Source organism: Solea solea, chromosome 8 (assembly GCF_958295425.1).
Source record: "Solea solea chromosome 8, fSolSol10.1, whole genome shotgun sequence".
NCBI classification, from domain to species: Eukaryota; Metazoa; Chordata; class Actinopteri; order Pleuronectiformes; family Soleidae; genus Solea; species Solea solea.
Genome location: NC_081141.1, coordinates 25,231,156 through 25,375,334, shown reverse-complemented (window position 1 = coordinate 25,375,334; position 144,179 = coordinate 25,231,156). Strand labels below are relative to the sequence as shown.

The 144,179-nt window shown below is 42.1% G+C and overlaps 4 protein-coding genes and 1 long non-coding RNA gene across 6 annotated transcripts; 3 read left to right on the top strand and 2 right to left on the bottom strand.

The window, feature by feature from the left end:
• The first annotated feature begins 15,039 nt into the window (after positions 1–15,039).
• LOC131463514 (cytochrome c oxidase subunit 7C, mitochondrial) lies at positions 15,040–17,408 on the top strand. Its single transcript, XM_058635267.1, has 3 exons — positions 15,040–15,204; positions 16,757–16,904; positions 17,312–17,408. The coding sequence occupies exons 1-2, from the start codon at positions 15,130–15,132 to the stop codon at positions 16,871–16,873; spliced, it is 192 nt and encodes a 63-aa protein (XP_058491250.1). The 5' UTR covers positions 15,040–15,129; the 3' UTR covers positions 16,874–16,904; positions 17,312–17,408.
• Positions 17,409–46,964: 29,556 nt separating this feature from the next.
• Positions 46,965–71,291, top strand: LOC131463758 (ras GTPase-activating protein 1-like). Of its 2 annotated transcripts, XM_058635769.1 has the most exons (26): positions 46,965–48,247; positions 59,398–59,550; positions 61,488–61,623; positions 62,131–62,201; positions 62,689–62,806; positions 62,951–62,982; positions 63,380–63,432; positions 63,574–63,724; positions 63,837–63,915; positions 64,121–64,244; positions 64,349–64,505; positions 65,299–65,386; positions 65,494–65,574; positions 66,244–66,401; positions 66,487–66,563; positions 67,128–67,300; positions 67,397–67,556; positions 67,654–67,796; positions 67,911–68,026; positions 68,122–68,208; positions 68,294–68,361; positions 68,441–68,529; positions 68,607–68,684; positions 68,880–69,014; positions 69,499–69,578; positions 71,174–71,291. In XM_058635769.1, the coding sequence occupies exons 1-26, from the start codon at positions 47,703–47,705 to the stop codon at positions 71,220–71,222; spliced, it is 3,201 nt and encodes a 1,066-aa protein (XP_058491752.1). In that variant the 5' UTR covers positions 46,965–47,702; the 3' UTR covers positions 71,223–71,291. The 2 variants fall into 2 exon arrangements, with proteins under 2 accessions (XP_058491752.1, XP_058491753.1); XM_058635770.1 differs by lacking the exon at positions 71,174–71,291 and having other exon boundaries at positions 46,966–48,247; positions 69,499–70,610.
• Positions 70,669–74,315, bottom strand: ccnh (cyclin H). Its single transcript, XM_058635771.1, has 8 exons — positions 74,053–74,315; positions 73,838–73,960; positions 73,631–73,704; positions 73,101–73,478; positions 72,845–72,906; positions 72,658–72,763; positions 70,879–70,942; positions 70,669–70,808 (listed from the first exon to the last, which is right to left on the bottom strand). The coding sequence occupies exons 1-8, from the start codon at positions 74,167–74,169 to the stop codon at positions 70,782–70,784; spliced, it is 951 nt and encodes a 316-aa protein (XP_058491754.1). The 5' UTR covers positions 74,170–74,315; the 3' UTR covers positions 70,669–70,781.
• Positions 74,230–116,324, top strand: LOC131463761 (uncharacterized). The gene is made up of 3 exons (XR_009241117.1): positions 74,230–74,372; positions 75,749–75,815; positions 114,856–116,324. It is a non-coding gene; the product is annotated as an uncharacterized LOC131463761 (long non-coding RNA).
• Positions 116,325–117,368: 1,044 nt separating this feature from the next.
• On the bottom strand, positions 117,369–131,856 carry tmem161b (transmembrane protein 161B). Its single transcript, XM_058636790.1, has 12 exons — positions 131,638–131,856; positions 128,105–128,208; positions 127,079–127,159; positions 125,574–125,671; positions 125,291–125,447; positions 123,832–123,983; positions 123,662–123,722; positions 123,401–123,541; positions 122,327–122,440; positions 121,133–121,307; positions 120,289–120,385; positions 117,369–120,178 (listed from the first exon to the last, which is right to left on the bottom strand). Exons 1-12 carry the CDS (start codon positions 131,638–131,640, stop codon positions 119,883–119,885), a joined length of 1,479 nt encoding a protein of 492 aa, XP_058492773.1. The 5' UTR covers positions 131,641–131,856; the 3' UTR covers positions 117,369–119,882.
• Positions 131,857–144,179: the final 12,323 nt, after the last annotated feature.

Sequence of the window (144,179 nt, the reverse complement as noted above, 5' to 3'; positions counted from 1 at the left end):
TCACTAATCAACCTTTACTGTACGTTTACCAGGCTAAGTTAGGGTCAGGGGTGTGGGGGATTTACATTTCATGGTACAGGAGAGTCAAACATCGCCTGTGGGGCCCTGTTGTTTCATGATCCAATTTGTCATTCCGCAGCATTTTATGGTCTGGTGTATCTATATGCTGTATATGTGGGTTCAATGGGCAGGGCAGGGCATGAGAGAATCATACGGCGCATGATTGAATGCAACTTAATATACTGTACAAGACGAGTCATCATAAATCTTCGCTCACCTGCTCCTGAACACATCCAAAACTAAAAAGGAGCTAATATGTGGATTTCATGAAAAACAAAACACAAGACATTCAGCCTATTTTCATCAGTGGGACCTGCGTGGAAAGGGTCACATGACTCCGGTTTCCTGGGAGTCCACATTGAGGAGACCCTGACCTGGCACAGGAACACCACACAGTTGATGAGAAGAGCAGAACAAAGACTCCACTTCCTGAGAATCCTCAGAAGGAATAACATCATCCGGAGACTGCTTGTGTCCTTCAACCACTCCACCATGGAGGGCATCCTTACTTACTGCCTCTGTGCGTGGTTTTCCAGCTGCACGGTGGCGGGTAACAGGAAGTTAGCCACCCCAGAGGGTCACCAGAAGGTCATCGGATGCCCCCCTACCCACACTGGAGGATCTCCACGGTCTCGCTGCCACTTGCCGTTACTGTAAATAAGGACCCTGTAAATAAGGGTCCAGTGCAATATCACCAGATAAACCAGATTCTAAAATCCCTCTTTTATATTTTATTTATTATTGTATTGTATGACTTCCTCCATATTACTTCAGTCCCAGTTGACTGATGAAAATAAATGACAGGGCACCGTCCCATTTTTATTAATTTTTTTAAAGTAAGGCTTGTAATGGCTGTGCCGATTAAATCCATGAAATAAATGTACATCAAAGCATTGCATGATTGAAGTACATGAAGAAGATCAGTGTTTCTCAATCCTTCACTGCCCTGCATGTTTTTAGATGTTTCCGCGCTCCAACACACCTGATTCTGAACGGTCCGCTCGTCACCGAGCTCTGCAGAAAGCCTGATAATGAGCCACTTATTTGAATCAGGTGTGTTGGAGCGCGGAAACGTCTAATATAGGGCTGAGGGAAAAAAGCTTTTTTCCACATGGGTTTTTCATGCTCCCACTGATGCCGATCAGGGCTGAAGCCGATAAAAAAGGGTCATAGGGAACATTTCAAGCAACATATAGGGGATTACGATGTTGATTTTGATGTCATTGGGACTTTAACCCTTAGAACACAGAGCATTTTGGCTGCTATTTTCCATTACGATGTTTAAACGTACAGTATATACAGAGGGTGTAAGAATGTGCAATACAGAGTGTCTTATATTCCTTTTATTTTTAGCATAACCTAGCCAGTCTGATGAAAAAACAACAACTATATAAACACACTTGAGCAAAAAGTACTCAAAATGTTAGAAATCAGATTGAATTTGTGAAATTTGGAAACACGTCATAGTTCGAAGTTCACTTGGCTCGTTTTTATGAGCAAAAAGAAAAGAAAAACGATCTGTTTTGTGACTTGTGCACATAAGAAGACGAAATAAACACATTTTTCAAAGCCTGAATAATCTATAAAGCCACACCCCCAGGATGTCCATATAAGGAGTTGTGTATCATTCCCATGGGCACTAAGAGTTTTTGAGTAGTACTCAATGAGAGCACACTTCTCCAGGCATTGCGTTGTGTATGAATTGTGAACTGTGATCGCTGATCGCAGCCAAGTCCTTAAGCTGCTGCACAGTTTGTGTCGGACACAGCGCTGCATCTTTAATGCACTGCGAGATGCAGCGACTCATCAAATATTTGTGTCTTTCCCAGTCAAGCAGCACACAGTGCTTACACTGGCTGAATGACACTGAGCCCTCGTATCCCCCCACCACACACACACACACACACACACACACTCTCTCAGAAAAAAAAAGCAGTTCTGCTCTGAATGGATGCTGTGGACTTCTGCGGTGACAGAACGTCACTGATGAAGGTCAACAATCCATCAGGACAAGGGGACGGAGAAAAGCGCGGGGGCCACAGAATGAACATTTCAAATGATGAATAGTAGGCAGCAGATGAACATAAATCCCCAAATAAATGCTGACAAAATGTTTTCTTTGTAACATCAATACTGTCACTGAAGACAGATGGAAGGATAATAGGACGGAATGAAGCTTGCACTACTCCAGCGTACCTGGATTCAACTTAAAATAAGGGTGCTGCAAGGTATGGGGGTCCTCTCACTCAAAACAATAACAAAAGACGCAAGTTTGATGAGGTCAGGAAACAGCGTGGGATCATGGGTATTGTTCCCCTACCTTCAATAGAAATAAACCGTTCATTTTTATTATTATTATTACATAAAAGATCTTTAACCAGCTTAATTAGGCAGCAGATATCTATAGCCGAGCATAAATCTCCAAAAGTGCTTCATAGCTTTTACTCTTGAACAGGATTTTCCAAAGCATATTTGTCAAGGATGATTCATGTGTTACAAGAAGCTGAAACTCAACCGGTGGTGTGAATATCTATACTATACTGTTCTATCATTACATCGTTACAATTACAGATGAGCAATTGCTCCGTGGTTCGATGTCTCGCTGCGAGCCAACAGTGCCTTTCCTCCGAGGGAGCGGAGCAACAACTGTGCTGGTTTATGTTGAGCAAAGGGGGAAATCAAGGCGAGATTTATGGGCATAATAATGAATCCGACGCCTGCTTTAATTACAACAATCCTGGACGCTTTGAAGTATCGTGTTGCAGCTGGAAATCGTTTGCCTGGTTGTCTTTAGTCCTTTACTCTGAACACATAAACACGGATCAAGTGCTAAATTTGCATGTTGGTGAGCGTCTTCCCTCCCCCCCCCCTTATTCATATTTGTCAGGATTGCTGCAAACAAACTGCAGCAAAACGAGCTTAATTGCCGGTTCGAGTTACACGTGTAACAGAGCGAGAGAGAAAGAAAAAATAACATTACTTACATTTAGGGGTTTGTGAGGAAACATTACGGCCCGTGAGTCTTAATGCCAGCACAAGAATGAATTTGGAATGTCAACCGAGCATCATTAACGGGGGCAAGGAGGAGCCCCTCACAGATGCTTTTCAGCGACGCCGTCCCTGAGGCACCTGTCCCCGCCGTATGTCAAGTGCTCCCGACACTCCAAAACTGAGCCAAACAAGGGGCGAACGGATCAAAATCACAGGGTGCCAAAGCAGGTGTGTGACAGCTCCACCTGTGTTTCACCTGGCACTGTCTCCTCTTTCTCGTGCCCAGATAAAGAGTCTGATATTTGGCAAAAAAAAGAGGATCCGTCAGTTCTTGGCAGGCTGGGATTTACCCACCTGTTTTCCCCAGGTGATGGGGATGCATGGGGCTTTGATTTACACATTTCCCCTCCCAGATTTCTTAGTAAACTTACAGGAGGAAACATTATTGTTTTGTAAAATACTTCTGTTTCAATCCTTTTTCTGTTGTTGTACACGTCGATGTCAGTCCTCGGAGCGTTTACTCATTAGCATTCCAATATCATGCAGGTTTTTGCACTCGTGTCTTACCTTTGCATTGAGTAACATGATCTCTTAGGAAACTCATCCCACCTGGGATGTTTAAATGTGCACTACAAAGTTATTAATTCAAGAAATGGAACTGTAATATGTATGAAAGACTTATTTTGCTTTTACCAGGCTACAAATATCCAAACTGAAGCAAAAGCAGTATAACCTCACATGACCTCAGCAACTTTTGAATAAGGCCTGGGCGCACCGTTCCCTTTAATTCATCACATCAAACAGTTAAATTCATATTATGAACGTGGAAAAATACACTCCACACACTGCAAGTCTCAGAACCACTGCAGGACATACTTGCAATGTTTAATTCATGAGTCTGAGATACATGCAGGTACATGCAATGTAGTTACAGTACAGCTGCATAAACGTGATACTTTAACAGAGATTCGCTGCAGCAGTTCAACACAGGAGGGAAGAGTTCAATGCTGTGTTCACACCGGACGTGATGGGAAGTTTATATATGAAGTCAACGCACAGATGTGGTTTTCGTGTTGGCCAGACCGAGCGAAAAAATGATGTTACATACTAACCAGAGGCAAGACTCAGCTTTTAAGACAAAAACAGCACTCAAAACAGTTCAGAATTCAAAAAAACAAAATGACTTTACCTTTTCTCAAAAGGCAGGTTCAGTACGAACAAATCCAGGCAAACAAATCCACAGAGGTACAAAGACAAACTGGCACAGAGCGGAAACGGGAACACAGCTTATATACACGTGAGGTGGAGGGAGGCAACGAGACACAGGTGAATCTAATGAGGGCGGGGCAAACAATCAAGACTGGAGGGAAAACACACAGGGGCAGGAGAGGAAGTCACCTGAAATGAGAGGAGGGGTATGTTTTCAAAATAAAACAGGAAACATGAAAGAAAGAAAAAAAAAAAAAAAACACGATCTTAAGGGGAATGCCGAGATGTATCATCAGCTCATAATGGAGTGGGAAACATCATTTTTGTGTGTGGACACTCGGAACTCATATAATATTATTTTATTATATATGTATATATATGATATAATATTATATAAATATATATGTATATATATATATATATATATATATATATATATATAGTATACGTATTTTAAACAGAAGTAACAGGCATTTATTTTTCACCATAAACCAAAAGTATATTCACGATCCAACTAAAATTCATTTAAAAAAAGTCATTTAAATCACTATTTTCAGACGCAGTGATATAAATCTTCAGAATAATAAACTATATAGTATAACATGTTCAGCACTAGATAAATGTAATCTATGCACATACATTATACTGTATACATCATTTCTTATCACTGCCTGACATATGAGAACGTTTATGATGACAAACACGTGACTCGGCACGCGCAGTGACATCGTCGTGGCATCATGTGACTGAGAACTCCACACTGTTGCACTCTGGGTCAGCAGAATGCAGGCACACGCCACAATAATCCCTGACCTTTAGCGCTATAAGCCTGACGCGTTGCTATAAATGTCTATATGTACCCTGAGTCATCATAAATATTAGAAAATTAAAATGCACTGAGGGTCAGGGTTGTTAAATTTTCCCCTTACGTAAGCATCTTTTGGACAAACATCAAAGTTTTTATACTACACTATGGCCGTATTTTAGTCACTACATCATGCACACATTAACTCTTGTCACAGTATAAAGCTTTGTGGTAAATGGCTCTCCAAACTGTAGGTGTTACAACAATTAGTAGTAGTGCAGCACATTTGCATTCATGTGCCATTGCCTCTGTGTACACAGATAGTGCAGAGAGTATTATTGAAGACTGCAGTCCAGAGTGGACTTCTGTTTTCCATTTTCCCTACAGTGTGTGTGTGTGCGTTGTATTAAATTATTTCTATTTTTATGAGAAAGACTTTGTTGTTGTGGAACAAGGTCAGTGCCCACGATGCTGCAGTGGAAACATGTTAAAGGAGCTCGGAGGAGGCTGACTGTGTTTGATGAATGTTTGACAGTTTTAGAGTGAGGCATTTTAACCCCCCCCCCCCCCCCCCCCCCCCACACACACACACACACACACATGCTGTCTCCCACTGACAGCGTGGTGGTGTACGCTGCTCTTTTCACAAGTAGGTGAAGGGTCACACAGTCTGATGCATGGTATTGATCAAGAAGGCTCACGTGTAATGAGTGCAACAGCAGGTGATGGCTAATGCATTGTTATGGTTTCTGAAGGAGGCCACATGTAAAATAAGTACAACTGCATCCTTTAAGCATGTCAGTTGGGTTCTGCAGTCCAAATTTCAGTTCACCTGTGGGAGGCGCACACCTGCTCCATATCTAATCATCAAGCACCTCTACGCCAGATTGTTACAGACCTCTGTGTGGTTAACGTCATGGCTTTCTCTCTCGCTCGCTTGAAGATCTCTAGTGTTTAATTATATACTTGTACGCCGCTCGTGTTAACGCCGTGTGCTCAGAACTTCCTCCCGCGTGCGAGCGTGCGTGCAGCCACTGACGCTTACCTTACCTTCTTCGTCGTCCGGATCTGATCGCTGCCTTCATCCCCTCCGGTTCCTGCTTTGCTCGCCTCATCTGTTAAACCATTCTTTGAGAAAAGAGAAGGGATTAGAGGCATTTTTGAGAGGGACTTAGCAGCCTTTTAGATTCTCTAATATTAGGCATTCCTGACCCACAGCTGCAGTGCTGGCATAAGAGGTCAAAACAAACACTAACTAGAGCAAGAAGGTGCTGGGTTCTGGGTTCTATTTCTAGTCTGGACAGTCCATCAGTCCATCACAGGGCCACATAGAGACAAACAACCATTCACTCTCACACAATTTAGAGTGTCCAGTTTTCCTAATCCCCACATCTGCATGGTTTTGGACTGTGGGAGGAAACCGGAGAACCCAAAGAAAACCCCCACACACGGGTTAGCAGTCGGAGGGACATTTTTTTTAGCATAAGAAAAAAATAAGAAATAAAAAAATAATAACTTGACTCCATTATTAAAGATGACAAATCTTTCTGTCCCTCTCATTTTCACCCTCTGCGTGTGTGTGGTTAGAATTGTGTGTGTGTGTGTGTGTGTTCTTTTTACACGCTCTCGCGAACACGGTGTCGCTGGCACACGACTGCTCTCTTCGTGGCGGTGTTTGTTAATGTCACTCAAGACAGCCAAATTGAAGGTGCTATTGTTCATGCCAGAGGGCAGCGGGAGTAAATGCGACAGCTTGACAGCTCTCATTAGCGTATTAGACACAAACAGTGGCACAGATGCTCCCGGTCAGTCCTTGGTCAGCCCGGAGCTTCTCTTAACGGCCCGCTGACAGGTGGCTTTGTGGAACTCTGTCTCGTGGTTGACAGGGTGGCAAAGCGGGAGCTCATCTTCAATAGACTGCTGGGATTACCAAGGACACCAGATATTATTTCACAGACATGAATACGGTTGTGTATAACCGGTGAACGGTGGAGATACGGATAAAACGCGGATGATTTATGACTGTTTGCATGCTGTGTCAGGCATAATACTTTATTAATATTTATTACTAATCAAATATGTTATAAATATCTTTGATAAATAACATAATTATAAATACTATTACTATGTATTTATTCCTGATCTATATTGTTCCTTGTGGCTTGTGTTTAGAGAGGTTTTTATTATGAATTAGTGCCAATAGGTGATGTCACAAGGGCCACACGGTTAATGCAGTGGTTAGCAGTCTTGCCTTTGCAGCAGGTTCGAGCTTGTATTTAGAGGTTCGAGCCCTGATTGGAACAAGGGCCTTTGTGCATGGAGTTTGCATGTTCTCCCCGCGTGTGCATGGGTTTCCCCGGGTTCTACCGCTTCCTGCCACAGTCTACAAACATGCAATATGGGGATTAGGTGAATTGGTTTGTCTCTATTAGCGTGTTTCCACCACCTCACCTCGCATCGGCCAGGTACTTTGTTTAGTAACCAGAGTAGGTACTCTGCGTGACGTTGCTAGACTCCTGGCCACTGATTGGTCAGAGTGCCGTCACAGGAAGAGACGTCCGACACAAGAACGTCAAACAACAAACTGTAGATCAGTTACAAACGACTTAACAATCCTAAAAACGCGGGTTCATCTCCAACAATTACCAGAGAAATGTCTACAATCTTAATATTTAACAGAGGAGTCTGGTGTATTTAGCGACAGCACTGCTGATCGTGAGCGGCCTCACAAACCCTGCCGCTGTATTTAAGTCCAGTGACTGTGTCAGAAGGAGTCTGTGCTGAACAAATAGCTTTAATTCACTGATTCGAGTGATTCAGTTACACTGAAAACAACTGCTTTACAAGTCACTAGTCACTCGTTTGTGTGTGAGCCCTGCAGCCCTGTTTGTGTGTGAGCCCCCCCCCCCCCCCCCGCGACCCTCATGTGGAGGATAAAGCGGTAGAAGAAGGATGGATTTAGTAATGTCACAGATTCAGGTGAAGAAGAAGGAAGGAGAGAGGCAGAGGAATGAGAAGGCAGTGCCAGTTTCATTCACACACGTCTTTCACACATAATCAAAGAAAGTTTATTTTGCTTTGAACTGTCGCTGTTGTCATTTGTTGTGGCACAAAGCTCAGGTTCAGCGCTCACTTTCACAAAAAAAAAATAATACCAATGCCAGAGGCTGGAAGTTCTGTTGCAACTGAATGAAAGTTAAAAAAAAATTCCCCCCAACAAACCTTCTGAAGTTCTCTCAATGGCTCGAGGGACTTACAAGTAATACAGTCAATGACAATCCTGTGCAGGCAAAAAGTGGAAGTGGACCAAAATGAAAAGAAGACTGAATACATTCAAGCTTGACCTTGTAAAGGAACTTTCAAAAAAAAGAAAATTGAACTGGTGAAGTTTCTATGTAGCAGAATCATGCTGTGTGATTTATTCCAAAGGACAGAAAATGGTGTAAAAGAAACCTGTGGGTTTGTAATGTATGTAGTTTGCTATGTTCCTTAACATAAGGGGATATAATAGCAAATAAGAGCACCCTCTTTTTGTAAAAATGTAAGAAGAAATATCATTTTAAGACGCCATATGATGGAGAAATTTGAAAACACGTTTTCATGAAAGTCCACTGATGCAAGAAAAAGGTAAACGTAAAGACAGACAGGTGTTACACACCTCACATAATCCTGAGTAATGGACCTCGTAAAAATCTCGCTCGCACCAGACTGATGCATTTTGAGCGCAGCGGAGCGATGACTCAAATTTGTCATGTTTACCTCCGCGCTCCAGAATGATTCTCTGTTTAATTCTCTTTCCGGGCCAGCTGGTTTAATACAGGAATCCAATCAGCACCCATTTTTATTTCAGAGCATCGGTGACGGCGAAGAGCGTGAGGGAAGCGGAGTGGAGTGAATAGATTGTGCATGAAGACAAATCTCAGAAAGGATGCTTGTGATTTAAGAGGCCCCAACCTTTAATCCACTTTAAAGATTAATATCAAATCATGCAGCTGTGTGCATAACATGAACTCCCATAGGGACTAGAGAAAGGCAGGTGTGCTTTAGAGCCTTTAAATGGATGTTTGCATGTGTGTGTGGGGGGGTGGGGGGGGGGGGTGGATTGAAGCGCTGTCTTAAAATCCAAAAATGACTCTCGCTCACATTTCCCAGAAAACCCGTCGTTGTGGAAATCGGCTCTCGCCGGCGGCGACGACGCAAGATGCCTTTAAACAGGAGAGCGCTGTTGCCAAAGTGAACTGTCCTCATTGATTAACATTATCCATTTACCTCGTCACTCCTCTGTAGAACATTACTGCCGACTGGGGCAGAGAGAGAGAGAGAGACGGATGCTGTTTACCACGGCAGTCAAACCTGTTATTCATCAGCGGAACGTTTGATAACGGCAAATTGCATTTTAATTCTAAAATTAAAAAGGGAAAACGACTCGGATACTTATTACATATGGCTCCATGTCGATCGCGCCACCACTGCAGTTGTGCACGTGTATTATGAACGCGGCTGATTAAACGTTTGTTTACAGACATGACCGAGTCTGGGTTTCACCAAATTCTAATTGGCCCGACTTAAATTAGAACGTGGGTTATTATTTTCGAGATGGCAGTTTTGTGTGTTTGTGCTCCTTGTTTTTTTCTTATGTGAAGGATGTCACGTGGTTATTTACAGAGCAATCAGAAACAGTCTGACTCACTTGGCAGGGGAATGTAAATAGCAGATAAAATATTTGCTGCAGGGCCCGGAGGAATGAGAACGTGGATTTAGGATTGCACCATACTGAAAGTATAACATGAATACTTACAGTTGGGTCTCGACTGCCCCACTTTTATTCATTTTTAACAGATTGTGAGGTAATGAGAGCATGTGGCAGCAGACCAGGTGATGACCTGTCGCTGATGGATGTGGCAGCCGTGACATGGGCTAAAGAGATTGCCACGAGTGTCCACCATCATAGCAGACAATGTCAAACCCCCCCGCCCTTTTCCCCCATTCCCCTTCCTGCCTCGCCATCGGCATCACTTTTACAAGCTTTTAAAACACTCTGTTAGCAATGAGTGTGTAATCAGAACGTACAAATTCACTTTATTTGGTGCACATGGCACCTCATTAAATGGCAGGAGTGGCAGCAGGTGTGGTTTGCCGCAGCTGTAGCCCATTTGCTGAAAGGTTAGATGTGTCGTTTGTTCATAGACGGTCCTACCTCGGTCGTAATGAGTGGTTATTTTTATGTGAGTCACTGTTGCTCTATATGTGTCTGTGTGTGTCTGTGTCATCAGGAGCCAGGGATTGAACCCCTAACCTTTGCTGATCACTGACCCAAAACCACGGCATCCCATCTAACAGTATGTATAAAAGGCGAATAACCTTTTATTCAACCCCCCCCCCCCCAGAGATTGTAGCATGCGTCAAAGACCTACTTCAGTCTCTACCCAGAAAATGCTCAAAATAACCAATTTAAAAAGAAATCCCAAGGTGAACTTCAACAATAGGAAGAGACTCAGTGGATTTAGTCCAAAAAAAAAAAAGACTCTAAGCTTTAATGACTTGTTCATTTTTCAGCTTGTTCATGACAGACAGCTTTGAACTTCTTGCAACTGAATCCTGCACTGCATTGACTGAGGGGAATAAAAATGGTCATACATTAAAACTAATATTAGTCTGTGACTCATTAGAGGAAAAGAGGAAACCTTTTTCACTACATCTCTGTTAGCTATATCAGAAGTTTATTCTTTGTAAATTACTTTTTTCTTTAAGGGCGCGTACAAATGATACCAAATGGCCTATTTTTGGACATTTTCAAACAAAGACTCAACCAAAATCTAGTGTTTGTGTCCAATCACAGTGTTTTTTTTCCATTTCAAATTGTTACTACACTATTTTAACAAGCAGCAAATTGTAAATAACTGTCAGATACTGGAAGTTATTCTGGAAAAATGGGCAAAACTTTTCTGGCCCTTTTTATGGTTAAAATAAGCAAAATAGTCCAGATGAACATTTTGAGGCTTAGGTGTTAAAGGGTTAATAATGTGTGTGCTGTGTCTTCTTCTTCTTCTGTTGTTGGTGTATTTCTGTGGCAGCATTACAGCGCCACACACAGGCCTGGCATTTATACTACAGCGTTTAGTCATTTTTGAAGGGATTTGAAGACATTCCGTGAAACAATGGAAACATTTTTTTAAATGCTGTATAGGGAAAGTTCTGTTTCTGTGTGGATAAGGCCCAAATCTCTTAATATTCAGGTTAATATGAAACTATACTACGTTAAGTCAACCACCGGGTCAGCAATTTGGAGTAGGATAAACACTGTTTAGTACACTTAAGGAATTTGGTTTATCTCTGATTAGTGTGTAAAGAAATTTAGTGATTCCATATTGACTGATTTTATATTTGGGGATACATTGAACAAAAACTAACCTATGTTATTGTTTTTTGCACTAAGTGTTAAACTTGATTTGTGATTTTCTAAATTACTATGCAATACAGAACATATCAGATGCTGATTTGTATAATAATCATGTATAATTTACCTGCCATACGACATAAAATCAACACACGTTTACTTAACTTAAACTAACCTCTGTCTCTTGAGCTGTATACTGTATGACTAACAGTATTATACAGATAGCAGCAGAGTGTATCACACTACTGTAGCCACACACACACACACACACACGCTCGGGAAGAACTGTGAAAATGTAAATGTCTGCAAGCGATTTCTGTCAGCCCCCCCCCCCCCCCCCCCCCACACACACACACACACTCACAACCTCATGCAAATTTCCGGGGGGGGGGGGGGGGGGGATGTGTCAGACTGAGCCCTGACGAATTCACAGAGGGAGTATCCTGCCTCCTGCCTCCTCACCCCAGTGTTCCAGACACAGACGTTCTCTGGCTGCAGTCTTCATATGCGAAAGGCAAAACTGACGAGCTGTTTTCACAGATGCACTCTGGGTAATGTTTTGGACCCAGTTTTTCAAGAGTTTGTGTGTGAAAACAGCTCAAATAACCACCAAAAAAACAAAAAAACAACAACATCTGTGAATGTTAGAGCAAATCTGAAGTTAAGTGTGAGATGAACATTCAAAACCAATCAGATCTCCCTTCAAGTCACTGCAGAGAACAAGGTGTCACAGTAAATATCCTTGTCTGAATCATAACATGAACAAATCTATTCCACCTGTGAAATCCATCTTGCAGGATCCACACGGCTCTTGTGTGGCGTTCTGTCGACGCTCCAAATATGTGTCACATACGTCAAGTGACATCTGCGCATTTGTGCGTTTGAAAAACACACACAAATGTCAAACTGATGTTCATGCTCGTGATTTGATTATAAGCAACGGGCACTTTATAAAACTCTTCTCTGTCCCAGAGGAACACAAGACACATGTACTTCCCTCCTACCTGCACGTTCCTGTGGCATGAATCATCGTGAATGCACACAGACATGGAGAGGACATCTTTTACAAACTATGTGGACGTGAATACATGAAAATAAGACGTGCCGGTTTCTTTGGGGGATATATGAGGAACAAGTCAAGCAGCAGAAGTGGCATGTCACATAAATCAGTGCACACACGCATACACACCGACATCACCTGATGAGGATGAGGCAACAGTTCGAGCCATAACTTGGGACTCATTTAGTAAACTTTTTAAATGACACTGGAACCTGGAACCTGGTCTAAAAGGTAAAGGCCTCGTTCAGACTTAGCACATGGGGAGGTGGATGTTAATGCTAAGTATGACTGTTCACAGCCGGCATTTAAATGCATCCTGGGTGTGCAGATTTTAATTAATTAATTAATTTTCTTGAAGATTTCTCACTTTTAATCTCATAAATATGCAAATGTTTTCTCAAAATATTACCCCCCTCCCCCAGGTCTGTAATTTGATTTATTTTTTTCATACTTGGCCCTAATACGCTGTCGTACCTGTGCCAAAATATGATCAGATTAGGTGTCTCTGCTTGTGTGTAGGTGCAATTTACAAGCTACTTTAACATAAAATAGGTTTAAGAAATAGAAAAAAAAAAGAGCTAGAGCAAGACAGAATACCTGCGTGTGAAGGGCAGTAAGACAAGTGGTGGTTTAAATACCTGAGGTCAAACGTCAAAAGCAGTGGACAGTGCACAAGGTGAAGACGAGAGTGCAGGCGGGGTGGAGTGGGTTGAGACGAGTGTCGGGGATGATGTATGACAGAAGGATGGCAGCAAAAGTGAAAGGGAAGGTCAGCGAGACGGTCGTGAGACGTGCTGTGATGTATGGCTTGTGGAGACAGTGGCACTGTCTCAGAGACAGGAGGTGGCAGAGCTGAAGATGCTTAGAATTTCACTGGGAGTGGCATAGAGGATAGACAGGATTAGAAAGGAGCATATTCAGGGGGCAGTGTATAGGTTAAATGGTTCGGAAATAAAGTAAGAGAGTCAGGGTTGACATGGCTTGGTCACGTGCAGAAGAGGACTGGAGATGATACTGGACAAAGGATGTGAAAGATGGAGGAGAAGAGGAAGACCACAGAGAAGGTTCATGGATGTTGTGAAGGGGGGACATGGGGACAGTTGGGAGGACACAAGGGAGAGGACAAGACGGAAGCAGATGCTGTGACGACCCCTAAAGGGAGAAGCTTAAAGAATTAGAAAAAAAAAGAATTCATCTACATGTGACTGGGAGGACACGTTAATATCAGGTCTGAATGGGGTCACAGATGTTTGTTTACATGTGAAATAAGTCATGAAAAATAAACAAGATATGAAGTTATTATGTGTTCTTCAGTTCAGTACCTGATATGAAGTGATCACCACACAAGTAGAATCCGTTGCCTGCAGGCTCCCATCACTCAGTATTCTGTGTTCTTTCGCGCTCACCTTGAGCACATTTCATGGCAGTTATCCAACTCTGTCGTCTCTTGGGATGCTTGTCAGTCGCTGTTTTGGTATCCCGGGGCACAACAGCTCTCCACTATCTTCACCTTTTATGGATACAGCAGGTGAAGAGACGAGTTGCCAGACATATTGCCCGGTTGCCTGGTATATATATGTATATACGTGCCACCTATGAATAAAGTTGTAAAGTTGTTTAAAAAAATAAACATACAACCCCTTCCTGTCTGCTTTCTCCTTTAAGCATGACCCCCAAATCATGAAAACAGCAAGATGAGGAGAAAGAGCTGCATGTACAGCATCAGTAATACTGACTACATCATGTCTAAATCAGCTCTAAGAATTAAAACCAAACATCATCATAATAATCCACGCTGGTGAAAAGGTCTGTGAGTGACAGGTATGATGATAGCGAGGCAATCTGTTCAGTCTAAATTAAATAATTGGTCATTCTTACAGTATTGCGACGGCTAGAGACACAATAATTTATTTCTTGACTTTTTAAATTGATGGCTATTAAGACATGAAGAGGATTTTAAAAAAGTGCTTTAGAAACCAATTAGGCCTGACAAAGAAATACAGCTTTAGCTGGCATGGATTTTGAATAAACACATCTCTGCATCAAAATTATCTTTGGTAACAGGCAAAGAAGCCCATTTAGCACGTTATTATTTATCAGTTAAATGTCAGGCAAGTTACCATGAGGGGGCATATGAGGCTTTAGCCCACTTGATTCTATGTTCTGCACTGTCTGTTTAAGCTTTATAGAAAGCTAATAATAGCAACGAAATTGCTGAAATTAATTACTTGTGACTATAGACACTGAAACAAAGCGGACGCCATGTTCAAAGTCACTTAAATTACCTTTCTTCCCTTTCTAATGCTTTGTTTGAACAGAAAACTACACCCACCAGTTTTCTAAATCCAGAAGATGTGTATTTAGTAAGTTAGTCACTCCAAAGCGCTGAAATTATTCTCATTTACTTACTTCAAAGGATAAAATAATGATAATCGATCCAAATGTTCGGTCTGCAGCCGCCTGAGCCGTTTGAACTACAATCCCCACAAACTGTAGTCTCATTTCCGTTCCCCACAATCCTTTGCGCCATCCATCCGTTACAGGAACGAGATAAGGTCGCACGGAACACAATTTAGCCGAGTCTGAGGAGAAAGCAGCCTTTTAACCATGCTGGGACAAGCCGTGAGACGATTCGCGACATCCGCTGTCCGTTCTTCACACTATGCAGAAGGACCAGGGAATGTGAGTTGACGCACTTAAAACGGAATGACTATTTAAAGTGTTGTATTTTCCGAAGCGGCCTTGTCTGTTTCCAGAAGCTAACGTTAGCTAGCGCTGGTTTGGAGGTCATGTTCCGTCATTTACCTTGAACGTTCTCATAATACTCGCACAATTCAACTTCACATTCAACATAACCTAGTCTTCTATGTTCATATATATTTATTATATACACGTAATCAAAATGTCTACGTTAAGGACAGACCGAGGACTGCACCACAGTGTTGATTGAAAACAAGGCAGTTAGCATTAGCATTGTGTCATCGAAGGAAGTGATCCCTTCTTAGTAAATTCAAAAGTAAGCAATTCCACTTTAATTTATCTGATATTTAGGTTAGATTTCTAAGAGACACGCCGCTAGACGCATTTATCAACCTGTAAATAAATGTTACGTTTTTGGTTTCCAGTGCTAACTGCAGGTCACAGTGAACTGCTGTGGACGTTTCAGAGTTATTGGCTGTGACCTCTTCTAGTTTTAAATAATTTTTAAAGTTTATGAGTACAGTTTGACTTAAACGGGATATGTTTTAATGATTTACATTTATTTATTTATTTGAATTAGGACAATTCATATTCATCAACATGTCAGCATAGAGCAACAACGTAAATATGCCGGAGTTAGCACAATTGCTCATTTTCATCCGTTGTCCTAAGGCAGGTTAGTACAGTAGACATTCAACAGGACATGAGACAAAAGAATACATAAATCACAAGACATTACACATAACAAGTAAACCATAGACACAGACCATAGACAAGTTACATGTAGGTTAAGATTAAAACTTTGGGGCCCAAGAGAAAAAAAGAGGAAAAAAAGAAAAAATCATCATCCGAGGGCAGATGTTACTTAGTTTGGAGTTGAGATTCTCTGCTACCGTTTAATGCCGAATGGAACTTTTGTGCACAATTTAAAGCTGCATCTGCACTTTTATATTTCATACGACAACTTTTTATGAATTCAATAAACCCCATCTATGTTTGCAGGTGAAAACACAACTTCAGAAGTTACAGTAGCCCTTAACAGAATTAAATCAAAAAGTAAGACTATAATAATGTCTTCGAGCGAAAATGTAATCTCAGATTTTAGAAACGGATGACCGATTTCTCTGTATTAATTTACTAAATTAGCAGTTCCACCTCATTGTTAGTCCGGGAAATGGGAAACCCAGTTTAGTGCTGCACCTAATGATGATTTTCCCAATCAATTAGTCTGTCGATTATTCAACAGTTCTTTAAATGTATTGGTGTTGATGTAGACTTGGAACTGAATGATTGAAATGTAAAAAAAAAAAAAATCTCTCAGTTTTTTCATTTTTTATTCAGCTGTCATTTCTACCCTGGACTCATCAAATAGTTTTTGTCTGCTTTGTGTTATCTTTATGTGCTACGCAGTCCCCTGTTTTTAATGTGAGAATCAGGTGTTTTCTAGTATGCCGGTTCAGTAAACAAAAGTTGCTTTCTGGTGATTTGAGTTCAAAATGCATTCATTGTCATCACTACCATTGTCTTTTGACAGAACTTGCCCTTCTCTGTGGAGAATAAGTGGCGCTTGCTGGGCATGATGGTCCTGTTCTTTGGCAGTGGCTTCGCAGCTCCCTTCCTTGTTGTCAGACATCAGATCCTAAAGAAGTAGAATGGCCCAGCCCCGTTCTGCTGCTTCCACGGTAATTATGAGTGCTATGTTTATCTAGCGGTATCTGCTTTCATTAATGTGTCAGAATGATTTGGCATTTACTTCAGCCTTGATTTTAAAAGCCCCAGACACCGACAGTCCTTCATTTAGTCTCTTTAGCTTTTCGCACAGTGGCATACCTTAAACAAATTACTTAAATGTCACCGAGTGATGGTAACAAACGTCACATGGGGTTCACAATGCTGCTGTGGTGGTTAGATAAGCGTGGGCGCGAGCAAGTCAGCACAGACACTGATATGTAGCAGGAGGGAGCAGGTCATTGTTGGATTTTGACACATTTATCTTTCCTGGTGTTAACTCAGAAATTGCTTCACTGTCATCAGATATGTGTGAGGTATGTAATCACCTTTTTGCTCTGTTTTCTTGCTCTCTCCATAGGTCATCAGGTGGAGCATTTATCCATCCCAGTTCTGTCTCTGCAGGCGAATGGAAATCTCTTATTTGTCTTTGTAAATAAAGTTTACCCAAATATAAACACATCTGTTCTCATTCCTTGTACACAATGCAGAAATTAAAGCTGAAAAGCAATTTATTTTCTGGACCCAGTCATTCAATATTGATAAATGTACTGGTCTCTTTATTAGGTACAGAGCAGAGGACCAGTGAGTAATTATTGAATTAGTGAATATGTGGGGCACAATAAATTATCAAAATTGCCCCAATTTCAGTTTCTGACCAACAAATGTGTTCACATCTTCAAGAGTTGCATAAAGATGAAAAAAAAAAACTACCTGCTGCTGTTTTTAAAAGGGGGTTTTAGTCAAATTAACTAAATACAACTATAATTTAAACCGTTTCTTGTGTGGAACCAAGTGAAAATTAAAAGTAGCAGTGAGGTGACGAGTATGAAAAGAAGCCAGTCCTCTTCCTCTTTCATCTCTTCTGTTGGGCATTGTTCACCCACTCACGCTCCACTCTTCAGCTCAACTCTCCCAAATAACCTTTTTCAGTTCAATTAACCCTCTGCTTCTGGGTATAATTATCCAAGGACAGAGTATTAAAAAGGGGGGGGGGGGGGCGGCTGCACATTTGTCAAAGCAGGGTAATGTTAAAAAGTTAAGCGCTATTCAGGTCTACCTTATGCCTGAGGTCATTTTTACAAGTCAGATAAGGTTGGTTTTCCGTTTTCCCCGTCCTGTACACCACAGAGGGGTGCTTGGGTAAGAATAGAAGACATCAACATACAGCAGATCAAAGAGGTATTTGAAACGACCTTGTGTAAATCCTTTTCTAACCCCTTGCTCTTATTTCTTATACACACAACTTTTTAAAGATGTCGGGTGCCTTTGTGTTCTCTTCCATTTGTAGAGGTGTTACACTGCATATGTGTTGGGCTTCCCGGATGCAGGAGTATTCAGTTTGTCCAGCTCTGCGCACGGTGGTGATAAACTTATGAGATATTTAATGAGGTCAACAAGCAGGAGCTGATAAATTACGGCCGTGTTGGGTATCGGCTCTTGGAAGGAATTGACCTTTGTTAGTAGCTGAAGGGGAAAGCAACAGAGGAGAGAGAGAGAGAGAGAGAGAGAGAGAGGCTTTTGTGAATAAAATTACAAAGGCAAGAGTATGCTGCATGGCAGCTGCCATCTATCGCCTCTGTGTTTCTTCAGTAACCCTAATGGATAGTCTGTGGGAAAATGACCCGACATCCCACTTGATTTATATTCTTCTACTTATCTTTAATGCTCTCAATCAATAGTTTTAGCTATTTTTCAATAGAATACTATATGTCCATCCTTCTTCTACCACTTTATCCTCAACATGAGGGTCACGGGTGCCAATCCCAGCTGACACAGGGTGACAATTTTGTAAATTATGTTCCCATTCGGGGGGAAATGGATGAGAAAGTAAGGCACATAGGACACCAGTGTGTTTGACGCATGTTAGACTCACTTCTTGAGGCTTCAAAAGGGGTGTTTCGGGCAGATTCTCGTGGGTGACATCACAACTGGCTACCACTTGAGCTTACGATGCAAACACAATGGCATGTGAAGGCCACCGAAGTTCCATACGAGTGAGCTTCCACTTTGAAATGCACACAGCACGCTCTGGCCGCTATTCATAGGCTACAAAAGCAAAACCATTTGCTATTCTACACTTGTATATGTGTTTCTGTCAACAAGCCCTCATAAATGTTATAATTTGCCATTTTTTCTCAGTTTTTGATGATTAACATAATAATAATTATTGTTCAATTAGCACATAGTAACTTATTTGTGTAAGTTATTTATGTAAATGTGCATATTTTAATTCTCTGAAACAATAAATACTGTTTTCCTGTATTTCATATGTAATCTACACTTTATTTTTAAGTAAATGAGTGCACTCCAGTGGAGACACAAAATGCAGATTAGAGTCTCTGACTATTTGTTTGCCAGAAAAATAACAGATTATAACCCATTTCATTCAACCTCTACACACACACACACACACACAGACTAATATAGATGCTCCTCAGCACCTATAGATCAATGTTAACATGCACCGTGAGGTGAAAAAAGCAGCAGGAGACACAATTTCAAGTGCATCATTTCCATACGTTTCTTGTCAAGTGAGTGAGTCTGGGAAATTGTTTCAACACTGCATAACACAGTCGTTGTCATTGTCTTTTTGCTTGTTTGTTTACCAAGACGAATGCTCAGCTCTCACTATTTCAAACACAACATCTCTCCTCTCAGAAGAAGTCATAAAACCATCACGGTGAAAGGATGCCAGGCGGCCCCCGCGTGAGCCGATGCCCTCCAGACTCCGGACACGAGCCGTACTTCATCATGGCTTCTAGAGAAAGGAGATCTAGAGGTCTAGAGGTCATTTAGGAAGCGCTCCTAAAAAGCACTTGGACTCTTATAGGCGAAAAGGCCCCATTTTCCCCATGAAAGCACAGATTCACACGGACACCGGCACTTCTAAGAGGACTGTCACACCGTTCTTCTTTTTAACTATAAATATCAGCTCTATTCTTTGCTATTATGCGCTCTAACTGGAGCTTTTAAGAATCCAAATCTGCTCTTGACAAGTGAGGACCAATTAGACACAATGGTATTTTCCGGTCAAGGACTGCGCTGCGGTGCATTACTTATGAAAAGTGCATGTCACAGGGAAAGGTGTTATCAGTACACTCGCATATTTTTAGACCGCCTTTGCTTGTACGGTGTCTCCACTGCAGGAACGAAGCAGCAGAGGAGAAAGAGAGTGAATATATTACAGGCGGATTATGCCCAAGTCCATGGTCTTGGAGGGGGGGGGGGGGGTTCCCCACAGTTTATGCCTTAATTACAGCCAATATCTGGGCAAGTTCATTATTTGTGATCGTCTCCCCGCATGCTTTACGTTCCCCCGGGTGCACGGACGCTAATTAAAACAAAGTGCAAGTCATTAAAGATCACTTCCGTACCGGCCTTATCACCACGCGGTGATTGTTTAACTGCACGCGGACGCAAAAAAACGAGAAGCTTCCCTGCAAAGTCTTCCACTCTAATAACATCACACCATTTCATGTAAATCACCACATTTGCCATATTCAATAATAATAGACTTTTCTTCTGCACCTCTCACGTGTGGAATCTAATTATAGACTCATTTGCACTTCAGAGGAGGAAGAGGGTGGAGCTGAGCGTGGTGTAACGCATCCACAGCTATCTAATAAAGAATACTATTTGATTTAATGCTTTGCATACGCAGCCAGCCAACATGTGGCGTTTGTAACTGTTGGTTTGGGATGAGTGGACTTATTACGACTGTGACCGATGGTTATATAATCATCTGTGGTCGCTCAGACTAAATGACCTGTCTGGGTGAGTTGGAGGAACTCTAATAAGCAGCTCTGTTATGAGCGGCTCACAAAGCCGCCCAGTCAATGTGATGCATTCAGTGTCGTAAACGAACAAAGTACAAGTACTTCATTACCGTACTTGATTGCGACATTCACGTGTGCTTTTTACTCATCTACACATCCTCTAACTATGTTTTGTTACTTGTACTACTAAATAAAATCAGAAGAAGAAGAAGAGTGACAGGAAATGACACTTATTAGGACTTTTATTTTCTTTGAAGAAAGTGACTTTGACTCGACTTCCTCAGAGCGACACGTTTATCTCTGAGAATGAATAAAAAACTGTATATCTTATTACTATTTTTTATAATGTCCCATATAAGTAAAAATACTTTAGTATGTGACACTATTGAAGTATCAAAAGTAGTAATTTTCTGATATAAAATGTACTTTAGTTTTAGAAGTAAACGTATTTTTAAAAAAAAGTGAAAACTATGGCTCAGTGGTAGGGCGAGTTGTCTTTCACCTGGAAGGTTGTGGATTCAATTCCTGGCTCTGCTATAATATGTGTCCTTGAGCAAGGACACTTAACCCCAAGTGTGTGAATGGGTGAAAACTGTAGTGTGAAGTAGCTCATCAAGACTAGAAAAGCTAGACCATAATACCAACTCTTCTGATTTAATTTGGAGTTGCTATAAGTATAAGTGACAAAGTAAAGTACAGATATATGTATTTTGTGTTTGCCAGAAAATTGAACCCACAACCTTTGTAATACTTTTACTTCTAAAAAGTTCAGTAAATGTCATATACTTTTATCCCTTTCAGGCCCTTCATACAAGACTGGATTGCATTGAATAACAGTGTGGCCACCAATCACAGCAGCATGACGACAGGAAGAGGTGAAAGCGGCGTCGGCTTCCAGCTGCTGAACAGCAGCACAAAAAGAAAAATACCCCGTACACTGCACACTGTCAGTCGATGAAGTTTCAAGGACACGCTGAACTCCCCAAGTTTCCCCCCGCTCGGTGCTTATCCTCTTTTCCCCAACACCTTCTCTGCACACTCACGCCTCAAAGATGCTGACTTGTGGAGAAGTGGGGGAACTGTCAATGTGGGAAGATGAAGTGTAAGCGCACCTCCCACTTCGTCAGAGTACATATATACAGTATGTGGCTCTGCGCTGCGCCTCAGCCCCGGGAACTCCACACAATTAGTCGAGGAGAACCTCCAGGGATTGGCTGATACAGTGGGAGATGAATGCTCACAGGATACAAAGTCGACCTGTGGGTTTGTACCGTGTGAGTGCTTTGCTGTATCTTTTTTTTTGGGGTGTGGGGGGGGGGGGGGGGGGGGGAGACAAGTGCCCCAGACATGGCATAGGAAGGAAGGAAGGAAGGAAGGAAGGAAGTGTGGCAGTGAAATATTAATTAGTGGCAATGTGTGGTCACAAAGTAGGTTTGGGAATGTGGGAACCAATGGTGTCCAGTATAGAGGAAGCAGACACCTTTATTCTCTATACGTCAGGGGAGTCAAATGTACGGCCCGCAGGCCAGAATTGGTCCTCCAGAGGGTCAACTCCAGCCCGCAGGATGAATTTGTACAATGTTTTTTTCAGTTCAAAAAACTTAATATTTAGTTATTTTGCTTCCTTTTTTGGCCTTTATTTCTCCTCATGAGACTTCAGATTGTTCATAATATGTTTGGTAAAAGAAAAAAGACACTTCCTTAAATGTAAAACTAAGGGGAAACTAAGGGGAGCTTGACACGTCCACCTGCAACATGATTGTAGTTTCTTTCTTCACATGGAAACAGAACTTTCAAAGTCTTTGTTACTCGAAGTCCCCCCATAACGACTGTAACTGCTGTAGTACATATTCCAGGCCTGTGTGTGGTGCTGTACTGCTGCCACAGAAAGTGTAATGTATGATTTATGTTTATATAGCGTCTAATATTAGAGGGGTTCAGGCTTGTTTTGTTAAATGTTGTTGGTAAATGTGTGTTTTTGTCGCGTAATTAGAATTGTAAGTTACTGTTGTGTTGCTGCACGTTGCATATATTGTACATATCATAAAAACCTGAGCCTTTTTTCCACTTGGCCATATTTTAATCTTCAAGATTCACACTTTATTATTAACGTTGAAATGCTTTGCTTTAGAGAACACTACATGACCATGTACGTGCTCTCAGCCGCTTTTCAAAGCCCTTCCCCCCCCCCCCCCCCCCCCCCGCTGCCCAGTTGTTAGAACACAAAGAGGTTGTGAAGCCAAAGTAGTGGAAAAACAGTGGTGTGTCACTCCAGGGCTTTTTGCACATTGACTTTGATATAAAAAGAACAGGTGCACAGAACTGGCAGGGACCCGAGCTGCAGTCTGTGTCGTCTCAGCCCGCCGCAGACCCCAGAACAGTCCTCAGTTCAATAATGGAACAGTAGCTACTCACTAACGGAGCGTTAATGGTGGCAAGTTTCAGGCTGAAAAACTTTTTTTCATTTTAAATAATCATGCATTCTTCACTCTACACCTTCCCCACTTTAAGGCACACAGTATGTTAATGTGGCGCTCTCTCTCTCTCTCTCTAAAACGTCATACAATATACATTGCATTTTGAATTCGCTCCATTTCTTCTCAATTAAACGCACACAGTGCTTTTCTTCAGTGTTTTTCTCCTCCTTTCCAGGTCCTTGTGACGACAGCCTCATTATGTTATTTTCCAATTCAGGTCATAACAGTGCACTATTATTTAGATAACAGGAGGCAGAAGGGGCTAATATATGGTTAAGCGAGCTGTTTAGTATTCCAAAAAAAAATGACATCGTTTCTGCCTCTGATTCATCAGAACGAAGCGTCACTTTGACAAGAACGAGTCACCTTGACAGAGACGCTACAAAAGAGAATGTCAGCGGGGCTTTTTTTTCACTCTAATAAACCTCTCAGTTTCTGCAGTGTGATCTGCATCCAGATAGAAAATGAACAGGGAAAGATTTTTTTGTTTTTTTTCCCCCCAGTAATGAAGCATCTCTACAGATGCTTTTATCCGAGGCGGTGCAGCACAGATGGAGTGTGAGTGTAAAGTCAGACAATGTGAGAAGATGAGAGATGGAGGGAGAGGAGAGGAGAGGAGAGGAGAGGGAGATGCAGCTGATCATTTGTTGTTGTTTTCTCTGCCTTGAGTTTGTTTTTTTCTCCTCTTCCACGGACACAGAGGAAATATTTGAACCTCTTCTTTTGCCAAGAAACTGTCTGTTTCTCTCTCTCTCTCTCTCTCTCTCCCTCCCCCTCCCTAGTTGCTCTCACTGTAGAGATTCAACTCATGACATAACACACACTCACACATAAAAGAGCTGCCCAAATATGATTCAAGTACTTCTGCAGGTACACTAAAATATGTACACACAAACTACAACTTGTGTTATATTTAAAGGCTTCATTTCACCGGGAATAATAGTAATTGAGATTAAAAAGACAAGCTTACAACTTTTCAAACATCCAGCATACAATATAAACGTCATCAAATAGGTTTAAAATATACAGAATACAATGAAAAAACAGACTTAAAATGTTCTTAAATGAGCGAAAAAGTGTTGGTACTGAAGTCAGGAGAAAGGGGGAATTTAAAAAATGCTTATTTTCATGCATTTGTCGTCAGCTGTAAACTGAGAATGACTGTATCTGTCATGAGGGAATGGGCTGTCAAGCAATACTATCAGACCTGACTGTAGAGTGTATATAGGGAACGTGGATGAATTCTTCCAGTTGCGAAACAAACTCTCGTGTTGTGAAGCCTAAAGGAATAAGATGAAGATAAAAGACAGAGAATGTGAAATCCCATCAGGCAAATTGTGATTTCTCTGTGTGCAAATACAAATCCTGATTGATTGATCTCATGTGAAGTTGCACACCATACGACAACAATCAGCTTTGTCTGCAGACTCCTCTCTCACACCCAAACCCCGCGACAGAGTGCGAGCACAATCTCACATTCACTGCAGACAGCCGAAGACAAACAGCGGCGAGATATCAATGTGTGTGTACAATACAGAGGAGGAACCTTATCGCTGCAATTGCTCTCCATTGGGAACAAACTGTCCTCGACTCTGAGAGAGTCAGCACTTTTCACTAGTTCTCGCAGGCTCTGTTTACCATAAGTTCTGATGTAGATCTGCAGCGCTCTCTCCCAGGACTGAGATTCAGAGAGGTGGAGAAGCTGTGCAGTGGTGCACTCCTGCTGCTGCTCGGTGGCCTTATAGCTCCCCCATCTGGACATCATCCAATCATCCAACTGTAACACGTAATGAACTGGAGCAGACTTGAAATACTGATCAGGTCCAAAGGCTGCAGCAGCATCAGCAGCTGCTGCATGATGACACATTTTCTGTTATTCTGAAGCCACTTTCGGTTGTGTTTTTTTTTAATTGCCATATATATTCATAACAGTAGTCGCTTAGTAACCCAGGGAAGGTCAAACTTTGACAAAGCCAGAGCGGCACAGTAAGAATCCATGCATAAAAACACTTTGATCTCAATTAGGGTTTTTTGTCAGCGTTGTCAGGATGCAGCGGCGGCTGAACGCGGGAGCCGAGCTCCAACAGAGACAATGAAAGTCCCAAAGGCACAGCTGACTGACTGTGTGTGGAATGAAAGGCTGGTGTCTCACAGAGACACAGAGGCAGGACTGGGACAGAGGGAAGCACGGAGGGCTCTAAACGCTTTTTGTTTTTTGTTTTTTTTCTCTCTCCCGTCCTCTCTGTGGACCGAGCCCTTCCATGGATGTTCTTTGGGTATCACAGATGTTTGGATGAAAGGAACAGGCCCAGTTCAGGTTGGCCTGACTTCAGTTGAACGGCGCCTCTCAAAGCCCTTGGCGAAAAGCACACGATGGCCGTGAACCCACAGCGGCAACAAAAGCTCCTCGAGCTGGACGAACTCAATATTTCAAACCTGGAAAAAGGATCACATGCTTTTTGTTTAGCCAGTTATTTGTTGTACAAATGAGGTCTTTTTCATACGACACTGACGACAGACGAGTATCTCTCATCAGACATTTAAAGGTTCAATTAAAACATCATTTGATTAGGAATGAAAAGTCTGTCTCAAACACAACCTCTTTAAAAAAAAATAAAAAATACACTTCATATGAACCCAAAAGGATTGTGTAAGACGAAAACTAAGCACATTTTCACTCCAATGTTAGTTTAAACTAGTTTTTTGTTAGTTTTATCAACATTAACGCACAGTTCAGTTTCAGTTAGTTATGTTTTGTTTTTTTAAACTCTAGTTTTTGCTTTTATTTCAGTTAACGTAAATGTTTTTAATAACCTTGCCCACAACCAGGTGAATAGAACCAAACTTCAGCACCGTGGCACAAAAAGAACTTTAAGAAAATACTACTTTACGGCATATATTATGTCATAGTTCGCCGTTATCGCTGGCTTAGCAATAAAGCGCTCTCTCTCTCTCTCTCTCCTCTCCTCTGCTAAATAGACACTGCCAAAATGCAGCATCCCTGTATACAAACACACACCAATGGGGATTGAAAACCAGGCTCAACCCTGACAAAGAAAAAAAACGCAGAGGAAGACGCTCCTGCACAGTTACCATTCCAAAATTCATACACAGGCACTGACAGCAGTTTTGCCTCAGCTGCCTGCTTTCTTTCTTTCTTTCTTTCCTTTTTTCTCCCCCTCCCTCCCTCCCTCACTCACTCAGCCCCAGATCCCTCCATCTCCATCACATCTTTCAAAGTTGGGTTTATGAATGGGAATTGATGGCAGGCAGGCAGGCAGGCAGGCACTCTGAATAGAACATGTAGCCCTTCGGCTCCTGGGGGGTTCAAAATTGAAGCAAAACAACGAAGGTGGAAAGGTAAAAAAAATTAGAAAACTACAGCTGGTAAAGGGGTTTGTGAAAGGTAACAAAAAAGTCAGTTTTTTAATCATTTCTGTGAAGAAGCGACATATTTATCAAATCTGACAAAGGCTGTTCTCAGCACGCATCCTATCATATTCTCACACTGACTAAATGTTTTCATCTATATCCTTGAAAAGCTCCCCCTGTGGCTATATCATAATATTTCATTACACACCTCGGTGTCATTTTCACCAGAATAAACGGAACAAAGTATCTCGGCTTTAATTCGATGCAGCTATGGTTCTTTTAGAGTTTGAAATTGAATTTCGCTTTCCTTCAAACGTCTGCTGATGTAATTAAGCCCAGTTTTTAAGTGTCTTTGTTCTGAATGTCTATTGGAAGTTAATTGCATTTTCCGCTGGTGTTGTTCAATAATGGTGTAATGGTGTCGATTTTTTTTCTTACTCTTTGTTCTGTGATGTTTTATTGGCCTCTGGTCAGGGTGTAGCCTGCCTTTCACCCCCCTCAGTGTCCGCTGGAATTCGCACCTGAAAATGGGCGTAAGGTTAATGCAAATTCATTGTGGTAATGAGTCTTTGCCCAAATATTTATGGCCCTAACTGCATGTGTTTGTGTATGAACACGGGGTACAAGTGTGACATCTTAAGTTTACCAGTGTTGTGACATTTGGGGGAGCTATTTTCTGTTGCCACGGCTACTGGAAGTGTTTGACAGCGTGGTCATTTGCTGTAATTTCTCTGCTCTCTTACAAGAGGGAATGTAGGTGACAGCGGGGACAGCGGTCGGTTTCGAAAAAATGTTCAGGAGTTGGCATGTAATGAGGGAGTATTGTACATACTGATATATTTTACTATTATTGGGGATTTCAGGCTCCCCCGTTATTTAAACCATGACTTTTTAGAGGTTGTTCAAGCAGGTTACATTTTGAATCCAAAGGTCCAAGCCCCTTTCTTTGACAAAGTGACGACGAATACTCTTAGATCTTAGATCGCTCTGCATCTGCCTTTTTCTCGGCAGTAGCTTTCCCTAAAAAAACGTCTTTCGTTTGCGCCTGTTGTTGGCACCTTTTCTGCCATAACAGTGCTGCAATTGTCTCGTTGGATATATTGAGCCAGCGCGAGCTAGCGTGAGCCAGCACGAGCCAGAGTGAGCTAGTGCGAGCCAGAGTGAGCTAGCGTGAGCTAGCGTGAGCTAGCGTGAGCTAGCGTGAGCCGGAGTGAGCCAGAGTAAGCTAGCGTGAGCCAGAGTGAGCTAGCGTGAGCCAGAGTGAGCTAGTGTGAGCCAGTGCGAGCCAGCGCAAGCTAGCGTGAACCAGAGTGAGCTAGTGTGAGCCAGCGTGAGCTAGTGTGAGCCAGCGCGAGCCAGCCCAAGCTAGCGTGAGCCAGAGTGAGCTAGCGTGAGCCAGAGTGAGCTAGCGTGAGTCAGAGTGAGCTAGTGTGAGCCAGTGCGAGCCAGCGCAAGCTAGCGTGAACCAGAGTGAGCTAGTGTGAGCCAGAGTGAGCTAGTGTGAGCCAGCGTGAGCTAGTGTGAGCCAGCGTGAGCTAGTGTGAGCCAGCGTGAGCTAGTGTGAGCCAGAGTGAGCTAGTGTGAGCCAGCGTGAGCTAGTGTGAGCCAGCGTGAGCTAGTGTGAGCCAGAGTGAGCTTTGACTTTCTCTTCTAAGCATGTGCGATTAGTGCGCGAAGAGTATGATTGGATGTTGTTTTTAAAGGCCTGTCCATTCCACAGGTGTTCATTTTTGTGACAGTGCATTCATTAATTGGTCACAATCGGGTTGTGAAGAGGATATTAAACAATACAGTAAAAAAAAATGCTCCAGAAAATAATCTCCCACCCTACCTTTAACTTCAGCCCCACGGCCCTGCAATGTATTCATATTCACTGGGGATTGCAGTAACTGTTTTAAATGCTTTGTTTACATATATTGCCTTTAATAGTGAATGGTTAAAGTGTCCTCCCCCAACCACCCACCCACCACTTTTATCAACCTCTCACATGGAGCAGATTTCATTTACATTCATTTAACTGTAACACATAGATGTGGCAGATGAAACCACAAGTACCTCAGTCTTGACCCCGGGGTTATCACATTATGGTAATTGCAGTCTGCAAAAGTGACAGTTTAAATATGTCTTACACACCATAATTAGAAGGACTTGCAACAGAACACTCTGTCCTCTAAAGATCATAAAAGCGCAATCATAAAACCTATATGGATAAAAAAGCTGCCGCACATCCAAGATGAACACCGGAGGTTGAACAACTCTCAAGTTCAGGGAAAGGGTAAATGCAGTGTAGCTATATAGCTCCTCCTCCTCCTCCTCCTCCTCCTCCTCAGTAGTCGTCCTGTGGGTGAAGCAAAGAGAATAAGCAACGCCGCGTTTGAGAAAAATCCTGAAACAAAATCTGCATTATCAGCTGCCAGAGCAAGAAAAGTAAGATGCGGCAGCCTGGGAGCAAAATAGATGAAAGAGCAAGAAGAAGAAGAAGAAGAAGAAGAAGAAGAAGTAGAAGAACCTGCTTTTGATAACGTGAGAAAATAATGAATAAATGTTGGTTTCTCTGTGGATTTACCTTAGGATTCAACTCTATGATCTAAATATTATGAGTAACAACTTGTTCCTCTTCTAAACATGACGACCAGGTGACTGCTCGAGTGAGGGGATGACCACTTGAGGCAGAAATGGAGGGAGTAAGGGAGGAGGAGGAAGAGAAACAGGGAGGGTCATAGAGTCAGGGAGGGGAGGGAGCAGACTGCTCTGTCATCTCCATCCAGACACCATAGGGATTCAGAGTGAGAGACAGTACAGAGAGAGCCGGAGAGACAGATGGCTTTTCTTGACCTTTTGAGTGAACAGCTATATACAGGAACAATCCACTGGGAGCGGTGGCCGTAATATTGTTGGTTTCACTTTTGCTGCAGAGAAGTGCTCTGCCAATAACATGCCGTTTGGAAGATAAGAGAGAAAGGGAGAGAGAGAGAGAGAGGTCGGAGGCCTGGAGTTCAGTATATACATATATATATATATATATATATATATATATATATATATATATATATATATACGTGCTTTGTCGTTGTTATGCAGCTCTGACGATCGTGCGAGAATTCAAAGTTTCAAAGAAACGCTCAGATGTGTTTAGAGTTGTTCCAGCTGGATCAAAACCTTGCTTCCACTGCTTTGGGGGTGAATTTTTTCCCTCCCAGCCAGTCAGTTTCCTGGCTTTTTTCCCTCCCAGAAGTCTCCCACACCGAGATCTTTTTCCACTTTATGGGCCTTCATTAAATTCTAACTAGTGCCGTAACTCTCCTCCTTTGATTCAGACGCTCTGCTCTCTGCACCCTGTGCCACACAGTGCACGTGGGATATACAGGGATATACAGTAGGCCTACAGTGGCATTATGGACCCTTGACTTTTTCACCTGCTCCACAGTAATGCATGATGGACTAGTAACACACTGCAACTCTGATCTACATCGTTCTGGACCTTAAAGTACCACTCCATGCCCTGAACAATTACAGTCGGCTTGACTGTAGTCTGCAGGAGAGAAATCTGGAGATGTATTGGCGTGAGCAGCAGCAGCGGCAGCAGCAGCAGCAGCAGCAGCAGCAGCCTCCCATTTCTGCTGGTGAATTATTCATCTCCAACATTACCGCGAGAATGATTTAGATCCTTATCCGCACGGCTTAATTCACTTTCACCTGTAATTCCTAACAGTCAACTCAGTCGCCGGTGCTTTCAGCAGTGAGCCTGCATACAAGCACGGTGTTAAAGAGAATGTGGCAAGAATGGGGCGACAGTAGCTCGGGGGTAGAGCGAGAGTCGTCTTTCAACTCAAAGGTTGTGGGTTTCATTCCCGGCTCCCTGGGCAAGACACTTGACCCCGCGTTGCTCCTGACAGCAGTGTGCGAACAGTATGAAAGATGGGTGATAGAAAATGAGTGTAAATGGGTGAAAAGGTGTCGTGAAATGAACAAAAATGAGTGATAGAAAATGTTTAAAATGCACATGGTTGCGCTGTATGAACGTGTGAGTGAGTAAAAGCAGCTTTGAGCGGTCGTGAAAACTAGAAAAGTGCGATATAAATACAGACTGTTTAGCATTTATTATACAAGCAGATGTCTGTACTCTTATTTAAGACACTTGTCCTTTGTCTCAGTGATTTTTGTCTTTGTCACAAACACAAAGACACATATACAAGCTGTTAAAAAAAATGCACTCCAAAAAGAGTAATCCTGTGCTTGTATGTTAAAACACAACACTGTGGTTTCTTAAAAATGAATAATAGTGGATAATTAAACATCTGCCGATATAAACAGAACACATACACAGGTAATAATGTGACAAATGAAGATGAGATGAATTAAACAAAACCAGGCAGAGCGTGAGGAAGAAGAAGAACAAACAAAACTACTCAAATTACAATTTTGCTCCGTTTGGGTGCATTTCAGTTATTTAATGTGAGTATCTCGGCTGCTATATTATAACGTACAGTATATACAGAGGCTATGAGAATGTGCAATACAGAGTGTCTTGTATCCTTTTTTTTCAGCTCAACCTAAGCAAAAAAGGCATTTTTTTACCAACTGCATACACACACCTGAGCAAAAAGTACTCAAAATGTTTCAAATCGGATTGAATTTGTGAAATTTGGAAAGAAAAAAGAGAAGAAAAAAAGTCTATGTTTGTGACTTCTGCAAAATGATTGCTACTTTATATTACTTTTAAATAAGCGATACGAAATTAATCATAACTTTGACTCAACAGCACATCAGAAGATGAAAAAAAAAACAATATGCGACCTATAAACACCCCCCGACCCCCCCCCCCCCCCCCCAGGAAGTCCATATCAGGAGTTGTGTTATATTCCCGCGGCAATTCAACATGGGTGCACCTGCGGCTGTGTGAGCACTAAAGGGTTAATATTGAGTTCTATAAAATGTATTACATTTAAATCCATCTGCATTCTTTTTCCCAAGGTTTTTTCTATCCTCAGCGTTGCCAACTTGTTTCCCCATTTCATCTTCATTCCCTTTTTGTCCCACTTTCACTCGGAGATGCACGATGAATGGATGCGGTCTGCTTTAAAGAGTTCATCCACTTCTACCAGAGGCCTCGGCACCTCACCTGCTTGCTCCTAATGCATCATCTCTAATCGTCAGCCCTGCCATGCACATCCTTTTTCGGTACGTGGGGGACTCCAGAATCACTCCTATATCAGCCGTGTACTGAGTGGGGAGCTAATGGGCAACAGCTGAGTGGGCAGAAGGCGGCCTGCTATTAAGGCAGCCAGAGTGGGATCATGTCTTACTGCATGTTCCACTGAATCCAACAGGAGCAGCCCTGAGTTGATTCAGTGGCACCTCATCACACATATACACATTAATAACTGCCACAAATGACTCAAATGACTTATGAGGTTGTGGAAAAAAAGCGCTATCCTCCACGCTGTACAACGCAATCAATATCAGGACAGTGCAAATACATGCCACTTTGTTATTACAAATAATAAATGAACATTGGGGCAACTGGTAATGCAACCGATCTGTCTTCCTGAGGATCGCTAATGGCGCCAAACACTCTGCGTGAACTCACCAGAAGGAGCGTTGGAATCTTTCTGGTCCTCGCCATTAAAATTGAAGTGCAATCAGCGCCGTGATCATCCGCTGCAACTCTCGCAGGCGTCCGTGGAGCGGAACAGCAGTCAGGGCCGGTGCAGACCAAGACGTAAACACTATAAATTCTGCATTGTGACAAATGTGAACTGAGTGAGTCCCCCCTTAGTATGCCTTTAGATTGTTGTGGTGGTTTTTAAACTCATGAACTATTTTTAACCTCTCATAACAGAGAACATAGTTGGGTGGTTACGTACCCATCTTGAGAAATTCAGAATGATCCGTCATCAACTGTAGATAGGAAGCTGCTAACACAGGTGTCCAGGATTAGGGTTAGGATTATGAAGATGGAAGGATGAAACTTGGTCTGTTGGTACAGAGTCTGATACTATATATCCACACCAATTTTCATTCAAATCCGATCAGTTTTGACTACGATACGATTTTTTACAATTTTGCCAATTATAAGAGATGGGGATATCTTGAAAACTGGAAGATGCTAACAATGGGGAAAACGTACAGGATTAGGGTTAGGATTTTGGAGATGGTAGAGGATGGAAAGATGAAACTTGGTCTGTTGGTACGGAGTCTGATACTATATATCCACACCAATTTTCGTTCAAATCCGATGAGTTTTGACTACTATACGATTTTTTACAATTTTGCCAATTATAAGAGATAAGGATATCTTAAAAACTGGAAGGTGCTAACAATGGGGAAAACGTACAGGATTAGGGTTAGGATTATGGAGATGGTAGAGGATGGAAGGATGAAACTTGGTCTGTTGGTACGGAATCTGATACTATATATCCACACCAATTTTCGTTCAAATTCGATGAGTTTTGACTACTATACGATTTTTTTATAATTGTGCCAATTATAAGAGATAAGGATATCTTGAAAACTGGAAGATGCTAACAATGGGGAAAACATACAGGATTAGGGTTAGGATTATGGAGATGGTAGAGGTCTGTTGGTACGGAGTCTGATACTATATATCCACACCAACTTTCGTTTAAATCCGATGAGTTTTGACATAGATATGATTATTTTTAGAGTTTGGCCATTATAATAGATACGGATTTCTTGAAAACTGTAGACAGGAGGCTGCTAACAGTGGGTCAAATGTACAGGATTGTAGGGTTATGGAGATGATATACGGGCAGGGTGAAACTCTGTTGGTAGAGTGTCTGATACGATATACAGTCACCAAATTTCGTTCAAATCTGTTTCCTTGTTCATGAAAGTCCACGTCTGTGCTCCATTCCCTGCCTGCACTCATTAAATATCCTCCCATCAGGACACGGGTATAGTCATGGACACTGGGTTGAGCTGTCTGTGGTGTGGAATACCTGAGACACACACACACTTACTCATCCCTAATGAAACACATGAGTTATGGCTGTAACTGACCAGCGTTTCACATAAGGTGACATTAGCAAGAGCCACAATAAAGCTGTACCTCAAATCCACAGAGACAAGGGAAGGCACTGTGCGTGTGTTTGTGTACTTGTGTGTGTGTGTGTGTGTGTATAGACCTCTAAAGTGGGCTTCCTTCCTCCCACGATTCAGTGGCTCGGTAAAGCCCAGACGCTGTAAACAGGATTTATGTCATTTAATTACGCTTTTGTACAATTACCTTTATTTACAGCTGCGTGAAGCAGGCAGTGGGGGGAACTGGTGCCAAACACAGAGGCCGTAATTTCTGTCCTTCTCATTGTTCCCGTGATATGAGAACAATGCTCTTGAGTGTGTCGGCCACATGTTTCTGTTTGGTTGGAGGAGCCGGGCATCAATTCTTTTTTTTACAGCAAATCAATTTGTCGTGCGTAGGAAGGTTAATTATTGTCAGATTGTAACACAGACTCAGATTATGTAATCGCCTTAGCGTTGGGATATATATAAATATCCACGTGTAACAACATCCATATGTTCCATTTGCACCGCTCTGTTCCCTCACTTGTGAACAAAAATATAAGTCTGTCATGATTATGGACTGGATTTTGTGTTTTCCTGAGTATTTTTTTTTTAACTTCAGCTTTGAGGTTACAGTGTCACCTAGTGGCCAGTCTATTTTACATCACATTTTTACAGTACACACAGTGACCAGCGCACAAAATAAGAGGTTTAAGATGTCATCATAGCCATGAAATATGAATCTAAAATAAGAAAGAAAAACACAAAAATATGCAATAAGATGAAATATCTACAGCCCAAGGTCATTCATCATCATTCAGTGCAGACCTTCAAGGTCTGTAAATAGTACAAAATAAATCCTCAAAGCCATCATTTCCACCACTTTTTTAAGACTAGAGTAAAATGAATAAATTTGACAAATGTTACAGGTGTGACTAATCTCGTTAACGAGCTCATGTGAGTCTCATTAGACGAGCATGCCTCGTTTGTTTGATTACTTACACCTGTGATTGTCCTCGTTGGTGACCTTTCTGTGCAAGGGAACATTAGGTTTCGTATATTTATCTCTAGTTTTCCACATTTTCTTGTTTTTTTTTTGTTTTCTTCCTCAGTCTCATTCAGATGAAACACCTCTTGTTTTGTAGTTGCAGTATCTGACCAGGAGAGGGAGCTTTACCCACACTTTTCCTCATGGCACCATCCACTCTCTCACACTGTCAGAGTCCCTGAACTCAAGCATGAAATCATTTATGATACAATGAAATCAGTCAGTAATTTAAAGTTGTATATGCCTCCCAAAAAAAGTTTCTTTTTATTCTTTTTTACAAATGCCTTGACATAATGACTAACTAAGGCTTGCTTTTATTTGTTTGTGCATAATGGCCTTTTTTCATCAACAGGCCATGAACTGAAAATTATGCTCAGAAACACAACACAGGGCCCCCGAGGCACCGGGGGGGCCTGAATGCAGTGCCTGGTCCTCATGAAGAGGCCTGGAGACGTTCCTGCAGGAAGGAAGGAAGAAAAGAAAGAAAGGCAAAAAGATAGACAAATTATGTAGTCAAGCAAATTAGTAATAAATACAATTACACTAAAGTTATACACTTAATCACTTAAAACACAAAACCTCATTCACACACCACACACACTTCTGTATCTCTGACTGTCTGCACATCATTCATTGCTCTGTAGAATTTCAAATCAAATGTTTAGCCTTGTCTTAACCATTCTCTGCAATACAATCTGAAGCTGCTGCGATCTTATTTTTTCTGCTGATGCACACAGCCATCTTTTACCCGACCCAGAAAGGAAGTTAAAAATATGCCACTTGTTCTTTTTAGACCTTTCCTGCATTTAAAACTAGTGATATAAACATGTTTTGATTAAAAATGGATACAAAACTGTACATTTCCACAGCGATTTTTTATAAAGAAAGAAATAATCTGTTTCCTTCCGTCACAGATGAACATCTCTATCATTCAGACCTATTTAATCTGAAACACTGGTTTAAAAGTTCTTTAATCTTCAAACAATGCCATCACTTTAATGTTAGACTTTTGTTTGTTTTGTTTGTTTCCACACCTGCTGGATGAATAATAACGTAGAATTGAACTGAAACTGAGAAAAAGAGTGCGTAATATTCAAAGTCGACTTGTCTCCTGGATTATGAATTCATAAACAGCCATTGTTGTGTAAAGTGTGAGGGAATGAACGGTAAAAACCCACCTTGTGTCATGACGTGACGCGCTCGCCTTTACAGTTTGTTTTTAAAAGACATAAAAATAGTTCCTGTCTGGCCAGTAATGATAAAACCATACCTGCTCATGTGGAAGCTTTAACTTTCATCTCGTCGCACGACACAGAGCCAAGAGCAACATCGAGAACGTGTGACCCGTTCAATAATGCACAAACCACACCAGCAGACTACAGGAAGCAGACGTTTGCCTTGTCGTTGACCTCCTTTTTTATATCTGAACTCAATCAGACAAACAGAAGTCGCAAGATGTCAAGACTTAAATGGAGAGAACGCAGAGACTCGATGTCCTTTTATTTCTGAGACACAGCAGCGCCACAGCTGGAGGACAGAGGCTCTCGTGAATGTGTTTATATGCGTGTCTCTGTGTAAAAAGGAGGAGATAATAATGCTCTTTAGAGCGAGTTTCACCCTCTGGCTCGAAAAGCACGCTTCTGTCTTTAAGAGAAAATTGCCACTGGTTAAAAACAATAAAAAAAACAGGCTCCTTCCTGCAGGGCCTTTTCCAGTCCAAGTGAAACTTGTCTAAACAGCAGCATCAGGTTCATTAGTGAGTGCCAGTGCTTTGGGAATTGGGAATACATAGAGAACAGCAGTGGAAGCTGCTGCTGCTGCTGCTTCAAATTTCAAAGTGGTGGAAAAGGAAGATTCACCAAAACTCAACTTGACGACACACAAGTTGTGATAATGTGCTGTTTAAACTTCCATTATCTCATTTACGTCAACTTCCAGATTTGCTTTGTGGTGCAATTTCAAGTCAAGTCATTTTAAATCAAGTTGACTATTGTTCTTAAACACATTCTACGAGATGAGATGTATTTCATAAATGCACATTTAATTGAATTAACCCCTCAGTATCAAGACTGTTGACTACAGTAAGATAAGATAAGATAAGATAAGATGGTCATTTTTGCAGTATTACAGCAGCAAAGACATTCAAAAACAAATAACAGAGGTGGAAGGAGTACGGAAATATTCTACTCAGGTAAACAAACAAAAAGGGGACACAAATCTCACATGAATTGTTTTTAATTAAAGGCAAACCTTTACAAAAGAAAGTGCTGAAAAAAAAAACACATAATGTATCAGGCAACATGGGTCAAAGGTCACAAATGCTTTAACTTATTTCTTTGTAGTGAATACTTGAGTAAAAGTAAGTCCAAGTACACAAAAACCTAGTCAATTATAATAACGGGAGTAAATGTAATTCCTTACTTTCCACCTCTGGGTAATAAATAATAAACGGTCCAAACTTGTCATGATAATAGTTTTAAAGATAAGGAATAATCTCACATAACTAGGTTATGGTGGTGCCACATTTACCAGCTCTAGTTCGTGATGAATGTCCCTCTTCTGATGCTTTCGTCCCAGATTTCCACACCTGCACTGGCCTTATTTCCCCCACCATGGTGTCTAATAACCCGCTAACTCCTCCACTTAACACAAAATAAAGCGTCCTTACTGCGGTGATTTTCGGGTTGCGAGCCCATGGGAGTTTGCACTGTTGAGACCAAACTTAATCTCACTGAACTGCGAGCGAGACACTTTTCTCCGCGTCCATTCCAGGCAGAGGGATCGTGTCAAAAAAGATTGCAGGGCACTCTCCTCCCGCCTCCGAGCACTCTGCTGATTTATAATGCAATCAATTTAGATTTGTTTTGCATTATTCATGTGTGAACGACTGGATAATTTGTTTGTTATCAAGCCACTGAACGATAAAGAGCTTCACAGAGTATAGGCTCGTCGTATACAGTAGCAGGTTTGTGATATACTGTACACGAGCAATTCATTTTCACAAAAAGTGAATGGGATGAGATACATTTTTTACTATATGTTGTATTTATTGCTTTATAGGAATAAGGATAAACGATAACCATTCACACTGATAAACATGGAGAATGGGTCTGTTTTGCACTCTTTTAAAGGCGACATAGACCGGAAGCTCCAATTAACGCTGCGTTTGTGTGTGTATCTGCGTCATTACCTCGTTTATGAAACCCTAACGTTTCAGAACAAACAGTTCAGCCACTGCTGAGAAAATAGTGTTGTATGGTTTTCCTGGGCTCTGCGAAGCGGATCGGCACTTCCCTATGCTGATGATGTCATCAGAAATCCTCACCACCGTAGCGCCTCCCGGTGCGGGCACTAGTCCGGGCACATCCGGTTGCGTACATTCAACCGCAGAAGAAGAAGAACTACTGTCGTTGTAGCTGCTGAGATGTAGAGCATCCACCGTGCCAGAGGGGGAGCTGTGTATCTGAGAGCTGGCCTATCTATTACGTCACTTCCAGGTACCTGGCCAATCACAGGACAGTGGGAAAGCTCTCGCTGGCTGGCCAATCACAACACAGTCCACGTTCTGGGGGTGTGGTTTTGGTCTGAAACAGCGCGGCTGACGAGAGCGTCAGTGAGGAGATATTTTGATCGGCTCGTTTGCAGCAATTAGGAGGTTTTTAACCATGAAAACAAGTTAATATATGTAAGTAGACCTCCATAACTAACATATATGTGTGATACAAGCATTCTATGTCGCCTTTAAAGACCAGAAATGCATTTTTTCTTGTGATTTTTAAGGAAACAGATATGTATATGTCCGTCGACTGACACTTAGACTACTATGACAGATTTATAATCACCTGGTTTTCAGACACATTCACCTCCATGTGTGTTCCCACCACTGCGATTGAACAATTAGTTTCAGCTGTGTCCATTTAACTCACCCCAGTATTTAGCCACTGCTGGCATCGTCTCTTCAGTTCATGTTCCCGCGTTTGATTTGTGTTGGAGAGAGATGTCTTTTTTTTGGCCTTCCCCGTCTTTTGGACCGTATCTTTATAACCTGTCTCAATCCAACGAAATCCATGAAAAGTTGCTGTCGCTAAATACACCAGACTCTGCTGTTAAATATTGAGATTTTAGACATTTCCCTGCTTATAGTAACCCACATTTTTAGGATCGATAGGAAGTCTTTTTAACGGATCGAATTCGGCATTGTTCGGTTCTTGATTCTTGCGTCGGACGTCTTACTCATGCCTCTTCCAGTGACGGCACTCAGTATCGCCTCAGCTCACTTGGAACCTCATCAGAGCAGATACTGTACTAAAAATAGTGGACACTACATGAAAAAAGCAAAATAACTGTACCGTGCCATGCCGAAGCGAGTCGCAATAGTGGAAAAGCACCATTTGATCTACGTACTGGCTCTTTAATGATAAACGAGCGGCACCCTACACATTTGAAAAATTACTATAATGGCCTATGTTTACCAAAATCACAAATACACTCATAAAATATAGTGTCCTACATGTCACTGAGACTCTGTATCGTGATGATGCTGTAAAAAACATCTTTTTTCCTCTTACTTTTACTAAAAGGGAAGTGCACTCGACAAGTGAGGAACATGAAATGAGAATTTAAATAGAGCTTAGGTTGTGTCACACACACACACACCAATTAGCATGCAGCAGCCACGGGGCACCAGATCAAGCAGAATTAAAGAGCACACACCGCACCACCTCCATTTTGAACAGCAAGAGGTTACACAGGTGACTGTAAAACACGCTCGGGCCTAAGTGGCGGATCTGTCGAACATCGCACGGATCAATAAGGACGCGGCGTGCACCCGTGTCTGTTCCCCCCTCCAGAGACTTCCTGTCCTGATCTGATCAAACTGCCATGGCGTTTACATCTCTGTCGCGCCGTCTCACTCTCTGCTTTTACACATGTAGAATAACATAATTAAGGCCTATACAGTGTATGCATGTGTACATACGTGCATACAAATGTGACATTAAAGTCTGATATGTATCCGTTCCGGCCCCGTGCGGAGGCTTTATTGCCTCGGATTGTTTATACGCTCGTCTCCGTTAAGTGTGTGAGTGAGATGGTTAAAAAGCCTCTCTTGATAAATATGACCAAAGCACTTGAGCACATGCGTACATATCTCTTCAAATCTCTTTCATGTTTATAGATACACTGCACCTCAGTTCCTGTGTGCGTCCCACTGTTGTTAAGATGAATGCCTTGTGTCTAAGTAATAAACATGGCTGTTGGCCAGAAAATTGAAAATGCAGGAATAATGCAGGGAGAGTGATGATGTTACAAAGAAAAGACGGGGAAAAAATGACACGGAAAAAACGGCTCCTGGGGTTTTTTACTATCCTACACTGGCTGCACTGATCCATTCTTTATTGATTAACACACAACACATAAGTAGATATTTGAGTATAGTTGGAGGGGATTTTTTCGAGCAGATCCTTCTCAATCTGGGCCTTCCTTGCCTCCTCACCGCTGTCATATTTTTTCCCTCGCAACAATAATCGATCCTGTTATCAGCGTGTGCTGGCGAGACGTCGCCTCGGCCACCTCAGCGGTAAATAACGTCAATAAAAACACCCAGAGGTGATCGATAGTAACAAGTCTAAGCGCCGTGTTTGACGAATGGAGATGTTTTACGAGGAACGATGCGGTGTGAATATGAAAAGTGTGTGATATATGCATATATAGACACCTGTGTGAATGACATTTGTGTACATTGTATAAGGGAAGTGACAAAATGCCTGATCCGTGAGATGTAACGCGGTGTCACAGTACGACTGCGACTCCGCTCTGTGTTCACCATATGTGTAAGAATAATGTTGTGTTCTCGACATATGTGTTTGAAAGGCGCAGGAAGCGCGTGCCGGTTCCTCTCTCCTCTGCCCGCTGTGACAGCACTGAACACTGTCTTTGGGGAGGGGGGTGGGGGTGCTCCATTATTTACACTGTGCCTTCATGTGGGCCCCGATGAGACATGACAGGAGCCACAGGAAGCTCATGAATTAATCAGGGGAGCCTAAAAGCACAGGGGAGGGCACAGGGTGACGGGGAGGCCTGGGGGAGACAGCAGACCACATGTTACATGCAGCAAGAAGAGGCTGGAGAGAGATGGAGATGAGAATGTATAGGTAAAGGAAAGGTCTTAATTTAGCCGAAGAGACGCGAGGCCCTTACTAATGCATATAAAACACACGGGAGTGGAGTGAGAGCATGATGTCATGCATTCAGCGGACAGTTGTGGGTGTGTGATGATGTCTCAGCTGTTGCTGGGCAGTGAGGGAGCCTCTGGTGTCGTCAGCGCGCCGGCATGACCTGAGGATGGATGGGATAATCTCATCTGAGCTGTGACTCATCACCACCTGATGCGGCAAGTCGACGCCGCAAGACTCAAAAAAAACGGTATTAAAATTTGATGAATGGGCATCGAGGTCACATTAATGAATGTCGGATCGGGATGGATGATGAACCTCCCGCATGTGAATGTAATGTAGGTTAATGTATGTCACATGTGATTACAGTTAACCTCGGATGTGAATGGAAACGAGCTTCATAGCGTCTTCAGTACTGTGGAAATGTGTTTCTCTCGCTCCCTCTTTCACTTGCTCACACACACACACACACACACACAGTTTATGAGTCTGATATTTGTAAGTAACTTTTTACAGGAAGTGCTCCTAACGACAGCCTCTTTCATTGGCCCCCGAAGAGCGGCTGTCCATCTCTCATGACAGGCCCAGACGGGAAAAGGAACCGCCCAGCCTGTCGGTGCCAGGGTGATATCATCTGATCATCAACCTCAGACATGGGCTCCGAGCCACGCAGTGTATTTTCATATAGTGGAGGGAGGAAGGTCCTCATCCTTCACTTTCCTCTTTTTATATGCGGGCCATTTTTCTTTTCTGCAAATATTGATCCGGCACAACAAGTGAAATGAGCTTGTCACGTAAAAAATAAAGGGGGGGGGGGGGGGGTTGTGTGGGCGTTATATAGTATATAACCTAATGTGAGATGAGTAAATTAGGCGTATTAACTTTTTTTCTTTCTAGCACGCGAGCTGAATGTATCTACTCTTATTGACAGAGTCCATTAGTGGTAATAGTAGTCTCTCTGTGAAGTATCAGTTGTCATTCTGCTTGTGCTTTGAGTGCTCTTAATTCCCTCCAGAGCCCATCTGGATAAACATCTTTTCAGACAAAAGGGGAAAAAAAGATGATGCAGTACAACGCAAGATTTAGAGGAAAGCATCACAAACAGCGGACACGTCGTGGTCTCAGTTAATCTGGTATGAATATGCTTTGATTCCCAGCTACGTTGCACAATGTAACATGATTTAAGCTGTGTCTTTCATCTGAAAAATGGGCAAAGTAGAATTCACTTTCGAATCCTTTTGTGGCTGATTCTCTGCATTTTCAGTTTGCAGCCTTCTTGCTTTACTAGCACCACATTGCCATTGCTTCCAGCCGTCTCAACCTACTTGTCATCACTTCCTGCGTGCAGAACAGGAATGTTGTTGCTGAAGAACGCACTGAGTCGTGCGGAGCTGATAGGCTTCATCGGCGTTGTGCGAGCTCAGTTTGAACGTGACAGGCGCGTGTTTATATTTAAAAGTTCAGCGTGACAGTGTTGAGTGAATAACACTTGAGATAGTTGAGTCAAAAAGTGATAAGACTTTATATTTTTAGTCTCCAAGAATCTGAGTGAAGGGTTTGTGTTTGGTGTTTGCAGGAGAACACAGTTCTGAAGACAGACAATGATCATTTCCTGTTAGATTAATCAGTATGTACAGTACGTGTGAACTTTGTTTCAACCAATATTTAACACCAAACCCAGGTGCGACACAACTTGTGGCATGTTTAGAAGTGTTAGCATTACATTTGCATATCATTTGCTGCTGATTCTGCTGTATGTGAAATGAATATGTGCCGTGCACTTGAGCCAATGTTGATTTTCTGAATCTGATCATGCTTTCAGAAGTCCAATATGTTGATATTTTGAGACACTGGGAAGACAACTCAGACAAAAAGTTGTGCCTGCAGAGAGCTTCTTCTCTCCTAAATTGTGACTGAGAGGACCATGTGTGCACTCTGCAGCCCCCACCTCCCCACTCCGGCCAACCCCACCGCACCGCCACTCTGCCCATATGTGCATTAGAGTGGCAGCTGCAAACTCCCCCGCTTGCCCTCTTAAAAAAAAAAAGGAAAGCGAAAAACATCCCATGATGCCACAGTGAAAGTAGGAGAGGGTTTTTTTTGGTCAGGCCATGTCTGGCCACAGCTGTGAGCGAGAGAGAGTAACAACAAGAAGGAGAGGAAACAAAAAGAAAGAGAAAAAGAAAGAGAAAAGGCTTTTGTTGCAGAAATGATATATTTTTTTGGGAAAGACTTGTTTTGTAATGAAGTCACTGTTTCAATCATGTGTGCAAACCGCAGCAATTAGCCACAAATAAAGCACAACAGTGTCCGTCCCATCTGCCTTCTCCGATTCCCTAGAGCGGCAGGCTGTTCAACACATTAGTAACTCACTGACATAGTAGAGAGGCTGGGAGGGCACACGTTGCACATAGCAGGGGCGACGCCAGCAGAAGACGCGTCCAGCACCAATTAGAATACGACAAGACGATCAGGCCGGCGCCGAGACACAAACATGCAGCAGGCCTCATACTCCTGACTCTCAGAGAAACGTGACCTGAGACACACACGTATACCAAATCTGTCCAGCAACCAGAAGATGGAGATATGAGATTCCTGCGCTGATAACATGAAACCTAAATGGAACAAATCAGCCATGTGTGTTGTGTGCACTGGCTTGAGACTTTGTCTGCAACGTTAATGGACACAATTTTCCTTTAATTTGAGTTAAGGTGAAATGTGGATGAACTGGCACGATCTGAGACATAGACTCAGAAACACGGACTTATCTTTTCGGGGGACCACTTAGAGTGGAATGTGGAATGAATGTGGAAATGTTAACATTAGTAATTCACACGTGACATTAAACTTGAAGCATCTGCAACGGGAACTTTTTATAAATCCTATGAAGGCAACGTTACATACTCTCGGGGACCTTTGCTCACGCTATCATCCATGTGTCACTCACTCCCTCTTTTAATCTTTTATGTTTATCCTGTGAATTATTCACACAGGTCCTGATGTGAGAATCCCGCGTATGTGCCAATGTGGGTAATTTGCTTTAGATTCTTGACACTTTAGAGCTTAAAAAAAGAACTCAAGAGGTTTTGAACACGTATGTATGTATGTTGTGCGTGGGTGAACGTGTGGTCTTGATGGTTCTCAGAAAGCGACTGAGAGAGGAAGTCCGTGCACTTTTATATCCTGTTACACTCCCCGATGTGTTACAGTTGATATCTAATGTATGACTTTACCAACAGGTCTTGAAAGCCGGCTGTTAGGAAAGGTAAACATGTCTCATTACTTAAACTGAAACAGACGAGAGCAAATGACCACTTACAAAAGATAATTCATTCACATCTTGGACAAAAGTGTAAAAAGTATATAGCACCTGCCCTTAAACACACATAAAATAAATGATATACCAAAATACATGCAACACCTGACAGTAAAACCTATAGCACAACACAAAGTAACAAGAAGGCAATGAATAAAAACAATAAACACTATCTTTTACATGGTTTAGTGTGGTTGGAGCTTACTATACTTTTATACATTACATTAGAGATATTGCCTCTATGCAGAATAAATGGTCTTCAAAAGCACAGGAGGGGGGAGATTTCGCCGTGTGCTATCTCAGAGGGCAACAAAGTGATTGTGATAATATGACAATGAATATGGATGAGAGCCTTCAGTCGACAGCGCCAGCGTCACATCTGACAACGCAGTTATGGTGAAACAGAGCAGAACAGCCAGGCTGCCCTGCCGTCCTCGTTCACACTCCCCCACCCCCTCCTGTGACACACATGTACAGACAGATGATGAAGGCTTGAAGGTGTGCAGACATAAATCACTGAACGCACACACCGATTCTAACCTCTGAGTAAACTTTTTTCCGAAACACAAATTCAGCGTGGAGAGCGGTTACTCCGCCTCTCAGCAGGCAGGTGACCATCTCAACTGACCATTTCCCACCGACTGCCTGTCTGGCAACAGCGATTAGCCACATCCTGTCTGCAATATCAAGCCAAATGAAGTGTCATCGATGATGTCAGCGTGTCCCACGTGCTTTACCGACATGAGATGATGACGATGGTTATTGGTTCAATTGAAAATGTAAAAGCTTTGGGCATTTAAAACAGTTCAATCACTATCTATCTATCTATCTATCTATCTATCTATCTATCTATCTATCTATCTATCTATCTATCTATCTATTGTCGTTGCTCTGAGATGTGGTTTGATGTGGAGGTGGAATGGAGATGGCAGCTGCCCTGAGAGGGCATGACTGGAGATGTTAGATGCTGTCGCTGCTCGATGTAAGCTCTGCCAGGTCAAGGTTAGACCGTGGCCGACTTCCTGGAGCTCACAAACGATCTTCCCCAGCCTCCGAGTGGCAGCTGAGTGTTTAACGGGATCTTAAAAGCTGAGCCATCACAATTTCCAAAATGCGACTTCACTCAGCTCCGTCGAGATGCCACAGGGGTTTGATTTATGTGGGCCGGGTTTGCTCGCCTTGTTAAAGATTCCCTTTCGCTTGTCACTTTTTGTATCCCTCCTGTTTCCATTTTACAGTTCATAAAAACAGCAGGTGTTCAAGTTTGAAGGGAAATGTGTCAATATAATAATATATATTTTATAATATAATATAAAAAATAATAATAATAATATAAATTGATATATCCACATTACTTTTCAACTTTTTAGAGGGGAAAATATGTAGAAACTGTAGTGCCACTTTAATTTAAACATATTTTTGGAGTCACTAATGTCTCTGGTGATGCTCTGCTAGGTTCAACAACAATCTACACATCTCTTAAATTTTAGACCATATTTCTCTTTCTGTATGCCAGCCATTCTTGTTCTGCCTCACTTTTGGAAAAAAGAGGAACCTATGAATGCAAATATACACTGTAAGCACAACCAAGCACAACATTGGGGGTCCAAATGACCAACTCTCCAAGAACAATTACCGTGACAGCAAGACGCCAACCCACTATCTGTGCCAGTCTGTGTAACAGAATGTCATGGCCACATGAGTTGAATTAAAATGAAATACTCAGCATAGCTTAAATTAACGGAGATACTTTCTGACACAAAGCCAGAGTTGTGTTCATGCTGCCTTCAGCAGTGTGTCAAAGTGGTAATTAAACACTCCCACTAGAGCACAATGCATATTTCATTCAGACATAAACAGTCAAAAACAAAGGATGAATATTACATAAACTGCCAGGCTGGGAGGGCTGAGTGATGTCAATGGCACATTTTATGTACACAGCCCCATATGGGAATCCTTGAATTGTTGCAGAATCAGGTATAAAAATGAAAAAAAGAAAAGAAAAAAGAAGTACTGATTTACAGCATTTGTCAATTTCCTCCCCAGGTTGTGTTTTCTTTTCATTGTAGAATCATTACTCATCAGACAAAGAGCGAGAGAAATTCGCGTCATTGTTGGTGCCTGAATACAGATCGACACAGAAAGTCGTCTGAAAAGTCAAGTCTGGTTTAGAATAATTAAGTTAGTCTGTCTCTGTGAGAACCACAGCTCAAAATGTAGAAATAATTATCTGGGATGTAGGTTATTGCCCAAGGAGGAAATTATTATATTTTGATGGTGATGCATACATTGATCCAGAATCAGATAAGTTTATTTGTTTGAGGATTGTGCTCTCGGACTGCTCCTCTGGTTTTAAATTTGGTATAATATTGATCACCTCTTCTGTAGAAACTACTCCTCTATTTACTACTTAAAATGTTGTAATTGCTCCTGACTTTCTATACTTTGACTAGTTCTACATTGTATTATTTTATTATGTTTTCTGTTTCACCCTCATTCATACTTTTAATTCTCGTCATGTCACTTTATTGTATTTTGTGTGATCTGTGTTGCTTATTGTTTGTGAAGGTTCATACAGGTCATAGTCATCTTCAGAAGTTAGTTCATATGGAGGCAATTAACTGCTTGTCAAAACTCTCCTGTTGCAATTTTGTGCAGTTGTAGCCCATCTACTATCATGCTTGTTGTAAAAATTAAAAAATGGGGAAACTAAAAGTTGGGATTCAAGTGTATGCTATTGTTTTGCAGTGGCGATTGAAGATGTCATGGATTGAAGTGGCTGAGCTGCTCTGTGCTCACTTGGCTGCGTCTGCTCTGTGAGTGGCGAGCAGTGGGAGAGGGAGGGGAGACAGCAGCGCAGCAGCGGGCAAACCACCAGGCTCACAAACCCAGGAAAATAGGCGAACTTAGCTGGTATACGCAAGATTTTTTTTAAACTTAGCTTTAAGACATGTTTTTTCATAGAAGAATATAACGCTGCGAGGGTCCGGGCTACAAAGCTGGGTTGCTTTTGGAGCCCACGCGAGACGACTGGAAACTCAGGAGGAAAGAAAACAACAACACTGGAAAAAGGACGGGGATTACACACAACAGTGACAATAAAACAACACTCCCCGACAAGTGGTCTCTGTGGTGCGGAGGGTGAAATCCGGACACAAGGAAAACTATTTGTATAATTGTTGATTCACATTTTGTTCGGGGCGTTTCAATTGTTCGTTTCCAGAGTGCGTTTCTGCGTGAACTTTAAACTCAGGAAACAATGAAGACATAGCAAGTAAGAACTCATCAAGTGTTTCGACGCGGCTAGCCATCCCGCTAGCATTAGCGTGGCTATCTCGCAGCGAGCGAATGCGAGGCAAAGCTAACGCCCGCTAGTGCAGCTAAGTAAGCTAAGTTAGCTTATCGGCTAACGTTAGCTGGCTAGCTAAACGCGTTTTTCTTTCGGGGAAAAAACTTTTAGTGTTGTTTTCCTGGAGCCCAAACACTGAAGGAGTGTTGTAAGAACAGAGGGGAAGGGCAGGTTCCCTTCTGGACTTTTTCCCCTCTACGTATTTCCCCAATATGATGGCAGCGGAGGTCAGTAGTGAGGATACGGGCTCGGTCACGATAGGGACAGGGGTGGAAGGCGGAGGAGGCCCGGAGACGGCCCCTTTCCCCTACTATCCCAAGCCGAGCGGAGTGCGAGTGGCTGATTTGGGGCAAGGACCTGCACCGAACCTCCGCCAACCTCAGAACACATCACCGGACTCACTGCCGGACATGAGTATGATCTATCCCGTGTCTAGTGGGGATGTGGCCGGGCCAGTGTTGACCACACAAGGGAGTGGCGGACTAGGAGGTGGACATTCGGGCTTCCAAGGAACAAGCTCAGGGACCGTGGGCGACATGTGCTGCTCTCCCATTTCGGAGAGTCCAGCTAGCCGGATTTCACCCACATCGGCCGGCCAGGATGGGGCCACTGTCTTTCCACCTCTGCCACCACCTCCTCCCCCTCCTCCAGGCGGCGGCGGCGGCGGCGGCGCTATGGATGAAAGCGACATGCAGGATGGACCGGAATACGAGGAAGAAGAGGTGGTGTTTCCCCTCTCTGCACCTCCCACCAACCAGTAAGTATTATACCAGTAATAACTGCGTCCTCTCCATTGGCATTTAGAAATCCCACTTTTCAAGCATCCTGTACTTTCTGCTGGGTTTCCTTTCTTCCTGCTGCCATGCATGTGATACCTGACTTCGTGCAGGCTCATTTGTAACGTGAGCTGGCACGCGCAGTTATCTTCATTCATGATCTGCTTTTATAGCCTACACTCACTGCTTCATGTCCTGGGGACTTGTATAACCTCATGACTAAACAGTACAGTGACCATGAAACCATCCAACTTAAATAACGTCAGTATCTACTACCACATATCTATTTGACATCTGTGTAAAATGTTGCACTTAAAGTATGTGCCTTTTGGTCATACAGTGAGTTTTGAATAAACCAATTGAAATAAACAAATAGATCAAATTAAAACGGAATGAATAAGTATAATTACTCAATTGAAGTTGGTGAGCCCTACCCCTACTTAACATTACTTGTCATTTTACAACTTTTTACAGTCAAAGTTAAATCCAATAGTTGTATGATTATGTTCCTATTAAAATTTAGGTGACAGTGTTTTTTACTTTTTATTGTCATATTTTCATACTTAAATTGACAAATAATACATTTAAAAGTATTTTAGTAATATAGTTGCCACTGTGATGCTTCATCACAACATCTAGATAACATTGACACAAGATAATTTAATGCCAGACCTTTGCACAAGACTCGTTCAGATATTATGGTCAAAAGCTGTGTCTTCAAAAACTGCCTGCATACACTGATAGCAAACAAAAACGCAAGTGCATAATTTATGAGAGCGTACAACCTAAACATCTCACATCAGACAGGCAGAGGAGAATTAAATCATATTTATTCTGTACCTGTTCATACAGAAAACTATTTATTAATCTTTTTATGATATGAATTTTTTTTGTATTCCGGAAGGGCGGTCCCCCAGGGACCCTTTTCACTGCTGCACCACACATTCTAAGGGCTGAGCTGAAGAAGTAACTTTGGTAGTAATAGCAGGAATGAGCAATTTACACCACCACCGTGGCAGTAAATGCATCTGAGAGTACCAAGAATGTATGCAGTTAACAGACACACATGTACAACTCCACCACTCACTCAATGCGAGAACATACGTACACACTCTTGGCTGCGCCTCTCCCTCTCTTGTTCGACCACTTGTTCCTTTCTATCAGTGGAGTGCTCTTATATTCACGCATAAAAATACCGTTATATACCATGAAACTGTTGAGATGATGAAAAATACCATGGCATACATTTTTGTTCATACTGCCAAGTTATGGCTCAGTTTAGGTGAGTAGCCATCAGCTCAAGGCTGTTTCCCAAGGGTTGGAGTAAGTGCCAAAACTGCAGACACCTCTACCTGATGTCTAGGTGATCTTGCACGACCCCGACCCCTCAGCTCCTGGGTTACTCGTAGCATTTATCCCATCAAACTGCTGCTACTTCCAGGTTTTTTAGTTGAAGAATACAGTCGTGAAACTTTTTGTAGGTACTTCTTGGTGTTTTCAGCCAAACTCCAACCTGTTGCAGCCACTTGTAATCGATAGTGCAACAGCAGCTACATTACTGTCCTTCCAGTTGTTTTAGAACCCAATTGTGTCATACCCACATCATCGACTTTTATCACAACAGCTCTATGGGGTTCAGTTTGCATCAAAATCCTTAAATACCTCTATGAATCAAGGTTATATTTAGTGCCCACACAAATACTGACCTACATTCTTTATATTCCTAATTACTTAAATACTTGACATCTTTGCATTTATAATCTACAGCGTGATTTATCAGTTCTTTTATAGTCGACTTGTGATTTGGTTCAGTATCTCTTTTACAGCCCTCTGAACAACCTTTTCTTATATAACTGCAATAGACGTGTCACTAATTTAAGTGACAGATTGTGCTCTATCATGCAACATGAGGAACAGATAGAGGCTCAAATAAAAAGCTCTGATGCACAACTGCATACTTACACATTACAGTTGTGTAGCTTTATGAGCGTGTTATGAATATAAGTGAAATATACCTGAATGAGAATATTAGGTAATTGATAGAAGCATGGCTAATGCATCCTAACAATGCATTTTCATAACGGCTTCCCTGATTATAGATATTCATGTGAATTTATGAGGTACTCACACATGCACATGTCAAATCCTGTGTGAGCGTGCTTGTGTTGTAATAACCCAAATACAGACTTCCCATTTGTTACAGTCTCATTAGAGAACTGCTGAGCTTTGTCATTTCTGGCCCTCATACTGTGAAATATGGAAGTGACTAGGCTTGGAGTGTGGATTCAGCTCTTATTTTAGGAGCCACCCTACATCTCCCTGTCAGATAACAGAGGAAGTGTAAGGCCAGCTTTTCACCAGTTTTGCCTGTACTTGCAAGGAGCAGCCTAAGACCAGGCGACAGGATGAAATACTATAATCAAATGATATACTGATATATTTTGGCTAAAGAGAGATATACCTTTTAGGGCTGTGACTATTGATTATTTTCATAATAGACTAAGCTGTTGATTTATTTTCTCAATTAATTAAGTGCTCGTCAAAAGAGTCAGGAAAGAGCTAAGTGAATCAAGACTCCACTAGTCAAGTTGCTTTTAGATGAAACCAAAAGAATCCAAAAAATTGGAACAATTACAAAAAGAAATCATGCAAGCATGTTTATCATTGTTAATATTGTGGCAGTGGTGACAAATGAAGTAAAGATTGGATGCTGTTTAAGGTCAAAATAATGTTGTGAGAGCATATCTCTGCTCTTCAGACATCTACCATATTCCCGTGTTTACAGACATTTAACAAGAGAATGTTTTAGAAGTGAAAAAAATCTGGTCGATCATCAGCTTGATGAGATAAACACTTCTTCCTCCCACTGTCCCTGTGCTGCTGTTTATGCACAAATGCTTTCTTACTCAGGTCTGGTGCTTGACAGAGCTTGTTTCCAGATAAAGGAAGCAGTGTATAAATAATGTTACTTATTTTCTGTTCACAAAGACCAAACGGAACCAGTACAGTAAGATAAGCCACAGCAATAAAAACACAATTTTAAGACATGCAGAGCATAAATGTTATAAATAATTTACATATAAGTTGTCATCCTTTTGATGGCATCTCATGCTGCAGTGCTCCATTTTGTTTAAAATCTATAAAACATTAAACATTGAACTCAGGCACGACAAATAAAATTTAATAAAAAAAATCACTATTAGACACCCTACATTATCCTGTCCTACTTAAACAATAATGTTTATGTTAAGGGAAACATACCATTTTTCTTATTGAACACTTTATTTTTATATATATATATAAGAAATGTACCATATGCTCCATATTGTATATTTGTGTGCTTATTATGGGAACACCTGCTACACTAGCAGTATCAGCAAGGCCAGATACAAGCCTCTCCTAAGAGCTAAGCAGAGCCTTTATTCATCTTCCCGTCTGGCCGAGGACAGCAGTGACTCTTGAACAGGCACGTTATAAGGCATTGCCTTTTCCATAAAACACCAAAATGATGACCCAGTTTAAACAACTGAATGTCACTCTAGATTCACTGTGACAGACACTGATGTCATGTCAAAAAATAATGGCGCTGTCCTGCAGGTATTGCGTGATCTAATATATTGTGTTGGATGCAAAATAAATCAGTCATGGACATAGCTAAACAATTTGTCCCGCAGGCAATAAAGTAAACCTAATGGCCAAGAGTTTGGCGCAAAACCGACTCCTCTTGTGTCACAATATTTATCCCGACATCCAGCATACACTATGTGTAATACAAGACATCTATTCATTTTTTTTTTTTTTTGCATTTGCCACTGGCAGTTTTGTCATTGACAACAATAAGTGTTAAATTCACAGCAGACTTCTCTCACTCATCAGAGTGATTCTGAATCTCACTCTGCCCTTGCAGTTGTGAAGCCAGCTGCATGTGCTTTCTGCAATCAGGCTCCACAATCTTGTATTCTTTTGAGTTATGTCAGCAGCCTGCAAAGTGTAAATTGGAGGAGTGGTGGTGGAAAACTTCTGTACTATTGAAAATGGTCCCGGCGAGTGTTGCACACTGATGGTAAGAGCTAAACTCGGCGTGTCAGCAGAGTGCAGCGGAGCGAAAATGTCTCGGAGAGTGAGGGATAAACAGCATTTGCATTCATTCGCACCTCTGAGCATGAGGGCGCCGCTCACAAACAATGCAGAAATGTGATAAGAAATGTTCACTTGTGGAAGGTTCGTGCGGTAGGTTATTAGAGACCAAGTGGCTTGCTTAGTGTTCCTGTAGAAGACGCTGACCCCAGTGTTAGAGATTAAACAAACAGCGTTGTTGGGAAACGAGAAGTTGATTTTGAGTTTCCACGAAGATTAGAGAGGATTTCAAGTCATAAAGCGTTTCCCTGAAGAGGTGGCGTCTGGAGGAACAAGGTGAAGAAAACTTGGATTTAAAAATCAGCAGTTATGTAAATGAGTTTACCAGATTTAGCAGTTGCCCATGGAAACATCTCTGTAAGTGTCAATTGAACACCCACACTAACATATTGCCTTTTGTGTACAGTAATTGAGACAATGAAATTACATTAAATGGTACGGGGATGAGTTATCTATCACAGTTTATGGAGGGTATTCTCTGGTGTGGGTCATGCCCACCTGCCAAAATGTTACAACACCTTTTATAAGACAGGAAGATTTAATTAGTTGTGAGTGAATGAATTAATCCTCTTTTGAAAATACCAAAAGATTCCATGGTGGGATGCTAAGGAGACTCTTAATAACTGAGTTAACACTGTCACAGGGGATGCACATGCTCAGCGTTGGGCAGTATACCTTTCCTGTGTTTATTCACCTTTTACCTGGTGAATAAAAATGCCATTGTTAAGTTGAGGCAGCCACGAGAAACAGATCTATTGTTCCCTTTCATAAAGTAACTGCAGTTTTGTCTATTTATTTTATATCAATATAATGTTTTCAAATTCATTTGATCTCTTTAAGGAATCAGTTGATGTAATTTATTTTATTATGCAAATTGTATATATTTTTATTATTTCCACACAATGGAAGTGTACTGAATTGCAAACAGAAGTATATTTGAGTACAAATACCTGCATCTTATTTTTTCTACCTGTGAAGGTAGAATGTCACAATTCTTTTTCACAAGTTATTTATTAGACAGATTACATTACAAAGGTATATGCACATAGTATTTACATTGTCATGTTTTATTACTGCCCAACCCTTTCAACGTTGGTTTACTTGACACAGTGAATGAATCGCCAGTCCCACTTTCATTGGTGTAACAACTGTGCTGTGCATTGATAAGGGAAAGTCTATGGTTTCCATGCATTTTCAACGTGTTATGCAATGTCCTGTCATGCCCTTCCAATACCCACAGTACTGCCCTTTTCTCTCCTACATCCTGTTTTCAAGACTTCTGAGCCACTCTCTTTAGCTTTAACAGGATCCTCAGAAGCATTTCAGTTGTTGTGTTTGACAATACCCAGGATTTGTTTTTGTTGTTGATGTGAATGACTTGTCACAGGTCAGGGACTTTGCATAGAACAGTGTCAGGTTAGGCTTAAGTGTTACTGCACTAAGAGAATGACTTCCTATACAGAAAGTATGACAAAGGTGTTTTTCTTTGTTACTGCACTGATATTTATAAAAAAAAAAAAACAGTCACAGGATATGGCGATGAATTCACTTAGACATGATATGATCATTTTAATTCAGCAGGAAGAGAACGTTCTTAACTGGCCGTTTCCGCGTGCAGAAATCAAAGAACTCGGGAGGGATATTTTATGGGTACGTGACAGTGAAGCCTATTATCGCTGATGTAATGATGTTATTTCAGGGAAGCTGATTCACAGCAGGAAGGTCGATGTCGACTTTGGTCCCCGTGTGCCTGGTTGGGCATTGAAATGATGATGATGGTTGGTTAGTATTCAGACTGCGCAAAGCCGAAGATGCATGGGTGCACCTTCCCTGTCTCTCTCCTGTCTATTTGGGTTAGGTTTGCCCCTGCGTGCTGTCGCTCTTCTCTCCCGGCTGAGGGGTAACGAACTGTGGCAGTGTGTAAAAGAAAAACAAAACCCATTCATGGCTGCCGTCTACAACTCTCCACGAAAATCTTCTTTCCATTGGGAAAATGTGATGGTTCAGGGGGTCACAATTTGCATAGTGTTTGTTATTGTTTAAGCCACCAGTTGGAAATTTTCTGGGTGAACCTTCGAGGCAGTGTGCATGTTTTGATAATGAAGCCCGGTGTATATCAACTCTATGAGGTCACATGGTTTTGTGGCTTGTTTCCACCAATGTATGTCTGTGTCTAAGTGTTCAGGGGTTATGCCCATGTGTGTGCACAGATGCCACTCCCCTTCCTACCCTCGCTGGCCCACTGCTTTAACACCAATAGGCAGAATGCTCATGATGCGTAGTTTTACGAGAGAGAGAGAGAGAGAGAGAGAGAGTGAGGGTGTACAGAGTAAGAGAAGAATTAAGTCAGAAGTGGTTGAAAGACTGCGGGGCTACAGTCTGTCTATGTCTCTGAAAGATCAACTTGTATTTCTTCAGAAGAGGATAACAGAATGGGACGTGGTTATGCAGTTTTCCTCAAATTAGTTGGGCACAACTTAATGTATGTGGGGTAACGGTCCGTATCACCGCGTCCGCCTGTTCATCTTACTTCAGTGGCTGTTCCTCGTTAATCCCGGCGAAGGGAGATGACTTTATCGGGGCGGCTGCTGTGTCACGTCATCATCATTGTGCCTTGTATGGATTTAGAGCTGCTGCTGCTGTTGCTGCTGCTGCTGTGCTTTCCACATCGGAGCTCACAGATTTTTTCTGGCCAGCAGCTGTGTCAGTGGAGTGGGTGTACCTTGTGAGACCACGGGACACAGCACAGGGAGATGCAGCAGAGGGCGAACTCGGCGTAAGTGGGTCATGAAATCACCCTGCAACTTTTGTGTTGTTTCCCCTTTAATGGGCTAGCAAAACAAAAGCTGACTATTCATTTTAAGTTTGGAGTCCAGCTGTCAAAAATGTTGTTTCCCTTAATAATATCGTGGTGCACAGTACACTGATATTATTAACTGAAAAATATAGCATACACATGGAAATTGGTGAAGGTCGTCATCCAGTTGCAGTTGCATGGTTCATGCGATGACAAAAAACCTATTTATTAGACATTAAATTGAAGCGTGTACTCAGTAACTCCCTGGAGAAAGTTGGCAGCTCGACTACAGCCCTGCAATATTTCATTTCTCTGTAACACTGATGAGGGCTGACAGTACATTTGTAGAAATGTACGACGACAGCAACATCTATCAAGAAAGAGAGTTTTGCTAAATTAAGACGAAGAACAAATAATACATTTTTGCTTACTCAATACTTTTTTAGATGTTCCTTTCATTACGGGAATGTTATAATTTATATAGATTATGCACCGTGGTCCATTAACTGAGGCTTAATAAATGGTTACATCCTGCCAAACCCAGTCAGGGTTTCATTACTTTAAAAAAATAGTTCTTTTTAAATGATTCAGGTCAATGGAGTTTATGGTGTCCTCATTTTGAGCATGTTTTTTTTTCCAGCGACTTTTCAAGTCGTTTTCCAACTGTAGCTAGCCGCAGCTGTAATATATGTTCAGCATATGCAATTCTCTGCCACCTTGGGATCATGTACATGTATCCTCAAATATGGCTTAAATGTTGCTTTTGACATTTTTGTTTTACTCAAATCAGTCTGATGTTACTGTCAGTCATTTTTCTAAATTAATTCTTATCCATTCTATATTCTAATTCCTCCTGTTAGGACAGGAGTAGTTATTAGGGGGTGGAATAAGAATTTTGTTTGGATGATTTTGAAAATAATGCACTTGCCAATTTATCTAATGTATATACATCCATACATTTGAAACATATTAATTTGATAGCTCACATTTGTGCTGTGCCCTGTTTTGAGAGGGTCTATTAATTTCATTTTCTTATAGCTGTAGCTCAGTGAGCCCTGAGTGGGCAAAAATCAGAACACTCAGTTTTACAGTTGATTTTGTTTAATTTATTATTTGCCGGGGCACCTAAATTAACTAAAAAGTTTAGATTAATGTCAGGCTGATGTGATGGGAAATATGGCGTGTGGTTTATTGTCACAAGAAATGTCAAAAATCATTCAGGTTTGGTTTGAGGAAAATAAAATGGCATTTATCGATCCTATTGAATTGCAAGCAGAAAGAATTGTAATACGAAATGCAGTCGGCACTCAAGTATTGTGTTACAATCAAATAGTGACAAATGCCATCCCTGATAAATATATACAGTTTGTGTTCATAACCGAACTGATAAGCTCTCAGTGACGGTGTGTGAGGTTCAGGATGTCGGATGTTGACTCATCGCACTCCTCCCTTAGCAGTGTGAAGCACATTTTGATGTGGTTCTGCCACAAAGCCCGGGTCCACGCTGGATGTGTGTGAGGCACGTCTTTATACAGTGGTTGTGCGTCATGCTTTTTCGTTTTTTGCACACAGGTTAACTACTTAGGGCAACCACAGAGCTCACGTGAGACATGTGCCTCAGGTGCTTCGTACGTAAGTGATTTGCTGTTTCCTTTTAGGAAATGGAAGTCTCTCTCACCTTAATGTCACAAACACAACAAGCCCCATGCCTGTTTGCTGAATTATTTTAGGATCGATGAGTGGCTCCATACTGAAGAGTCCTGGCATTTAGTTGAGCACAGAGGAGTATTTAGAGTTTAAAAAAAAAATAAAAAATGTTTATGATTTTGAAAAGCAAGTATGCAAAACAGCACAAACAGGCTTCCTTTGTGAATAACAGCTGTGCCATATGCAGAAGATCATAGACACAGCCATTGTGCACTGTTCACTCATCCACTGTGGTCCTGGTCTACGAGGTAGTTGTGACCTGGTTAGTGGTGATTGTGAGGGAACTGCAGGCGGAGAGAGAAATGTTTTATCCCGAGTTCAGTGTCAGTAGAGCAGAGAAGGACGACGTCACTGCTCATGTACTGACATGATGAGACATTCCTCAAGCTAATAGTAGAACTGTATCCTGTCACTGTGTGTCTCATGGTTTAAGCTTTTCTGGGTGGTTTACCCAATCACACCCCATATTATTGGCAGCAAAATAAAACATATTTATATATATATATATATATATATTTATATATGTGTGTGTGTGTGTGTGTGTGTGTGTTAAACTTATGATTTAGATCTAATATAGAAACCTTTAAATCTACTTAAAAGGCGTTGTACTACAATATTGCTGTGCAACAACAAATACTCATGGCCTGATCATAGTTTAAGTAAGCCATAAACATGGCCATAAGCATGTGTTTTGGTAATTAACAGCTACCTTAACCTGACAAAACAATCAAGCATACTTTCCACCTTGTAACCCAGTGCAAGGTTATGGCTGAATGCTGATTATCAATCTTGGATTTAAGTGCAAGTGTAGAAACAAGACTAGTTTTTGCAGTTAATGCACCTGCTTGACTCAGCAAGCCAATTAATGGCATAACAAGGTCTGCATTTTACTAGGTGTGTAATTGAGTCACAAAGGAGGAGCAATTTGATAGGTTACTGTCTGTCCAAACAGTAAAATATGGCTATTAAAAAACATTATCACTACCCTTCATCATATCCTTCCAGATTGAGACATACGAGCTGATAAGGGACTTTCAGTTGCATAAGATGAACTTGACAACTTGATATTACACAAGTTCCTATGGGCGCACCCTAAACAACAAATGGTACTTGTCTTATGTGATGCCCTGTATAGAAAGAAACAGATAAACTCTTCTCTATTCCTCACTGTGGACGTTCAGTGTGTGCAACAGGTTGTGTGGTTCGTTCACTCTTATTTGCTGTTATGTTTATTATGGCTGGTGATGTAATCAGCCTCAAAAACTCATCATGACGGCAGGTTTTGTTGGTTGAGTGCACCTTCAGAGCCCTTAAAGCCCATACTTAAACCATCTTATTCCCTTCATGAGAAGATCAGGTGACACCAGAAGCACCTTCGTCAATAATCCAATCCCTCCAATGTTAAAATATTGCTTTGTGTTTCCTACATTACATCAGGCTAACCATTGCTCTCTGTATGGCTAATACCATTTTAATCATATCTGGACAATTCATAGATGTTTGAGTAAGTCCATCAAGGTTTGGTTCATAATGAGGCCCAATACACAATAATTTCTTTCAGAGAATTGGGCTCTCTGAAACTCCTCTTAACAGTCTTCTCTTGTCCCTTATGTCTCTATGATTCCACTTCATTTTTCCTTCCTCTGTCCCTTAAGTACTGCTTGGCTCCACTCGTCCGCTGCTCTCCATTGCTCCTTTTCAATTCTCCCATCACCCAAATCCCCTGCATGGACACTTAAGAGCTCCCTCTCTGCTTCAAGCAAGCTTTTCCCCCAATGTTGTCTGTGATTAGAGTCGTGATCGTGTTTTCTTTACAAATACAAACCTGTACTCACGTAAACCAGATGGTAGCCCTTAAGGTCTCCTGTGAAAAAAAAGCTCCTGCAGGGGCCTCATTCATCTTCTCACTGCTGGATGTTTTTTTCCAGTCACTGCCCTCTATTCTGAGAGGCACCACTGGCCTAAATTTGGAAAAGCATGTTAATTTTTTACCACGGCCCTGTCAAATTCAGCCTCACCTGCTGAAATTTTAACCAGTGTTTCTCCTAAGGCTTCTGTTTAATTCAGGGAGAAGTGCGACTTTAATAGGTCACCGGAAAGTAAAAAATAAAAGCTTTTGGATTAGACTTTTATGTGCCTTCCTATCGTCGTTTATTCTAGAACACATGACCTGCTCATTCTGTCTGGGTTGTACTCTGCATGACATTAGGTGGTAGAATTCAATGAAGTTAGTATTTCATTTGTTTTTAATCAATCGAGGTATTAATAATCGGCTTGCATTACATTAAATGCGTATACTGTTTGCATCTATTACTACGTCCATTATGCTCTCAAAGATTTAGTTGACATTTACTTAACAAAGTCAAATACCTGGCATCTGGGGAATGGATGAAGGGTCTAATTGAAGTTGATTGGGGTCTATTATGTGTGATATTATTATTATAGTGACTGTGTAGACACAAAACCCAACCTCCTTACTTTCTGTCCCAGGTGGTACCATGGCAAGCTAGACCGAACCATTGCTGAGGAGCGGCTGCGCCAGGCCCGGACCCCTGGCAGCTACCTCATCAGGGAGAGTGACCGCCGGCCCGGTTCCTTCGTCCTGTCTTTCCTCAGCATGACCAACGTGGTCAACCACTTCAGGTAAGACGGAGAACATGTGACAAAGAGATCTTTTAAAAGGTTAATCTCAGCGATAGACACTTCTGAAGCTGCCTGAGGTTTGTTTTTTACTTGGAAAGTCTCGTACATTGACTTTGCTAACCTGCCTATCTTTGTGGTGTGAATAGTCAGAATAGTTTGTGGCGTGACTCTTTCATGTTTGCCGTTATATAAACTCATGTTAGTCAGTGAAATTGAATGTAACGCATCATTTCACAATGAGGAGACATCATGCCGTCCTCAATTACAAGATAAAAATGGAGTGGGGACTACAGAAGTTATTCATTACCTGACATCCAACAGGAAACAAACATGACATGAGCATATGCAAAAGTAGTTTTTTTTCCAGGGGTTTGTCATGCTATCATGCAGACAACTTTGTCCAATGCGTGTCACTGTTTTTTATAGTGCATTAAACTCTTAGACCCTTGACTCTGCACTTGTGTGCAGGATCCAGGATCCTCAGCATTTACATATACCATGTGTGTAGGTGAACTTGAGGTATAAGAAAGATGACAGTACACTCATCTATTAGCAATACTATAGAGTGGAGCTGCAACCAATGATTATTTTCATAATCGATTAATTGTTTGTTCCATAAAATGTCATAAAATGCTGAAAAATGTTGATCCGTATTTGTCAAACCTGCAAATGATGTTGTTCTCAAATGTCTTCTTTTGTTTTCGTTTTATGGAGCAAAGTAACCAGAACATATTCACATTTAAGAAGCTGAAATCAAAGAAACTAGAAAATATTCACATTTAAGAAGCTGAAAAATCACAAAAAACTAGAAAATATTCACATTTAAGAAGCTGAAAAATCACAGAAACTAGAAAATATTCACATTTAAGAAGCTGAAAAATCACAAAAAACTAGAAAATATTCACATTTAAGAAGCTAAAAAATCAGAAATCTTGTTTTAATCATGAAATCTGATCAATCGATTATCAAAATAGTTGACGGTTAACTTAGTAATTGATTCACAAATCAATAATCAAGTAATTGTTTCAGCTCTACTATAGAGTAATTCAATTTATGTATTTGCTCTCATATTACAAGACATAAAGTATTGCAAGTCATCTCCAAGTGTCAAGTATTTGATCTTAATTGAACAACAGCACAACCCTGGCTCTCTTAAACCTGGAGTGGAACCTGTGGTTTTCCTACTATTTAGTGGTGAAAGATATCTGCTGTGAAAAAGAAGAGTCTATTATGCCAGGGTTGGGGTTATTCAAGACGTGCTTGGCCATTACATACACATATTAAACTCGACTGACAGCTTGCCAATGTGTAAGACCAACATTCACTCACACATCATCATTCCACTCCAAATGCCAATGATCACAGAATTTGACAGACATAAAAACAACAAAGCTGGCGCTAAGGCTGCAAATGATTGACCTGCCTAAGTCCCGATTATACAGATTAGTGTTCAGGGTAAAAATGCTGACGTTTTCCCTCCAGGAATACATTTTTCCTCTTTAAGTAACAATGACATCATCTCCTTCAGTCACAGTGGATTAATGTATGTCCATGAGGACGCTGATGCTGGGAGGGGGGTTGCAAGTGAATTATGCACATAAAGTTAATTGCATAACATGTGCACTACAAAATGATATATGTCCTTACATCATATTTACAGCAAATGAGTGATGGTGTAATGTGTATGTCGTAAGCTCTCAGTCATAGAGATCCACTCAACTGCTGCAGAGAACTTGGATTAGTAGCTTGACAATGGGACGTGGTTCTGAACACTCTGAGTGATTCTTTTTCTCAAATCTGAGTTGTGACTGTGGGGAGGTGCAGAGTAGCAGAGTGTTGAACTTGTTCTGTCGCCTCCTTCTCCGCACAGTGTTTTAACCTGTATGTTAGAAATAACTGTGATGTCTTTCATTGCAATGGTGTTTTTTTCTTAACAGGATCATCGCCATGTGTGGGGACTATTACATTGGTGGCCGGCGGTTCTCTTCTCTATCAGACCTAATTGGTTACTACAGTTACGTGTCTTGCCTGCTAAAAGGAGAGAAATTACTATCCCCTGTGGCGCCCCCGGAGGTGAGAGTAACTTAATGGGAATGTACAGCACATGGAATATTTTAAATTCTCAAGTTTTCCCCCTACTGCCTCCACATTGCGTCTTCTTGTGTTGCACCAACTTCCCTCATGTCCTCCTTCACAACATCCATGCACGAACCCTACAATATCATATTATTGTAAACTTCATAATAACTTTTCTCCCCCTTATTATGTGTTTCAAAGCTAGGATGTTGGATAAGATAAAACATTTTCAAGGCTACACATAGCGTAAGAAGAATAAGAATAGCGTAGTTTTAAATATAAATATCCATATCTTGAACGTAGCATGTTGATGCTAAATATGTTCAGGAAAGAACCAGATTTCTATTATATATTTAAATATGCCAAATCAACCATCAGGTGATCATAATTAAACCTAATATTCTCAAGTATTGTTCAGTAAAAGGACTTATTTTAACCAAATAAAATGTATCTTCAAATTCTTGTGTGTGTGTGTTTGAAAGGATACAAATTTTGTTTCCACAGCCCGTTGAAGACAGGAGGAGAGTCAGGGCCATACTTCCATACACCAAAGTGCCAGATACTGATGAGATCAGGTAAGTTTCTACCATTTTCATATCTCACCAGAAACCCCAGCTGCATTCACATGACACAAACGAGCACCGATGAAGTCTCAGGCTTTGTTGTTCTGGTAGAGCAACTCCGTTTCATTTATTTTTGGCTTGTCGCAGGCCTGGAAAGAACCAGGCTACTGATTTGTCAGTGAAAAACAGTCTTGCCCTGTTCTTCAGCTGCGTTGGGCAAACGTACTGATGATCCCTGATTTCCTGAATCTGATAATCATCTGTCTTACGTCAACCTCAACCCAGGGTTTGCTAGCAGGCCTCAGATAGATGTGCAATATTTACCTCAAATGTTATGTGTCAAAGAGGACACCTGCTGGCAGAATTGTAGTATTACAATGACTACAATACATGTATCAGTTGGAAATTGTTCAGGTAGTTTAGATCTAATCACACACATCTTTTTATTTTGCTTTCTTTTGAAACTTCTAATGCCCACTTTGACTCATTGCGTCTTCAGCTTCCTAAAAGGGGACATGTTTATTGTTCACAATGAACTGGACGACGGCTGGATGTGGGTGACCAACGTTCGCACTGAGGAGCAGGGTCTCATTGTGGAGGATCTGGTGGAGGAGGTGGTGAGTATCGCTAAAAGTTGGGAATGGGATACACCCGATTTTGTTGTGTGTCAGAAGGAATCGGTAGTGGAAAAGGACAGAGGAATCAACAAAGTAGCAAGAGTGAAAGAAAAACTGAAGTTCCATTTCTCATATTTTTTTTAGGGGCGAGAGGAGGATCCACATGAGGGAAAAATGTAAGTGCGCTGAATTTACGTTTTTAAATGTCCAGTGTTTTATCCCTAGGGGAAAATGCACCTCATTAATGACACTTTGAGTCATGTTTGTCTCCTCACTGTTCAGGTTTGACTTCACAGCTCTCAAAAATAAAAAAATAAACAGTCACAGTGCCAAATGTCCATGTCCATATTTTTTATTTCACCTTTTGGCTCCTTTGATTAGTAATATCATGAAAGAATTCCTACTGTATAAGCACATTTGTACACAGTAATGACTAATTCTGCTATATATTCACTAGATAGAAAGAACAATCTGAAATCCCTTATGTATGTCATTATTGGGAGGCGTTGCTGTTGTTGTCGGCACAACTAAACATCTGCACTTTGTGTATTGCACTTGTTGGATCTCCTACAGCTGGTATCATGGAAAGATCACCAAGCAAGAAGCCTACAACCTGCTGATGACAGGTACCCGTCCCTCTTTACCTTCATTAGACCATAGTTATCAATCACTTGCAGCATTATCACCATCGCCCATGTGTCACAATATTAAAACCCCTTCTTATTCTCCCTCTCTTGATTCCTCTCTCTCTCTCTTGTCTCTCAAAGTTGGGCAGGTGGGCAGTTTTCTCGTCCGGCCGTCGGACAACACGCCCGGGGACTACTCGCTCTTTTTTCGCACCAATGAAAACATCCAAAGGTTCAAGATCTCCCCCACCCCCAACAACCAGTACATGATGGGAGGGAGGTACTACAACAGGTACATGTGGCATAGTTGCATGCATCTTCCGTGCTTTTGTGGTGTATTTTGGCTCGCAGTTGCTGACGTGCTGCATCTTGTTTGCCTTTATCTCCCTCTCTGTCTCTGGCAGTGTTGATGACATCATCGACCATTACAAGAAAGAACAAATTGTCGAGGGCTACACCTTGAAAGAACCAGTTTCAGTGCAGGTAGGTACAGTAGTATTGTGGTGTTACGAACCAGTGTGGACAAAAAGGAAAAGATGGAGAAAATGCTCCAAACATTTCCCTGCCTGTTTATTATTTTAATGAGACTTCCTCGAATCTCTCTGACCATAATACATATCTTTGTGTTCAAATGCCTTTCTGGAATTATAATGGCTATAATGATTGTCTTTTTTATTATTCATTGCAGCACCAGGAACAAGTATTGCCTGATACAGTGGACGGGAGAGAGATTTATAACACTATAAGACGGAAAACAAAAGACGCGTTCTACAAAAACATTGTAAAGAAAGGCTACCTCCTGTTCAATAAAGGTATGTGTGAAGTCTGCTATGATATATATTTTCTTTTAAAACCAAATTCAGTACCCATTTTGTTAGATTCTTCTTCTTTAAACTTTAATTTTGGTCCTTTTTAGGTAAAGGCAAACGGTGGAAAAACCTTTACTTTATCCTGGAGGGCAATGACGCCCAGCTCATCTATTTCGAGAGCGAGAAGAGAGCCACCAAACCAAAGGGGCTGATCGACCTAAGTGTGTGCTCCGTGTATGGCGTGCACGACAGTCTTTTTGGCAGGTGAGACGTCAGAACTTTGATCTTGGACTAACTGTGTATCGAGGAAAGTGCTTTCCCTCGGCTCTGAATGCAGTTTTATGAACACCATGTGGAGCAAAACAATTTTAAATAATCAGGGTTCCCCACAGGTCCTTGAAATCTTTGAAAGCTTGTGAATAAGATTTTTAGAAGTTTTTGAAAATTGCCCTAAATAGACAAATCATCGAAAGTGCTTGAATTTTGTTCAAGAAAGAAGTTAAGTTGACATTTAGATTAGAGCTGCAACTAACGATTATTTTATAATCGATTAATGTGTCGATTATTTCCGCGATTAATCGAGTAATCGTTTGGTCCATAAAATGTCAGAAATCAGTATTTGTCAAACCTGGAAATGATGACATTCACAAATATCTTGTTTTAACAAACCAAAAAGATTGAGTTTTAATGATTTCTTTGCATATTCGCATTTAAGAAGCGGAAACAATCAGAAATCTTGTTTTAATCATGAAAAAAAGCTTCAAACTGATTCATCGATTATCAAAACAGTTGACGATTAATTTAGTAATCGATTAACGGAGTAATTGACTGACTTGAACCAAGATCCTAAACACAATCGCTCGTCCAGACGCAGAGCGTGCCGCAAATCAATAAAAGTGGGCACCATGGGCGAAGGCAGCTATTGCAAGATGCCCTCCCATCTTCTTCAGTCCTTGAATTTGAGGAAATTGGTCCTGGAAAGTCCTTGAGATGTGATGTCAACCAAGGTGTGTGAACCCTGACTAAAATAATTTATAATATCCACTTCTGTTTTTAGGCCAAACTGTTTCCAGATTGTTGTCCAGCACTTTAGCGAGGAGCAGTACATATTCTACTTTGCAGGAGAGGTTCCAGAGCAGGCACAGGTAAGAGGAGGAAAAGCACAACTTAACTGGCATTTCCTACAAATGAATTCTCTCGTTTCCAGTCGTTACTGATTCTTTTCTAACTGTCTTTTTGTTTTTTTTAACAGGATTGGATGAAATGCCTTCAAAATTTCTGCAGTAACCTAAGGAAAACCACTCAGCCCACAACCAACAAGAGGCTCAGACAGGTACGTACGTACACCAGCAGCCGCTGTGTGTTCATGTGGATAAGTTGAAGCGGTAAATAACCATCAAAACAAGCAAGTAAACCGACACTAATTGGACTTGTGAATGGTATTCATCGCTCCGGTGTTAGGCCATTATTTTCTGTAGCTGTATAAATCAACATTTGTAGTCCGGGCCCTGATTAAACTGAGCATGACTGATAAATGGTTATTTAGTTTTGTCATGAATGCCCTTGACGGTGGTTTCTTAATGAACCTCAAAAGTTTTACACATCTCATTAGAACAAGAACATCTCATGCATAGTGTTTCGCATCATTACTTAATTGGCGAGAGGTCGTTATCCCGCTCACGCACAAATACACGAGACAGTGCTGCTGCTGTAGTTGGACCAGCCGTCACCTGCAGTACAGGAAGAGATACCTTCGGCATCAGTGGGCTAGTAGACCGTTAAAATAAACCATTAAACATTTTACTGTGCTCAGTAACTCGGCATGAACACTGCGTAGATGTCAGGGTGCACATAAAGAGCACAGCGCGACTCTGATTTTTGTTTTGAAGTCTTTGTACCTGGCCGTTAAACATCTGTTAGCTCTTGTAAGAAGAGGTTAGAATATCTATGATGCAGTAGATTTACAGATTGTTACCTAACCCTGCCTGGCATATTTCATCAGGTGAGCAGCCTGGTTTTGTACGTGGAGGAGGCCCACAAGCTGCCGGTGAAGTATTTCACCAACCCTTACTGTAACATCTACCTGAACAGCGTCCAAGTGGCCAAGACGCATCCCAGAGAGGGCCAGAAACCCGTCTTCACAGAGGAGTTCATCTTTGAGTGAGTCTTTTCTTTATCCACTTTCATATTTTTTGACTCTTGATAGTCAGAGATCTAACCAGAATGTCTTCATTTGTGGTTTCAGCGACCTGTCGAGTGAAATCAACCGATTTGAAATCAGCCTGAGCAACAAAACAAAAAAGAGCAAAGAAAGTGACATCTGTAAGTACTTGTTCGATTTAGTGCGATTCTATCACCTGTCCAGTGTTTTTGAGAGCCATGAACACTTGATTAAAGGTCCTGGAGTGAAAAAATCTCAAAAATCCACCCTTTTTGGGTATACAACCTATATAGAGTTTAGGGAAAATGATGTCATAGCCCCACTTTCTAACCCTTAACCCCGTTAAATGTGATATCGCATCATCTTCTTCTTATGTTTGAATCAGCACATGGTCCGTTTTATAGCACCACATACAGGCCTACAGTGTTTAGAATCTCTATGGAGGCTTTTTCCTAGAAAGTTTACGGAAACTTTCTAAGAATGAAAAAGCAAAAGGGACCTGGATAAATCCTTAAATCAAAGAAGCAGCTCTGGCACGTTATTACCTATTGTTATGTAAATGCCACAGCGGCTCAAGCCCTTGTGAATTGTTACCGCCACCCACACCTCGCACAAATCCACATTTGGTAGCAGAGAAAAACTCATAACTCACATCTCTCTCCTCTCTCCTCTCCCACCTTCTCTCGCCGCCTTCCTCCGCCACTCGATCTCGCTTCCCCCCTCAGTGTTTATGCGCTGCCAGCTGAGCCGTTTGCAAAAGGGCCAGATGATTGATGAGTGGTTCCCTCTCAGCTCCCACGTTCCCCTGAAGGGCATCGAGCCGGGCTCCTTACGCGTGCGCGCCCGCTACTCCATGGAGAAGATCATGCCTGAAGAGGAGTACAGCGAATTCAAAGAGGTCAGAAATTGGTTTTGATTGCAGTGTCGTCGCCTCCTCCTCGGCTCCTCGGTCTTGTTCACTTACAATAACAATGATGTTGTGGTTGTTTCGCAGATGATTGTGCAGAAGGAGTTCTATGTCATTTACGCACTGGCCCACGTGTGCGGTCAGGACCGCACCTTACTGGCAAGTCTCCTCCTGCGGATCTTCAGACACGAGAAGACGGAAGCTCCTTTACTCAGGACACTCAACGACCGGGAGATCAACGTGGAAGGTGAGTGAACGCGTATGAAATAAGAAAGGACTGAAAATCACGCAGCGTTGCGCAGCCGCCCTTTAAGTCCTCTTGCTTGTGTCGCTGCCGTTACCAGATGAGGCCACGACTTTGTTCAGAGCCACCACGCTGGCCAGCACCCTGATGGAGCAGTACATGAAGGCCACGGCCACACCGTTCGTCCACCACGCTCTCAAAGACACCATCCTCAAGATCATGGAGAGCAAACAGTCCTGTGAGGTAAGACACTCGCTGACGCTGGTGCAAAACAGCATCTCCACATTAATAAGAAGATACAAAACCATGACACAGCTGCACCTCACTCCTGTCACTCTCATCACTCCTTCCTCTAAGCTGAACCCTTCCAAACTGGAAAAGAACGAGGACGTGAACTTGAACCTGGCACATCTCCTCAACATCCTGTCCGAGCTGGTGGAGAAGATTTTCATGGCCGCTGAGATTTTACCGCCGTAAGAACACAAGTTGAACACTCTGTTGATTCAGTGCTTTAAACCAGAAATGCAGCTCCTAAGTCTTACGTGTCTCCTTTAAATGAACCGCTCAGGACACTGAGGTTCATCTACGGCTGTCTGCAGAAGTCCGTGCAGCAGAAATGGCCCACAAACACCACGATGCGGACGAGAGTTGTGAGGTAAAAAAAACAACAACACGCGCATGTTTTGCTTTAATTTTCTCAGCAGTCTGTGTTAACCTTTTAATCCTTTATCTTTCCCCAGTGGCTTTGTCTTTCTGAGACTGATCTGTCCTGCCATCCTCAACCCCAGAATGTTCAACATCATCGCCGGTGAGCATCCGTTGACAACAAGTTTCCCGTGTGATGTGTGGAAAAGTGAGTGCTTTACGCTGCTGATCTCTTCTTGCAGACCCTCCGTCTACAACAGCGGGCAGGACCCTCACACTGGTGGCCAAGTCTGTCCAGAACCTCGCCAACTTGGTCGAATTTGGTGCTAAGGTTTGAAACCCTCGACAGGAAGTCCTAGTATGTAGGTTTTAAGGTGGTATTTCACTGACTTTTGATTCTTTAAACAGGAACCCTACATGGAGGGCGTGAACCCTTTCATCAAAAACAACAAACACAGGATGATAATGTTTCTGGATGAGTTAGGGGTGAGTCACATTTGCTGCTTTTTTGTTGACGAGCAAATCATTTGAATAACAGAATGTTTCAGTAAAGTCTTGTTTTTTTGACTTGTTGGTGAAGTAAAGCATGTGATTTGTTTGTTTTATGGGAAATTATACATCATTATCATCCTTTCTTTACTATTTTAAACTCTTATTCAATTGTTTTGGTCTTTTTATTAGAATGTTCCCGACCTCCCCGAAGCCACAGAGCACTTTAGGACAGATTTGTCCAGGGACCTGGCTGCGCTGCATGAGATCTGTGCCACACACTCGGATGAGCTCCGGACGCTGAGCAACGACAGAGGAGTGCAGCAGGTCAGAGGCTGAAGACATCACAGCCGCACACACACACACAGGATAAGTTAGCTCTAGGTCATACTTTACATGTTTCATGTCCGTGGAGAGCAACTTTGCATTGCCACATACCTGCGCTCATGTCTGCGGTTACTTCGTGCGGAAGTGTATAACCCTCTGAAGCACTATTTCCTGCATTTTGAGGGCCAAATTTTGTGAAGTAAAGCTATTATTCCGACGGTACTGCTTAAAAAGGGGGGGGGGGACAACAACAGAAAATCCCCCCCTACGCTGTTTAAGCACCGAAATCTTTGAGTTTGAGTACCTGCAGACCTCCGTGTAAAACTTTACCAAATTGTTATGTTTACATCTTCTTCATTGTCTCTGTTGCCAAAAAAAGAGCCTGCAACCAACTACACAAGAGTTCTCACTCTGTCGGCAGATCTCTGCACTAGCGGGAATGTGGAATGTCTAACTTCCCTCTCCTCTCCTCTCTTCTCCACAGCATGTGTTGAAAAAGCTGCTGGCCATCACAGAGCTCCTCCAGCAGAAGCAGGCTCAGTACGCCATGTCCAACAGCAACAGGTAGTACTGCACTCCTCCTCCCCTCCCACTACTCTCATCCTCCCATCCCTCCGTCAAGTCTCCTCCGCCGGAGTGCAGCACAGAGGAGGCCGAGCATGTTCTACCCCCCTCATCACCATGGCACCACCATCCCATCATGTCCTCCTCCGGTCGTCCTGCTCCATCCCCACACCCACCCGCCATCTTGTCCCGTTCACCACAAGAGAGCTATGCAACAACAGCGGCTGAGTACAACTGATGCAGTATTTAAAACATAAAAGAAAAAAAACTTGCGCCAGTGACTGAGAGCTGTATGCACAAGAAAATGCATTCTTTTCTTTTTATTTCCTTCATAAACTGTGTTCATGAAACGGACTTGGGTACATTTCATTCCCTTCATCACGAGGGCCAAATATAACGATTTCAGAAGAGCTTTCTTTGTACCCACTTTGTGTTTGGATAGCACAGGTTGCCAAAGTGCCCCCGATCCCCCCCCCCGTTCTGGCTTAGTATGAGGAAACTGACATGAAGAAGTTTGTTCTTTTTGGTCCCCCCCCCCCCCTTTTTTTCTGGTAACTGGATTGTGAGCAATGATGCTTTTTATACTGTAATTAGTGACTGATTTATTTTAAAGTTGTGACAATTATGCTCGCAAAAGTGCTGAAACTAGCATTTCTGTCTTTATTTGTTTGTGTTTTTTTCCTCCCCCTCTTTGTCTTTCTTTGGTTTCTAGATCGGAACAAAGTCTTTCAGAAAAAGTATGGTTATTTTATATTAAGAATAAATTCTCTTGCTGGAATCATGAGTATATAAGAGAGAGATGAGCTGAATCTTTTCTTTTTGTTTGTTTTTGTTTCTCCCTGCGTTTGTGTCAGCTATTTTGTGATTATTTTGTTGTCCTTTTTGGAAAACTTCTGAATGCCAGACGACATGCATAATCAGAGAAACCAAGTAAAATGAAAGTGTTTACAAAAGTAATTTTTTTTTTTTTTTTTGGAATAGTACAGACTGTATGAGACATGCATGCACTTATTAAACAGTTTTTGTAAAGTAGACCGAGTCCTTCATTGTCCCCTGACCATGGCCTTGTTAATTAAGACGACTATTTTCACCGTTTTGTAGAAAAATATCTTTATTCTTACTGCACAACAAAGGGGAAACTCATGATTGGCTGCAGTGTCATGTAGAAAAGTAAATACTTGTTTGATTCCACAACCCTGGAGCTCATACCAGGTCTTCATCCGTCCATTCCTGGAATAAAACACAGGTTTAAGCTGATGTTAAATCAATAAGTCATATACACTGTAGCTACTCCTCTCACCTCTTCTACCAAGCGTGGTTCTTTTGAGACGTGGCCGTCGTCTTCGTATCCTCTCTTACGTTTGCTGAAAGACAGATATTTGAAGTTTTCAAGGTTTGTCAGATCCACATTGTATTTGAAAGCTGTGATTGTTGGTGAACTCTGTTTTTAAGTGTTTAGAAGTTCATTATCAACACATCTCGTGTCTGCTACACCTTCATGATCACCATCCCGTAGTCTTTAGTTTTGCCCATGTCTCGGAAAAGTATTCTAACATAATTCACTGATTTGTTAGCGTGTGCCCTTTATCTTACAGGACAGAGTGCACCATCATGTCTCTGGCCGCCGCCATCCAAGTAATGTGAGTTGTACGGGATCTCCACCCCGAGAGAAAACCGTGGCAGTCGAGACCACGCACTCGGCCAAAGTGAAGGGAGGCCTCGTCCCGTTTGCCGCACGACCCGAAGACTCGAGTCTTGATTGTATTTATAAAAGCATGTGGCCAAGATTCCTGGCAGTTCCAACAAGAAAATGGCTGTTCTCCGTGGGAAACCACCTGCTGCATATCTGAATACTGTCCTTCCAAAGCCCTTCCCGAGAACTGATAAAAGCCTCGTCATATATATATATGAGGACCTGAGATACAGTGAACTGGAGAGATGTTTGGACTTCTTCTGAAGGCTGCATGGAGCTCAGCCACTGCTCTCCTTGGACAAGACTTGTGGGGGGGGGGGGGGAAACGGGCGTACGACGGGAAGCGATCCAAAGCATTAAAGTAGCGTTTTTCTGCCGTCATCAGGGAAATTTAAACGTAGCACCTCTCTCTCTCTCTCTCTCTCTCCAACACGAGCCTTAACTTCCTCTCTGTGCGCCATCCCACCTTTGTATACACGGGAACCACCTACCTGCTTCATTTCTACATTTACTGCGTTGTTTGATATGTACTTAGGCTTGTATAGGCATTAAAAGCGTGTTTTGTATGATCTAGCTTGAACAGAAGTGAGGAGGATAGTCTTAAGCATTTGTAGAGGAGATAAGTGTAAAACTTTGCAGTGCATGTGTTTAAAAACCTTGAATGGATCCTTTTTTTTTTCTTTTCTTAATAACGCGTGGGCCTACATACTGTATATGCTGCTCTCAACAAGCATCACTCGATAGCTTTCGTCCACTTTGCAGTGTCGTTTCAGTTCACCACAGCACCGACCGTCGTCGCGTAGATTCATCCCGAGAAGTCATGCCAAGCACCTCCAGGTCGTTTCAAAAAGAAAAGGGTTTTTGGCCTCGTGTGCCTCCTGATGATCCGAGCAGCCGCAAAAAGTCTGAATCTGTGCCTGTCATAGTGTTTACTGTCGCTGCACTTATTAAAAAGATACCACGGACCTCACCGACCGACCCCGCCAAGTGTTAAACAAACGACGCCTGTGACAGATGCGCGGGGAAAAAAAAGAAAAAAGAACAACACGCCTGAGAATCTCCTCATCAGCAATACCAATATCAGCTGTGCTTCAAGGTATGGATGGTGTATTTAGGAATGTGGTGTGCTGTTGTTCTTCCTCTCTCTGTATTTCATACAGCTGATGATGATGATGATGATGATGATGATGTGTTCCTTTTTATTTTTCTACCTGATACTGAACCTTGAACCTTTTGCATCTTAGATACGACAACCTGGCTTCAATAAAACTGTTCCGAACTTATGACAGTGAAAACCTGGAGTGGATCACTTGTGGGTGTGTGGGAATATATTTATAAATCTCTTAAATGATCCTGTTAGAATAAGTCCCTTCCCCTCCTCCTTACTTGCTCGCCGTGGCAAATTCAGCATGAATTCTCTCCAGCTTCGGTTTGTAAGAGTTCACCTCCTCCAGTTTGGGAAGTTCATACTTCTTCAGCAAGGTTTTCATCCCTGGATGGACAAAGTTGTAGGTTAATATCGCCACCTTGTGGTGACAAATTAAAGGTGCATATTTCTTTATTTTGTACTCACGTCTCATGGAGTCGTACATCTTTGAGATGTCCTCCTTCAGCCCTAAGCATTCTGTCAGGTAGCTGGAAAATTAAAAAAAACAAACTGCAATTATGACCCTCACAGCCTTTTTTATTGAACTGAAGTATTTGTTGTAAAACTACAATATAACTTCGAAACACTACAATTGGCTAATTGCAAAGGCTGCAAACAAACTGGTCTATGACACTTTTAAGCACCTTCTTTTAAAAGGTCAGACACCGCACAAATGACCCACCTCTCCATGTGAAGCCCGGCTCGTGAAGCGCTGTTCACAATAGCCGTCAGTGCGATCTGAGAGGGTGGAAACAGCAGCCCGGCGTCCGTCATGGACGCCTGCGTCAGGAATTCGTCCGCACTCCTCCTCAGAGACTCGGGGCTCTCCAGCATGGGGTATCTGGTCTTGAGGTCGATGAGCAGACCCTCCATGGGTCTGTAGGGGTTGTGGACCACCAGGTGGAAATTGAGCTGTTGGATTAGCAGCAGCTCAAACTCCAGGATCTGCTCCAGGACTCTCTCCTGACCCGCCGGGGTCTCCTGCAGAAGGTTGCCCACGAACTGAGTGCAGGACACATTGAACTCGTCCACCTTGCAGGACAGGTACGCACACGTGAGCCTGCAATGAGAAAGCAAAGTTAGTAGTTAGTAGTTTTCATGTAGTGTAGTCTTAAATTGTAGTATCATAATATATTCAACACTAAAGATGAATGTGAAAATACCGTGAACACTATCCAAAATCATTATCAATGTCAATGACCAGTGACTTACATGATAATGCGAGGATGGTACTCCATGATGGAGTTACTCAAGTAGAATCTTCTGAAGTACATCATGGCTGTACCCTGCACAGGTGACACACACACACACGTGGGTTCAGGTTGGGGGGGCCTGGTTTGTCACCAGCAAGTAAAAACCCTCTTAACCAATAGTCATATTGTTCTGATGAAGATTATAATGTTGTTAATGTGTACTCACCACCACAGACTTGGGCATGACAGGCTTAAAAGCGTTGCAGAAGTCCAGCAGCCTCCGCTCGTAGTGTTTAAATATAACGTCTTCCTCATGGCGCTCGAGGAATACGGATTCACTCACTGCACTCTGAGGAGGAGGAGAAGGGGGAGAAGGGGTAGCAGGAGGTGAGGTGAAAGCACACTCAGTCACCTGTATTCACTCGTTCACCTGACACTTACCTTCCCACTGTCCAGTATCTTGTTGCGGAATTTCTGGTTCGCGCTGCGTCGCATGTTCTCGAGCTCGTCGTCACTCCGGAAGATCCAGTATTTCCTCTGCGAGCTGTTGTGGAACATGGCTGAACGGAGCAGTGACAGCGCAGGAGACAGTTCACAGTCTGTGGAGTCCGTTTATATCTTTGTTTGTTTGTGTTTTTCAACATAAAAATCCATTCACCGGCGTGAATTCACCCTCAAAGCCGAGCTTGACAACAAAGTCGGGGGGAGCGCGTCGCCGCTTTATTACGTCAGCGTCGCCATTTTCTGACGACTACCGTAACGTAAGGGAACACACTGCGCACAACAAATGCTCTCTCCTTCTCACACACAGCTGTCTTTTAAAGTACACTCACTGACTTTTATTCATTTCAACCAACATAAACAAAGCGTTAACTTTAACCATAACCAGATAATCCCTTAACATAACCCGCAATTCAAGCCTTAAACCTGAACTTAACCAGTTCCCCTGAAATGTGGTTCTGCCTCAGTAGGATTGCTGGTCCTCACAAGGTCAATGTTAATGTCAGAGAGTGTCCTAAAGAAGTGCAATGTTGTATATTGTTATGTTGTTGTTGTCTGCATTCTGTTTTCATATTTAATAGACATACACTTTACAGAAGTTGCTTTTAACAATTGAATGGTTCAGGTTACTGCACAGTGAAATTACGGTAATCTTGAAATACAAGTACACTCTCTCACTGTAAGAGACCACACCCGTTTCATATATATATATATGTATATATGTATGTATATATAGATAGATAGATAGATAGTACTATGTCAGAAAACGGTAGAGACCGTGATGTAAACATGGTGTAAGTGTCAGACAGTTATTGTATAGTGTGATGGCTTCAGCTTCAGGCAGGAAAGGTTTCCTGTAACGGTGAATGCAACTCGTAGAAATCATTGTAGATTATTAAGCCAGGCTAATTTATAGAAAAGAAAACTTGAAAATACTTGAAAAGTATACGTAACAGTAAATGTCCATAAATTCTTACCAGGACTGACTGAGGTTGTGTTCAGGACATCTATGACCTTTTTTCTTTTTCTTTTACTGTACAATTAAATGTCCCATATTTGTACATTTTAAGCAAAACATTATACATTTTGAGTTGTAATAAAAACAAAAATGTCCATGAGACAAGAGAGCAAGAGAAAAATAAGACTAGAAATAAAAACAGGCAAAATAATGTGAAAATATAATGTTTATTGTACAATATAAACAGTGAAAATATGAGTGACAGTGAGTACGGGCCTGTTTCACGTGTATTTACTATATTGTTTTGTACCCTTCCTGACCCCATGTGTTCCTGGGCTGACATGTTGCTTGTGTTATTTCGCTGATTGGCTTCCTCTGTCTGTTTTTTTTTGTATTTATTTTCTTATTTCCATCATAAATATTCGTGCAGTGCTGGTTCATGACTAGTTGTGTTAAATGTTTTACGTTTTAGAGCATAAAAAAAAAAAATCAAAAAAGAAAATCACTCAGTCTGTGTTTAGATGGAGCCACTCAACCCCCCACCACTGTTCTCCGCATATAGCCCGCCCTCATTTGCATAAACATGAGTAATTTATGAATAATGAATGGTTTGCATTGCATAGCGGGAGCCGTTTCATTTGCATATCGCAGCTCAGCTGTTGTTTTATTTCCGTACAGTTGCGGGCGGCGATCATGATGGAGCAGAGTGAGGAGAGAGGGGGAGAGATGTGGCGCTTTAACACAGGTACGTGGTTATTCTTCTCCTTCTATAACATTTGAACTTCTCAAGTGTGAGCTCGGGTCAGTGAGAGGATCAGAGGAGGCTCGTGCAGCAGGAGCAGCAGCAGCTCGCGCAGTAGCAGCAGCAGCGCGCGCGCGCCGCACTTCCACATCGACACTGCGTCTTTCCTTGAGAATTGCATAAACATGAAGTGTCGATGCATTATTGATGAGACCATTCCTGCTATATTTGCGCGCGCTGACAGGGCGCGTGATGCCCGCGCGCGTGACTGTTGTCAACCTAGTCAAACACACTTCCTTCTATTTTGAACCAAATCTATCTATCTATCTATCTATCTATCTATCATATATCTATCTATCTATCTATCTATCTATCTATCTATCTAGGCTCAACTTGTGTCCTTGGGCAAGACACTTAACCCCACATTGTTGTACCTACATGTGCTGTATATGTATGAATGGGTGAGTGAGTGGATGAATGAATGAATGGGTGAATGGCAAAACTGGGTCATGTAAAGCAGCTTTAAGCAAAACTCGAAAAGCTCTATATAAATACACAGATTTGTCATTTAAAGGGCATGAAAATCATCACATGACAGTGGCAAATCTTGTACTATCATACATATTTATAACAATAACCATAAACACTCGCGCAGGTAAAGCTGTTAAATCGTCAGACTCAACAGGTTTCTATAAAAAAATGACTGCTAATTATTCAAATGCAATTTTTGGTTAATAAAAGTGAAATAAAATGTACAATTATACAATAATAAGATGTGCGCTTGGACAAGACACTTAACCCCATGTTGCTCCTGGTGACTGTGTGAAAGATAGATAGTGGGATAGAAAACCTGCTGTGTATGTATGAATGGGTGGATGAGTGAGTGAATGACTTGGTGAATGTCACAACTGTAGTGTAAAGCAGCTATAAGCACAACTAGAAAAGCTTATATTACACTAACATACACATTTATAATAATAACCATATACACTCAATCGTCAGACTCAACAGGTTTCTACAAAAATCCTCTAAGTAAAAACAAAAGACTGCTGTGTAACAAAAATTACAAGTACAAAACAATTTTTGGTTCATTATTGCACATTTTCTTAGTGAGATGTGATGCTGTGGGCCACGTTAAACTAATTAGATGAATAAAAGTAAAATAAAATATACAATTAGAATAAGAAATACACAAAAAAAATGTTGCTTGAATGGGGCGTTAAAGGGCAGATGTTTGTTTGACCACCTCCTGGGGTTTGTTTGAGTTAAACATGCTGCAAACAATGTTAGGTATCCCTTTAATTTCTCTGTGTGTGTTTGTTCTCTTCCTGTATAAAGACCAGGAGAAGTGATGAGGTAAAAGACGTCCGGTTAAAGACATGAATTGAAGCTATTTAAGTTAGTATATTAAGATGTGAATCGTTGTGGTTATGGTTGGGTATTATTAACTTATTACTGGTTATTAAGTTTTGGTCAGGCTCCCCAAAATGTCTTAAAATCAAGATGGATGTGCAAACCTGTGCTGGTGAGGTCCATGGTTAAGTTTGGCTGGATGAATGTGTGAGTGGGCTGTGAACACATGAGAGGTCAAACATGTGTATCATTTCATGGGAAATCAGAAATGAATGAAGGGAATTGGTGTTTACTAACCAACTCAACTAAATGAACCTCATATCCCAGACTCTCCCTGAGTGAATTTGCACTCCGATCTATGAAAACCTCTCTGAAAAAGTCTGATAATAACCGCGAAGCATCATCTTGTGGCTGTACACAGCTTTTCGTGACGATGATGATGATGATGATGATGATGATGGAGGAGGAGGATAATCGTCCTCCCTTGGCCTACACCTCCCACTATCTCATGAAGTTACCTTCTTGTCTTAAAGGAGATACATTTATGATTTCTCCGGCTTCACACGCCAACAAACACAATTAAAGCCTCGTCTGCGCTCCTCATGTGTGCGTGCATATTAATTATCCCGCCTTTCACCTTGTGCTCTGCGGTTGCTGTGGCAACCAGGGATGGCAACGTCTCCTCCAAGGACACACACACACACACACACATGCAGGGGCTGCTGCTGGGCACCGACTCCAAAACAAAATGGCTGCCACCCCTCTTCTATGCTTTGTTCCGCATGACGAGGGAGAGAGAGAGGGAGAGAGAGGGAGAGAGAGAGGGAGAGAGAGAGAGAGAGAGAGAGAGAGAGAGAGAGCTATAAACAAAAGCGGAAGTGCACCTGTGTGCTGCTGAGCATGGCACCTTTTCTTGTTGTGACGATGTGGGATGTTGTCATGGCGACCGGCTGTCTGAGCCCCCGCCCCCCCCCTCACTGTTCAGCTGCCTGTCAGAAGAATTTAGAAATAAGTCTGACTGTTTAAAGTGCATTCACGTCGTTTGTGTTTGAACGTGTGTCCGTACACCGGTTTTCCTCAGGTTGGCATTAAGCAGCCCGGGGTTTTTCCTCCCCCCCCTCCTCCTCCCCCCTCCTCCTCCCCCGTCAGACACTCAACACTCCCCCACTGTCTCCCTCTGTCTCTAATTGAGCTTTGTGTCTACCTCCATCTCCATTCAAATCCGGGCTCATTTGCATACTGCCGCCACACGCCGGACAGCTTCCCCCAGCTGTACAGTACAGGACTAAACGAGGGAACACAGACCCACTTTACGTGCTGTGAATAGTAAGCAGCGGGGAGAGTCACTTTAGCCCCGGTTCTCCTGTAAATGCACCTGAGAGATGAGGGGAACTGAAATCAGTGACATTCAGAAAGCAGGTGCCAACAAAGAGGCAGAGTTTGTTGTTTTTTTTAAATAAAATTAGACACAGCAGAAGGTGTCACGCGTGTGTTTCACAGGTGTGTACGTTTGAATGTGGTTTCAGACTCTCGTCAGGTTTGAATTCATGTCACAAACTGCCCTTTTCCACGTGATAATTGCCATCCGTTGTGTTCGGACGTTGCTGGGGGTTTAATTTGGACCCGGCTGCCCCCTCGGCTGCTGATCCCGAGACCGGTTTATGCCAGCATCGAGGAATTTTAGGGACGTTTTTTGCTTGAGTGCATAGAGAGAAGTAATTACGGTTTATTTTTTTTGATGCACTCCAACCACACTTAACAGAACGTGTTAAGCACGCCCTTAATGGGAACCTTTATGCCCCAAGGCCAATTTTCATTTCTGGCATATTGGTGGAGGATTTGTGACATTTCAACTCATTTTAGGATTCAATCAAAGCCGTAGCTCGGGGGGGGGGGGGGGGGATGGCACGCTCTTTATGGCAAATCCAACCGTCCTAGGTCTGCTTAGTATATGCACACAGTTTCCATACACCTTCCATACAGTCAGACGACTGTGAATGGAATCAAATTTAATAAACCATTTTTACCATTCCCCCCCCTCCCTCTCTTTGTGCATTTAAATGGACATGTTTTTTTTATTAAGAAGAACAAAGTCATTCGTGCTCATCTGCAAATTGCTGCTGAGATGTAAATCACAGAGGGGGGGCAGGTGGAAGAAAAACCACACGCGGTGCCTCAACGGTGTTAAAATGGAGCCTTTCTTCACAGGGTAACTCCAACAAGTGCGATCTGTCCACCTTTAACAACAGCCAGACCATTTGGAGGTGGAATAATTCTGAGGCCAATGTATTTTTTTTTTTTTTTACATAATTATTTTTGCTTTATTTTGTCTGTATAACGTCTTAATTTTGCTTTCTATAATTTACAGTATAGTAGATTAAGGGCAAGGTTGTGTTTGAAGGTGAAAAGGGTTCCTTTTTTTGCACAAAACATGGTTTAAATGTCACATTTGAAATTATTTTTTATTTTTATTATTTGGTTTAGAAATAAAAATGTGTACGTGATTAAAACACCCACATAAATGCGATATAGTGTGTGTGTGCGTGTGTGTGTGCGTTTGCATATTATTTTAATTAAGAGCGAGATGCCTATGATTATAGATGAAGAAATATGAGCTACAAATTGTGGGGGGCGGGGGGTAAGGGGAGGGGAATCTTGTTGCCCAGCAACACAAACCACTGATTTCTCACAACCAAAAAAGCCCAGCTAAGATTTAATAATCAGAGCAGCATTAAAATGCAGAGGGAGTTTTGTCAAGGCTGCTCCTGAAGGACAGTAGAAATTAAATGGGGTCATTTCTCACCTCACAGGTGAATGGATGACCTTTCTGCGGCGTCAGAACCAACACTCACTCACACACACACACACACACACACACACGGCAAATTAGTGAAAAGAAGCTAAACCTCAGGGTTTTGTTTGTTTTTTTTCCTAGAGAAAGAGAATATAATTAAACTGTGGATGCATGTGTGTTCCCCGTTATTTTGAATTTAGTTAATTGAGCACGTTGGAGTTTAAAGTAGATCAAATTGAACTCAGTTAGGCAAAATTAAGCTTTTTTTAATACAAACATAAAATCCAGTTTTGGTGCAATAAGAAAAGATCTTTTACTGGAACATGTTTTTAAAAAAGGATTTTTTTCCTTGAAAGGCTCGTTGTTTGACAGGGTGTGAGATGCATGTTGGCTGTTGAAGTGTTCCCGTTCTAATCACTCACACTGCCCCCCCCCCCCCCTTTTGTTTTCCTAATTGCCGCCCTCCCCTTTTGTTTTGGGGGGGGGAGAGAGCGCTCTCAAGAAAGTGCCGTCCCTGCTGGAGAGCGCGCTGACGGCTTCCTGTGGACTTCCTGCCGACTCCCGACAAAAAGCCCCTGTCAGGTGCAGCAGCCATTAGTCACCGGGGTCCACATTGTCTCTGACAACATGTGACGTTTTAAAGCACATGCATAATTCCAAAGCACTTTCTTCAAATTGTCCACATTTCTATCCCACAAAAGTGTCACAAATGTTGAGTGTGAACTTGTTCCCTTCTTTTCTTCCTCGGAGAAAACATGTTGATACAGAAATGTTGATTTTTTTATGTTGTTGGAATTTTGACAAGTGAACACGACTGGAGATGGATACATTGTAATTGTTATTATAATATAAAAAGGGGAGAAAATGGTTTATGAGTGAGAGGAGGTTTGTCTGTTTTGTTTTTATATATTTGAACTGAACACGTTTTGAGCTTTATTTACATATTTGTTTCCACCTTCAGTGTATTCTGATTAGATAATGCCCTCTTGTGGTCTCTGTGTAAGGAATATTAAAGGGTGCAAATACACAATTGATAACAAAATAAGCCTATATAGAGTAAAATATACTTTTACTCTATTTGTTCCTTTTGCTGACTCTTTAAACATTCATTTATTCATGACACATTTTAAATTATGTTTATAATTTAACATTCTCTTGTATATTTTTTTTATTTTTTTTGTCTTTAATGTTCTTTTATTAAGAGTAACCTTAAACACACACACTCACACACACACACAGGTTCACTCACTGGTGTGAATTACTCTCTATTTTCACTAGATGGGGTAAGAGCATCATTTACTCGGTGCAGATGTAACCTCGCTGCACCCTTTTCTGCAAATGAACCAATCTGGATTTCTTCATATTTTAAGATCTTCCAGACATTCTGAGGTCTGAACTTACGCCGCCCCAAAATCTTTGCCACCTATAGAAAAAATGTGCATGTATTTGAAAATGCGTGAAGGAGGAGTCTGAAGTGTTTGTTTCTTAAATTTGTTTATGTGCAAATACTGACTTACTAAAGTGTCTAAATATGGAGGAAAAGAAAAGTGTGTGTGTGCGTGTGTTATCTTTGTGAGGACCATTGTGACTCATAAACCAGAGGAAGTGAGGACATTTCAGCTGGTCATCACTTAAGATAAGATAAGATAGTCCTTCATTATTGCTGCAGCGGGGACATTTACATTGTCACAGACAGTAAAGATAAAAATAATAAATAATAAACGTGCATTTCCAATAAAGTACCATATATAAAGATATTAACACAAATCTATTTAAGTCTTTGTGTCACACCTTAAGTCGTTGTGTTTGGGTTAAGACCTGGTTTTTGGTTAGTGTTTAAATTAGGTTTAAGTTAAGCTTAGGTTAAAGTCGTGGTTGCCAAGTTTGGGGGTAATAAGAGTGTGTGTGTGTGTGTGTGATGGATTGAGCTCGGTGTGGCACATGAACAGGCCCAGTTTGTGTGTAACTGGTGTTTGTATTAAACAGAAAAGCACATTTTGCTGCAGTACAATATTTAAAACCTGTTTTAAATTTCATTCCATTCTGTTTCTCATATATTCCCACCCCAAAATTGCGTTTCTCTGCGATTCATAAACTCCTTCCTCTTCCTCTCTCTCTCGGCCCCTCTACTGCACCACCACCACCACCACCTCCACCTCCACCTCAAACACTGGTTCATACATTCATTTCAAAGTCGCATATCATTAGCTCATGGTTGTGTTATGGCCCGCTGTTGTTCGTCTCGGCCCGGCTCCTCAGCATGTCTGAATTGGTGCGGGAGAAAGAAGCGGAGAGCTTAACCACCAGAACTGTGAGACACTGTGGAGATGACAAGTAGCTCCTTGATTAACCCATAGGCTGGTTGAGCAGACCCACACTTCGCCTGTGTGCTTTATTCATTTCCCTTGTCCTTTTCTTTCAGAAAGAGACCCAATAGAGCCCAGCAGGTGAATGTAAAGAAACGCGAGAGGACTCCCCTCTGATCAGCCTTTCAGGCTCAGACAAAGGGCCGGCCCACCTCTTGTACAGCTGCATTAAAACCCTGATTAAAGCTCTTCCTGTTAGCAATTGATTGAGGATGCAAAAACCAACAAAACCCCGCACTGCTGAGGCCCCCGATAATGACTGAGCCCCACCTACAAAGCACAGGCTTCAAATGATTAGTGGGGTTTTGTTTTCTTAGCAGGGGTGCGTGTGTGTGTGTGTGTGTGTGTGTGTGTGTGTGTGTAGTGTAGAGAAAGAGAGAGCTTCTACAAATAGATCCAATTAATCTACGAGGGGAAAAAAAAATCTCTCCTTCCTGTTCTTTAAAAACGGTATTTTGGCCTCAAATGTAACACATACAGTCACATGCTCGTCATAATCATGTTTTTTAAACGTGGATTATTTCTCACTTGTCACTGTTATTGTAAACCACCCCCTTATTTTTTTTTGTGCATGTTAATCATTTTATGAGAGAACACTGCATGGCGAGATGCTTTATATGACGGTAACAGAGTGTGTGTGTGTAAGAGAGAGAGATTCCTCTTCAAGAATCCATAAATATTGCATTTCACTTCTCTGACGGATCGTCACATTTCCACGTTTCCTCAACAAATTCCCACTGTCGTACCCCCCACAAAGCAGCCCCCCCTTTTGTCAGTTGTCCTCCAAAAGGCAGATCCTGACAATTATCCCAGAGAAACTCTTGATCTAAAAAAGCCAACATGCAGCTCCATCACATACGGGATCCTGCGTCACTCACTTCCGCCCCTTCTCTTCTCACTGTGTCATTCCTCTCCTCTGCATTACACCAATCACCAGTTCAAATGCAGAAATTACACGTACGGAGTGCTCTGTGTCGGCTGCATTTTCACACGTTAAAAAACCCACATGCTTCCCTCTGTGCTCAATTGTTACCGTGCAGCTCATTCACAGTTTGGACTGAGGAGGACATTCCAAAAAGAAAAAGAAAATAGATAATCGTGGCTTGGAAGTGGTCTTATTAAAACATATTATCAACAGTAAAACTGATGTACAAAATGATTATTTTTGTTTGAATAGAAGGAGACAGGCAGGCAGAGAGGTGCTGATGAAAGGACGTCCTCAGGCCGCAGTGAGGACGCTGCATGGGCAGATTTGGCTCCGAGGCTTCACCTTACTCCACTCACAACCCACTCGTTTAACAGAACAGGGTCATCGCTCCTCACTGTACCTACACTTACACCGTGCCCTCGTGCAAACTCTCACACACACACACACACACACACACACACACATTTAGACCCAGACGTCCGCCTACGCCCACTGTAAGCCTCATAGTCTAGTTTTAATATCGACTCCGTGCATCTCTTCCTCCCACTCGTCTGTTATTAGCCTCAGACAATCAACACCTGACTCCACCCCCTGGCATGATGTTCATGAGTCAGAACGACCAACTCAGACTTTTATATACAGTATATATATATATATATCTATATATATATAGATATATATATATATATATATAATTATATATATATATATATATATATACATATATACACATATATATACGTATATATGTATATATATATATATGTATATATATACATATATACATATATGTATATATATATAGTAATTGTTTCATTGTATTCCTCAATCCGAAAAAACAAAGTGCGACGACTGCAGAATCAGGGAAATGAAAATTAGTGAAATGCGCTGTATAAGCACAAGTATGTGGGATTATTTAGGAATTATGCAACAAGGAATATTTCCAATATGCGGACAATTAATGATTCAGATTTATTTTATTTATTTATTTTTTTGATATTTCAAACATTGGGAGCAGCATTCTGCCAGTCTCCTTCATTTCAGTGTAAATCATGAGAGGGTTTTCTTAATGTAAAACCAGCAAGATATTAGTTACACTAGTAATGTAATCCCCAATTTTTTATCAGATTTTTGCTTTAAAAGGGTAGTATAATTTTAAAAAAGAGGACAACATTTAGTGTTTAAGAGAGGCTTTATTTAATTTATATAATTTAGAGTAAATTGAACTCTGTCTGTGTCTCGTCCATTTGCACCTCGCACGTGTCTTTTGCTCTTATAACCTTTTTATTTTGCTTATAGAAATGGGCAGGAAGGCAGTGGGCATGAATAAGAGCAGGGGGCCCTTTTCTGTAGAGGCACTCCAACAAAAACCTGAAGTGTATAAAGCGTGTGTGTTTTTGAGCGTCGTCGTCTGCATCCATTCGCCCTTCGCTGATTTATTACAGATAATGTTCACTTGTTGCTCTCCGCCAACATGTCTGCTCTTCATCTGGATTTGCGAGCGCGTCAGGAATTAATGACCACCACAGCAGTCGCAAGAGGCGCGCGGTGAGTGACACGGTGGTGGAGCGCTGTCACTTTTGATTGTCCAAAAATATGCCTTCTATTTCTGTGAAGGGAAAAATATTAAGATGTCGGCTTAAATTATTGAGTTGTTCAGGTTTTTGTCGGGTATTTTTTTTTTTATTTTTTTTTTTGTTAGGGATAAATCTGCAAATCAGTGTGGAGTCATGATGGCGGGGACAAAACCACTTGTGGGTGTGTTTTCATGCTCGGCACTAACCGCCACAGAGACTGGCAGGCCTGACCCAACCTCTGTCCTTGCCCACACACACATACACAACAAACAGCAGCATGTTGTCACACACTCGACCCCGCTGTGACAGCACTGGGTCACGGAGGCAGGCGACGTGCCGGCGTGTACCGTCAAACACAGACGTCAGTGTGATTGTCAGTGACTCTCTAAAATATCTCATGGTCAAACCACACACACACACACTGGCTCAGTATCCTGATCTGTCCGACCCCGGTTGGATCAGCGCAGATTCGCTGACAACTCAGAAGACTCCGGCGTGCCGACACATCCGCTGTCGATGAAGCGCCGCGTTGAATTAAAAGTACGTTTGACGCTAAAGAGGAGCTAACCTGATTTGACTGGCTAATGAGATTGGCCAGAGATAAAGTGCTCCAGTGTGTGTGTGTGTGTGTGTGGGGGGGGGGGGGTAGAAATGGATCGGTGCCTGCCAGATCTGCTCTTTCACTTGATAATGGAAGCAAATACAACCAAATGAACCCCGAGGTTGAGGAAGGAGCTAATCTGAAATGTTAACAGTTGCCTTAGCGTTGATGTCACTCCGGGTTTTTATCGCCACGGTTATCAAATAGCCTCTGCTAAGTGAGCATTAGGGGCATTTAGTGCGGTGATTGCCGTGTTCTCTGGTTTTTATTATCGCTCAGTCGAGGAGATGAATCAAGCATAATCCATTTGGCGTAATTGTTTGAGTGTTTTCCGTTTAACGGTTTGCAACTTTGGGCTCGTGTTTGTTTCGCAGTGGAAACTTAAAATTGTGCTCACTTTTTTTTTTTTTGGCTCACACTGTGGCTCATTTTGCCGTGAGAAAAGCTTTTGATGAAGAACGCTGGGCTTTCCTAGGTGTTTCCAGAGGTGAGAGAGAGAGAGAGTGTGTGTGTGTCTCAGAAGTGGAATGATTCAAAGGTGGGTTTCCTCCTGGAATCTGGAAGAAAAACATTTGACTCCATAAATGGCCGTTTATATCTATTTCAAGTATGTGGAGTACTGGCTGGAGTATGTGTCTCTGTTTCTCTGACTCACACGTTCTCTGTAGCATCGTTGTTTGTGTTTTCTATATAAAGACGCCGAGGTGCGACACACACACTCCTTCGTCCTCAAAGAGCTCTCAGCATTGATCATAAAAAGACAAAGAATGACAGAAATCATCCTGCAGGGTGGAGGGGCAGAAAATATCTGATCTGTTTGGCACTGTTGCCTAACCGGGTTCAGAACAAGCATGGAGCAAGCATGGAGTTTGCATGTTCTCCCTGTGTGTGCATGGGTCTTCTCCGGGTTCTCCGGGTTCCTCCCCCAGTCCCAGTTCGCCCTATGTCAGCTAGGATTGGCACCAGTGCCCCCCTGCGACCCTCATGTGGAGGATAAACTGGTAGACAATGAATGAATGAATGAATGACTGTTCTAGTTCCCTGCTTAATGAGAACCCAAGACCTGGAAGTAGGCAAAAATTGACAAGACAATTTCAGCATTATTACAAATTGTTGATTCTGTAGGAAAGGAGGAAAGGAAAGCATCTTTATTACCACGAAATTTCAAGGTCAGATAGATTGTTGATGTAGTTTAAAAAAACAAAAAACAAAAAACTATCTGCCCAAAAACTAGATGGATGAGTAAGCTCATGTTTAGAAATACTTATTTATCATCTGCCACGTCTTCATTTCAGACTGATCTCCATCCATCCTGTAGCACCTAATAATGTGGAGATATTTTCTTTAGGACTGGCTTTTCTTTTCAAACTGGCTGCTGATGAGGAACAATCTGTTGTGTCAGTATTGAGTGACACTATAAAATAAGAACAATATAATAATCTGAGATTATTTTATGAAACTGTATTTTGCCTGGGATATAGAGTTTGATACAGAAGTGAAATACTTTTCAAGTGAAAACCTAGTATGGATGTAACCTTGAGGAAAGTTGTCCTAGCGATGCCAGGTTTCCTTGTCACGCTTCCTTGTCAGTATTACTCATGGAAGGATGCCATCTCTGTGAGGTCATCGGTCATAGGTGGTCACAGCAGGGAAGTGGTCCAAAGCTGGTTTGTCTTCTGCTCATCTCAGATATACCTTCATATTTTTCCAAATTTGAGGCGTCCCCCCCCCACCACCACCCGGAGGTCCACCCCTGCTGAGCCACTAATCCTGTCTAAAAGAAACCAGGAAGATGGCTCCTCCGCTCCATCTCTGACCTTTGGGTCCTCCAACACCTCCCAGTATGTGAGGGGATTAGCCAAGCAGGTCTGGAGCATCCCTGCTCTCTCAGTATGGCGCTGACCCTGCAGCCCTGTGGCCAGGTGGAGATCCATGATGGGTGGAAACCTTAGACTGAATTAGCTTCTCTCTCTTCTTTTTAAATGAGGTGTCCTGAAGGGTGCCAGGTAAGGCGGGTCGCGAGGGGTCGGCAAACCCCTGTGGTCTGACACAAAAAGAAGCAGAGGATCACCTGCCGCTTGCCAGATCAAATGAGAGCTTAAATAGGGGGCTCCTCTGCTGTCAAATCTCTCTCCATGAATAGTCAGGAAGGCCAGAGTCTACTGTATAGCCTCCCCCAGTCTTGGCCTCTTGTAGACCTGAGACCCTGTTGACTGCTAACACCCCTGTACTCCAGTCCAGGTCTCCTCGCAGGAGCCATCAAGCTCTTAATTCCTACTCTCAGCCCATCACTAAGCATTATGTGCATAATGGACCTATAATCAACCCCTGGCCAATGGAGACTTTTTCTCTCAGCGTGTCTGCACTCATGTCGAGCTCGCATGTCGAGTTGCAATGAGATGCTAATTAGACTTCATATCTACGGGGCTGATCTGTGTGTTCACATTCAGGTGCTTTTAATCCACTCCATTGCGGGGCAGCTTGCCAATTTGCAGGTAGAATTACGGCAGCAGTCAGGAGGCGAAAAGGTAAAATTATCTTATAAAATATTATGATGTGGACATGTTTGAAGGGAGCTGTTCTTGCTAAAACATGAATAAATAATTTTAAGTGTATGTACAGAGTGTTCTGTGGCTGAAAGGTTAATGGTCAGATGCGGTTCTCTCTCTCTCTCTCTGCCAAATAACCTCATCAAACCGCACCACATGACAGGGTAAGTGAGGGGTGTGGCGATCTAGGTGAACAACACAATACCCCTTGTCAGTCAGCCTCATTCCTGGGAGTGAAGAGGGGCCAGGGAGGGTGTGATGGAGGCAGCCACAGGCCCTTGGGTCCCTGCGATTGGCCTTAATCCGCCAGCTAATAAGTTCAGAGAGGGGCCATATGCTGCAGTGCAATGTGTGGGGAGGGGAGTGTTGCCTCATGTTACTTACACCAGGCCGGCGCTTTCTCAGGTACCGCCCTCCCACGGTCTGCTCCTTTGTATAAGGGGATCAGCCCTCTCCACGCTGTGAATGGTCCGAATTGATTAAACCCCACCGTATAATTGTCAGCAAATCCCAGCGAATCATTTCCCATCCATTTGAAAAGTACAATGTGCGTTTCTCTTTTTCTCCTCGCCTTCTTTATTCCTCCCCATCCCCAACCCTCAATGTCCCCTCCCGTTTTTTTTTTAAGACTCAGGTTTGTCCCTGTATGCCACTCTTGGCCTCTCTCTCTCTCTCTGAGAGAGAAAGCAAGTGGCAGGAGGAGGAAGAGGATAAGAGGAAGCAGGGGTGAGGAAGCATGGGGTATGCTTGGCTGGACAGTTGGCTGTACATGAAAGTAGGCGATGGGGGGAACTTGTTTTAATTTGCGGTCCAAGCCGGTGCTGATCTGAGCTGGTACCTGCCTGGGCACAGCCAGGACCGGGGCCGGTCACGGTATCTGATCAACAGGTTTTGAAGGACGCAGGAGTCAAACAGTTAGCGCTGTTTTTAAAAGTCAAGTTAGGAATGATGGACAGGTCACTTGGTGGCGCTCCTGAGGCTGCGGTTCCTCTGTTATGAAAGCATGTGGCCCTGTGCTTGTGTGTCGCTCCGTGAGGATGCAAAAAAATAGGAAGACCTGGCCATAAAGGTAGTATGGTATTAAGGCATGATATTAAGAAAATGCCAAGAAAATCTAAGAATATTTGTATTGACCAAGAGTGCTTTTTTCCTCTAACCTTAAAAATGAATTAAAATTCCACCCAAAGTGTTCAATTGTGAAAGTTTAAGCTTCTTTTGTAAATTATTTTAAAAAACAGGAGCAGCTTTCTTCTTCTAAGGTCTGTCAGGTAGGACCGAACAATTAATTGTTTCCAAATCAAAATGTGTGTGATTTGACAAAAATGCTATTATCAAAGTGCAAAGGCTGCAAATGAAGTGTTGTGTTTTTATTCTTCTATGTCCTGTGCCATTTAAAAAAAAACACACAAAAAAAAAACACCCAACGTGTTGGGAACAATTCATGTCTGTACATTGTTATTGTTGTTGTTGTTGTATCCTGATCTTATCTTATCTCCTGCTTTAATGTTCTGTCACATTTTCAATTTATTGCAAAGTGAATATTAAACTGAAGGTTGACCGTAAAATGTTATACCGCACATCGAATTGCAATTACAATGTCTGTCAGGGAAAAAAAATAAAATCACAATTAGATGTTTCCTCACATTTAAGTCAACAAAACACTGTGTTTTCTCAACTAGCCAATATTTATCTGAACATAAACCATTATATCGCTTTAAATATCTCGACACTTGAACAAGGGCTCAGGGGCTTAGCACGTCATTGATCATAAAACGTAGATTTATTATGATTTTGATGTTATAAGGTCCAAAATTCAACAACTAATTGTGATATTTAGTTGGATTTTAGTCATGTAATTCATTTGAATGTAATATTTAAAAAAAAAGGGATAGCACAACTCGCACCAATCAACACCTTTGACACTTCCTCTTGCTCTAATCAATCCCCTATTATGAGCGAACATCCATTCATTGATCTGGGAAGTCCCTTGTCAGGGGTTTAACACTCTCTGACCCCGCTCACTTAACACTTGACCCCCAGTGCCTGGCTGAGTGTCCCATTCTGGAGGATTCGGTTTATTTCATTTGGCCTGTGGCTTCAGGACGACGTATCTGTATCAGGTCCTGGACACGAGTTTGGCCCTGAATTATGATCGTTTTAAAGTGTCGAAGAATATTTTAAACTATACGTCATAGCACAGAGTTTACAAAGTTGTGTGTAAAAGACATAAGAGGACTTCAAATTTCCAAGGTCAAGAATAAACCTTCACACTCAACTAGTGTTGGGCTGGATATTGATTCAATAAATGTTAATATGGTAATTGATATTGATACGTGGACTTTAATACGATACTTCTTTCAATACAAATTTTATTAAGTCCATTTTAACAAAGAAATCACATTACACGTTCTGGTTTTATTGGATCTGGTCTAATCAAATGTTCCCCTTTCATATTTATCTTGTACATTTTAGATTTTCTTTCATCGATTAAAACACATCACGGACATTCTCACACACACCCACACCTTTTTTTAATATTAGGGGATACAGAGGAAGTACCCATACCCAGCTGATACCACTCCAGTATTGTAGTTTCATGCGCAGCTCCAAGACAGATCAAAAGTACCCTTAACCCTAGAACACCTAAGCTTTAAAATGTCTTGTTTTTTTTGCTTATTTTAACCATAAAAGGACCAGAAAACCCCCAATGTAGTTGTACATGAACACCGGATTTTGCGTATTTTTTGCGTATGAATTTTAAATTTGAACAGTTTTGGTCTCAATGTCCAAAAACAGGCCAAAAAAATGAAAAGTTATATATGTACAGGTGTTTTTCCAACGCTCTCCTCTCTGGCGACAAGGACGCTGATTCAAGTGAAATAACCCCAATAACCACACGTTGTACTTGCAACTTCTCGGCTTCCAGAAACCGCTGGGATTGTTTCCGTTAGCACAAACCGTCGCGTAATTACATAATAACGCTCAGCGGTAAAGGGTCAACATTCCTTTATCTACTTTTCTGGCTGTTTAAACCTTGAGTTGAGAAAGTTGTTGACGTATCTCTATTTAAGTATCTAATAGTGCAAAATTCATCTCACATTGTTCCCTATCCCGATCCCCTATACATTTTGGGGTCATCTCCACACACACACACACACACAGACGCACACAGGCTGTGTCACCAATCTCATAACCTGACACGGATCTTCATCTTTGACGCTCAGGCTTTCATTACTGGCTGAAGGGCGTTGTTTGTGGGAGTGATCTTCATGTAAAGTGCTCATAAAGGATCACAGGCCGTGGCAGGCAGAGTTTTTTTCTCTTTTACGATCGCGGAGGTTACAAGGAGACGCGGGACAATGCGGCCGTCCTGGCTGTACTCATAAAGAGGATCGTCGTGTAGGGTTTCTGAGGTCTGTATGTGGTCATGGCGAAGGTGATGAGGAAGAGGAGGATGGGGGTAAAGCTGTACTGCGAGAGTTTGCATTTATGGACGGATAATTAAACTCAACCTAGCCGATGCTAATTCATATATATATATATATATTTATATGAAAACGGGCCGTCCACATCCTTATAGGTGGATACAAGACGCATATTAACATGCTAATCCTGGGTGTAGCTCATGGTCAGGAAGTGCTGCTGTACCCCCGGCCTCCTTATTTCTATGCAGAGCAGTTAACCTTGAGCTCAACGCTGGGAAATGCAATCGTTAAAGACTGTCCCTCCAAAAGACCCCCATCTAGAGAGTTAATTATCTTTTTTTCCCCACTCACAGTTCTGCGACGTTAATGACATGCAGTGCATATTCTGCTCCCCCCCTTGCTACTTTTTAACCGAAATGCTGTCTATCATGTTGCTTTATGTCACCGCGTGCACACTTGTATACGGTGTGGTTTGTGTCCCCATCACAAGGGAAGACGTTCCCATGGACGTGTGCAACTGGTGTGAGGCTGTTGTTGTTGTACAGATGGTGGAAGTGCCGTGCCATTGTGGCCATAAACTCCCACGTACTTGCCAAGTCTTTTCTTTTTTTGTTGTGGTCGTAACTGCAACTGCAAGGTTAGCAGCTTGTCACGTCCAGGGTCGTTCAGCACTAATTCCTTAATGATGTCCACTAATTAGCACGGGGAGTCCATCAGCAAGAGTCTCCTGGGAATGAGGTCGTGGTGTTTCGGATCGCGAACTCTGACCCCCGTGACATGCACATGTTGCTCTTGTGCCGTTCGGGTCAATCAATGGGAACCTTGTCGAGGGCCTTGAGCAAACAGGTTCAGCCCCATTGTTTGTAAAATGGGATGACCAGCTGCCTCGCTGCCCATCATCCCATAATTATGGGACACATAAGGCCTGCAGTTTACTGCGTGCAGCTCTAATGGTAATGATACCCACCGAAAGGATGACTTAAACCGGTTTTTATTTTACATTTTTTACATTTTTAAGCCCCAAAAAATGAAAGTCTGTAATCTGTGTAATCGGTGGTTCCAAATGAAACAATATATATATATGATTGATTGTTATTATTGTTATTATTATTATTATTATTATTAATAATAATAATAATAATAATAATAATAATAATAATAATAATATTCAAATGATCATGGGTTGACGTCACGTACAGAGACAAAGTAGGAATAAAAACAACAATATAGAGAAGCGAAGGCATCAAAAGAGATTCAATTTAATTAAATTGAAAACATTAAAATTATTCAACTCAAACTGTCAAAAAAAAAATAGAGAATTAAGTACATACAGTGATATCAAGCCGTTGTAGTCACTAATCTGAGTTGAAAATCCTATCTGCAAAAAGAGTGTGTTGTATATTACTGGATAATAATAATAATAATAATAATAATAATAATACAATTAACCAAAAACACAATGAATCCTTGTGTCCACAAAGCCTACAATGAAGTTAAGGATCGTTACGTGCCAATCATTCCCTTGTTAACCTCTTGCTCTACAACAAATTGCCCCCCCTCCCTTTGCTGAGTAAACACTTTAGCTGTGTCCGTCCAGTGCACCCCCCCAAAACCCCCGACCCCTCAGAGGGGGCGTGGTGTGGCGCTGACCATGTCCTCATTTGACCCGCATTTCCCATATGGAGAGAGAGAGAGAGAGACACGGCGGGGAGGTCGAGGGTTAAATGACCAGGACTGTTTTACAAGGCAGTGGGGAATTCGGGGGCAAACTGGACGATTGTCCAGGCTTTGTCCTGCAGCCTGTTAACGACTCCATTAAAGGCTGTCGGCCGTGTATTTGAACAGTTATGGGTTATCAATGTTAATATTCGAAAACTTCCTTTTGAATTGATTGATATGTTGAACATAAGGAGTACGGATAAATCTGGAGTGGAAACACTTTTCCACTCTAATCTGCTTTGGTTTCGTTGTATGTATTTTGTCCAGTTCGTCATTCATTGTTTTATTTGTAAAATAGAAATAAAATAGTATATAAAAGATCCTTTTACAGTAGGCATTGAGGTTGTATTTTAATTAGCAGCCCACTCATGATACTCACAATCGCTCCCTCGCTTCCATTCATTTACGCAACAAAACACAGTAATTGATGAAATTGTAAAGCTTTACAACGTATTATTACATTGAAATGATTATTCTTTTTGTTATACTGTATCATAGACTGTGAGTGATGCAGCGGTGACGAGCCGTCCGCACCTCAGCGTCTCCACGTCTCCCTCGCACAGGTTATGAATCTGATTAATGCGGGCTCCGCTTTTGTCCCAACGCCCCGTGTTTACATAAAGAAGCCCAGTGGGACCAGCCCTGGAGGTCAGGGGGTCGAACCCTGGTTGTCAGAGAGCCTTGTGACATTTCTTTCCCACGTTTCCCCCCCCGGCCCCCATTGTCCGCGGCGAGGAGCCCCCCCCTGTTAACGTTTGGCCCTGGGAGGTAGTGTGGCGTGAGAGGGAGAGGCCTCGGGGCATTGGACCCTCAGCAGGTCCCTGGGAAACGGGCGTAACCGGGCGGGGCCGAGGCGAGCGGGGGACAGCATGGGGTCATTTTCCGGCTTGCTGCCCCTCTAAAGGGCTTTGGAGAAGGCTATTGGCCCCTGGAGGAGAGCTGGTGTGGAAGACGGTACAAAGGCCTTTGTGTGTGTGTGTGTGAGACTAAGAAACAGAGATGTGTGACTGACGACACACCTCACCAGGTTTGTCTTGGTGTCTAAATGATTATTTTATAAGTCGGCGACTGATTTTATCGATCAATGATTGGGTTTATGGGACGTAACAAAATGATGATGATTTTTAAATTAAGAACAGTGTAATTTTAAGTTTTTAACCCAATGGTGCTTATACATGATGAATGAAACATGATAAATGACTTCATCACAAAACTTTACACTTTACTAAGACAAAAACACTCCCATTATCAGCCCTGATTGTAATTTTACTTGACACGCGTTTGTTGTTTGCGAGCTGCGGTGAAATGATGCCATGTTTATTTATACCGCAGCGTGATCCCGCAGAATCGACGCACACATTCCTTCTCCCGCTCACCTTTTCCCTCACTACTCACTAAGCAGATGTGCATTTACATTTCGCCTCTTGTAGTCCGACAATGTCATTTGAGGCCAACATGCTGAGCTATTGAATAATAAATAGACATCAGCACAAATGAATAAATAAAACATTATCATTCTGCCATTATCACCCCGTTTTTTCCTCCGTCTACATGGCAAAAAGAGAAAAATACATCGCACATTTCTACTTATGAAAAGGTCATTCGTTTTCCTTTTTTTCTTTCCCTTTTGTTTTAATGTGAACCTGAGATTTCCTTTTTCTGTTTTCACAGTAGAATCCAAGCGAGAAGTAACATAACTACGGCTTTGTTGATCTGTAGAAGGTTTGTTCGCTTGCTGCTCTTGAGAAATGATGGTAGAGACACACACACACACACACACACACACACACACGCACGCACGCACCACGGCTACTGACTCCTGTGGAGTCAAAGAGCCAGAAGCAGCAGAAGGATCTCGGCGGAGAAACAGTCTCTGGTGTACAGTGAGGATCTCTGCCATTTCACTCCTCTTTGGTGCAGCCTTGCGTGTGTGCTGATGACTGGCAGCCATTTTGTTTTTATGCATTAAAGATCCCCCTGTCTTTGCTTCACATCTTTACATTATTTTATTTTCCTCTATCTCCCTAACATGAAACCCTTAAAACACGTTTATTCTTCTTTCTTCTAAAATCTTATTTATTAACCATTAACCCTCTTATGACCGTCATGATAATCATGATAATCAGGCTGCCTATGGATTTATTTTGATTTTATGACTGTAAATAATAAAATAACAATAACTTTCACTTACAACATCTGGCAGTTATTTAACCGTTTAGGAATTACGGTACTGAGAAGCTGACATGACAAACGTGTGTTGTGCTGGTGAATCTCGTCCGTGATTGGACAAGGCTACCGTAATGACAAGTATATGGGCACAAAGCTCTTTTTCTCTGCTTTCCAGTATCCATCCAGCCATCCATCCATCTATCGTCTACTGCTTTATCCTCCACACGAGGGTCATGGTGTGGTGCTGTGCCAATCCCAGCTGGCATAGGGCAAAAGGTGAGGTCACACCCTTGGACAGATCGCCAGTCCGTGGTGTTTGAATGTTCTAGATATCACAAACAGAGTTACGGTAATGAAAAATGCCAAATCCTTTCGGTGATGACAGGATTTGGCAGTAGGGTTAGCCACATTTCATTTTAAAGGCGACATAGACCGGAAGCTCCAATTAACGCTGCGTTTGTGTGTGTGTATCTGCGTCATTACCTTGTTTATGAAACCCTAAAGTTTCAGAACAAACAGTTCAGCCACTGCTGAGAAAATAGTGTTGTATTGTTTTCCTGGGCTCTGCGAAGCGGATCGGCACTTCCCTATGCTGATGATGTCATCAGAAATCCTCACCACTCCTCTCACCACCGTAGCGCCTCCTGGTGCGGGCACTAGTCGGGGCACATCCGGTTGCGTACATTCAACCCCAGAAGAAGAAGAACTACTCTCGTTGTAGCTGCTGAGATGCAGAGCATCCACCGTGCCAGAGGGCGAGCTGTGTATCTGAGAGCTGGCCTACCAATTACGTCACTTCCAGGTACCTGGCCAATCACAGGACAGTGGGAAAGCTCTCGTTGGCTGGCCAATCACAACACAGTCCACGTTCTGGGGGTGTGATTTTGGTCTGAAACAGCGCGGCTGACGAGAGCGTCAGTGAGGAGATATTTTGATCGGCTCGTTTGCAGCGATTAGGAGGTTTTTAACCATGAAAACAAGTTACTATATGTAAGGAGACCTCCATAACTAACATATATGTGGATACCAGCATTCAATGTCACCTTTAATGTCCTTGACACTAAAGTCCCTCTTCCACCTATGGACCCATCTCGACTCCCATCGCCTCGACTTGGCTCGGTCACATCACACGTCCCGGCTCACCCTAACTCACCCAAGATGTGAAAGCTGAGAAGTTGCACGTCAAAGCCAACGTGTGGTTATTACGATTATTTCACTTGCGCCGTTGCAGGAAGCCGGATAATAGCGTCCTTGTCGCCAGAGAGGAGAGAGTTGGGAAAACACCTGTACATAAGGCTCGCCCAAACACTTGGCACAGCACAGTTTAGGTTGTGTTTCCATTACAAAATAGTACGTCCTCAACGTGGGTGGAGTCATCACTGCACGGCTGCATGAAACTGCTGTGACATTGTTTCACACGCAACACACACACACACACACACACAAACACGTGACTAGTGACTTGTAAAGCAGTTGTTTCGCCGCTTTGGGCAGTGCTGTCGCTAAATACACCAGACTCCTCTGTTAAATATTGCGATTTTAGACATTTCCCTGGTAATTGTTGGAGATTAACCCACGTTTTTAGGATTATTAAGTCTTTTTTAACCGATCTAACTGATCGGCATTGTTCGGCTTGGTTCTCGTGTCGGGCGTCTCTTCCTGTGGCCGGCAGTCTGGGACGTCACGCACAGTGTCGCCTCAGCTCGCTTGGAACCTCGCCAGGTACCAGGTACTATCGCTAATGGAAGCGCAACATAACTGTGCAGTGGTGAGGCGAGGCGAGTTGCGCTAGTGGGAACACCACCATAAACCACCCAAAAAAAAGTGTTTTTTGAGCCATGTGACCTGGTGCAGATGGGTCTTTGAGGCATTCCTTTATGTCTGAAGAAGGACCTGGGCCCAAAAAGTCATCCGGTCAGTCATACAATTATTTCTGGGGCAGAACAACTATAGCGTTTTGTACCCAGCACTCGTTGTTTTTTCGAGGTTGGATGTGCACGCCTGTTCACATCTGCTGTACAAAATAACGATAAAGCAGCAGTCTGCTCGAGCTTGAGAGGAAAAGGAAATGAGGATTTTTACTCATGGAGAAAAACAGACAGGCATGGTTTGTTTGCCTCTAACAGACCATGCAGGCTCCTGAGTGCTGTATATAAAAGTTTCAGCGGAACGCCTATTCATCCCATTGCAGGTTTACCTGGGCTGAACGTATTGCCAGTAGAATATCAGCCACGAGAACTATCGCCTGATAGAATCTCTCCACTTTACCAAATCGCAGACAAAAACATTGCAATCTAGCGGCTGATTGCAACTATTTCCCTGCTTCTGTCTTGGGCAGAATTGTTTCTTGGCCCCTCACGAATTGAGTTTATCAGGTGTTGAACAATGGTATTGTGGTGGTTTATCAGGTGTTAAACAGCAGAATAGAACATTGCGGGGAAAAAGGTCGCGAGTTCCTTTTTTGTTTTGTTTCACTTCGCAAAAAACTCAATACGCCGCATTGTTTCAATTTCATCGTGGAAGAAAAAAGACGTCCCGCGTGCTTTGGATGCGCTGCAGCATTTCAACACACATTTTTATTTTCAAATGTATTTATTCATAGATCTGACATTTTACACAACCTCTGAATGCCTGGAAAAAAAAAAGAGAGAAAGAAATCTAATTTTCCCGAGCAGACTCACAACATAGTTTCCCTCCTCTATCGTGTTCCATAGGCTGTCGGATCTGAGGACCGTTCACATGCTCGTTTTCTTCCTCTTCTACGCCTGAACCGTAGATTTATATACATGCCCCTCCTTTGATGACAGGGTAAATATTCACACAGACAGCCAAGGTGCCCCCGTCATTACCCATATGCTGTGTGTTTGCCCACCAGTTAAATTCTTTGGGGGTTGTTTGGTGAGATGAATGGGACCAAAGTGCCGAAGGACATATCGAAGTTCAGCAAACAAAACCTCCGCTGACTGGGCCTCGATGTTTAGCAGTGAGGGATGGGGAAAAAAGAAGAAGAAGAAGAAGAAGAAGAGCTGTTGTACGGATTTGTCATTTAAAGCTGCCGTGACTGGCTGAGAGGTGGAGAGCACCCAGTTGTGCTTGTGCATCGCTCTCTGGTCCTGTTGGATGTGTGGAGATAGCTGAGTTGTCGTTCACCTCAAATGGGGGGAAAAATGAAAAAAAAAACCCTGTCAATATTCATCTATTTAATAATCCTGAATGTGCCGCTCACGGTGCCTTTTGAAGACTGTGGGGTCTGCATTTCCCTTTGATGTTCGTTCATTGTCAGACTCTCTATCTGAAATCTTCCAAGATGACATTTTCTCTTTTTTCATTCATTCAATCCAACCTCAAAGGTTTCCCGCAGTATTTCTCTAGTCCGCGATGCTTTGTTGTACAGAAGATGAGGGGAAGTAGGGGAGGGCACTTGAGTTGGCTGTAGTTCTCCACTAGGATTTGTATTACTGGGTAATGGATACTGGGAGATTTAGGCGAGGATGCTCCTGACAAAATATAGATGTTGTTTTATATGTGACTCGCCTCCCAAAGCATAGAAGTAGATTGCTCCAATTTTTCCCTTCCCCTTTTTTCAGAAACACAGAGGTGCATTGAACACGGACATGTTGTCTCTGCGCACACACACACACACACACACACACACACACAGGTTTGCACGGCTATTGTCCTGAGGACACTGCATTGACTTCCATTCATTCGAGCATTATCCCTAACCTTAATAATAACCAGTTAATAACCAACCTTAACTTAACCACAATTCAAATCTTAGCCCTAAAGATTACCAGTTCTGAAGTCCTCATAGAGAACCCGGGTTTTGGCCTCCATGAGGACTACTGGTCCTGACAAGGACGGTGTTTATACCACAAAAGGTTCTAATAGGAAAAGGACAAAAGAAACACCAACACACATTTATTTTCCTTTATTTAACCAGATTAAAAAAACAAAAACAAACAAACAAAAAAACCTAAACTAAACCCCATTCTAACCCTAACCCTAAAACCAGGTCTTAACCCTCAAAAAGCCCTTTAACACCGAGCGTATCGCTGACCACAAGTTTGCTCAAGCGCATTTGCATTACCGTAATTACACCTGTACATAGTTTACATGTTTTTGTTTGTGCACATTGAGAGACAAAGACTCACATTTAACACTCAAAATCTGTTGTTTACACACAACTGCAGTGTTTTTCCTAAACAAACCCTTTTTGTTTCAGTATTTTAACATGCAGTAAATTGTAAATAACTGCCAGATATTGGACGTTATTGTGGAAAAATGGTCCTCTGGACCACCTTTTATGATTAAATTAAGCAAAAAAAGTCCACACGAACACTGTGAGGGTCAAAATGTCCTCACAAAGATACACATACAAGAACACGCACACACGGGACTAGGACATACAGTAATCTATATTATTTATTGCTTTCTGATGTTGTTAATGTGGTTGTCCAATTGCAGACATAAAGTTTTATGTCAATGACCTCCTCTGTAATAGATTCTAAATAAATAAATAACAGTGTGTTTTTTTTGGGGGGGGGGGGGGGGGGATTAGTTTGATGGATAAGCAATGTAACTGTTAAATATCCTGAAAATAATCATCATTTCAAAAGATTTAATGAGTTTTAATTCCCAATTCTCGGGTTTGTTGGACTGTGATACATATTTTTGGGGTTTGGGGCGATCACATCTGCTTTTCGATAGATATTTGTGTTATTTTATGTCACTTATGTCACAATAGAGCACAATTAACACACAGTGACATTATTATCATTGATTTTACAGCCATTATACTGTAAAATCCATTATTTGCAGCAGCTGCAGCAAACAACCATAAATAAAACATCACTTGGTTTGACAGCGTTTATTTGACGACTTTATTTGAATTAACGGCAAACTATAGCTTGTTCAGTAAATTCAGTGAAAGGGAAATTACTGCTCTCCTGAAAAACGTAACCACAGAGGCAAGGCAATTCAAACTTATCTCCCCACATTGTGGATTTAATGCCACTAAATCACCCAGTATACTTTATTTGAACCATTTAGTGGAGGCATTAAATAAAATGTCACACTAGATCAGGCAGATTTGTCGGACTTAAAATTTAAGCAGCCACTGAACTGAGGTATAAATTTAGATTTAGAAAAAAAAAACCTATTGAATGAAACTCTTAGAGCATTGTGACACTTTGCCACACCATGTCTGTTTCAGTGTAAGTGCAGTATAAGCTCATGTTGGTGTAATGCTTTTTTGGTAACCATGATTCTGTAATTTCTTCATTTACATTCTCGTCATGTAAAGAAACTTTACTTATCTGTGACGAAAGTTTCATCATGACCCTTAATTATTGTGTTATTATAAGCACCATTGCTGCACCAATGGTAAATTGCTGTGGGAACGCCTTATATGGACATCCTGGGGGTGTGTGCTTCAAGTTTTTTTTTCCATATTCTTATATGTTGTTGAGTCAGTTATGTTTCTCTTTTGTTTTTGTTCATAAAAACAAGCGCAGTGAACTTTGAACTGTGTATTTTCCAAATTTGACGTATTTATCCGAAAGCTAAAGATGTTAAAATACTGCCGCTCTGAAGTCTTTATAAGATTAAGACTTTATAATTACTGTCTTTGCAGGCGTGACACCGTCCATTTTCTCCTTTGTGGGACTAATAAAGGTTTATCTTATCTTCTCTTAATGCATCTGCAGTGTCTTTCAGACTGGGCGTTGTCTAAAAGTGGGCGTGGCCGTCAGTAGCAGGTGTGACGAGGCTCACAGGTGCGCTGATTGACACAGGTGCTGCTGCTTAGTGATCACAGTCTCTCCCTTTTATAAGCAGCAACTTGCCAACCCTGGCGAGGCTTCCTACACGCAGGAAGCAGAGCGCACTGAAATGACATGTTTGAACCCAATGTTTGTGTTAAGAAACTGTTGTGTTACTAGTTGTATGAAGCAAAGTGTTGTGGGGGTGTAGTGGTTAGTCCTCTCTCTGGGTTTGTGACCTGGTCAGAGGTGTGGAGCGTGTGGGGGTTTTCTCTGGGTTCTCTGGTTTCCTCCCACCAGCTCCAAAAACATGCAGATTTAGGGAGTAGGTGACCTGTGAACTTGCCTTTTTGCCCCATGTCAGAACCCTTATGTGGAGGATGAATGAATGAAAGTGTTTCTATAGAGGTTCTTTGGCCTGAAATGTCAAACATATCAAAGATAGGATCTTCCTCAACAAGTCACTCAAATAAAAACAGCACATTTCAGCTTTGCTGTCATGTGTTTTCTTGGTTTTTGAATATCCATAATTTGTAAGTGTATGTTTTTTCAAAGTGGACCTCAGGACTTTGATCCTATAAGACAAGACGAATGAACCTAATTGTGTGCCTAATAAAGTGGCTGCAGCCTGTATGTCATTATATTCAAGTAAGGACAACGAAGACGCTCATGGAGTTAAATCTTTTCTTGATTTTTTTTGTGCTGTAGAAGAAGTTTCTTCTTCATCAGGAGTCGGAGGTCCAGCGTTCCTGCTGCTGTGGTTCATGGCAGGAACAAATCATGTGTATAAGGACTATTTGCAAGGCAGTGTTTAGCCCTAACAGTAGCACACCTTTTCCCTCTGTCACTTCAGAATATACTGAACACATCTTCTTTCTACCAAAGCAGGCTGTTTTAATCCCTGACCCATGTCAGTGATGATACAGAGTCGGTGCAGTAAAGTGTCTTTTAAGGTCTCTCTGGAGGAGGTCGGGACTATAGAACCCACACTCCCGCGCTCGCCGCTACACTGTCTAACACCTTCCTCCATTTTTACCCCCTTCTCATATCACATTCAGCTAATTTGAGTCTTCCCGTGTCTTTGTGTCTTCGCCGCGTCCTCCATACATCTTCACCCACATTCCCTCGCATTCGTGCACTCTCACCGTATGACGACCTATACGCCGGCAGATAAGAGGAAACGAAGTCTCGTCGGCACAATTTCTGAAGCGTCGCTTTGAAGCCGTATGTGAAATTGAAGCCTCGCTCGTCTCCGGCTGGTTAACAAAAAAATAAAATAAAATAAGGGCCCTCTCGTTAAAAGCACTTTACCTGCGCTCCCTCTGCGGATCATTGCTCTCATTAAACAGTTTTGGGGTTACATTCAAATTACAATTACTCCAAAGCACTAACCGTTAATGTGGGAGCGAGGGTTGGGGGGAGGGGGGGTGAAGTGAGAGAAATGCTCCTGACATTTCTTTTTTTTTTTTTTACACCCGTTGGAGCATAAAAGAACCCCGGAAACCTGAATATGGATTGATTTCAAAAGATGTTTGGACTGTACAAGCTAAAAAGTTTCAGTCTTATTATGCGAGACTCTGCGGGGAGCAGTTATTAATACAACAATTATGTGTTTTAAGATTTAGAATTGAATCTCTGGAACACATTAGTGCCCTCATGTGACCTTTTTACTCTTATGCAACATACACATTTATTGGTGAGAAACCCTCTTGGGTCTGCCTGCAACATGCCAAGGGAGAGACCAATGTCACCTTTTATTTTATTTATTTTTTATATATATATAAATACAGTAACTCTTCCTTATTTGACACTCTCCCAACACATCACATTTACATTCCCACATTTATGCGACGCTTTTATCCAAAGCGGCGTGCGGTCGGGGGGGGGACAACACCAGCGGCTCCGACACAGCCGGAGACCTTGGAGGAAAATACTGTCGCTAAACGTGTTTTGATAAGACAAAGTGTAAAAGTGAAGAACCCCGAATGTGCACAGTAAGTGCTAGTTAGGCAATATTTAAATGTGGGTTTGCACTTTGTATTATGTGTTCCTCAGATAAAGACAAACTGCCTCTTTTATTGTTGTTTTGTCAGTTTAGTCACCTGCTGGCTGTCGCCACTCACTGCTTGTCAAAAGTTTTCCTTGAAATACAAAAACACAGTGCGTCATTTCTGCCCCTGTGGTCACTTGATTAAAACAGAAAATAGCTATAGTTTGATGTCATGACGCCACATGGGATCATGGGGTTTGCTGTCGTGTTGACTTAAATGTGATGTTTTCTAAGGGACATGCAGTATGAGTGGATCCGTTAGTAACGAATACCAACTAGTACTAATCAATAGTTCCTCCTCGCTCTGATGTTTCATAGAGGTTTTTTTAGAGGTAAAATGTGATTAAATGGATGGTTTGTGATTTGAAATTTGAAGATTTAGTGACATTATTAGTGATGTTCACATGTGCTTGTGGTGGCTGATCAGCTACACACCTGCATGCTGCTCCTGAGCCATAAAGGGGCCTCTTTTTGTTCTTCATTTTGGCTTTTTTTCACCACTACAACACACTCCTGACCACTGATTGACTCCATGCTGACTTCACTACTATTTTGAACTGGCAATCAGTTTGAAATTTGTAATAAAACTAACATCTTGATATTTTGGCCAACCTAGGCCTCAACAGTCACAAACCACAGGTCAAATAAATATGGAAATAAAAAATAAATATAATATTTTTGCCTCGCGTGTGTCATCTGTGGTGTTCTTCTAAAATAGAAAATAGAAAAACCTTGTGTGTGCATCTGACTCACTGCCACTGTGTTGCATGTGCTTGTGTATGCAGTTTTTACTGTATATGTGTGTGTGTGTGTGTGTGTGAGGGCCTCTCCTGGTGACTGCCTGGGGCAATAGCACAGGACGTAATCCCATGTATGCCTCCAGTCTCTTAGCTGCCTGCATAGATGTGGAGGAACGTTTTAGCCCCTGCAGTGTGCCGTAGGGCACGAGTGCTCACCCTTCTGCTCTGCTAACAGACAGCGGCTGCCTGCTGCACTTCCCACAGTTTCCTCCCCAGCTCCCACTACATTTGTGATGTCCTACAGTTCAATTTGCGGCAGTAAGAGACGGATTAAGGGAGGGAGGAATTGACTTTTGACAGCCATTATATGAAAGTATGCTCACTTTCACAAATTTGTATCAGTGTCTGGAGGAGAGGAGCGCACTCTCTTGCCTGGAAATCACATCATCTACTTACTGTATAGTTTCATCTTGATTGGCACTGGGTTTTGCAAACGTTAAAATATCCTTATAATGAAGCCAAAATGTCATGCATTGATGAGGAGAAAAAAAAAAAGTTGGAGCAGACATCCCCTAATGTTTAATTCAGGCTCAGACAATCAGATTTCATTTGACAAATGAATTGTCTCTGACATGAATAGCCAGGTGCAAAAGGAATAATTTTACTTAAAATAAACATCAGGGGAAATTATCCAAGCTTTCCCCCCCCATCCTTTACAGCAGTTAGAGCACATTTTCCTTTGAAAAAGAAACTATAGCTACACTTCTTATGTGAAAATATGCCATTTAATTCATCCTAAATCACAAAGTGCAGCTTTATCAGTGGAATAATGTCATCTCGCCTATAAGTGAGACCCTGGAGGTTTCCCCTTTAAATGCATTTCAGCTGCCGGCTTCTCGTAATTCCCACCTTTTAAAAGTAATAAATAGATACGAAAAGCCTCTGCCACTATAAATGTTAGTATATGAGCGCACCATTCATGAAAGGAACAAAAAAAAAAGTTATAGTACAGTTTATCATTTCTGAATTATTCAGAGTTTTGGCTGCTTAGTGTGACCTTTGCAGTGAGATGTGTTGTCATCAATATCCAGGAACGTGTCACTGTACACGTTTCCTTTCTTTTTGGGGGGGGGGGGGGGGCTTCAATTTAAAGCTGCAGTGGGTAAAATTGTGGTCATTTTTTCCTTTGTTCTCCGTGAAGAGAAATGTATGTATAATTATTTTATAAACTTTTAGATAAACTTCTCAGTCAGTCAGTGTTGCCTTTGCCTCCAACTTAAATAAATCACTTCCTGTGTGCAGCGAGGGAAAGATCTAAACACGATGTTTCCTCAGCAAGGATTTTAACACATGAGACAAAAGCAATCAATCACAGAATGTCCGAGCAAGACCACTGTTTCGATCACTGGCAAGATCAATCAAGAAACAAAGTTGAACCATTTTGATTATTTGAGATGTTTTAATTTATCCCATTAAATGCTCTTCATGAATTGATTTAACTTTTTAATAATATATTATTCTTTTAAGGTGTCACATCATTTGATGGTGGTTTAAAAATGACAAACTACACTCTGCTGTTTTTTATTTTTAGAGCTTAAATGACTCGTATTTTTTCCCACACTGTGGTTGAATGTATCACAGTAATAATCAATATTGCATAATGATTCAGTTCTGTCAGTGTGTGTGTGTGTGTGTGTGTGTTGGATAGTGATATTGCCACTGGTGCTTTTGCTATTTGATGTGCAACCTGTCATCGATTTATTTCTTTCCTTTTACTTCTTTTGTTTCCATCCTTCCTCCTGCTTTATTATTAGCGAGGCCTGACCTCCTGGTGAGAGTTATGATCAGATTTGTCCAGCATGGCTGGAGGGGGTGACAGTTGGACTTGACGATAACTATCCCTCCCTCTCACCACGGTGCAAGTCCGACCACTGATCTCCTCTCTGATGTCCGCGGCTGCAGCAGATCAATAGGTGGTGTAATCGATAGGTCACGATGAGGGATCCCTGAAAGGTCAGCGCCAATCGATTCCCACACTATTGCGCTGCAGCCTCTCAGCTGTTGCACGTCGGCCATTAGGTATTAGACGCCGCAGGACGCCAGGACCCCCCGCCCGCCATGAGTAACATCAGCTAATCCTAATTATTAGTTCCGCTCTGGCTGGAGGGCGAGACGACGACATTTTCTTCATCTTCTGTGTGATGTGTTATGTTGCGATATCATGCCCGGCCCTCAAACCCCTGACTTGTCTCTCTGTGAGACGGTTCCTCGTTAGGAGAAAGTCAGCTCGCCCCCCTGCTGCCTATAGCTGCTGCCGTACCATCATTAAAGCGTGACAGTGCCGTATGTGGCTGGAACACCACCAAGCAAGCGCCTCGGACCCGGCATTCTTGAGCTCCGGGAGACGATCTCGTGGAGTGGAGTTTAGCGGGACGTGCGCACCTGACTTGGCTCTGCAGGGGGAGGAGGGCAGGTTGCACGTGGTAGAGCCAGATCTGATTTTCACCTCGGTCTAGACTGGTGTGAAGTTATGATGGGAGTTTTGACTGGTTTGAGAAATCCTGTTGTGACACAATGGATGTCAGGTAGTGAGTGGATCTCATGAAATGCTGCAATGCAGGAAAAAGCCATCCTTTTATTTACCGTGAATTAGAGCTGGGTCATACTCACCATGTTCCATCGATACATCACATATACGTGACTGTGTTTCCATTCATATTATCACAAGAGTCCGTGTGTTTGACCTCTTTTGTTACGCCCTCGTAGTCTTTGAGCTCAGAGTTGTACACGTGTGGGTCACCACCAGGACTTCCTCAAGCTCAAGCAAGTCTCCATGGTTACCTTGTTCTTGGCCTGGGAACTGGAGGTGTGAGAAGTAGAACCCTGCCAATAATACAAAATAAACTGATTGAACAGCAGACATTGGCACACATGTTCAGCGTTGGAAAAAGGGCCCGTGCCATGGCAAAAGCGACTACGTGGGTTTCTTTATCCCACCGTAAACCCATTTCTTCCAGCGCCTCGTTCCTGAAACGGCATTAGCATAAATCTCCAACCCATGGAGGTAATGATGGCGTGAAATTATAACTGCCTCAGCAGACCTCACTCCCCTCCCTCCAGGTCCAAGGCCTCATCCTTCGATGGAGACCGTCTCCCATGCCTCCTTTCTCTCCTTCCTCCCCATTCTCCTTTTTTGCCTCGCAGTCCCATTCAAAGGGAATGTGTTACTGAATTTGAAATTGAGTGCCCTTCTCTCAAGGACCACAGCTAATGAGACATTTTGCCTTGAAATCCAGGCTGGACGAGGGGAGGAGGGGAAGGCGGGTGGGGTTCGGGGGGGGGAGACCCCGATGGGCGAGGCCCGGAGATGATAGCCACCCATGTACGTCAGGTGTGAGGCTGTCCAGATCTCTCACTGCTGAGGAGGTGTGGGGGGGGAGGAAAGGTGATTTTTCTGAGAGTGAGAAATAAGCATAAGCCTTTATAGAATGAGAGAACCCTTCTCTGGGTCACCTGGGGCTGCTATTGTGAATCCAAGAGCTGACTTAAAATAGCAGGCCTGTGTGATGAGCATGTATGTGCAAAGAGAAGGAGAACACCTCCCCCCTCCTCCCCCTTTTCCTTTTGCATACATGTATTAGGAGCTATAGTGAAATAAAATAAGCTCAGGGGTCTAAGGAGAGATGGGAGGTGACTATTAGACTGAGATGGAGGGAAGTACACTGGAGTGGGCCGGAGTGAGTTGAGGAAAGATGGAAAGATGGAGTGTGGCGAGATGGAGACGAGAGTCAGAGAGGACGGGAAAGAGGGTCAGGTCCATAGAAGCAGGTACACTTGACAGTCTGTGGTCGAGGGATCATCTAAAAAGACGCTGCGTGGGTGCGATGATGAAAGGAATGGAGAGAGTTGCGTCCTAGGGGGTTCTCCCATTAATCAGAGGCCCCGAGGAGAGAACCGTGCAGCCGATGGGCCCCTGGCCGCTGCTAGCCACTGTCATGCTAATGAAAGAGGCTCAGGGTGTGAATAGAGAGGATAGCTTGTTACCGGCGTGCTAATTAATGCATGGGGCAGGGCTGTGTGTGTGTGTGTGTGTGTGAGAGAGGATTTTATGCATTTTAATGAGTTGTCTGTGTACGTGTGAAAGTGTGTATGTGTGTCATTTCAAGCCTGCAGTGAGATTGATGTGCGACATAGATGTAAAATAAAAACACGAGAGCTCAGGAGAGCAGAGCACGACAGAAATAGAGAGAGAGAGAGAGAGGAAGTGTGGTTAAAATGACCTGAAAGTCACATTTTTCATCATGAATTAGCCACGCGGTCGCTTTCATCACACGTGTGTTATTTACTCAAAAAAAAACACCCCCTCGCCTCGAACACGGTGTTGGCAGACACAATCTCGTCTCATCTACTTTCCTCACGACGAGCTACAAAGCAATGACTGCTGCTTATCGGTGGCTCTTGTCTCGTCATGTCCCAGACTACGTTATTCTTGGGGAAGGGTCAGACGGCTCGCTCTGTCTCGCCACGCGGTTCCCACGGAAGCGGAGGGACGGACAGAGGGACGGAGGGAGGGACTCGTGGACGGCCGTCGGCGCAGCATATGGCCCCGAGGCGACGGCATTGTCTGAGCTGTTTGTCCACGATGTAAAAAAAAAGCAAAAAACACACCAGCATTGTCCCACGTGTCACTCACGACACGACGTAGGGGCGTGTCATCAAAGTCTGTGACCTTTTAATTTGTCTGTGGCCTCTCCCACAGACTCTGTGCCCCACTCTGCTTCTTTAAGACTCCATCAGTCTTATCGGTCTTTGACAACGGACTTGTTTGCCGGATTCATTTGAACCCAGGAATAAAATTCATAAGCAGAGAGACAGAGAGAGAGAGAGAGAGAGAGAGGGGGAGAGAGAGAGAGAGGTTGGTTATAAAATGCTTTAATGACCCATACAAACCACATTTTTGTCTCTCCACAGCAGGAGCAAAAGGTAAATGAGTTCAAATGACCTGACGTTATGAGTTTGTGAGAGAATAACTACTTTTGGCTGGAATGTGAATTTCAAAAGGAAGAAGAGTTTTGCATTATACTTCCTCCATTGGCACAAAAACATTAGTGTGTGTGTGTGTTGGTTAAAGAGAAAAATCCAATTAATCTACAAGAAAAATAAATAGATCCTTCTTTGTACCTGTTTTTCTTAAAAACTGTATTTTGGCCTCTTTTTAGAACAAACATAAAAATAATATATATAACTCAGACAGTAGAGCAAAGACAAGAAAAACTCACATTAAAGGTGGAAAAAATGCTCAATTTATAGAGAACGTACGTTTATGTGTCACAGTCTTTGCAGGATTAAAATAATCTTCCAGAGCATCCACATGAAAATCTCAGTAGATTTGACACGTGTATGTTCCCATACAGTTCCATGAATCATCTCATGCAGTTTTAACAGCCCGTTTTACATTTAATCACTTCAATCACACCAATAGTGGAGTTAACATGAAGAGCGGATAAATCGCAGGTAAATCCCTTTTGTTGTGTGAAGACAGCGCGTACTGTAGGTCACAGCCTTGTTTCTAAGAGTGTGAGACACACTGGATGTTGTATACCGCCTCCTTTTATGCCACCCTAGACCCCCCCCCCCCCCCCCCCCCCACACACACCCCAAACCTTGTCCACCATGTAAAGTGCTATTATAAAAATGTCAAGGGGTCTCTCTCTCTCGTCCTACCTGTCAAAATCATGTGCCATTATGCAAATCACAGTGTGAACACACACTTTCAAGGATTTACATATAGGCTATAAGTGCTATAGGCAACGCTGAGTTCAGATGATTGCAATCCTAAAACCTGGAGAGGCATATAGTGTGTGTGTATATATATATATATATATATGTGTGTGTATATATTATATATTACATATATGCATGCATATAAAATAATGAGTAATGTTTCTATTATCCTTGTTCTTTTCACAAAAAGTACAAAAAAAATACACATTAGAAGCAGGAATCAGTCTTAAGTCGACCGCCTGTTGAGAAAATTGTAGGACAGACCTGGGTTTTCTATATTATATAGAAACTTAACATAATGAAGATTTTAGTCCAAAACGCCCATAAACTGCATTAAAATGGTTTTCCAAGTAGCGATTATATAGAAACACGTGTATGATTGTATTATTTTTACCTGGAGTGGTTTTTGTGCTTCTGCAGAGATGGAAATTGTATGCACAAGGAGGCATTAGAGGTGGAAGTATGTCATTTTTTTTTGGTACCCGGAGCCAAGGGTCAAGCCTATAATGCACCCATTTGGACGGAGGGCCATTAAAGCCATTTGCCGTGACTTTGCCTGCTTCTTAAGCAATGACACAGGTCCTCACCTACGAGGAGGAAGAAGAAGAAGAAGAAGCTGTGCATCCCCTCGTCCACACGTTGTACTTACAGAACAGAATCAAGGTAGCTGCTCCACGGCAGATCAGGGCATCCATTAGCCGCCGAGCGAGCACACGAGTGAAAAACACAGAGAGCAAGAGATCGGGCCTTGTGTTTCGACAGCGCCGAAACCCCAACTGCTGCAGCGTTGTTTGTTTCTCAGAGCAGAGGAGAAGTCATGGATGTGGTTTGAGTGACAGTGAGCCGAATGTACGCCGACACACCGAGCTGCTTCACATTTTCTCTAATTGCTCCATATTGCCCGAGCTTGGCACTCATGTAGAGCATGTTGAGAGGCGTCTCTCTTTCTTTCTTTTTTTTTTGCTGCTGTGATTTGGCATACAAAGGGAAAATGGGAGGCAACGGGGAGGGCAGAAGAAGAGCAGGGAGGAGGAGAAGGAGGCATTCTATTATTCCTGATAGACTTACACTGAAGGATAGAGAGGTGACGGCCTTGTTTGCACAACTCTGTGGCATCGCGACAATGCTGTGCGTTAAATCTGGTGCCAGTTAAAGCAGCAGCAGTGCCAGCGCGCCGCGTGGATGACACCAGGTGCACGTGCGTGACGGCGGCGAGAGCGTAGGCCTGCGAGGAACTCATCAAAGTAGAAACAAAGACGAGGTTGTGAAGGGGAGGAAGCAACAATGCGGGCGGCAGACGCGGCGTCAGTCGTGATTCATGGTGCGCCGAGAAGCTCCGAGATTGGAGGAGATCCTTGTGAGGGAGGGGGGGAAGAAAAAGCCTCCATCCTTGCTGATGCTATTTTAATTAAATAGTTGCTAGGATACATCGTGCAGAACGACAGGGGCGGGTGGTGTGGCACATGCAGGCACACACCGGGTGAAGGGAACGGTGTGTGTGTGTGTGTGTGTGTGCGTGTGGGGACATGTCCCTGAGCTGTGGAAGCACATCCCCCTTTTTTTTCCACACCCAATCTATAATAAGCATTTCAAATGTGAGACGTATTGACATGAAATACAGTGCAGCGATTTTAAGCTTTTCCAAAACTCTCTCTCTCTCTCCCTCACTCCCCTCCCCTCCCTTTATTGGTCTGTCTTTTTCATTTTTCTCCCCCCTTTCATCTCCGTGACAGTGCCTTTCACCTCCACTGGTGACTTACTGAGGACTAGTGCTCCCATCATTGCACCCTTGGATGCCAGACGGTGGCGGATGCCACGGGCCCCGTTTGCCCTGGCAACCGTTCCCGTTTCATACCAAGCCCCTCCTCCTCCTCCTCTCCCCAACACACACACACACACACACACTTCCTCCTTACCTCCATTACCTCTCCACTCCCAGCCTTCGTCCACGACTTTGACCACACAGAAACCCAGACAGGTCACTGATGGATGGGGTTGCAGACAGCAGAGAGCCCCTTGATGTTGGAAATAAATCTGACAGGCCTCACTGGATAAGGCCAAACATAATCTTTCTCATTGACTCCAGGCTGAAGGATGTGTGTGTGTGTGTGTGTGTGTGTCCCTTCTCTTTTTTTTATTCACACACACCCTTTCTTTATTTCCAGCCCCCCCCATCCTCTATCCTCCTCCCCCCCCTGTGCCAGCAGAGATAATGCCATAATTTACAGCTATGCATTGTAGAAGATAAATGATAGTTGCTTTTCTTGCTTAATACGCATACACCCTCACAAATAATAGTCTTTTTTTTTTCTTTTTTGTTGTATAAGAAGAAAAGAAAAACCTTCAAAGGGAATTCTCCGCCTCTCTCTCTCTCTCTCTGTGTAATGTGCTAAAAGTGATATATAATTCTCTGTCTTTCATTAGAAACAACATTGATAATGATGAAGGTGTCCTGGGTTTTCTGTCCTTTTTCCATATTGTGGTGTGAAATATTGCATATTGGTAATTCTTTGTATGTCTCCTCGGTGTATAGAGCCGGGGGGGGGGGGGGAAACACACACACACACACACACACACACACACACAAATAATTTTGCCAACGCCCCCGACTTAATAAATAAATCCATTTTTTCTGCACGCTCCCTCCTTCCATCACATTCCGGTGTCCCTCTGTCCTTCTGTCCCTCTGACATTGTGATAGAGACACTGATGTGTGAGCTGTGTGGGGGGGAGAATAAGCCAGAGGGCAAACTGTCCAGGGGCCGGTTTACCCCCCCCTCGGGGACCACAGGTCACGGCGAGAGGTCAGAGGTTGTTGGGATGCAACAGGGTGTCAATACGTGACCTCCTCGCAGACAAACGGGGGATCAAACGGCGAATTAACTCTGAACAAGCTTGTGCGTTTAACGCTGGTTTAAAGAGAAAATACTAATACTCATTTTATGGTGATGACCCTGGAGGAGATGTTGCTGCTTTCTTTTTGTTAACCTCTCAAGAGAGAGACAATGCATTGGCTCTGATGAGGGGAAACTTTATGTTTTTGGACGTGCAAAGGCTAAATTTAAGCATCTTAAATGCACCGTGGTTAAAACAATCAAGGTCAAGTTAAATGTGTTCAGTGTCCAATGCTTCCTTTGTGATTCCGGGTGATTTTAAATCCCCTCGACACACAAACATGGCGTAAACAGCGTTAAATTGCATTAATCAGCGACATGTGAGCTCGGCTTTATAGCAAGGTGTGGTGTGGGAAGACCTGGAGGTTGAACTTTTTACTTTGAATGCAATGTGCATCATCGGCCTAATGGAATATAACGCTGGGAAATGAGGTCTGGCCGACCTGCAGGCACGCAGAACAACAGTGTGTGTGTGTGTGAGGATGCAATTACAGAAATGCATTTGTTACTGTACTAATTGTTCCCGCTCCTGTTTGTGCTGCCGTTTGAGGCCCAAAGTGAATCAAAGTGTCCACAATTCAAACATGAAAAATGGATGAATACAGTACAATTGTGCATTTCTTCTTCTTCTTCTTCTTCCTTTTTCTTTAATAAACTGTCAGTCAACGTGCTGCGTGAATGACACTAATATTATATGATGCAGCATTCCATATCATCTAAGGCCTGTCCTCCTCCTCCCCCTCCCCCCCCTCCTCCTCCTCCTCCTCCTCCTCCTCCTCCTCCTCTCATTATCATCATCATCCTCATTCGGACATGAAAGCGGCAGAGAAACAAGTGCGGCGCCATCGCTGAGGAGGAAACCTTGATCTCGGGGGCATTTGCATTTGTCACCTAGCGCCGCTGGATGTGTGAATGCGTTGCCATGGGTGCGCTCTGATTGGACGGCCACTGAAAAGCTGCCGTTCTGCTAATGCTCAAAGCAAGCGTGCTCGCTCTTCCTCCTCTCCCTCTCCCTCCTCCTCCTCCTCCTCCTGCCTCCCTGCGCTGTCACACTCAGACAGTGGCACTAGGGGGCAGTCCTCTCTGCTGTGTCGGTTGTTATTGTCCAATGGAAGAGAAATGGGACACAGCCCTGAGTTTCAAACGTGTCCCCACTCATTTATTCATTCGTGTGGATTAGAATTGAGAAATCTATTAGGTTCCCTTTTTTTTTTGAGCTTAATGTTCTGCCTTCTCACTACTCAGGGAAAGGCGGTTAGACATTAAGCTGTGCACTGTTGTACCGCGCACACTCGTGCTAATTAATTTGAAATGTGCCATTAATCTTGTGAATTTTTCTTGTAAATTCCTGTTTTTTTTCAACTGATGTTATACCAAAATTGCGTTTACAGCTATTATTTCTATTTACGTAACGTACCGGCCGACGTACGGGGAACCGATTCAATTAGAACGGCGACAGTTTGAATGTCAAATTAAAACTGCGTCAATTCAACCCTCGATATCAGAAGTATCAGCATTAATGAAGGTTGTCAGTGTTAATATTTAAGCACTATAAACACACACACACACACACACACACAGTCCTAGCACTGTGTCTCTGCTGTAGTGTCTTATCTTATCGTGAAGCTGCTAATTAAAGGCCGAAGCAGGGAAGGCCCCCGGTGGGGCAATGTTCATCTGGAGATGAATTAATGTAAGAGCAGTAGTGATTACCACGAGAGCAGTCAGCCATTTCAGCAGCAGCAGCAGCAAGACCTCACATTTTGACCGTGATGAGATTTAAATGTACTTTTCTCTATGTGTGTGTGTGTGTGTGTCTGCTCTTTTTTCCCTCCTCTCGTGTTATTCTCACTGGTTAGCGCACGTTTAACGGCTTTATGGAGAAACAATGTGTGTTGACGTGTGTGTGTGTGAATGTGTTGCAGTAAAAAGTTCTTTCGTTTTACCCGCCAAACGAGAATAACTCCTTATTTACAGGAATTGGATGTTGAATGGCAGCACATTTTTTTTAAAGAATGAAGTGACACACTAGATACTAGAAGAAAAAAAACTCTATTTAGTATTTATTTACCGCTGAACGTTACACATGCACTGTTTTGCCACACAAAGAGGAAAATGGGACGTACAGTTTGCTCGCGGCGTCTCAAAAAAACGCCTAAAAATGTGACTGGTCGTCGTCGCGAGGAAACGATGACAAGCGCCAATCTCTCATGGCCGCTTTGACGTGATTGCACAGAAAGTATAATAATAATAACAATAATAATAATAATAATGATGTAAAAAGAAGTCAGAGGGGTTGAAGCCGAGTAAAGTGTTCTCTTTTCTTTTCCAGGTCAGGTCAACCTACGCTTGCTTCTGCTGCTCGCGGCTGAAACCCTCACCCTGTCACCGAGAGAGAGCGAGAGAGCTCACTATTGTAACATCAACTCTCCAGAAGATTCTCAGCCCTTCTGGTCGCGTTGGGGTGAGGAGAGGGAGGAGGAGGAGGGGGAGGGCATTTCCACTCCCCCCCCCCAGTTCTGAAGTGGAGCTTCACGTCGCTCTGTGGAGAAGGGACCTCGGTGAATGGACCCCACTCGAGACGAACAAAGGAGGCCCTCCACCGGTTTGTTTTGGAAGCTGTTTTATTGATCTGTCTACCTATGAATGAATGCGCTGGCCCAGTTTTCCAGCTCATGAGGACAATGTCACTCAAGGCCTGCATTAACTGGCCCCGATGTTATTCTCATAGAACGGTGCGCGTTGAGAGGAGCTTGGGACCATTTGTAATTTCATCCCCCAATCTTACGCCGCTAACCTTTCCCACAATAATAGAGGTGCCAAACTAAGAAAAGCAAATCGATGGCCATTGAGCGCCCTAAATCAATCCCAGTTTGCTGCGAGGACACGTTCCAAGTAGGCTGACGCCGCGCAAACACGGAATTACAGAATTATTTATCGCCGCCGCACAAAGAACGATGCTACAGTCAATTTGATAAAATCCTGTCCGAGACCTTGAAGAGCCACAAAGGAGCGACTGTAAATGCAGAGAAAAGGTTAGAAGAAAGCGGACCTTTTGTGCTCATCATCTCCATGAACAGAATAAAGCAGTGAGGCCTTAAGAGAGCCACATCTGCACTGAAATATTTTCAACTCAGGGGTCCGCCGTGTGTATTTACAAGGGCATGTGGTCGGTCTCCTCATCGGGGCATGAATCCCGGGGCAAGGCCGTACCGTTAAAAAGCAGCTCTGCCCTCAAAAGGATCTTTAAGAACGCGACACTTTCTTCCAGTTTCACTCACACACCCGACTTCTTGTCATGTGCTTGGTTAAAGTTAAGCGGTTAGTTTGCTTTGAAACAAACTAACATCACTAAGCTACAACAAGTGGCAGGCACTTTTGATTTGGAGGAAACGATGCAGATGCAACGAGGAGCGACAGCCGGGAGTGATTTACTCAAAACCCCATTTCCAGAAAAACCTGGGACACTTGGCAATAAAACTAAAGTCTGTAATTTGAACCTTTTTTATTTAACGGAGAAAAAAGGACAAAGGAAAGATTTTCACTGCTGATAAACACAATTCTATGTGTTTAACAAACACATTTGATGCCCGCAGCGCACTAAAGAAGTTGGTCACATCACCTTTACGTTTAAATAAACTTTTCCCTCAGTCCATGTGGTGATGTCGATCACATTAACACGACTGTTTCTCCTATAAAAACCACCCGAGGGCCTCGATGTGACTTCACACACCGAGACTCCTCTCGATTCTCTTCATGTTTTTTGCAACATTATGTATTAAACATGGTAACAAAATCAAACTGTTTGTGCAATCTTGTGTTTTCTTTTAAACTGACTGATCAAAATGATGTCATTGATACTTGTTGTGTTGGGTTTGCGAGAACATGTCGGACGGTCGATCCTTCAAAGAGAACTTGAGGTCAACATTTCGCTTCTCTCTCACTCTCTCTTACTCTCACTTTTGCCAGTTTCATGTAAAACACTATTTTTTGACAGACCGGTATAGAAACCAGTGCATAAATTAAATATTAAGTGCGTAAAAAATACAACCCACCATCCCGCTGAGCTCGTTTCATTAGGGCTTCATAGCCTCATTTGCTAGCTAGCTAGTGCGCGAGAACCACCTGTAGCGACATTTTAAGTAGGAATCCTGATATTGTTTATTAAATGCTGCTTTCTTTTCCTTGGAAGTTGAAGGCTCTTCTTTTTCTTCTTTTTTGTCTCCTCCTTGTAATTTTTCCCTTTCCAAAGACGTTTGTTTTTGACTCGTTTTTGCTAGCTTGTAAGCTAACTTTTTGATGTACCATAACGTGACCGAGACAAGCGTTTGTTTTGTTGTTTTCAGTATAAAAGATCTTTATCTGATAATCAATAAAATATTTGTATTTTTGTGGTTGGGGACCAGAAAAGAATTCAAACAGGCGAGTTGTTTCGGTTTTACTCAACCCCCCCCCCCCTCAAATTCATTTCTAATCTCGTCTCACGTTATGAGCCTGACCATGAATGGAGGTCCTCAAGAGGCCTATTAACTATCCCCTAATCCAGGTCGAGGACCGAGGGGGGGCCTGGCCCCTCTCTTTGGAACAACCTGCCCTGGTTGATGAGACTCACACACTCCCTAAAAATTTAAGTTTTACCAATGAACGGTTACTGGACCACAGCTTTTGATAGTTTCTCTATTTATATCCTTCTTTGCAACGTGATAACTGTACCTCTTAAAACCATTAAAACATATTAGACATGAACTTAATTGGCAGTTGCATTAAAGAATTTCTTTTTTTCTTTATTCTTTTCCAATAGTAAATGGTATAAGACCTATAGGCTATAAGGGCTAAATAAAAAGGTGATAGTAAAGAACATAATTTATTTAAGACAAAGTCTAAAGCAGAAATAAATACATGAAAGAACAACAACAACGTGTGTGATGTACTTTGTGAACCCGATGACAACAAAAACAACAAACACTTTCAGTGGTAACAAACAGACGACGAAGCATCATCGGGCCAATAAGGATTCTGAAAGCTTCCCCCAGCATCTTCTTACTGGCCACATCAGATCATTACCGTTCAAGAAAAAGAAAGAAAATTAATAATCTGTAATTGATTTGTCAACAACGTATTCAAAACCGATTTTTAAGTATTCATACACTCCAACAATAACAAAATAAACGAGTGTGTTGTTAAAAGAAATGTTTACAGGCCTCAGCATGTGTAATAAATACAAATTCAATCAAAACAAAAAAATAGTCATTAGGACTAATTAGATTTCGTTCCAACAGGTAGAATTATTATTGGGTCACGGGGGGGGGTGCAGGGGTTAAATCAACTCACCATACAAATCATTTTCATTAAAAACAACCTAGAAATGAGGCAAGAATGATACATTCATTATGTGTTATTCCCTAGGATTTAAAAAAAACAAACAGACAAACAGTGAAGCTAAGACTGTCAGCATCAGGGAAGCTTCAAATGTGTGTGATATGGTGTCAGATGTGTCCTGTACAAAACACGGTGGATGCGATGATGAAATAAAACGAGCAGAGGTGATTAACCTGGCAGTATGTGCCCAACAATCCTCAACACATCAGCCCGGTGACCGCTTGTGTGTGCATTTACTCGTCAAAGTCAAAGTAGTCAGTAAGTCTAATTTAAAACACAAGCAGACACCAAAGCTAGAGGAAATCAACTTACTTGGCACAATTTTAAAAACCAAAACAATTTGATTCATTAGAAACGGAATAATACTTTAAAAAAAAACACACAATAAAAGCTTGTTATCAAAAAAAAAAAAACTGACAGAACATAAAAGGCGAGAACTCAATGACAATGCCCTTTTGAGATTACATCTGACCCCACAGCGGCGATCCTTCACATGCAGACACTTTTGGACATTAACACATACTTGTACCATATACACCGTCCTCTCTTTGAATCAGTGCCACCTCTTAGAAGAAGAAAAAAACAAAAAAACGGCTTCAGATTCTCGTATAGCTTCTGTAAATGGCTCAGTTAAAACGAGGGAGGTCACAATGCAAACCAAGCAATACTCTTAAATATCTTTAAAGTTCTTCCGCCCCCTCGTCCAAGTACAAACACACTCGCACAATTTTAAGACTCTTTCAGGATATTTTGTGATCTGTGGCAATGGAATTCAGACACCGGAAATAAACACAAACAATGAGATTCCCTCCCAAAAAATGTCGATGAACATGAGGGACTGACGGATCACCTGCACGGACCATGACGTAGACCGACTCTTTAAGGCCTTTGCACTTGAGCAGCAACGTGAAAAAAACCACACTAAAATAGTGCACGCTAAGTGCAACGCAATCAAGCGGATTAAACAAACAAAAAACAACAACTCTGTATTGCTCATCAAAATCCTGTTGCCAGTTTTTGAGCGCAAAGGCCCTAAATGTCGAGATACAACCAAACAGATGTAACATGCACCTGTAGGTGTCTGACGTGAGGCTAGCATGAACCCATGGGAGGCTGCAACGAGGGCTTCCTAAAATAAAAGACATCTTGATTCTCAAATGTGCTGATGGAAACATATCATGTGTGTGTGAGTTTAAAAAACACTGAAATTACTTAAAAAAAGGGAAATGTGTTTGTTAACAGCGAAATATCCCCTCGTCTCACCCCTTCCTGTGTGTTGAACCAAACGAGTAGCGTTCAGGGAACGTCACGTAACTCAAAGAGATCTTCTAGTTTGTTGTATTGTGAAAAAAGATGGTGGTGCAAAATGGCCTCCGTAGACTTGACCCTGGCTCCTGATGTCAATATAAAAAAGGCTCATTCTGAGGTAACGAGAAACAACAGTTCATACAATCGGGAATAATTATTTTACCATCACTTTCTGCCAAATTAAAAATCATTTCACCTATATTTTACACACTGGACGAACACTTAGAACGGATAGTGATTGGCATCTGTGATGAAAGTCGTTTACCTCACGTGATTAAAATATCATACAGCAAAGTGGATCAGTTTCTTATTACAAGACCAGACTGTGGACTGTGGAGTATTCCCTCGACTCGATTCTTTAGTCCGTTATTAAATTTTTATAAATCTCGCTTTTCAAATTAAAAGTCGTATTAAAAAAAACAATGAGGAGTTCATAGAGTCATCTGTGAAGGAAGCACTAGAGATTGAACCAGGAGCTTTGATGATATGGTCAGTCATTGAGAGGTGGTCAGGGGGGAGGGGAGGGAGAGAGACGGAAGGAAGGGGGGCAGTTGTGGAGCAGACTCATCCGTCAATAGTCCTCTATTGCTCCCAGTAATCAGTTCGTTGTGATCAGGCTGAACATACAGTAGCCCTGTGGGGGTCTGGCTGCCACTGCTGGGGCTCCTGATGCTATGCCGCCATGAGATACTGATGGTAGAAGAGACCAAAGAGGGAGGTGGAGAAGAGGCAGGCAGCGATCCACCAAGTGAAGAAGGAGAAGAGGCCCCGGAAAAGCAGGGGGCTGAACACAGTCCTGAGGCCGCCCAGGGCCACCGACAGCTGGGCCACTGACGCCCGCACGCCCGATTCTACCGCCGGGGCGGGCGTCGGAGCTGCCGCTCCTGCCGCCGCCATCACAGCGTCAGAGTTCATATCATGGGTGCAAGGCAGGTCTTCTTCAGGATAGACCCACCATGAGTATCCACCTGCAATACAGCAACGGAAAAGAAGACGGCTTTCACTTTCCAGGGACAAAGCAAAGCGGGAAAATCACTGTATGGTGCAATAACAGACTGTAAATACAAAATCTACTCACCTAAGGTTTTTAGCAGCAAAGTAGTATGCAGCAGCATCACCAGCGGTGCCACATACTGGAGTGCGATGACGCACAAGTAATAAAAAACACGCGCAACCTGAGGAAAAGAACAGTTTTACCTTTACCAAATAACCAATATCAAGTTATGTGAGATGAACGGAGTTCATAAAACCCACCACAACAACAGCAATCATCCAAAAACATGATTAAATAGAACATTGAAATAAGGAACAAGGAAATGTCTAAAATCTCAATATTTAACAGCAACTGAATCACAACCTGTTCAATAACTGTCAGACAGAACTTATCTTTTTAATTAACCGATTCTAATGATTCAGTTACACCGAAAACAACTGGAGCTATGAGGGGAAGGAAAAAAAAGGGTGAGACTGCAGATTTCCTCCACGTACCCCAGTATCAGGGAACTATGGTGGCCTTTTTACAGCCTTAGAATGAGCCTTTCATGTGTGTTTTAGGCAAGGTCCTGCTTCATGGAGGCCACAAGTGATTTTGTTTCACGTTTGAAATGGAAGCTTACGATGCAAACAAACAGCTCATATAAAAATAATGCATAAACCAACCGAGGAGGAAGAGGAGGAGGAAACAGCAGAAAGAGAGAGTGGAGAGAGTTGTTTACATCCATTTTTGTGTATTAAAGGCCACGGTAGTTCCCCGGTGCGCTTGGAAAATGGAGGGGTGAGCAACCGTTTGTCCATGTCTCTAATTCATTATTCACTGGAGCTTTTTAAGTGAAATAAATTCAATCCCATTTCTGCACCTCTATACGGTTTTACATACATATATGATTGGAGTACCACAGCAGGGGATGAATCATTTTACTCACCATCTTCTGCAGGTCAACGGTACTTATTCTCCCCGCCTCCTTCTTCATCTGGTCCACGCCCTTCTGGGCCAGGTTGAGGTAGGCTTGCAAATGATGTCTCATCACAGCGAGCCGGAGCATGCACATCAGTATGATGGCCCATAACCGCAGCGTGTCATACGTCTGCTCAGTCATCCTGATATTAATAGAAAGACAAGCGTAAAAAAAGGAAGGTGAGAGAGAGAGAGAGAGTGACGACGAGCTTCGCTAGCCCCACCAACTCAACCCCGTCATGTATCTGCTACATCACTGGGATGTTCGCGGGGAGACAATGAGACAGAAAGGAGAGATACGACGACTCAAGAAGAAAAAGTAGCATATGGTGAAAGTGAGAGATAAAAAAAAAGGGTGAAAATGAGGACAGCGAATGTTACATTGAGTCACGTTTGACCTTGATGGTATCGCAGTCAGTGTTTCCACACTCTGTCCCGGAATGTGTCAGAATACAAACTTATGCAACAAATGAACGACGCGATCTAAGAATGAATAACAAGCTGACAAACGACAGCGGTTAAGAGACAGAATAGAACAACGAGATTTCCCTCAGGAATGACTCCATGTGTGTGTGTGTGTGTGTGTGTGTGTACGGTCTAATTTTAGCTCCAAGTTGTGAAAACATTCCTTATCTAATGGAATCGCCGTAACTTTGCTGTCGCGTTGTTTTACAGTTACTTTTATTTGCACAGCTTGTTGCCCTGTTTGAATGGCAGGTCATTAGCTTGCCAAGGGCATCAAGGGAGTCCAACTGGCAACTGTCTACCGATCAACAAGAGGTACAAAGGACATGTCGCTGTAGCAGCTCGCTGTTCTAATCACATTTTTATGAATTTATCTCAGTTTATGCTCAGAAACCTGAACAATTTCAGACAAAACTGTTTAATAATTACTTCCTCAAGCCATAACCTACATCTACTGAAAATGTCTGTGCTTTACCGACGCTCACAAACAGACAAAGACATAAACCACCTTGGAAAATACCGGTTGATTGAGTTACAGCATGCAGAATTTTACTTATATTAAAGTAAAACATGTTTTTATTAAATAAAGAAAATCCATACACATACAGTAAAAACACTCCACACCGCACTGGTGGTTCAGTGTGTTTCTAGGTCAAATGAAAACGGTGCAAAGCGTTATTGCTTTCCTCGTACTCACAAAGGCACACTCTCCTTTCCCAGAGTGGGGTTCATTATATAGTCCTTCGTAATGGGCTTGACCCACAGCAAGACCATGATAAGAGGGGACAGGAAGTTGATATGAAGCAGAGTCCTGGAGAAGAAGAAAGAGGAGAAGAGGAGGTGAGCGAGCGGTCATCCAGTTTATCATGTCAGGTGATCAAATAATCCAGCGTTGATGAACTAATGCGGCGAGGAAACTGGGAAGCGCTCTGAAATCTTGGGCTTAATTTAAGTCGTAACATATTTCAAAACAACTGCTCCTGAGAGGGGGGGCGGGGTTAGAAGATAACATTTTTGCAGGGTTGGAGATAATCTCTGCTGGTGACACGGTCCGAGGATGTAAGATCATGACAGCTAGTAAGAGAAGACGAGGAGGTCAAAAGGGAGGAGATTCTGCCTTCGCCAAAGTGGATTATCTGGATGCAAAATGCTCCCTTGCTCTGCACTCTCATCACGGTTTGGGTTTTACATCTGCTGTGACACCTCATGTGTCCGTGAGGATGCCATGATTTTGTTATTTGTGTCTACATCTTTATGTGTTGTGGTTTACCTGTGTAACTTATGAATGATAATCATTGGTATTAATGATTGCGTGTGAAATCGTGGCAGTGGTGTTCAATAATCTAGCAGCAGCTGTGCACCGCTGATGAATGAGTGAATGTAAGGGGGGAAACACGGGCACCCAGGGGATTCTGCTCCAACTGAGGAAGCCTGCATCTGACTCACAAGGTGCACTTTTGCACCTGCACCTCTAAAAATAGTGGGAGTATTGGGTGTTTGGACTCATGGTGGTACTTTAAAGTGTGTATAAAGTGACAAAAATACCTCTTTTGATTCTACTAACATGTATGTATATGTGTAAAATTAGGTTTTAAATCATATAAAATTGAGAAACCCTCTCTGCTCTGAAACCCTCTCTGACCAAAGCAGCAGAACGTCACTGTTCTATGGAATTTAAACATAAATCCTAGTGTAATGACTGTACACAAACTCAGCACTGGTTTAGCTAAAGATCGAGTCAAGCCAAGACAAATTACTGTTGTGGACTTACTGTGAAAATTTGCCCGTGGTCAGATTAAGCGCATCGAGATGCATCTGCGCCAATCGTAGGCCGGGAAAGGTCAGAAATGCTCCTATTAGAGAGCAGAGTACGGCTAGAATCAGCTTGAAGGTGAGTTTAGATATGGGACCCCTGTAAAAGCAGAACAAAACAACACAAGTTATTCTCCTGTAGTTTCATGAAGAATTCATGAAGGCAGAGAGAAAACCAAAAATGATTCCGTTTCTGCAAGAATACTGATATTGTACTTACTGGGACTCTAAACCCTCGTTCTCCAGAAAATGTAGAGCGCTGTCAGAGAAGTTTGCAAAACCTGGAAATGATTAAATGTTCAACAGGGAATCACTCACTGGGGGCAATATAATACAATTTCGTTTTCACTAACAGGGTCATTTGTATGAAAAGGACGGTGGAGCACTCACCGGTCTCAAGACCAAACTCCAGGTAGTTTTCCGTGATGATAAGAATGGCCATGGCTTTGACAAAAAAGAAAAAAGCAAAGGTAATGCAGAGTGAGCGCTCGCCTCCTTCCTCCAGCTTGAAGTAGTGCGCCGTTAGAGAAAAAAGGGTCTTACTGTGGGGACGGAGTCAAGGGAAAACGTCTCCACGAGCACGAGTGCATTTAAAACAAATTCAAATGGCTTTGCCGATACATTTTCACTGCTTTTTGCAGAGTTCAAGGCAAAGCGGAAATAAGTATTTGTAATCAAGCGGCACCAAAAAAAAAAAAAGTAGAACATAGTAATGCAGTGTATTGACTACACAAAATATGTTTCATCTTTTCACATATGTACTTTAATGTACATGCATGCATACAATCCCTGCTACCAAGCGTGCCATCCGGGTCATAATAGTGTTTTACTCTGCCCCCGTTGACACTGATCAGGAGGCTAAGGGGGGGCAGAACATGAACTCTACTCAACATGGACATTCAACCCTTAGTTCCTGCAACATTTCAGGTGACGGCACTGCAATATTTCCACAACCCCTCTCAGTAGATTTTAAAGAAAGGCGTTCAGTTCAATTGAGTCTTCATTCTTCCCCTAACCCTTATTTACTGTGAAGACAGCTGTGTAAACAGAATCGTCAGCGCAGCCAAGCCCAGCGTGAGGCCGAGCAGAGGAACAACACGAGTTATCGTGTCGCTGCCTATAATTGATACAATAGAGGTGGCCCCGTAAACATGGGACAAAAAAAGTGAGGTTTTATTCAACACAAATGCTGCTTTTTATCAGGTTGAGAGAGCAGTGAGGCCGTTCTCCTGGGCAAGAGTCTTAAACATGTTATCGGAGCAGCACTAGGAAAACTGAAATCAACTGTCCATTAACACATATATTGGAGAACATATTCGCTCATCTCCATCATCACACTTCCATATCATCTGTTCCAAAGTCTGCCCTCCCCCCCAAGCACATCAGCCTGTTGGGCTGTGAAAATTGGGCCTTCAATCTCCGACATGAGCAGGAAATAACACACCGTCTGACCACAGTGAGCTCGGGAGCTCGAGCGGGAGCACTGGGAAGATTGATCCCTGCAGTTGGTGGCGGGGATAATGCATATTATTTAACCATCATTCAGTGTAGCAAAATAGCAGGTAGCCGCGCGGCAAAAAGGTGTCGGCGGCGACGCCACTCAGAGGCTCCCGCGGTCATTTTATAGCCTCTCAATTACAACTGCTGCAGCTGCACAATCAAGCTGCAATGAATCAGGTCCCTTATAGAGACATTTTCACCGATGACATATGTCATAGTATATTATAAAAAAAAAAACAAAGTGTGGAAAGAGTCGTTCAGATCCCACCAACAGATATACAGCATATGTTGCTAATTTAGACGATAAAAACACTAATCAAGAGGTAAAGACGATGTAGTGTAAGGATACATGACAAAGGCGAGTACCAGGAGGCACCAGACCACACTGATGTTCATCTCTCCTGAGGGCTGAGCCACACTGTAGTAACATTCAGTTATCAGATACACCACAGTCGCCGCCACTGTAAAATCCACCAGCCACTGGAACTCTGGGAAATAGTGCAAAGCTGGGAGGCAGAGAGAGAGCATAATTAAAAACATCAATACAATACAACAAAAGTGAAGCATGTGTGTGTGTGGGTGGGTGAATTTAAAATATGAGAACTGAACATTTTTAATTTGTAAATTTGTACCTAATGTGTCAACTTCTGTGATGCATTTCGTCTCCAACTGCAAGTCTATGTCCTTGGGAACTGTCAGCGGCTTATTGTCTATGTGACCATTGTATTTCCTGGACCAAAAAAATAAAAAAAGAGGACAGAACATCAAACTGGGGTCAGGAAAACAGAGAAAACAACAAAAAGACAGTTTTGACCATTGACACTTTTGCAGAAAAACAGTGATATGCTGAGTGACTGCTGATATTTGGATATACGGCATTTTGGATTAGATGCAGCTATAAAAAAAAAAAAAAAGTGTTTGATATGTGTTTACCATTATTGCTAAAACTGCACAGATAAAAGATGACCCTATATTGCTTGTGTTGATCATCAAATATAATACTGCATCGTTTATTCCCAGTCATGTGTTTTTGTTGTTAACTAATAGTTCAGGACTTCCATGACTGAGTGCACACACAGTGCTAAATCGCTAACAGCAGGTGAATGGAGAGCTGTTCTTCAGGTCTGAAGAAGAACTGTCCTGGGCCTCCTCCTGCGTGCTGGGCTTTGTGTGTGCTGGATTCACAGGACAATAGCACGCAAAGACTTTTGGGCCAAACACGCCCTGGACAGATTTCATCTCTGAGGCACCTGACAAGAAAAAAACCGGGGCTCAGCAGCTCAGGCACCCCTCACTGAGAGAGTCAGATGGTTGACAATAGGATAGGAGCGGCATGGCACGAGCTGGCAAAAGGACAGTGGTCCATCTTTTCTTCAAGGGATTACTGAACATGTGGCGCTACAGAGCACTGACCTGCCTCATATAGGGTCAGAGAAAGGACTGTGCTACACAACCATCTTAACTAAGAAGCTGGACACCATGAGGATTAGCCGTCAGCTGCAAATTCAATCTGAATTCCCATTTAGAGGGAGAGCACAAAGGAAACAGTGCTAAATTCATATTTTTAACATTTCCACCTGCAGCCCAAATGACTAGAAAGAAGTGTTTTGTTTTGTTTTTTATTTATTTAAAACAAAGAAGTCTTAAAGGAAAATCATATTCCAGAATTAAAGTAAATTGACATGCGACCATTTTGCAGACACAACACTGTTTGGGAATCTATGATTTTGGGCTGAATGCAATCCTCAAAAGTAATGGCTCCAAAAATACAGCCGCGACTTTCCTCACATCTACTAGACGGGGGCCACTTCTAAGCCAAGCTGCTGTGAGCCCAGATGAAGAGCCGGTGAAAAAAACAACACAACAAAAACACACTTCTGTCTCCTCACTTCAAAACATGCTGTAAATGAGCCACATAAACACATCAGCGTCATCTCTTTGCCGACATGCCTGTGGTCTCCATCCCTCTCAAACGTCCGCTTCTCATCTTTGCTTTCCTCTCTGATGAAAGGGGCACTTTTCCTACCTGTGCTGTGCCACTGCCTTTCCCCACCCCTCAAAACAATAGCCCTTCTTCATTTCCTTCACCACATCCACCCCTCCCTCCATCCCTCCCTCCCTCGCACCCCCAACCTACCTGTCTTTCCTCTTCTGTCCTTTTTGTTTCCCGGCTAAGCTCCTCAACTCATCTTCCGTAGGGTGTTGATACCACCGCAGACTGTGGACAAAGAACATGAAAACGACGTGGAGTCAAGTTCTGACTTAGCCAGGGGGATGAAACAGTGGGTTTTAATCAGATTTGTTGTTCTACTGCACAATTAGAGACACATACTGAAGTTTCTATCATAGGCTGGTATACAGAACAATAGGACAATGGTGAAAAAAAAGACTGACTTTATGTTCTCTCAGCTTAAAGTACTTATTATTTTACTAAATACTTAACAGGTAGCAGCAAGCTAAAACGGATTCACCTAAAACTAACAAGCTGAACACACACTTCACTCAATAAATTAATTAACTCCAACTGAACTGCGTAGTCAAGTGTAGCTCGACTTGACTACGCATCAAGATGTTAAAAGCATCTATTGCCTTTTCATTAGGGTTTAGAAAAATATCAAAAAATGTCTTTGTTCCTCAAATTTCTTTAGAAACCCTCCTGTCAGAGCATCCTGAGGCATGCTCGGTGTGATAGAGGAGGATAGTGGGCGCACTGTGTTGTGTATTTATTATGGTACATTAATTACAAAATATTCTAAAGGGGACACACCACTCTGGCTTCCTGCTTATGGTGAAAGTTTTAAACCACGTTTGAGCAGTGCCCTGAAAAGAAAGATGAATTAATTATTCAAAAGTGTTCTAAGAAAACTGTTTACTAAAAAAACATGAGACGCACTAATTAGAGGAATTGAGGCGGGCACTTGCACCGTCCTCTCGGGTCCTCCCAATATTTCAATGCACTTTGGTCTTTGCAGTGCTACTTAATGATTCTTTTTCTTCTTGTATTCAAATCAGGGGTAATCACGTGACATCTAAGTAAACATTTTTGACCTGAATTGTTCTGCACTTGTTTTGAAATTCACAGTTAAAGGCAAAGTAACTGAAGAACTGAAACTAAGCACTTTGTAATTCTTATCGAAACAGCATGTACAGGATCCCACGTTACCTGCCACTGCAGAGAAGCCATCTTGCAAAGGAATAATGAGGTATTATTTTTTGAATTACACTGGCCATTACCATGGTAACCACCAGCTGCACACCGATCACACCCTGTGGAAAAGAGGAAGAGGGTTGGAATCAAATTTAAGTAGTAATTACACTTGACATAAAGCAGTCACACACATTTAGTCGATTTATATACAGTAGGCAAATACACGGTGAAACATGTCTCATCACAAGTGAGTTTTACATACAATTTTAAATCCAACAGTCTTTTAATCCTTTTAACATTGGACCATAATTGTTGGCAATGTTGCAAGTCAGTGAGGACCAGTTAAACTGCCACATTCAGCTTGATAAAAGTAATATAATGGAAGATCTATTTACACACATCTAGTGGTCAATTGTAAGGGTTTTAATTAGTGATTAACCAACATGTAATTGGAGTAATATTAGTTAAACAGAGTGGTCAATAAATTGTACTCAGCTCGGCAGTGCACTCAGTCACTACGAGTACAATGACAGGACAATGAACAAGCAGCACTTCTGTGGGAGTTACCTCAAGACTTGGTAATACGAGGGGCTCAATCTCAACCCAGCACACTCAGATCAATATTCACTTAGACTTATGAGGCCAAAATCATTCCTGTCATGCTGCGCTTTTATCCACTCACTGTAGGATAAGGTCTGTGGGTTGGCCTCTCTCTTTGGCAATCAGTGTTGGAATCAATGATATCTGTGCCTGCACACACTTGAGCGAAGAGAACCAATTAGCTGACTAATCTTTGCCTCTTTGCCAAGAACGGCCTAATGTATGGGGTAGCACCACTGAATCTCACCGTCACCTGAAAATAGAGCTTTCAACACGTTTACACTACGATTATCTTACTTAACAAACCTACCTGCGACAACCCAACTCAACAAAGCCTAAAGTTTACCCTAAGGATGTGTGTCCATATACATTTTATTTGCACCAGCATCTGTTTATAGTATTGTTATCAACAAGGAGAGTGTATGCAGGTCCATGTTGCCAACTTAAGAGCTCCACCCAAAAACTTCTTTCAGACTGTTCCACTTGTATGTATTGTAAACTTGTTGATACATCAACAAAGCCCCTTAGTGCAACAGATTGAGCAGCGATCATGAATAATAATAAGTTAGTGGACAAGCCTCCTCCAGTTGGTGCTCACGATATAAATACTATGTTTGACAAAACTTAACTGTAAAACATCAACTGTGGTATAACAAAACCTACGATTATTTGCACATTTTCTTGTAGAAACGAGCAAAGGAGGAAAGGCTGTGTCTTACCAATCATTTCTGTCCATAAATGGAACATTACAACATTCACATATTTGCTCTGGCTCAAATATTACACCTTGAGCAAATATGGAGTTTTGATGTTGTATGCGGTTATCATTATTATTAATATCCAACCTGACCTGCATCTTGTGGGATTTGTGAGAATCAAATATATGAATTCTGACTAACCAAATTCATTACTACAATTAAAAATGTCAGCTCATTCACTTATTTATTTGAATATTTCTCAGACATGTGCAAACATTCTCATACAGAACAACTAGCACTGTCAGGTTGTACCAGAAGTAGAAGGAGGACATGGATATTATAGTGACAGAGGTGAGGAGACTCATACACTAGACCTAGATTTATGATTAGACACGGGTATGGTCAGTGTCACCCAGCAAGGGGTAAGCTCCAAAAGCTAAAAGTCAATACCTCTTCTGGAGTCACAGGGGGACAGTAGGTAGGTGCCATTATCAAGATATGACACATGATCAAACACACTCTGTCTGACCCAAAATATTCCCCATGTGAGTAATGGTCAAGTTATATAGGTCAAAATTACACAGCTGTAGCTTGGTAGATGCTGACCATTCTCTGCGGGAGAGCTGCTAGGATCTCAGGCCTGGGGGAAATTGAGCCAGCATGGACACTCTTATCTTGCCCATTCTGCTTCAACCCCTCCACCCAACAACCAAATGAAATCAGTAGGATGCTGGGACAGGAAGCAGCAGTCATTGACACCACATCAATAACAACTCAAAACTGTTTCACCATGAAACTACCTTTTAAGCAGTGAGAACCCTTGTTGACCAACCAATGCTTTCCAAAAGTTGTTCATCTTGACAACTCGGGTGTTTCACAAACCAACTGTTAACTGAAGTGCAGGGCTTCCCTAGTGCAGCCATAGGTAGAGATGGGTCATACTGTACATTAAAAACACCCAGTGATAACAATGTATTGAATGCCCAGCTGCCATTTGAGTGTATCCTGCATGCTTTTTTACTTCCTGCACCCCCCCAATATTAGTATTCCCTGATGGCACCAGAATTATCTGATTGGGGATGAATATTCATTAAATACTAGTACAATACATCCTGAAACCATAAATACCACATTAACATTTTACTAAGCATAGATAACATACTGTCATATTACCAGGATGTGAGTAGCACGATTGCTACACTGATTGAACATATGAACATATGTTTTTTAAATTACAGCTTATTGCTAATCAGTAAATGCTTCTGTGCAATTGTGTAATTAACAGACTATGAGACTGATGGTATCAAAAGAAATTCAAGGTTGTGATATCAGAATCACTGCCAGTCATCATTAAAATGGTGTCGAACAATCTCTTGATCTGAACATATGCAGGTGTTATCTTGTTAAGCTGAAGAACAGAATAAAAGAACAACTGACAAGACTTTCCTTCCTGTTTTACTACAGTTTCAACATTCCACAGAATTTGGAAAGAGTAGAATTAAGCAAAATCATCAGTCATAACAAAAGTCCAAAATCCTTATCCCATCTGAAGGTTACTATTAACAAATTCCCCTAGCAGGAGTTGGAATTCAAGACACTAATTGTAATTTTAGAGGAATCGTATCACTACTGATGACAATTCTTTCATTCATTCATTCACAGCACCCCATTATTAGTTTATAGACACAAATTAACTAACCCAACAACAATGTGCAGTTTATTAATTCCCCATGGCATATTTTAATGCCAGGGAAATACAACATTACTGCGCGTTGCTACACTATAAAAGCTTTGGCGTTTTCTTTGAGGGCACCCTGAGGTCAAACTGAGCAGGTGAGGTGCGTGAACACCACGTCTTCGTCTTCCCAAAGGTGCCCTGCTGCCAGGTGAATGCTATGCTAACTTGAATGGCTCTTTCACATCCATAACGTTTCGTCGACATCTACACAATAAAACCAGCCCCCGTAAGTATTCCAAAAACAACGTATAACAAACGTATATGAGACACTTTTGTCATCCAATGCAGTGAAATTGGAGCTAACGTTAGCTTGATAGCAACACTGACTAGCCGGCTACTAGCACCTGCTCTGGCTAGCAACGTTGAATTATCATCAGAGTGACACACAAACGGAACACAAACATAGACAGCTACGTCGCAAAGGACATGCACATTATAAAGCAGATGCAGTATCATTGAAATGCGACACATAATAGAAAGTGTTGAGTTCAGGTGCTCACTATCACACTCACCATGTTGATGCAGTGAAACGGACTCTACACCGACAGCACTCAGCACCCAACGAAGCGGCGAGGAGCACATAAGCCCTTCTTGCTATGGTTATACACAAAACAAAGGGGCATGTGTCATCGTATCCTCACAGAAAGGTGTTACATCGCCAAATAAAAAATAATCAATGAACTCAGCCTCCGCTCTGGAGTATTTTCAATTGCAATAGAGGTCAAGCTAGTACTCTGGATAAGGAGACGCCTATAGATCTGCCTGTACAGAAATAGTTCGTGATGGGGATTGGATTTTTAATTAATTTTTTCTGTTGTTGAATGTGAAACTCCCGTCATAAAATATTAGTGTAAAAAAATGACAGAAATGTTATACGTGACATGAAAGTGATCTAGATTATTCGTAATTTTGAACAGGAGTACATAAGACTACTATAAATGTACTCTAGGACCGCTGCAAGCGGAAGAGAGCAGAGTCACCAACACACGACAGCCCAGTGAGGACGGTACCTGCATCCTTAATAGACCTCAACTACTTAATCTGAGCCTTTGCAGCAAGAAGACACGATTTAGCGACTCGGTTGGAGCAAGAGTCTTTCTGCATGTTCTCTTCGTGTGTGTGTATGGTTTCTCTGGAAGCGTATTGCTGCCACACATACCAAACAAGTGGGGTGCTCTGTATTACGTTATAACGAGAAGCTATCACGTTGTATAACGAGAAAACATCGCGTTATTTCGAGATAAGATTGTTTTCTCGTTATAACGAGAAACTATCACGTTATAACGAGGTAGTTTCTCGTTATAACGTAATACTGAGCACCCCACTTTTTGTATGTGTTGCAGCAATACACTTTCGTAGGTTTCCCTCCAGAGTCCGAAACATGCAGATTTGGGGATTAGGCAAACTGGACACTCTAAAGTGACCGTCGGTGTGAGAGTGAATGGTTGTGTGTCTCTATGTGCCCTGTGATGGACTGGTGACCTGTCCAGGTTGTACCCTGCCTTTTGCCGTAGTATGTCAGCTGGGATCGGCACCAGCGACCCTATGGAGGATGAAGCAGTAGGAGATGAGTGAGTGGTTGGTCAGATTTGGGCTTTGACATGGCCTGCAACAATCACAGAATGTTCCAGACCCACTCAAGGTCTTTGCCAAGTTGATTTTCAGCTGTGCTTGCAGGATATGATGTTTGATTCAGCAAATCTATCCATCCATCTTCTACAACTTTAACGTCCACATGGAGGGTCGCTCGTGCCGATCCCAGCTGACATAGGGCAAAAGGCGGGGTGCACCCTGGACAGGTCGCCAGTCCATCACAGGGCCACATAGAGAGACAACCATCCACTCTCACACTCACATCTACGGTTAATTTGGAGTGTCCAGTTTCCCTCATCCACAAATCTACATGTTTTTAAACTGTGGGAGGAAACCGAAGAACCTGCAGGAAACCACATAAGAGGAGAACATGCAAACTCCATAAGATAAAGGCCCTTGTTCCAAGTCTTCTTGCTGCAAAAGCAAGCATACTGATTCAGGACATCTTTAAAACATAATAAATTAGGTCATAGATTCTGTCTGTGTAACCTCATTTGATTGCTAACCAAGATGTATATTCATAAATACAGTGTTTTTGAAGTTATTTATTGTTATTTAGTTTAAAAAATAATAATAATAATTCTTCCAGTAGCAACTGTGTGACAACACCTGTAGAATGTTTCCTAGTCTTCATTAAAGTCCCTCACAGACTTTATTTTAAGGTAATGTTATTACTCACAAGGCACTTCTGTAGCATTGGAACAGGCTACAAACAACATAATCCACCTGATACCTTTTAAGAGAGATTTAAATGCACTGTATGTCCCGTTAAACCTGTGGTCACAGAGACCACAAAGAGATTGCTGCAATGATTAAATGGTCAAGGACTAAAATCACACGTAAGGTTTATAGTAACAAGATACTTGACCTGGCATTAAATTTGTTTCATTCAGGTTTTTTCAAGGTCAGATTTCCATTGTGGCATTCTAATGCTAGCATTCAAATTTTGAAATTTACTGCAAAAAGATTTTTTAGTTGGAAGGTTGTGATTTTCCATCACTGTAGTTGTTGTTCGACAATACTACCCTGACTATAAAAACATACTTTAATGCCATGTGTAAATGAACAAAAACAAACACACAAGGGTGATTGCTGTTTTTTTTATACTTTATTTCCTCTCTTATTTCAAATATGCAGGGTTTGACACAATTACAGTTTAAAGAAGTAACTGCAAATCTACCCAAACATAATTTTGTCATGGTATGCAATATGTACAACATTAAAAACATGTACATCATTTATTTATATTCTGTTAGGAAATGATAATGGATAGTATTAAATAAAACCTCTGATACTTAAATTCATTGTCATAGCTTATACTTTTATATATTTGCTTACATTTTTAATGCAGGTCTTGGACTAAGATTATATTTTAATAGGTTTTTTGTTTCCATTCTAAACACGAAGGACTTATTTCTGTAAATGTGTCTTGTTTTGTTTCATATTGCTCCAAGATGGTAAATGAAGGGATAACCCTATAAAATCCCTTTTGAAGACCTTTTGATTTTCCTGCTAAATTCAGTGAAAAACGTCAGTTTTCCTGTGAAAGTGAGGAACACCACTTGTCAACGTTTAATTATATGAATATACATTACAGTACAGTAGAGTACATGCAAAAACATTAGAGGACAAGAAAATACTCAATGTCCATTTGGCTCAGGACAGAATCTAAGCTCAGCACTGAAACAGAAAAACATACTGTGTCTTTGTTTGTACGTGTACACATCGCGTGTCATCAACATGTGGTATATGAGGGCTGTGGTGTATTTGCACACCCTCATACAATTGGCTAAGCCCTCCTCTCTCTCTCTCATTGCAGGGACAACTACTCCACCCCCTTGATGCATCGTACCAGTCACTCATGGCACACGGACACGCTGCAGGGGTGAGCGTCGACACTGTCGCAATCAACTCCCTCACACATGATGTAGTCGCTACATTTATTAACGTTAAGCAAGCAAGGGAAACGACAGCAGGCCGCATAAAATATTAAGAATACCAGAAAAGCACGTTGTTTTGCCAAAGTCGCTCTAGAGAGACGGACAGATTTATTTCAGTATCTGGGTTATTCCATACATTTCACACTGATTTTCCTTTTTCATTTATAATTGAATGGAGCCCCGTACTGTACATTCTCCTTGTTGTATTCTGTATCACACTCAGCACTATCTCCGCCGCTGTGTTTGAACTCCCTTCTCTCCATGGAGCTTGTTTTTGCACTTCTTCCATATTCAGTGTTGTCTGTTCTTTTTTAGTCAAGCTTGATATTTTTAGATGAGATATAATAGGCAAAATCTTCAGTGCGCCACGAGTCTCGCACTCCTTCCTCGTGTTTAATCCATATGACATCTCCTTCGTTCCCGACTGGTTCTTTTGAGTTTCAACGAGCGAGCCTTACAATATAAATAAAGATGATGAGAATATTACAGTAAGAGGGGGAAAAAATAAAAAAATCTCAGCCTAGTCAATCAAATAGACTCATTGCTGGATGTCACAATTCATTTTTAATGGCAGGGCTTTTTGTGCGTGAGTGCTGGTGAGCACTGTACACTGTTCCCTTCTTTTATTAATCAAACAACAGTTTGAAATGTGTGTCACTGATCTCAGCAGTATACCTCGTAGCAGAGGGAAGGAAATGGAACAAAATCAATGTCAACTTCTCCCCAATAAGATTTAAAATGCCTCAGAATGTAAATCTCCCTGGTGCAGTGCCTCCTTCGCCATTCTCTGTAATCTACAAGAATGCAAATTACAATGCAAATGCAAATACTACTGAATAATTTATGTGTTGCATAGAGTTCCTTTACAGAAACCCATAGAGCTTTTTTTTTTTGCTTAAATAATGCAGGAATGCACTTCTTACTTAACCGCAGAAGCACACATTATGTAAAATTCAGTTCTGTTTAGTAAAGATTTGATTAGCTTCTATTTCTGAATAGATTATTACAATTAAGGTAATCACTTTACCCTTCGCCGTACCATTGAACGCATCACTTAACAGACATTTTCTTTGTCTTTTCGGTGAAACCCTAAATTTAGATTCCGATCATTTGCTTTGACGTGTAATTTGGCACGCGCTGCATTAATAAAACGGCAATAACAAACCACTTGCCGAATTTCCCTTTCCCCGACGTTCATTTGTTCCCATGTTCGCTGCAGATGATATTTAAATACCTCCCACATACTGTATGTAAATGTCAATCCAAACCATTGTTGACGTTCGATGCCGCTCCCAGATACCGCACTGCTTCTTTTTTTTTTTTTTTTTTTGCGCCTAACACACTAACAAGGCCTTTCAAGGTCCCTGTTCAATATATCCAATCTAATTTCTGTAGATTAAATTGAAGTCAAACGCCTTTCATCTTTTTGTGTCGATATAGGGAGAAATCTCATCTATTATAATGAATCGCTTTCATGTGCACTTGAACACATACACTTTGTCTTTTTCTAGTTAATAAAAAACATATCTGTTTCTGTCCGTCAAGCTTTTGTGTGTTTTTTTTTTTTGGTGTGTTTTCCCTTCTTCTTAAGGGATCGTAATTAAGCAACAGCATTCATGAGTGGGCATGCTCATTTAGCCGGCGCCTGGGTGTATAGACAGCTTTAGAGGGATGGAGCAACAAATCCTGATGGAACAAGCCAATGTATGCTATAGACAAAGTGAATTTACTGCAGATAGAATAACAACTATTCCAAAAGTTTGCCTTTTTTTTACATTATGTATGTAGTCTGTAACATACTCAATGTAAAAAATTAAGTTTATTTATTTTGATTTTTTTTTGGTGTATTTGACTCAAGAGTGACTTTGTAAGATGCTCACTGTGTGTTGTGACATAATATATATTCAGTCATTTTTAAATTAAATATCAAGATAAATGTATTTAAATTGTCTGTATAAAGAAATCAACATCCTGCACGTTTCCATGCAGAAAATAGGAGTTTTTAAACGTGTGTTATATGTTATACATGTCGTAATGCACACCAGATAGCGTACACATAACACTGATAACATAATGATAATAATAATATGCCCCAGCACAATTTTAGTTAATGACGTCGCCGTGTGTGCTCATTTGAATATAAACGTGCCGTGCAAATGAAATTAATCTGCCGCCGCTTGGCTGTTAATACTCCATATTTTTGCGCGGTGTAAATCATAGCATTGAATCTGATGGATAAAAAAACCCCAGAAATAATAAATACAAAATAAGGCTTGACTCATTTAATGGTGTATATATATTTTTTGTTCTCTTGTCTTTAATTTAATTTCCCCACACACAAAAGCTCAGTTGTGTGTCGTGGAGCACGGCGCCATTTTAGCAGCCAAAGATATTAATGCAGATTGTTTTCCCCATTCAATTGAGGACTGATTTATATCAGAATTAGACATTAGTGAGTGTGTGTGTGTGTGTGTGTGTGTGTGTGTGTGTGTGTCTGCGCACGCATACAGCAACACAAACTGAGAAATGAGGGAAGAGCAAGAGAGGAGGGAGAGCGAGAGGGGGAGAGAGAGAGAGAGAAGCTCATTATAATCAGGCAATTATGCTGGCAGAATTAGAAGCATCCTTATTTTCTCTTGTGGCAGCTTGAGTGAGGAGGCGGCTTTTTTAGGTGACTGCAGACTAATCCGTGGATATGACTGGCTATCCTTGTGTTAATGTGGAGCATCTGAAGTCATGTATGACAACAACATTTGGAAGTGAAAGCCTGTTATTTTGTAAGGGTTTTTTTGTGTGTTTTTTTTCAAGGTCAAACAAGGCTCCCCATGCAGGTTGTGTCTGATTTGCATTGATGAGGATCTTTTCTTTCTTTCTCCTCTTCCTCTTCTGGTTGAGGCTTTGGCTCAGCGGAAGTGAGTGAGTGAGTGAGTGAGAGACGAGTGCAGTTGTACACGCCTACATCTCAGGACAATGGTTGAACGTGATCATTGTCTTCCAATTTGGTATAAAATTGTATTTGCAAATGTATTTAATTTTTTTCAATTTTGTGTGGCGTAGTTTGTGAATTGTCACTGCTTTTATTGTTGTTGTCATCAGTAATGAAGCATGTATGTGAGGGCTTTTTTGGGGGCTTTATTTATGATTTATTTCTAAAATTATTATTTTAAATTTAAAACATTATACTGTATAACAATGGATATCGAAAATGTACATTTTGACAGTATATTCATTAAAATGGACATCAGAACGTTATCATATAAGAAAGTCTGTAAAATGATTGGCTGTAACAATATAATAAGATGTGTATGATGACATTTTTGTGAAAAAATGTGTCGTGATGAGACACACGTGATGTTTTTGCTAAAGACTTTGACCTTAGAGGTCAACGGTATTTGACCAGCAATTGACACTTGACCTTTCATCTCATCGGTCTTATCGGCGCCACTTGTTAACGCGTATCGATCATTCCTGCGTTCATACGGGAAGGTTTGACACGTTATTTCCAGACTTTTTTGCATCATATGGGGAGCCCTCGTTTTTCTTTCTCAGTGTAGACACACGGCCGCGAAGATGCAGTGCGGTGAGAGAACGTTTGAGAAATAAATCGTGATGTTGCATAATCATGTTTTGTGCACTGGGTGTTTTTGAATCCAAGAAACTGGAGAAGAAAAGCCAACTTTTATTGTCTGTTTTGAGGGCACGCAGACCCCACTTCTCCTGCCCCCTTTCCACTTAAGAAATAATGTTGAATTGTGCAGGGAATTTGGCAAGAGGGATTGTCTCTGTGTGTGTGAGTGTTTGTGGGGTGGGGGTTTAAGATGAACAGTGGAATGACAACTCCCCGAAAGTTCTCAGGGAAGTGCTTGTGTCTAGCCATGGGGCAGGCAGCTGATTTGGGATAGGGTGTTAGCATAACAAAGGGCTCGAGCCTGTGAACTTGAGGCACCTTTCGACCCTGGCGCTCCGCGGATGAATAGTCTCTGGGCCTCCCCATAGAGCCCCCCTATGGCTATCCTGATCGTGGCTAAATTGTTAATCAGGGTAATTTAATATAGTTTTCAATATGCCTCATCTCTCATCGGGAAAGCATTCACTGCCTCTCGCCTTCCCGCCGAAAGGGGGAGAAGACTATTCATCCAGGCGAGACAGGCAGCTGCAGGTCTTACAGGCTTCTCAATTGAAATGTTCAAACATCAACATCATGAAGGCCTTGGACCCTGTGTTTGTCTCTCCGTGTTGTCTGTATGTGTGTGAAGTGAAATACAGAAGACCATTCATGCGCATATGTAAATATGGACACGCAGCCAAATAATACGCGAGTGAAGTGAGAGGACAATGACGGCGCTAACGGCTGAATTTTATAATATTTTTTTTTTTTTTACGGTTGTGTTCCCATAAAACCGCCGCAGCAAATGCCGTCGTTTTCGTGTAAAGTGTAATGGCACATATTTACTCTGACCTGTGCTCGGAGAATGAGGACATGAGGCTGTGTCTTTTATGACGGACAATCCCGCGTCTACGCTTCCTCTCCAACCTGGATCAGAGTGAGGTCACTGGGAGCGGTAACTCTCACTGTGCAGGACAGGTGACGTCAGGTCTCCCTTTTGTCCAGTAGCTGAGGTAAGTCATCAGCCTCAGGGCCCCTAGTTTTAGGTATAGTGTGAGATGGAAACACCCATCCACCTACACACACACTCACACACACTCAAGGCCCAGGTCCTGACTCTGCTGTCTATAAATACATAGTGTAATCGTGGATGACTCAGACACTTCTCTGTGGGGAGGCAGAGGTTGGAGAGGGGAGGAACGAGGAATCTGTTGGAGCAACGGGAGATTAGGGGGGGTGGGAGAGAAGCTAGCAATCAAGACCTTGTGTCTCAAATATTAGTGTGGACACTGTAGCTCCGAGCTGACATGGTGGCAGAAAATGGAGAACAAAGAACGTATCGGTTGTGCCGCGTGATGTTTTGTAACGGATGACTTGTGATTATGTGATTACCAGCACGTTATGTACAATATCATCTGCATTTATTCCCTTTATCGAAAGCTATCTATATTAAATATGAATTTGTTCATTAATCCTGCTGTCAATAAAACTGCAGGCTGTTTAATAAATGTGACGACCCATTAGGGTGTTGGCTCGCCATGATGCCACAATTTTAACAACAGTGAATATTGCTTTTCTAAAATGCCATAATAAAAAAATAATGTCAATGCTGAGCGCATAACCTAACAACTTTCAATTTATTCATATGTAGTATACTTTATCGATTTTATGTACAATGTTGTGCTTTCTGAGCTAACCTTACTTCCTGAACAGTTTCACTCTGAATCTGGAAGATCAAATCATGGCACCCTCATGGTCCCGCTATAATTTATCTGACTAAACATGTTGTATTGAATGAGATAAATGCAAATACAAAATCTAGACACACCAGTGACACATTAGTGCCTGTATCCAGTGATTGCAGGCCATGATACAGTAGCTAAATTTAGGGAACTAGCGAGCTACGATGAGACTTAAATGAACGTTTTGAGCCTTAAATGAAAGTAAAGTGCTTTTAGTGTGGACTGCGCTCTATTGCTAAGCAATTACCATGTTAATCCATGCATTATTGACTCATTCTAGAATGAAATACAATTACAATATGCACCAAAAGTAGTTTAATTTTGCACTCAGCGTCGAGCTCTTATTACATTTCTTTTGTTACATTAATTATGCGTCGTTCTATTTAGCTTCACAGCCTTCAGGTGATCAATATGATCATTTATTTGTAATACAGCGTATGTGCAAACACAGGCTAATTAGCATAACTCCTCGCCATGAGCAGGTCATGTGCTAAAACAGACACGGTGAGGAGTCTCAGACCAGCAGACCGTGCTCCCTTGTGGGCTGTTGAATGGACGTGTCCTATACTCATGTGTGTGTGTACTCTTGTCTAAGGTCTGTATGTTAATTTTTTTTTTTACGCCATGTGACGAGATAATAATTCATGTCTAAATCACCAGACCGCACCTCCAAAATCCAGACATCCGACCCTGGGAACCGAGGACGATAAGTCAACATAACACCAGGCACATTCACACCATTTTAATCCACATGCTTTATTCTTTCACATCAACATTTATTGCAGCACATCTCTGTTTTAAAATGAGTGAACTCATACTCTTAATAAACAGTATTTACTAAGTTATTCGATTGAGAAACAATATTCTTTAACAACTCCTTTTTTTTAAAGAAAAAAAAACATAATTTATTTTTACTCAGGAAGTCCCTTACATGCCTTTGGTCCCAAGTTTCCAAAGTGTTTGTTGTGCTGCTAGTATGACAGGAAATAGAATTGATCAACATGGAAACAAAGGTATTATAGGCCCCTAGGGGCACGGGGTCTAACAGGGGTCAGGGACCGTGGGGCCTTGTCTAGACGGCCCGGCTTTTGTGATCGGAGGGTTTCAGCCTCCATCTCGCCCTTTTGAAAAGGAGAACTTGACCCATGTCTCGCTGCCGTGGGACTCGGAGACGAGGAGATGTGGAGAGATAGACTGAAGGAAGTTTTGAACTAAGTGGTGGAGAAATGGACAATTTTACAATGATAAAAGTAAAAAAAAAAGGTCCATGGTGTGATTTTTAGAAGGGTTTATCAGCAGGAATTGAAAATATAAGTGTATACGCTTGTTTTTCATAGCCGTAGAATAAGTGTTTTGGTCGCCATCTTGCACCCCGTGTACTTCCAGAATGAATAAACCAACCAGAAGCATGCGTTTCACATTTTGGAGCAGAAGCTTGTTTGTGTCCTCTGTGGTATGCGAAGGCCACGGTAGTTTCCTTGTGCGCTTGGGAAAGAGCAAATGGAATAAGCAAAGCAGTCCTCCTCCATTTGTTGCAGCCATCGGCTATGCCCTTCTTGTTTTCTTTAGTTTTTTATACTGGAGCTCATTTTAGATCCAATACTGTGCGTTTCAGTTAACAACTCACTAGTCACTAATTTGTGTGTGTGTGTCGCGTGTAAAGCCCACGTTGAGTAGGTACTTTTTTTGTAGTGGAAATGCAACCTGTGCCGTGCCGTGGCGAGCGAGGAAAAGGGCCATTAGAAACCTTGTTGGTTTCAGATCTTCCTCTTTAACACGTATGTTTGGGTCAGTGCATGGAGGTTGTGTTACTCCGCATATACAGTTCCCACAATGCCGAGAACATCTTGTCACACAAAGAGTGAGTGCCAACCGGTGATAATACCAATATGCAGAAACACCCATATACACCTATTAAACGCCAAATTCAAATCAATCCTCCCGTCTCTCAGTGTATGTGGAGGGTGCCGGGTGCTGCTGCTGCTGCTGCTGCTGCTGCTGCGGGGCATGGAATAATTGAAAGGCTGAGGAGGAATACTGCTTGCTTAAACCAACCAGCAGGCAGTGAGGGCATGATGGGAAAACAAAGCCGGGGCCCCGGGAGTGGGTGACACGACATCGCTAATGGCGGAGCAGAGGGGGAACGCTGTCTCTGTTTTGTTACCCTTCGTCCTCATGACAAGCAGCAGGTTGAAGGTACTACACAGAACAACTCAAGAATTTTAAATCTGAAGTTTGCACAGCTGAAGTGAGTCGGCTCACCGGGATCTAACAGGACTCTCCTGGGTGCCGGAAGCCGGAGATGGTTTATTTTCATCACGGAAAACCATATGTACCTATATGTGATTCAAATCAGTGTAAATGAACATTGGGTTCAAAGGGCAAATCATTTTTATTTTGTTGCCATGATGGTTTTGTAAGTGTTTGTGTAAATTGAAGTGTATATTTCTGCGGTTATACATGTGACAGGGCAGCAGGAGCACGTATGGTTTCATTTGCCACTGCACATATAACAGAACCTCTTTATTTCCTCACTTCCTCTCCTTCCAGTACCTATATAACCTATATGTAGCTCTGGCCAGTAAGTGGGCAGGTAAGAGCGCAGATTGTGGTGAGTGCAAATAAGCTATTCTATTTAAGCAATATTGAAAACCGGTGATGTTCCCCGAGACCCTTCCATTTCACATTTCTCTTGTTTTTTTCCCCATCCAATGGTTGGTTTGACACATATATATCTCGGAGGTATAAGCTACAGCAGCTGTGAATTCCCTCAAAGTAAATTACCAGGCATGTCTGTCTCTTATTGACCCACATAAGAAATTCCTACCCACCACCTTGACGATGGCGGCTCATTTTAGCCAGCAATAAATATCATGTTACATATCAATAAACCCATCAGAGAGGAGGGCAGAAATTGCGGGGAGGGAAAAGGGGTTTAGATTGAAAGAGGGGAGGTATGTGTGGAGAGTGAGGGCCGCTCGTGGGTTTCTGCCCCATGGTCTCGTGCCTCCTGGGGTAGCCGAACGCTCTGTCAAGATCCCACACTTAAGAATCAATCACTCTGGACTGGGCAAACCGGGAAAGACACACACACCCACTATGTGTGTGTTCACTCACGCAAGCGAGCGAGTGCATGTTCACTGAACATCTTCTGCCCTTGACTGGCGTCAGGAAAGGCAACCTTTAGCATGTCGCCGCACTGTGTGATTGTTGTGATGCGATGATTGTAGAGGAAGAGGAGAGGACGTCAGATTGGCCACAAAGTTAAGAGGACACACTTTCACCTTCTGTATTAACTGTACACAGAGCCAAACAAAGGGCTGCATGGACTCCAGGGCTTCTGCCCCAGCTGGTACAAATAACGTTTAAAGCTGATAATAAGTCACTTCCAGACAGATTACAAAAGTTCTTCTCAAGAAAACAAAGGAAATATGATTTCAGAGCTTCATTGTGGAGGATGAAATGGTAGACGATGGATGGATATAGGTTTATTGTACAGGAGGCTGTGAAATGAAAGTATTTGTGGATTTATCGATGCATATACAGTATGTAAGTATATGTTTATGTACATTGGAAACTCATTTAAAAACTTAAAAGCTGTATTAGGTTATCAAGATAGCCAAACATAAATGATAAAAAGTCTCAATTATATCTAAAAGTACTTGGAAAACGGTGTAAGAATAAAAATGGATACTAATTGATACTTAAAAAACGGGTGTTAATTAGAGCTGCAACTAACGATTATTTTCATAATCGAGTAATTGTTTGGCATAAAATATCAGAAAACGTTAAAAATCGTTAAATGTTGATCGGTGTTTGTCAAACCTGGACATGATGATGTTCTCAAATGTCTTGTTTTGTCCACAAACCAAAGACAATTCCCTTTTAATTATTTCTTTGTTACGTAGAGCAAAGAAATGAAGAATATATTGAAGCGGAAATGATCAGAAAACTTGTTTTAATTATGAAAAAGCTTCAAACTGATGAATCGATGATCAAGATAGTTGCTGGTTCACGATTAATTATCGAGTAATTGTTTCAGCTCTAGTGTTAATACACAATAACAACACAACCCTGCTGTAAAAAACACAACAGATACTGGGTAAACACTGTATCCTTGTTGTTTTGGATATACCAAATAACGCAGTTCATTTGTGCCGTCAATCAAGGTC

Bases quoted from the DNA above. Each gene is read 5' to 3' on its own strand.
- ccnh (XM_058635771.1), bottom strand. From the start codon at position 74,169: ATGTTCCACAACAGCTCGCAGAGGAAATACTGGATCTTCCGGAGTGAC. The intron at 72,907-73,100 runs GTGGGTCATTTG...TTAATTTTCCAG, and splicing joins GCCGGGCTTCACATGGAGAG to CTACCTGACAGAATGCTTAG. The intron at 72,764-72,844 runs GTGAGTACAAAA...TTGTCCATCCAG, and splicing joins GATGTACGACTCCATGAGAC to GGATGAAAACCTTGCTGAAG.
- LOC131463514 (XM_058635267.1), top strand. From the start codon at position 15,130: ATGCTGGGACAAGCCGTGAGACGATTCGCGACATCCGCTGTCCGTTCT. The intron at 15,205-16,756 runs GTGAGTTGACGC...GTCTTTTGACAG, and splicing joins ATGCAGAAGGACCAGGGAAT to AACTTGCCCTTCTCTGTGGA.
- tmem161b (XM_058636790.1), bottom strand. The intron at 123,723-123,831 runs GTGAGTGCTCCA...AATCATTTCCAG, and splicing joins GGAGTTTGGTCTTGAGACCG to GTTTTGCAAACTTCTCTGAC. The intron at 123,542-123,661 runs GTAAGTACAATA...CTGCTTTTACAG, and splicing joins AACGAGGGTTTAGAGTCCCA to GGGTCCCATATCTAAACTCA.
- LOC131463758 (XM_058635769.1), top strand. From the start codon at position 47,703: ATGATGGCAGCGGAGGTCAGTAGTGAGGATACGGGCTCGGTCACGATA. The intron at 62,807-62,950 runs GTGAGTATCGCT...TATTTTTTTTAG, and splicing joins AGGATCTGGTGGAGGAGGTG to GGGCGAGAGGAGGATCCACA. The intron at 64,506-65,298 runs GTGAGACGTCAG...TTCTGTTTTTAG, and splicing joins CACGACAGTCTTTTTGGCAG to GCCAAACTGTTTCCAGATTG.